General features: G+C 52.4%; 4 protein-coding genes and 1 pseudogene across 12 annotated transcripts; 2 read left to right on the forward strand and 3 right to left on the reverse strand.

The window, feature by feature from the left end:
- The first annotated feature begins 5,019 nt into the window (after positions 1 to 5,019).
- On the forward strand, positions 5,020 to 34,671 carry RHBDF2 (rhomboid 5 homolog 2). 5 transcript variants are annotated; one of them, XM_064369683.1, is made up of 20 exons: positions 5,020 to 5,077; positions 17,894 to 18,006; positions 20,714 to 20,913; positions 24,084 to 24,254; positions 25,635 to 25,759; positions 26,212 to 26,407; positions 26,479 to 26,682; positions 27,690 to 27,818; positions 28,142 to 28,260; positions 28,416 to 28,610; positions 30,230 to 30,341; positions 30,514 to 30,588; positions 31,099 to 31,260; positions 31,509 to 31,618; positions 31,739 to 31,802; positions 31,897 to 31,991; positions 32,309 to 32,384; positions 32,466 to 32,566; positions 32,731 to 32,884; positions 33,529 to 34,671. In XM_064369683.1, the coding sequence occupies exons 4-20, from the start codon at positions 24,105 to 24,107 to the stop codon at positions 33,946 to 33,948; spliced, it is 2,487 nt and encodes an 828-aa protein (XP_064225753.1). In that variant the 5' UTR covers positions 5,020 to 5,077; positions 17,894 to 18,006; positions 20,714 to 20,913; positions 24,084 to 24,104; the 3' UTR covers positions 33,949 to 34,671. The 5 variants fall into 5 exon arrangements, with proteins under 5 accessions (XP_064225753.1, XP_064225748.1, XP_064225750.1 ...); XM_064369678.1 differs by lacking the exon at positions 20,714 to 20,913; XM_064369680.1 differs by lacking the exons at positions 5,020 to 5,077; positions 20,714 to 20,913 and adding an exon at positions 5,383 to 5,537.
- A 753-nt stretch (positions 34,672 to 35,424) lies between these two features.
- AANAT (aralkylamine N-acetyltransferase) lies at positions 35,425 to 38,369 on the reverse strand. Of its 2 annotated transcripts, XM_064369335.1 has the most exons (5): positions 37,991 to 38,369; positions 37,385 to 37,463; positions 36,687 to 36,924; positions 36,270 to 36,424; positions 35,543 to 35,865 (listed from the first exon to the last, which is right to left on the reverse strand). In XM_064369335.1, exons 3-5 carry the CDS (start codon positions 36,847 to 36,849, stop codon positions 35,560 to 35,562), a joined length of 624 nt encoding a protein of 207 aa, XP_064225405.1. In that variant the 5' UTR covers positions 36,850 to 36,924; positions 37,385 to 37,463; positions 37,991 to 38,369; the 3' UTR covers positions 35,543 to 35,559. The 2 variants fall into 2 exon arrangements, with proteins under 2 accessions (XP_064225406.1, XP_064225405.1); XM_064369336.1 differs by lacking the exon at positions 37,385 to 37,463 and having other exon boundaries at positions 35,425 to 35,865.
- A 15,318-nt stretch (positions 38,370 to 53,687) lies between these two features.
- Positions 53,688 to 116,045, forward strand: UBE2O (ubiquitin conjugating enzyme E2 O). Of its 4 annotated transcripts, none has more exons than XM_012453656.2 (18): positions 53,688 to 54,139; positions 100,804 to 100,863; positions 101,060 to 101,170; positions 103,751 to 103,848; positions 104,332 to 104,395; positions 105,309 to 105,452; positions 105,901 to 106,010; positions 106,155 to 106,305; positions 106,491 to 106,963; positions 107,414 to 107,568; positions 107,821 to 107,933; positions 108,021 to 108,149; positions 108,513 to 108,602; positions 109,593 to 110,289; positions 110,563 to 110,699; positions 113,392 to 113,595; positions 113,692 to 113,749; positions 113,888 to 116,045. In XM_012453656.2, exons 1-18 carry the CDS (start codon positions 53,699 to 53,701, stop codon positions 114,556 to 114,558), a joined length of 3,906 nt encoding a protein of 1,301 aa, XP_012309079.1. In that variant the 5' UTR covers positions 53,688 to 53,698; the 3' UTR covers positions 114,559 to 116,045. The 4 variants fall into 4 exon arrangements, with proteins under 4 accessions (XP_012309079.1, XP_012309080.1, XP_012309082.1 ...); XM_012453657.2 differs by having other exon boundaries at positions 54,106 to 54,139; positions 108,510 to 108,602; XM_012453659.2 differs by having other exon boundaries at positions 54,106 to 54,139; positions 106,155 to 106,230; positions 108,510 to 108,602.
- A 1,576-nt stretch (positions 116,046 to 117,621) lies between these two features.
- On the reverse strand, positions 117,622 to 120,460 carry SPHK1 (sphingosine kinase 1). The gene is made up of 6 exons (XM_012453660.2): positions 120,346 to 120,460; positions 119,824 to 120,021; positions 119,340 to 119,492; positions 119,165 to 119,259; positions 118,970 to 119,085; positions 117,622 to 118,675 (listed from the first exon to the last, which is right to left on the reverse strand). The coding sequence occupies exons 1-6, from the start codon at positions 120,410 to 120,412 to the stop codon at positions 117,895 to 117,897; spliced, it is 1,410 nt and encodes a 469-aa protein (XP_012309083.2). The 5' UTR covers positions 120,413 to 120,460; the 3' UTR covers positions 117,622 to 117,894.
- Positions 120,461 to 133,307: 12,847 nt separating this feature from the next.
- LOC105718100 (methyltransferase N6AMT1-like) lies at positions 133,308 to 133,942 on the reverse strand (annotated as a pseudogene).
- Positions 133,943 to 138,665: the final 4,723 nt, after the last annotated feature.

Consider the following 138,665-nt stretch of genomic DNA (forward strand, 5'->3'; position numbering starts at 1 on the left):
GCTCCCACTTGAGCCAACTACCCCATGACTCTCCCTGCTGGAGGCCGGGGAGGTGGGTAAGGGGAGGAAATCCAGAGCGTATATGGAGAGGAAGTCTGGGAGCTAAATTCCGAAGAGAGGAGATGCCCTCTCAGCCCTCCCCCTACTCTGCTCCCCCAGCCACTCTCCTGCTCCCTCTTACCTGGCCTCCCCACCTTCGCCCAAACCCATCTGCCCTAAGCACCGCCAGAATGACCCTTCTGAAAGATGGGAATGGTCTGCCGGGATGGCTGGCAAGAGTGTGGGCATGGGGCCAGCACTCAGCCCTGTTCTCGCTCACCAGCTACGCTGTCTTGGGCGCAGTCCTACGCTTCTCTGAACCTTGACAAGGAAGTCACCATCCTCTCATTCAACAGAACGTCACTGTTTGTTTTTAAGATGGAGTCTCACTCTGTTGCCCAGGCTGGAGTGCAGTGGCACGATCTCGACTCTCTACAGACTCCAACTTCCAGGTTCAAGCGATTCTCCTGCCTCAGCCTCCCAAGTAGCTGGGATTATAGGCATGCACCACCACACCCAGCCAATTTTTGTATTTTTAGTAGAGATGGGGGTTCCACCATGTTGTCCAGGCTGGTCTCAAACTCCCAATTTCAAGTGATCCACCCCGCCTTGGCCGCCCAAAGTGCTGAGATTACAGGTGTGAACCACCACACCCAGCCCACTCACATTCTAAAAATGAAAAAAGCCAACCAAGAGACCCCGAATATTTTACTCCCATGGACAAATACCAGGGCATCCTTCAAAGGTGTGTTTTTGGAGCTTTCTGAGTTCGCTAACTCATGGCTTCAAGGCCCTCTGCCCTTTTCTTCTGAGGATCACAAAGTGAGTCTTGATGGGGCCGCAGTTCCCAGTATGGGTCCCTCTCTGGGGCACATTCTCCTGCCTTCCTCTAAGGCAGTACTCACTGAGGGCCGAAGCTTCTCAATGTCAAAGTCTGAGTCTCTGGTCTGAATTCCATAGCAGCCTCAGTCTCCTCAGTTGTAAAGCCTGACCTGCCTATCTGCAGAATTGTTGTTAAGATTTAAAAATAAAATAGGCTGGGTCAATGGCTCATGCCTGTAAACCCAGCACTGTGGGAGGCCGAGGTGGGAAGATCACTTGAGTTCAGGATTTCAAGACCAGCCTGGGCAACACAGTGAGACCTCCATCTCTACAAAAAATAAAGCAAAATTAGCTGGGTGTGGTGGAACGTGCCTGTAGTCCTAGCTACTGAGGAGGCTGAGGTGGGAGGATCACTTGAGCTCAGGAAGTCGAGGCTACAGGGATCCCCCTGTATCACTGCCCTCCAGCCTGGGTGACGGGGCAAGACCCTGTCTCAAAAGAAGAAGAATAAATGAAATAGTGTCTGTGAAAGCATGTTTCAAAGAAGGCTACACAAGCAGAAAATATTAGGGTGCAATTTCCTAGTTGAAAAATGCCTCGGCCTGGCACATTGGCTCATGCCTATAATCCCAGCACTTAGTGAGGCGGACGGAGGCAGGCGGATCACCTGAGGTCAGGAGTTTGAGACCAGCCTGGCCAACCTGGTAAAACCCTGTCTCTACTGAAAGTACAAAAGCTAGCTGGGCATGGTGGCGGGTGCCTGTAATTCCAGCTACTCAAGAGGCTGAGGCAGGAGAATCACTTGAACCCGGGAGGCGGAGGTTGCAGTGAGCCGAGATCGCGCTATTGCACTCCAGCCTAGGGGACAAGATCAAGCCTGCATCTCAAAAAAAAAAAAAAAAGAAAGAAGAAAGAAAGAAAAAAATTGGCTCAAAATAAACCAAAAAAAGAAATAGAAAAAAGAAAAATGCCTCATGGCTCCCCCTTGCTTACAGAATAAAGTAAAACCCTCATCCCACACACAGCAGCCTCCACCGTGAGGCCCCCCACGCCTCCCCAGCTTCTCCTGTCCTCCTCCTCACACAGCCTGTGATGGAGCCAAGTGATAGCACAGAAAGCTTCACACCACAGCCAGAGTTTCCCGGCTATGTCTTGGTTCTTGTTCGTCCCACCAGAAATCCCTTTTCTCATCCCAATCTGTCATGATCTTCCCTATACCTGTAGGTCTCTAAAAACCAAGGCTGGGCTCGGTGGCTCACGCCTGTAATCCCAGCCCAGCACTTTGGGAAGCCATGGTGGGCGGATCACAAGGTCAGGCGTTTGAGACCAGCCTGGCCAACATGGTGAAACCTCATCTCTACTGAAACTACAATAATTAGCTGGGTGTGGTGGCGGGTGTCTGTAATCCCAGCTACTGGGGAGGAAGAAGAAAAAAAAGCCTAGACAGGTTTAGACAGTGTTTTTCTTTTTCTTTTCTTTCTTTTTTTTTTTTTTGAGACAAAGTCTCACTCTGTCCCCCAGCCTGGAGTGCAGTGGCGCAATCTCAGCTCAGTGCAACCTCTGCCTCCCAGATTCAAGTGATTCTCCTGCCTCAGCCTCCCAAGTAGCTGGGATTACAGGCATGTGCCACCATACCTGGCTAATTTTGTGTTTTTAGTAGAGATGGAGTTTCTCCATGTTGGTCAGGCTGGTCTGGAACTTCTGACCTCAGGTGATCTGCCAGCCTAGACCTCCCAAAGTGCTGGGATTATAGGGGTAAGCCACCTCGCCTGGCCAACAGTGTTTTTCTTTAAGTTATAAAAGTAATATATGCAAAGTGTAATCCCAGCACTTTGGGAGGCCAAAGTAGGATCACTTGAGTCCAGGAGTTCAAGGCCAATATGGGCAACGTAGTGAGACCCCCCTCCCAACCATCTCTACAAAAAAAATTTTTTTAATCAGCCAGGAAGAATGGGAAGCACTTGTAGTCCCAGCTATTCAGGAGGCTGAAGTGGGAGGATCACTTGAGCCCCAGAGGACGAGGCTGCAGTGACTGTACTCCAGCCTGGGTGACAGCAAAACCCTGTTTCAAAAAAGCAAGCAAACAAACAAAAAGACACAAAGAGTTTAGACAGTGTTTCTCTTTAAGTTATAAAAGTAATATATGTACATGATATAAAATGAAAAGCAAGTTCCCATCTTCCCCTAACCCCTGCAGGGTCACTCCACAAATAACCTTCCAGAAAGATTTTGTGGATCTACCAACATATATATGTCTGTTATACTCAAATTTAGGTAAATGGGATTATACTTAACATGCAACGTGCTTTTTTTAACTTATAAAAGTTGGAGATAATTCCTCATCCGTGCGTGGATAGCTGCCTAGTTGCTTTTACAGCTGCGTGACATTAACACAAATTATAGCCCCTGCCCAGTTAACGCTCTTCCCTCTCTGGCCTGGCAGGTGTGCGTTGCTGCAGCCAAGGCTGAGCTCAGCATCCCTGCACCTATGTGGCCAGCAGCACGCCATGCTTGCATGGGACAAATTCCTGACACCGGCTTAAACACCACCATGAATCCCTCCCCTCCTGGGGACTCCAATAGAGCTTCCAGTAGAGCTCCAGGAGAGAGGACCCAGCTGGGGCGTTTGTAGCCGCGTTTGTTAGACTCTAAGGTCAGCTCGTGAGTGAGTTTAAACCCCAGCCGCTGCCCTCACATCGCTCTCTGCCTCCGTTTTCTCATCGCTAAAATGGGGATGATCATAATGGTACCCACTTCATAGAACTGTACCACGGGTTAAATAGACGAAAGCACTTTGGAAAGGCCAGCTGCTGTCACCCTTCCTGTGACAGTACTGAGTCCCCACATCATCTCCCCTGTAGAGTGCTGGCACTTTGTGGGTAGACCCTGGTTTTGTTCGTCTTTGCACATAACCCAGGAATATGCTGGTTGCACAATAAATGTGATCCCTTACATTTGTGATTAGGAGCACACCCCAGCTGTGGCCCAGGCCCCCTCCTTCCAGCCTGTGCCCTCCTGGTCGCCCCAGAGCTGGGGAGGAGAGATGCATCTCTCAGGATAATCCCCAGCAGCCAGGCACTCCCCACTGCCACCCAGGTCAGCAATAAACACCAGAGTGCTGGGCTGGGGGGCAGGGTGGCTCAGGAGCTCTCTAAGGGCCAGAGATTTTGGCTCTGCCCTGACACCCCCACCCCCACCCCTCCAAGCCTGAGTCTCTTCACTCTGCTCCTCCTGGTCTGGCCAGGCCTCCTGAGGCAGGACCGGCGAGATGATAAGCGCTGGGGCTGAGGACGGGGCATCCAGACCTTGGAGTTAGGTCCTAGCTGCTCTGGCCAAGGTTTTGTTTGTCAAGTCCCAAGAGGGAGGCCGAGTCAGGCCCTTGGAGTCCAGGGAAGAGAGAAGGATCCAACCCGGGCAGATAGACCCAAGCAGAGGGGCCAGGTGTCCCAGCGTCCCCAATCTCCAGTCTGGCTCTGGCCCGCATGGCAGCTGGAAGGGCCAGAGCTGGGTGGGTCCTGTCAATGCGGGGGGGGGGGGTGGTGAGGGTGGGGGAAGGAGTCACGAATGTTGGCCATGTTGGCCTTAGCTACAAGGCAAATGCAGATAGGACCTCCACGGGGTGCCTGTTCCCAGCCCAAGGGCACAGCAGAGCTAGCGGCGAGACCTCGGGGTCCAGGCCCAGCTTTCCGGGTAGAGTGCGACTAGAGACTAAAAGGGTCGAGGGAACAGGCCCACCTGGCCTGAGGATGAAGGCGCCGGAGGAAGGGGATGGGAGATTGGGCGCTGTTACACTTGTTATTAGGAGCAACCCCCAGCTGTGGCCCACTGCCCCCACTTCCAGCCCGTGCCCTCCTTGAGGCCCCAGAGCTGGGGAGGAGAGATGCATCTGGATTGGAGACGGCAATCCAGACCTAGATGACGTGCTTGGTCCGGGGTGGAGGGAAGACGCCAAGAGGGAAATTCCCGGATGGCGCCCTGAAGAGGCCAGCTCCGGCGAAAACAGGGATCTGCCCAGGCGATGACCCGGCCGGGTGGCCGGCGGGGGCGGGAACGCAGGAAGCAGGCGGAGCCCGAGGCCGCGTCCAGGCCCCGCCCCGCCGGCCGTGCGCAGGTAGGGAAGAGGCGGAGCGCCGCCGCCCCGCCCCCAGGAGCCGCCGCCCGGCCGCTCGCAGGCGCCGCTCGGAGCCGCGTCCCGAGGACTCGGGGCCGCAGGGAGGTGAGCGCGGGGCGACGAGCGGGCAGGGCGCACGGCCACCCAGCCGCAGGCGCCGGACAGGTCCCGAGGCCGGGCCCCCGCCTGCCCTGGAGCGGCGGTGCGCGGCCAGGGAGGGTGCCCAGTGCCCGGTGCCCGCCCTGCGGAGCGCCCGGGTCCCACGTGGGCTCGGCCGGAGGCCCAGGCTGTCTGGGACGGCGCCGGCGGGGCCGCTGGACCCGGTCTGCCGGCCCCTGGGCTCGGCTCGGAAAGGACGCCTAAGGGGTCCCTGGGCAACGGGGCGCCAGATGTGGGGGCAACACGACTGGGCAGAAGTTTGAACCTGCGGAGGAAGGGGGGGACTGCGCAAGGCAGGACCGGGTAGTCCCGCCTGCGCCCCAGAAGCGCCTGCAGTTCAGAGTCTCCTCTCCCCTCCGCTTTCCCCCGGGTGAGCACCCGGCGGCTCCGGGCCGAAGTTTGTAGGGTGAGCCTAGTCAAGATGGAAACAGGTGCGGGGGTGGGGATGGGGGATCCGGACTCACCCAGGAGCCCTGACTTCTGGATGGGGGGCTGGGGAAGGTTGGCCCTGGCCTTGCCTTTTACCTATTTGGCCCCTCGGATGTTCCCGCAGAGCACTGGGTTAGAGACGGATGAGTCCCCTAGGGTACAGACCCCGCCCCACTTCCACCCCAGGGCGCAGAGGGAGCCCCGGTTTCAGCCCCTGCCCCACTCCATGAAAGACTAACGAGGGAGCTCTGGGTTAGGGCTGCTGAGAGGGTGGCAGCGGGTGTGTCTGAGGAGCAGGAGGCTGGGGGAGCTGACCCTACGTTGGGAGAGGCTGCTGTTGCCTGGGCGGCTGGCATCAGGCCCCCAGTGTGTGCCATTTGCTGGTAAAATAAGGAGACCAGCCTCTGTCTTATTCGACCGTCATTGTTTGTAGGGCAGGGCGTGGAAAAGGGGGCGTGTTAGAACCGTGGTTCTCAACCGGGGGCGACTTTGCCTGCCATGGGATATGTGGCAATGCTGGACTCATTTTGGGTGTCACACATTTGGGAGGGGAAGTGAGTGTTGTTACTGGCAGGTAGTGGGTGGAGGCAGGGATGCCACCAGACATCCTTCAGTGCACAGGGCAGCCCCCACCACGGGGAATTATCCAGCCCAGGGCGCTGTGCTGTGCTGAGGCGGAGAACCCCTGCACAGCACCTGCTCGGTCAGATGCCTTCTCAATGGTTCTCCCTCAGTGGTTAGGGGAGGAACTTGGAAGAAACCTAAATGAGATGAGAAGGCGGCATGAGGGCAGTTATTCACCTCGAAAGAGTCCTTTGGTGCCATGAGCCACCGCCTTCCCCATCTCCACTGGCCCTGCAGGAAGCTGGTCTGGATGCTGTGGGTCGGAGGAGGGCTGGGAGCAGGGGCCCCCTCGCAGCCCGGGTCTGGAGTGCTTAACCCCAGGGCAGTCTCCCAGGTAGGCTGGGCCTAGGCAGTCCTTGAGCTCAAATATCCCTGGGCTGGGAGGGCAGGCAGAGGGTGAACTCTGTTCCCATAGATTTTTCTAAAGCTGGATTGCCGAGGCTGGCATGGGTGCCTGATACCACGTGACCTGCAGGAATTTTCCCTGCTGAACCCACACCTAACTCCTCTGATTATTTACACCTTTTGAAAGTGACATCCAAGGAGCATCAGAGCTCCGAATTCCTGGGGGCTCCCCTGGCTCCTTTCTCCTGCAATAAAGAGGGCATCCTGGGTTAGCCAACGAGCCCTGAAGTGGGCCCAGTTGCTGGTGGGGTGGGGGCACCCCTGCCCGTGGCATTAGCCGAGCAGAGGTAAGAGATGGGAGGCATCAAAGCCCAATCCAGGTGGCCTCTGGTAGGGATGACTCAGAATTGTTTGCATTGGGCTGGAGGAAGTCACTTCCAGTTTTCTGGCAACGAGGAGGGGAGGCTGGCATGGTGGGAGAGGATCAGATGAAGCAGCCACATGTGTGCCCAGGAGCCAGGCCACCTCTCTGCCCTCCCTCCCTGTTTCCTTGCAGTAGCCATTACCCCCATCCTGTTCACTTCTGGACCCGGCCTCTTTGCCTGGGAACCCTGGTGGAGGTTTCGAGTTTGGGTTCTTTTCGTTGGTGTTGCTGGGTTGTGTTTTGTTTTCTTTCTTGGTCTCTCGACTGTAAAAGCCCAAAGTGAAACTCCCACCTTTTCATTTGCACAAAAAAACAGTAACAGTGGTCCCCACTGCTGTGAGCCTCTCAAAGCACAGGGCTGAGCACCCAGACTTGCACAAAGTTGTTCAGGAAGTCAGCAGTGGAGTTCAAGTGTGAACCCGGCTGCCCACCCTCAGGCCCAGCCCAAGAGCCCCACAGACAAACCCCCAGTGACTCCTACCTGTCTGTACCTGGTGTAAACACACACACACAGACACACACTCACTCCCTCTCCACCCCAGGAGGGGGCCTTTTGTTCCTGGAAGGAGAGGAATAAATCACACAAATGCTCTGGGTGACGCACTTGGGGCCCGAGTCATGCTCTGGCGTCACTAGTGCTGTTTTTCCTGTGACCTCAGCTCTGGATACTGTAGTGGCCTCTCCACCAGGGTTTCTGTCCTCCTTGCTGTGTAAACTGTCCCAGACAAGGTGACAGATGACAGCAGAAGTCCAGGAGCTGTGCACGCCTGCCTGCGAGTGTCCGAGTAGCCTGGCTGAGCCGCCTGGTGTTACCCTTTGGGCCTGGTCCCTGCCTGCCACTGGCATAGCACGGGGGAGATGTGTACCTTCCTGGCTGCCTCTCCCCCTCCACACACCCCTCAGATCCCTGTGCCTCGCACTTTGGAGCAGGCCTTGTGCTGTCCCTGCTGCCCCAGGGGGTTTCCAGAGTGAGCTCACACATCTGACCGGCTGCGCTGGCTGTCAGTTTCCTATCCAGCTGAGCCAGTCTGGGGGAGGAGTGGTGGGGACTCCTGCCCTACCCAAGTGCAGGCTGACCTCGGCGTTGTGGCGGCTGAGGAGGGACAGTGCTCAGGGCACGGGTGGCTTCACAGGGAAACCAAGCCTGCCTGGAAAGTCGTTTTCCCTCCCTAGGAGACCTGGATGGGTGTAAAGGAAAACTCATCTTTAGGGATGTACAAAGCACCAGTGTGTCCACGGTCCCTACTTGAGTAAATAGATCTGGGCACCGAGCTGGGAGTTGTTTGTGGTCCAAACGCCGCTGGAAGGCAGTTCCAGCCCCAGTGCCTAGCTCCTCCAGGAAAGTGGTTTCAGCCAAGTGGGCAGTGCAGGAGGTGGGCCAATCAGAGACACTGTGTGGACCATGAGCGTCACCTTGTGACCAGCAGAAAGGATGCAGAGGGATTCCAAACTTCGGGAGCTGGGCCAGGGTCCAGGGGCACAACCCTGTGCCAGCAGGTGCTGCGGGGTTGGCTTTCTGCCCCTGGTCTCTGGCAAGAAACCCTTTTCCCTCTCCCAGTGGGTCTCCCCAGGTTGTCAGCTCCACGTAGCCATGTAGCTCCATTGTCTATGTGTGTGACACAACTGAGGCACAGTTGTCTGTGTGTGTGCTCAGTAGGATGGGGTCACTTAAACAGCCCGTGCCTCAGTTTCCCTAGCTGCACAGTGGGGTCACTAACAGCAGTCTACCCAGAGGGTTGTGTGAGGTGAGGACTCCTGTGGCGATTTGTGTGCACCTTCAGTGCAGTGCCCGGCCGTGGCAGGAGCAGTGAGGGGAGCCATCATGGTAATGGTATTAGGGTGGCTTCAGGTAGGGGCGTGGCTGCTGGTCCGTGGCACAGACTTGGGAGATGGCTGAGGCCCAGCCTCGCGGGCTGTCGAGGGCTAGACAGGAACACACATAGGAGCAGTAGCACTGCTGCTGTTACTGTTATTCTGCAGGAGTGGCTGTGTCTGGGGTAGGGGACCTCAGTGCCTTGGTGGCCAAGGGAAATGAGGGTGGCTTTCCATCTGGACATGAACTGCTGACCTCTGCTGGGGGTTTCCTGGCCTGCCAGTATGTGTGTCACTGACGCTGGAGTGGAGGACAGGTCACGGAGTTGGTGCCCCTCAGCCGTACCTTCCTGGCGGAGGTTCCTGAGGCGGGGAGCCGGGCACACTGCCCGAGTCTTGGTTTTCTCCTCTGCCTCCCCGTGTGGCCCCAGCCCTGTGCCAGCAGGTGCTGCGGGGATGGCTTTCTGCCCCTGGTCTCTGGCAAGAAACCCTTTTCCCTCTCCCAGTGGGTCTCCCCAGGTTGTCTGCTCCATGTAGCCATAAGCAGATCTGGAAGAGGAGGGTTGGGATCTGCCGTGGGGTTTGGAGTGGGAACAGGAGTTTGAACCTGGGCCTAAGCCCCTTATGACCTTGCCAGCCTGTGAGGAGGATGACAGCCACCTCTCGCCCTCAGCCTCAACTAAATGAGATCATGTTTGTGGAAGTCCTTTGCCAAGCCGGGCAGTGCTGCCCAGGGGATTTGGTGTTGTCCCTTCTTCATGAATCAAAGGACTTCGCACGTGGGACTCACTGCAGCATCGAAGCCACTCAGAGTCCTCACCATTCTTTTGCCCCTGCCTCTCACCAGTGCCAGGCTGGCAGGAGGCTACAGTGTGGGGGTTAAGACCACGGGACCTTGGCTGGGGTTGTAGCCCCACCACTCCTTAACTGTGGGACCTTGGACAGGTGACTTCATCTCTCTGAGCCTCAGTTTCCCCACTTGTCGAATAGAGATCTGTCTCCTGTGAGGCTCATGGCTCAGAGACTGAGTGATGGTGGCAGAGCTCAGCCAGGAATAAAAGACGCTTCTACCTGAGCGCCGGGTGTGTGTCAGGCACTGCACATCCATATCTGCTGTGGTCTTCCCTGGCTCCCTCCATGGTGGGGCATCACCCCATCTCAGCAGAGGAGGCAGGCTCCACAGCACCCACTTGCCCAAAGTCTCACAGCAGGTAGGTGGCCACTGTGGGTTTGAGTCCCATCCCGTCTCTGGTCCCTTATCCCTCCTCATTCTTCAGCAAGAGAGCCCCACGCTGCCCCAAAGCAAGGTACAGGGCATGAGTAGGTGGCTTTGCAGGCCTGCTTGGGACAGGCAACCTGGCGGGCTGGTGGCCAAGTGTCCTGAAGCCCTGGCAGCCAATGGGGCTAGGACCAGCCTCTTCCCCGGGAAGCAGGGAGCCACGGGGCAAGGTTCTGGGAAATCAGGTTTATTAGTGTCTTAATGACTGTTTACAAGCTCAGAAGTGTCTACCTGGCATTTTCCCTCCCTGCTGAGGGGCTCCATGCAGCCAGGGGCAGAACTGGGCCTCCAGAAGCTTCCTGAGTGTGTGGAGGTGAGCACCCAGGACCGCTGTCAGCTCCCTGGGGTCTGCATGCTCATGCCCAGCCAGCCCAGACCTATTTCTGGCTGGGTGACACTGGGCAAGGTGCTTACCTCTCTGTATAATAGGTGAGACCTTGTACCTCAGCTGAGCTGCTCCTGGGGTGATCCCTTGTTCAAAGGGACAAAGTCACCTAGATCTTAGCCCCTAGGAGGGTACTAGCATATTATGCATACACAAACTCAGGCTCAGAGATGTTAAGTGGCTTGCCCAAGATCACACAGGAGTTAGGGATGAGCCTTTGACCCTGTCTTCTGCCATCAGGCAGGATTTTACCTGTCTGGAGGCAGGTGGAGATCAGGTGGGCTCTGACTTTGTTAAGTGCGGGACAGAGCCCTGTCTGTGTACATGCGGCGATCATGAATGGAAATGGCCTGGCCACACCTTAGTGTCAAGGAGCCTCCAACAGGAGTGAGACGGGCCTCTCACTCAGACCCCAGGCTGCATCCCGTCCTGCCCCAACCACTGGGCATGAGCTGGACTGCCACCACTTCCAAGGGCCCATGAAAACCTGGCTGCCGGGACACACAGAGGCGGACTTTCAGGAATGTTTGCAGCAAAGGGCATTTCCCACCAAGCCTGTGTTGCTGTGGCACCACGTGTGAACGCCCCACCCCGGGAACCATCCAGTGTCCTGGTGTCTGACCCCAAGTGGACAGGGCCTTTTGGGCCCCAGGGGCCACTTCTGACTCCTCCCCTTCACATCGATGCTGAGGGAGCAGGAGAACTGGGGTCCGACTGCCGCGCATGCCCCTTCCCTTCATTGCCCCAAACCCTTCAGTCCAGCCCCAGGCTGCGGAGCTGCTTCGTCTTCCCTGGGGTGTGGAAGGCACCTGCATCCCTGCCCAGCTGCTGCCACTTGCCTGCCTCCACCAGCAGCTTTGTTTTGTTGTATTTTTTTGAGATGGAGTCTCACTCTGTCACCCAGGCTGGAGTACAGTTGTGCGATCCCAGCTCATGACAACTTCCACCTCAGCCTCCCGATGGGATTACAGGTGTCCCCCACCAAGCCCAGCTAATTTTATTTATTTATTTATTTATTTTGAGACAGAGTCTTGCTCTGTCACCAGGCTGGAGTGCAGTGGCACAATCTCGCCTCACTGCAACCCCTGCCTCCTGGATTCAAGCGATTCTTTCTCCTCAGTCTCCCAAGTAGCTGGGACCACAGGCATGTACCACCACGCCCAGCTAATTTTTTTGTATTTTTGGTAGAGACAGGGTTTCACTGTGTTGGCCAGGATGGTCTCGATCTCTTGACCTCGTGATCCGCCCCCCTCGGCCTCCCAAAGTGCTGGGATTACAGGCGTGAGCCACTGTGCCCGGCAAGCCCGGCTGATTTTTGTATTTTTAGTGGAGATGGGGTTTCACCACATTGACCAGGCTGGTCTCGAACTCCTGGCTTCAGGTGATCCACCCACCTTAGCCTCCCAAAGTGCTGGGATTACAGGCGTGAGCCACCACGCCCAGCCTCCACCAGCAGCTTTTGAAATCCAGAAATTTCCAGGGGAGGACACTGGTGGGTAAGGCCGAGCACTTCGTCCAGCTCAAGCCCTGGCTGCACTGCCACTTCCTCTGGTGCCCGCCCCTGTGTCTTGCCAGCAGCTGCTGCACCTTGGGCTTCGGGGGTGTAGGGCTTGGGCACCCCCAGCCCAGCCTACTTCCTGGACTGGAAACCCTAGCAGAGGAGGGGGCGTTTGTGTATCTGCCATCCCTGCTGGCAGCTGGTCCTGAGAAAGCCCAGATGGTTGGTGCAGAGGGGGCGTCAGGGGCTGCACCACCCTAAGAACATGACACGTCCCCCACCCCCGCAACACACACACACGCAGGTTCACACCCTCACATGCTGATCTTGGTGGCTCCCTGGAGCCCAGCGCCCGCTTCCCGTGTCTGTGGTTGGCTTACTACGCCCCAGCCACTCTAACTGGGTTAAGGGGAGCCCAGAGCCTGGGGTCTGATGAGAGGAGGCACAGGACCTCGGGTGAGAGGAGGTTTGGGGCTTTGGGGAAAAGCCCAAAGAAGTCGGGATGGTCAAGCTCCTGAGCCTGCCCTGGGGTCTTGAGCTTCTGAACTGAGTTTGGGTCCAGCCCTGGAGGGGCGAGGAGGAGAAAGAAATGCCTCCCTGGGCAAGGGCCCACGGTCCGGTCCGTGGGATGTCTGAGAGGTGTGGGAACCATAGGCCGTTTTGTTTCTCTCCGTCAGTGGCTGCGGGCTGAAGCGTGTGCCAGCGGAGTGGGTTGAGATCGTGTCTGCGCCCACTTGCCACCAGCTCCGGCCTCTGGGGAGGTGGTGCTGAGAGGGAGGGAGAGAGGCTCCTGTTTGGCTTTTGGAGACTGACAGCTGGGTGTCCCACCCTCGGAGTGCCCAGCCCCCCTCCCCTCCGCTAACTCTGCTGATGGAGCTCACACTGCCACCGGCTCCTGCCCCTCCCACCCCTGCCCTCCTATTTTGCCTCTTATGACTCTCCCCAAATCCTGCCCCCAGGCCCCAGCCAGTCTTCTTGCCACTTTCCTGCCCTTTGTCCTTGTCCTTTCTACCTCTCGCCAGAGCAAGGAAGTGTGCAGGGGAGCATCGCTGGCTGCATGAGGCCCAGCCTGGGGACGCGTGGGGAGAGGTGAGGACGGCTGTGCCGTGACCCATCCCTCCGGGCTCTGCGGCTGGAGAACTCCCCTGGGGTCAGCAGAAGCAGGGTTTTTTCTGGGGGTTGCACAGTGGGTGAGTTCCAGCTTCCTCTTTGCAGCTTTCTAAAAATGCCCTGGTTTCCAGCAGGGCCACAGGCAGGGAAAACAAGTTTCAGTTTCTGCCTCGCATCCTGTGATTCAGCCAGGAAGACGTGGCCCCAGGCCTCCCCCCGCCCCACTTCTGTCCTGACTGCCCACTCCCAGGGACACCCGGTGACTGCCTCACCCACCGAGGCTCTGGAGCCAGGCTGGAGGTGGCTTCTGGCCCAGGGGCTGGTTTCCTTACTTCCTCTCTTCAGGTGGCTTGAGCCCCTCCCTTCAGGAGGTCCCCTAAACTTCCTGGTCATATCCAGTGGTTAATAATGGTCTCCCTCCTTCCAGTCTGGAGGGGAGGGGGCTGCTTATTCCTTATCCAAGGGCCTGTCCCTCACTCTGTCCCAGGCTTGGCCCTTGCATCAAGCCCTGTGTTTTCCTCCGATCTGCACCTGCACACTCTCCCTGCCCTGGCCCATAGAGCACATAGAGCCCAGGGCTTGTGGGGACTGCACCCTACATTAGCAAGACCTGCAGCCTCTAGAAACCCACTTGTGTGGGGGGGTTGTGGGGGGATTGGTGGCACCAGGTGGGGGGAGAGAAGGAACCACACCTGGGGGAGTTGGGAGGGGCAGTAGGCTGGCCCTGCATGGAGGAGTGTGGCTGGTGCAGTCCGAACTGGGGGGGCCCTTGTACCCTGCCTGGGCTGGCTGGTAGATCTCTGTTGGGGACCTCCCTGGCAGTGGCCTTGCTTACCCAGCTGTGCGGGACAGGTTTGGTTGGGAGTGCCCAGCCCCACCCTTTGTGGGGAAACCGGCTTCTCTGGGCAGCAGGGGTAAATGGTGTCTGAGCCTGCGTTTCTGTCAGATGTGCCTGAGCTCAGCTGCTGCTGGCCGAGTTATGCTATCTCCAAAGCTATCTGCAGTTGGGGAGGCCCTGAGCCTGCGCAGGGCAGGGTACAGAGGCCCCAACCCATGGGACCTGGCGGTGATCTGAACTCTGCACTTCACTTTTTCTCCGGATCTCCCTGCCCCACCCTAAAGGAAGAAGTAGAGTTTGTCCCACCCTAAGCCCCAGTCCCTCTCCCAAGGTCCACTTGGCATCTCCCAGCTGGGCTGGGGCAGGAGGCTGGGATCCGGCTGGGCAGGTGGCAGGGTTCCGCCTGTGGGCTGCGTGCGGAAGCAGGCCTGGGGGTCTTAGAGAGTGGCGGATGTGACTGCGGGCCAGGAGGAAGCCTGGTCCCAGGATGTCACCATTTCCCCTGCAGTGAGCAAGCATTTCTGGGGCAGGAGATAAGTGCTGGGTGGGGCAATTCCAGCTCTCCAGCTCTTTTTTTCTGCCTGGTCCCTGCTATCTGGACCTGAGCCATGCTGAAGGCCAGAGAGGGTCTGATAGTCCCCACTTCTTTCCCTGCTGAGCCCCAAGGAAGGGGGCTGGGCTTTTGCACCCCCACCCCAATGTCTGCACAAGTTGCAGGCAGTTGGTCTCAATGGTGGAAAGGGGCTGGTGCAAAGTAATGCTTTCTTTCTTTTTTTTGAGACGGAGTCTTGCTCTGTCACCAGGCTGGAGTGCAGTGGCACAATCTTGGCTCACTGCAACCTCCGCCTCCTGGGTTCAATTGCTTCTCCTGCCTCAGCCTCCCAAGTAGCTGGGACTACAGGTGTGCGCCACCACACCGAGCTAATTTTTGTATTTTCAGTAGAGACGGGGTTTCACTATGTTGGCCAGGGTTGTCTCAATCTCTTGACCCCGTGATCCGCCCACCTCGGCCTCCCAAAGTGCTGGGATCACAGGCGTAAGCCACTGTGCATGGCCAAAGTAATGCTTTTATATTCCGTGTTTGGGCTTTGTCGGTGTCAAAGCTGGGCCGTGACCTTGTCCCATTCCCTCAGAGAAGGGAACTGAGGCCGGGGGTGGAGCTGCTCGCAGGCCGCTGCCCAGGCCTCTTGTGCTCTGAGGTTCAGGTGGAGTTCCTGTGTCAGGCTCCTGCCCCGACGGCATGGCTGCCCACCCCTGCGCTGCCCCTGATGTCTGGTGTCAGGCCACCTCTCTTTGGGACTCCCCTCCCCACCGATTGCCCTGGGGCTGGCCAGGCTCTTCTCTCCCTCAGTTTTGGGTCTTGGGAGCCCCTCTCATTCTCATCAGGAGGTTGGCATAGATACCAGCAGTGCAGTGGCTACTGGGCAGGGGTCTCAGCTGGGATGGTCCGGCCTTGGGACGGGGGGCTGGCTGGGCAGAACCCCATAACCAAAAGCAGTGTGTATGGTGAGCTAGGGAGCGAGGCGGGGAGTCTAGCGGGAAGGCCCACTGGAGACTCGTCCTGGGACAGCATCCAGCGTCCTCCAGCCTGGCCATGCTGTGGACGCAGAGCCAGCAGGGTGGGAGCTCTCAGTGAAGCCCTCCAAGGGGGGCTGCTTCCTGGACCAGCTGCAGGATGGGGGAAACCGCTTCTGTCCAGGGCTGATATGGACGGACTGACCGTGCCTAGCCCCCCAGCCCCACCCTGTCACTGGCTTCCCATTCAGTTAGCCATTAATGAGGGCCACTGGGTGCAGGACCCTGGGCTGCCCGGGGTTGGGTAGGTAAATCTGCAAGATGCTGGAGAGAGCGGGCAGTAAAGTGGTTGACTCTCTGGGGGTGACATTTTCTTTTCTAGTAGGGCTTGGCCAGGCGGGCAAGGTGGAGCCTGGTGGGCCAGGTGCAGGGCTTCGAATGAGGAGGTGAGAGCTTGGGGGCGGCACAGGGATGTGGCTTGTCTGGTGAAGGTGTGGCAGGGGCGGCACAGGGATGTGACTTGTCTGGTGAGGGTGTGGCAGGGAGGGCAGACCTGAAGGGACCTCCAGGGAGGTGTGATCAGCTCTGGCTTCCAGAAAGATCCTACCTGCTTGGCGACCTTAACTGAGCTGGAGTCTGGAGGCCCCACCCTTGTACCCGGCTCCTTCCGCTGCCTGCCTCCCACCCTCCAGTGCCAGTTCCCCAGGGCAGTGACCTCCCAATGCCCTCTTGCTGTACCCTGGTCCCAAAGGAGGCCAAGCTATGAACGTTCCCTGCAGAGGCCCCGGGGAAACTGTGGTCTTGGAGCTGTTCCCGGAGCAGGCTCAGGACGAGGGGACCTGGCCAGAGCTTCAACCAAGTGGGGTCCCTCGGCGGCTGCCAGGACTCCTCGGCACCAACCCAGCCCAGTGGGTTGATCTCTGAGGGCCTCGGCGCACTCCGCTGGGCAGTCTGCCTTAGGGGGTGGGGTCAGGACTCCCCAGCACTTTGGGTGGAAGGAGGTGAAGCCGGTACTGCTGGTCTAGCCTTAAAGAAGCAGGAGACATCCTAGCTCCGCCTCAAGATTTCTCCTCTGCACCCAGCATTCTGCTCCCCAAAAGTCCCAAATATGCAGGGGGTAAAGGGGTATTGCTCGATGGAATCACTGGGAAGCCTGGGCTGCTTCCCAGCCTCTGGTTTGCCCCATAGCAGCCCCTTAGGCACCTCTGGGGAGCCCCAGGCCTCTGAGGAGCATGGTTTGGAAAGCGCTGGAATGCTGGACCAAGCTCCCTCTCTGGCTCCCTGAGAGGGGGTCTTCTAGCCCCAGTCTTAGGGCAGGAGGGAGCCCATCCCCTAGGAGCCCCCAGGCCCTGGAGCTGGACATCGAGAGTCCTAGCTCCACCGCTTCCTGGCTGTGTGAGCTTGGGCAAGTTACTGAGCCCCTCTGAGCCTCCATTCACCATCTGTAGAATGGAAGAGACGGTAATGTCTCCCTGGAAGGTGTTTCAAAGGGTAATGCATGTAAAGGGCCAAACGAGGCCCGGCACGGTTAGGGACTTAATCCTGCCCGGCCTCGGGAGGGCCTCCGGCACCTCAGGGCTCCCCTCAAAGGAGGGCCTGGGCAGGTCTGCTTAAAAACAAACAGGAATGCCCTTGGGTTTCGTGCTTTAAAACAAAACCACATATTTTGGGGCCAGATGCGGTGGCTCATGCCTGTAATCCCAGCACTTTGGGAAGCCAAGGTGGGCAGATCATGAGGTCAAGAGTTTGAGACCTGCCTGGCCAACATGGTGAAACTTTGTCTCTACTAAGAATACAAAAAGTAGCCAGGCGTGTGGTGGTGCGTGCCTGTAATCCCAGCTACTCAGGAGGCTGAGGCAGGAGAATTGCTTGAACCCAGGAGATGGTGTGTGCCTGTAATCCCAGCTATTTAGGAGGCTGAGGCAGGAGAATTGCTTGAACCCAGGAGGTGGTGTGTGCCTGTAATCCCAGCTATTTAGGAGGCTGAGGCAGGAGAATTGCTTGAACCCAGGAGGTGGTGTGTGCCTGTAATCCCAGCTATTCAGGAGGCTGAGGCAGGAGAATTTCATGAACCCAGGAGGTGGAGGATGCAGTGAGCTGAGATCGTGCCACTACACTCAAGCCTGGGTGACAGAGCAAGACTCCATCTCGGGAAAAAAACAAAAAACCTCATATATTTAACTTCAAAAGTCCAGGAATTGCTAGATGCCTTCTGATACTTAGGCAAAGTTCAAACAATCTGAAAGTGTTTTGTTGTTTTGATTGATAATTTATTGAAGTAAAAGCCACACAACATAAAATCAACCATTTTAAAGCACGAAACCCAGGGGCATTCCTGTTTGTTTTTAAGAAGACCTGCCCAGGCCCTCCTTTGAGGGGAACCCTGAGGTGCCGGACGCCCTCCTGAGGCCGGGCAGGATTAAGTCCCTAACTGTGCGCCGCATGGCCTGGAGCGGTCTCTCCATCCTTCCAGCCATCTGTCTATCTATCCACCCTTCTGCAGACTGAGGCTTCACCGCGGAGTATCTGTACAGAACAAGGAGAGGACAAGAACATACTCTAAAGCCTTTCACAGCAAGACCCAGGAAGAAGCCGCAGGCAAACCCAGACTTGAAGGTAGGAAGCTGGGCGGCTGGACCCAGGGCACTGGCTGCTGTGCCCGGGTGCACCACGTGCTGATGCTGCCCGAGGGGCCCGCATTCTGTGTCTGAACAGTGGTGGGTAGTGAACGAAGGGAGCAACAGGGAGGGATAAGGGCAGGGAAGGGCTGGGTGCGGTGGCTCATGCCTGTAATCCTAGCACTTTGAGAGGTCAAGCTGGGTGGATCACCTGAGGTCAGGAGTTTGAGACTGGCCTGGCCAACATGGCGAAACCCCATCTCTACTAAAAATACAAAAAAATTTAGCGGGGTGCAGTGTGGGTGCCTGTAGTCCCAGCTACTTGGGAGGCTGAGGCAGGAGAATCGCTTGTACCTGGGAGGTGGAGGTTGCAGTGAGCCAAGATCATGCCACTGCCCTCCAGCCTGGGCGATGAGAGTGAGATTCCGTCTCAAAAAATAAAAAAGGGGCAGGGAGGGAGGCGGGGCCGGCACTGCTTAAGGTGCGGCAGGAGGGCTCCTCTGGTAAGGGGCACTCAAACTGCAACCAGGAGGCTGAGAAGAGCTGGCCTGTCCACTGGGTGACGGTCTGGGACAGAGTGACTGGCTCAGGCAGAGGCCCAGCATTATGGAGCTCCCGCTTCATTGAGAGAATTCACACACCAGCGATTCACGCATTTAAAGTGTACCATCGGTGTTTTTATTGATTTGTTTACTTTTTTGAGATAGGGTCTCACTCTGTCACCAGGCTAGAATGCAGTGGCACAATTGTGGCTCACTGCAGCCTCGACCTCCCAGGCTCAAGCCATCCTCCTGCTTCAGCCTCCTGAGTAGCTGGGATTATAGACACACCACCACACCTGGCTAATTTTTAAATGTTTTGTACAGATGGGGTCTCATTATGTTGCCCAGGCTGGACTTGAACTCCTGGGCTCAAGCAATCCTCCCACCTCAGTCTCAAATTGCTGAGATTACAGTGGTGAACCATCACTCCCAACCTTCAGTGGTTTTAATGTATTCACAGTGGGTGGGTGTGGTGGCTCACACCTGTAATCTCAGCACTTTGGGAGGCTGAGGCGGGTGGATCACTTCAGGTCAGGACTTTGAGACCAGCCTGGTCAATATGGCGAAACTCCATCTCTACTAAAAATACAAAAATTAGCTGGGTGTGGTGGCTTGTGCCTGTAATCCCAGCTACTCAGGAGGCTGAGACAGGAGAATCACTTGAACCCAGGAGGTAGAGGTTGCAGCGAGCCAGAATCGCACCACTGCACTCCAGCCTGGGTGACAAAACAAGACTCTGTCTCAAAAAGAAAGAAAGAAAAAGGCTGGGCATGGTGGCTCACGCCTGTATTCCCAACACTTTGGGAGGCCGAGGTGGACAGATCACGAGGTCAGGAGTTGGAGTTTGAGACCAGACTGGCCAATATGGTGAAACCCCGTCTCTACTAAAAATATAAAAATTAGCCGGGCGTAGTGGCACGCACCTGTAGTCTCAGCTACTTGGGAGGCAGAGGCAGAAGAATCACTTGAATCTGGGAGGCGGAGGTTGCAGTGAGCCAAGATTTTGACACTGCACTCCAGCCTGGGCTACAGAGTGATACTCCGTCTCAAAAAAAAAATTATATATATATATGTATATACGCAGAGTTGTGCCACCATCACCACAGTTAGTTTTAGATTGCTTTCATTACACCCTAAAGAAAGCCTGTACCCAGGCCGGGCATGGTGGCTCACGCCTATAATCCCAGCACTTTGGGAGGCTGAGGCAGGTGGATCACTTCAGGTCAGGAGATCAAGCCATCCTGGCTGACATAGTGAAACCCTGTCTCTACTAAAAGTATAAAAAATTAGCCAGGCATGGGGGCATGTACCCGTAGTCCCAGTTATTTGGGAGGCTCAGGCCAGAGAATTGGTTAAACCCAGGAGGTGGAGGTTGCTGTGAGTGGAGATCGCACCACTGCATTCCAGCCTGGGCAACAGAGCGAGACTGTCTCAAAAGAAAAAGAAAGCCTGCACCCTTTAGCTGTCACCTCTTCCCTGCCCAGTCCCCACTTATCCAGTCCTAAGCAACCACTAGCCTGCTTCTGTCTGTAGGTGTCCCTATTCTGGGCCTTCATATGCGTGGACCCAGGCAGCGGTAGCCTTCTGTGACTGGCTCCTCTCACTGGGCACAGCATTCTCAAGGCTCGTCCATGTTGTAGCTGTGTCAGGACTTCCTTCCTTTTGTGGCTGAAAGATGCTCCATTGTGTGGCTTGACCACATTTCACATTCGTGCCTTTATCTGCTGACGGGCGCTGCTGCTGTTTCCCTTTTCAGGCTCTGGGGAGCCGGCTGCTGAGCACTTCCTGTCCAAGTTTCTGTGTGGACACAGTGCTTCAGTGTGTGAAGCCATCCACTCATTTATTTATTTATTTTTGAGACTGAGTCTCACTCTGTCGCCCAGGCTGGAGCACAATGGCACAATCTCGACTCACTGCAACATCCCCGTCCCAGGTTCAAGCGATTCCTGCCTCAGCCTCCTGAGTAGCTGGAACTACAGGTGCCCACCACCATGCCCAGCCAATTTTTGTATTTTTAGTAGAGACAGGGTTTCACTATGTTGGCCAGGCTGGTCTTGAACTCCTGGCCTCAGGTGGTCCACCTGCCTCAGCCTCCCAAAGTGCTGAGATTACAGGCATGAGCCACCATGCCCAGCAATGTCATTCGCTCATTTGGTCCTGCAGATGCTTCCCTGGGGAGGAACTGTGACTCTCCCCCTTGTACGGGTAAGGACTTGGGCGGCCAAGTGACTCACCCGACAGCAAATGCAAGACTGTGGGCCCAGAATGTGCCGCCGGCTCCTGCGCTCTCGATCTCGAACCCCACTCCCAACAGAGCTTGGCGAGTTTGAGACAACAAGGGGCCCACAAAAGCTGGGTCAGGGGTAAGCAAGGGCACGGGAAGAGATGAAGAGAGGGCCCGGAAGTCCCAGTGAGACGTTTGGACTTTGGGTGAGAACAGGAAATCCTGGGAGACTGTTGATCAGGGAGTGACAGATGTGATCTGTGCTTTCGGGAGGTCGCTTGTCCCAGCTGTGGTGCGGAGAATGATCAGTGTCAGAGGGCTCGAGGCAGCAGGTAGAGGAATTGAGAGAGTGGTGTGGGCCTCCAGGTGAGAGGAGATGGCGGAGGTGAGGTCGAGATGGAGGGAAGAAGAGTTCAGAATACACACGGCTGCTGTCTCGCCTACCCGTGCATCCCATGCTTCAGCCCACACACGCCCTTGGCCGAAGGGCTCCCAGGGAGGTGGGTATGGAGTCCCTGGCTTTGAACAAGGAGAGGAAAAACAAAACTTGCCCAGGAACCTTGGGATGTGAGGGAGAGGAGACAGCTGGGGGTTTTAGCAAGAAGACGGTCATGGGCCAGAGCAAGAGATGAAACGAAGAGAGTGAAACAGCCAGTGGGTGTTAATTCCGGTGGAGTCAGAGGGGAATTGGAGATTGGCGGCACAAGCACAGGAAATCCCCAGATGGGGTATTGGGCAAGACCCACTGAAATTCGGGATGGACTTCCCTTCAACCCAGCCATTCTGCTTCCAGAACGTGGTCTTGTGATATACTTAAACGGCACACGTGGCATATGCAAGGATGTTAGTTTCAACATCAGACCCATGTCTCTAATTCTGGAAACATCCGAAACAGCCAGCAATTGGGACTTAAGTAAATCTTGGTGCCTTCCATTCTATGAAATCTTTGCATCCATTGGCCAGGCCCCAGTGGCTCACATCTGTAATCCCAGCACTTTGGGAGGCCGAGGCAGGTATGAGGTCAAGAGTTCGAGACCAGCCTGGCCAACATGGTGAAATCCTCTCTCTACCAAAAATACAAAAATTAGCTGGAAGTGGTGGTGGGCACCTGTAATCCCAGCTACTCGGGAGGCTGAGGCAGGAGAATCGCTTGAACTCAGGAGGAGGAGGTTACAGTGAGCTGAGATCGCACCACTGCAGTCCAACCTGGGCAACAAGAGTGAAACTCCGTGTCAAAAAAAAAAAAAATCTTTGCATTCATCAAAAAAGTTTTGCCATCCAAAGTGCAGTGGCCTCTGCCTGTAGTCCCAGCACTTTGGATGGCAGAAGTTGCAGTGACCCAAGATGGTGCCACTGCACTCCAACCTGGGTGACAGAGTGAGACCCCGTCTCAAAAAAAGAAAAGATGTAGGTCCATCTGTATGTGCTGACAGGGAAAGATGTCCACGCTGCAGATAAAAGAATGTGGGCCAGGCACAGTGGCTCACACCTGTAACCCCAGCTACTTGGGAGGCTGAGGCAGGAGAATTGCTTTAACCTGGGAGGTGGAGCGTACAATGAGCCAAGATCATGCTACTGCACTCCAGCCTGGGCAACAGAGCAAGACCCTGTCTCAAAACAAAAAATGACATGAGTTGTGTAGAATTTTGAAGTATGTATTTCCAGGCCCAGAGAGACCTTCCAGAGGATCGGGGGGAAAGGAGGGTCATCTGCTCACGTTCTGCTTTATAGAAGTCTGATTTTTTTTTTCTTTGAGACAGAGTCTCACTCTGTTGCCGAGGCTGGAGTGCAGTGGTGTGATCTTGGCTCACAGCAACCTCCACCTCGTGGGTTCAAGCGATTCTATTCTCCTGCCTTCCAGTCTCTCGAGTGGCTGGGACTACAGGTACAAGCCACTATGCTTGGCTAATTTCTGTATTTTAATAGAGATGGTACTTCTTCATTATTTTGGCCAGGCTAGTCTTGAACTCCTGGCCTCAAGTGATCCACCCACCTTGGCCTTCCAAAGTGCTGGGATTATAAGCGTGAGCCACTGCACCTGGCTGTGTGATTTTTTTTTTTTTTTTTTGCAATAAGCATATGTCATTTATATTGTTAAACAATGTTCTCACTATGGGGGGAAAGTGCCAGACAAGTGGCAGTTTTAGTCATCTTTTTTTTTTTTTTTTTGAGACAGAGTCTCACTCTCGCCAAGGCTGGAGTGCAATGGCATGATCTTGGCTCACTGCAACCTCTACCTTCTGAGTTCAAGCAATTCTCATGCCTCAGCCTCCCAAGTAGCTGGGATTATAGGCATGTGCCACCACACCTGGCTATTTTGTTTTTGTTTTTTTTTGTTTTGGTTTTTGGGTTTTTTTGTTTTTTTTTTTGAGACAGATTATCACTCTGTCACCCATGCTGGAGTGCAGTGGCGCAATCTCGGCCCACTGCAACCTCCGCCTTCCGGGTTCAAGTTCTGCTCCTGACTCAGCCTCCCGAGTAGCTGGGACTACAGGTGCATGCCGCTTGGGAGGCTGAGGCAGGCAGATGTCTTGAGCCCAGGAGTTCCAGACCAGGCTGGCTAACATGGAGAGACCCCGCCTCTACAGAAACAGAAAAATGAACCGGGTGGGCTTGGGGGACAGGAGCCATTATAGTAGGTTTCTCATCTCTCTGGGCATTTGGCTGAGCTGCTCCTTCCTGCTGACAGCTCAGGAGCCCTCCTCCAAAAGCCACCTGCTTCCTGCACAGCTGGCCCTGGGAGCGTAGCACGAACCTGCCCAGCCGAGCTTGTTGGGAGCACCAGGTTGTCCTGGAGCCTTCTTTTCCTCCCTTGACCCACCCTGTCCAGAGACAAAAGCAGGACCCATTGTCTACAAGAAGCCGCCCTATGCCCCCTGGCCTACCCCGACGAGGCAGTCAAGAGCACTTCAGCTCTACGTTTGTCGTCTTGATGCTCTTTTTTTTTTTTTTTGGAGATGGAGCCTCACTCTGTCACCCCAGGCTGGAGTGCAATGGCGCTGTCTCAGCTCACCCCTCCCGGTTCAAGCGATTCTCCTGCCTCAGCCTCCCAAGTAGCTGGGATTACAGGCATGCACCACCACGCCTGGCTAATTTTTGTATTTTTAGTAGAGACGGGGTTTTGCCATGTTGGCCAGGATGATCTGCCTGCCTCAGCCTCCCACAGTGCTGGGATTTTCTGGCTGGGTTTAGTCCCCAGAGATGTCTGAAACAGCTTTGGGCAGGTCAGTCGGTTCTCAGCGTGCCTTGGGTCCTGATACCCCCCACCCCTTCCACCAACCACTGCCGCTCTCCTGGTCTCCATTCCAGCCCTCCTGCCTCCTGCCCACTATGGCCTCTGCTGACAAGAATGGCGGGAGCGTGTCTTCTGTGTCCAGCAGCCGCCTGCAGAGCCGGAAGCCACCCAACCTCTCCATCACCATCCCGCCCCCTGAGAAAGAGACCCAGGCCCCTGGCGAGCAGGACAGCATGCTGCCTGAGGTAAGGGGGCCGGCCTGGGGGCTTACTGTCCTGCTGCAGGCGACAGATGTGCCCACATGACACCTTCTGGACAGTTTCACTTCCTAGAGAGGCTCTTCCTGAGCCACAGCTGCTGCCTGTGCAGCCCTTGACTCGGCCTCACCCCCTCCTTCCTGGGCCCAAAATAATCACAGGGAGTCAGGCTGGGAACCGGGCTCACTCTCATCATGGTCAGAGGCAGATAGGAAGTGCCAGCCCCAAGAAAGGGCTTGCTGGACTCTTGGTCTCTCTTCTGAGGGCTGGGGGCTGTCTTTGACACGGGTGAGCAGGGACAATGTCTCCCTGGCATCAGCAGCCTGCCTAGGCAGTGCCCGGTTCCTTTGGAAGAGGGCGAAAATGAATCAGTGTTTCTGACAGTCTGGGCTATTGCTCCATAAAGAGCTCATTGAAACAAGCTCGTAGCAGCGTGGGCTTCCCGCACAGCCTGGAGTATAAAGGGAAGCGATGTGAATACCACCCGCTCAGCCCAGAGCTCTGCAGAGGACGCAGCAGAGGCAGGAGCGTCATGGCGTGGAGGGGAGGTACTGGGTGATGAGGGAGGGAAACACGCTGGGGTTCACGGAGAAACGCTATACAATGGCAATTTTAAATTCACAATAAGGCTGGACGCGGTGGCCTCATGCCTGTAATATCATCACTTTGGGAGGCTGAGGCAGGCAGATCACTTGAGCCCAGGAGTTCAAGACTAGCCTAGACAACATAACAAGACCCTGTCTCTGGAAAATACTTAAAAAAAAAAATGAGCTGGGTGTGGTGGCACACACCTGTAATCCCAGCTAGTTAGGACACGGAGGTAGAAGGCTTGCTTGAGCCTGGGAGGTTGAGGCTCCAGTGAGCTATGATGGTGCCACTGCCCTCCAGCCTGGGCAACAGAGCAAGACACTGTCTCAAAAAGTATATATGTAGGCCAGGCGAGGTGGCTCACGCCGGTAATCCCAGCACTTTGGGAGGCCAAGGCGGGCACTTCACTTGCGGTCAGGAGATCAAGACCAGCCTGGCCAACATGGTGAAACCCCATCTCTACTGAAAATATAAAAATTAGCCAGGTGTGGTGGCGGGAGCCTGTAATCCCAGCTACTTGGGAGGCTGAGGCATGAGAATCACTTGAACCAGGGAGGTGGAGGTTTCAGTGAGCCGAGATCGTACCACTGCACTCCAGCCTGGACAATAGAACAAGACTCTGTCTCAAGAAAGCACGTATACATATACATGTATTCACAACGAAAGCAGATTGGGGTTGAGGATTGTTCTCAGGGTTTTCAGAATGGGAGGCTAAAGAAGAGCCAACCTCGGTCCTGGGCCGCACACGTCACTGCCTGCCGTCCCTCCTTCTTCCCCAAGAGGCCCAAGAACCCAGCCTTCTTGAAGAGCGTCAGCCTCCAGGAGCCACGGGCCCGATGGCAGGAGAGCTCAGAGAAGCGCCCCGGCTTCCGCCGCCAGGCCTCGCTGTCCCAGAGCATCCGCAAGTGAGCCCCCACACCCAAGCCCAGCACCCCCCACCCAGCAACCTGTGGATTCTTGGTGCCTGGACATTACTGGGCCTGGTCCCTACGTCCCCTCTCTGGAAGGAGTAGGCAGGCATTAAAGAGCAGTGTCTCCCTGCAGCCTAATGTCATGGTAGAGATGGGGAGGCGGATAGGTGCCTTGCAGAATGTCATGGTGTGGAGGCTAAGGAGGTTCGAGGAGCTGGCTGGATCAGCGTGGGGGTGCCTGGGGCCCTAGTCTGGCTCCTCACGCTCTAGTCCTCCCCTGCTTCTGCTTATCTGGTCACTGGGCTCCAGCCAGGGGCCTCACAGGTGGATCCGCCCCGCAACCCGCTGCAGGCACGCGGCACAGACGTGCCATCACCGCTTCCACACATTCAGGTGCACAGGCACAGACAAGCTCGTGCCCACTTGCTCCTTGTCTGCTCCCGCAGGGGTGCAGCCCAGTGGTTTGGAGTCAGCGGCGACTGGGAGGGGCAGCGGCAGCAGTGGCAGCGTCGCAGCCTGCACCACTGCAGTGTGCGCTATGGCCGCCTGAAGGCCTCGTGCCAGCGGGACCTGGAGCTCCCCAGCCAGGAGGTGCCATCCTTCCAGGGCACCGAGTCCCCAAAGCCCTGCAAGCTGCCCAAGGTGGGATCCACAGGGAAAGGGGGCAGGGGTGGGGACCCTAGTGGCTCTGCTCACTGCCCCCTCCCTTCCAGATTGTGGATCCACTGGCCCGGGGCCGGGCCTTCCGCCACCCGGAGGAGGTGGACAGGCCCCACGCCCCGCACCCGCCGTTGACCCCTGGAGTCCTGTCCCTCACCTCGTTCACCAGCGTCCGCTCTGGCTACTCCCACCTGCCACGCCGCAAGAGGATGTCCGTGGCCCACATGAGCTTCCAAGCTGCCGCTGCCCTCTTCAAGGTACAGGGCCCCTCCTGCAGGGCCCCCGTCTCCCCCCACCTCTGCCCAGCCTCCCTCCCTTGCCCCTCCTTTCTGCTTCTCATAGGAGCATCTCCTAAAGCTCACCCGGGCATCTGCCTTCAGTGCCAAGGACAGTGGGTGTGCTGGGATCCCTGGGCAAAGAGGGACCCCGAAGCACAGCACCCCGGCTTCCATCCTTCTGTCTGTCTTCAGTCTCTATGACCCCCCAGCGCCTGCCTAGTTTGGGAACCTGGTCTCTGCACTGACTGTTAAGCTGGGGAAGTGGGAAGTGAGACGTGCGCTGACTCCTCACCCACCTGGGTTTGCCCAGTCCCTGTTACATGCTGGGCACAGCGTGCAGAGCCATTGCCATCCTGATTGAGCTCCCAGCCCAGGGTGAGGGTCACCATTCAGGGTGGTCAGTTTAGGAGAGCGGCTGGTATCAGGGAAGACATCGAGTGAAGCACAGAAAAACAGGGAGATGTTCACTAGGGAAGGAAGGGAACAGCATTCTCAGCAGAGGGAATGGCCTATGCAAGGGCCAGGAGGCCGGGGGAAGTGCGGTGCTTTGAGGGAGCAGCAGGCGGTTATGGGAGCAGTGGCAGGAGATGGGATCAGAAAGGTGGGCAGGGGCCTGTTGTTCCGTGCCAAGAAACAGGATGGAGACACGGCCCGAGCCTTGGGAGTAAGGGTATAGCGCGTGGGTTGCTTTGAGTGTTAGGATACCAGCAGCCCAAGCCAGAGGGGCAGCAGGACCAGGGGAAGGTGACTCCAAACTGTGCCAAGAGTGGTGTGCCAACAGAAGCTGGTGCCCCATTTCCTGACCTTCCGGTCTCAGGAGCTCCTCCTGCCCATTCAGCTTGCAGAACCTCCATGCTTTGGGCAGGATCCCTCCGCCCAAGGTGCTGCCTGCAGGCAGATGGGCTTGATGATTCCTTCGATGTTGGGGCTGGGGGCCTGGATGGCCGGGCCCTGGTCCTGATGCCTGTGCCTCTGCCTGTGCACAGGGGCGCTCAGTGCTGGATGCCACCGGACAGCGGTGCCGGGTGATCAAGCGCAGCTTTGCCTTCCCGAGCTTCCTGGAGGAGGATGTGGTTGATGGGGCAGACACATTTGACTCCTCATTTTTTAGTAAGGCAAGCATGGGGTGTGGGCCCTCAGGGACGGGAGGGGTGAGGTGGCCTGGGAGCTGGGTGAGGAGGCCAGAGGCCCACTGGCGGAATGTGGCATGGTCCTGTGTGGAGCTGCTGGGCCCCCATCTTTCTGTTGGGTAGAGCGAGGATCTGGGGTAGGGCACAGTGCCACCCGGGAAAGTCACCACTGGGGCTGACAGGCATGTGGCTTCCCGCTTCATAGTGAAGAGCCTGTCTGTCCAGCCATGTCCTGCCCTTGAATTGGGGTGCTGGGGTGCAGTGTTTGGGAGACTCCTTACACTGTGTTTTCTTGTCCCCCACCCCAGGAAGAAATGAGCTCCATGCCTGACGATGTCTTTGAGTCCCCCCCACTCTCTGCCAGCTACTTCCGAGGGATCCCACACTCAGCCTCCCCTGTCTCCCCCGATGGGGTGCAAATCCCTCTGTGAGTGCTGGGGCAGTCCCTCCTCCAGGCCAGCCACCAGCCTGGGGACATCCCCAGACCTCACCCTGGCCGCCAAGCCCTTTCCGATCACCCTGGTGGGGTCTGGGAGTATTTCGGGGGGGGGACATCAGGCTGAAAGCCACCATCCCCACCAGGAAGGAGTGTGGCCGAGCCCCAGTTCCCGGGCCCCAGCGCGGCAAGCGCATCGCCTCCAAGGTGAAGCACTTTGCCTTTGATCGGAAGAAGCGGCACTACGGCCTGGGCGTGGTGGGCAACTGGCTGAACCGCAGCTACCGCCGCAGCATCAGCAGCACCGTGCAGCGGCAGCTGGAGAGCTTCGACAGCCACCGGTGAGGCGCCGCCCTGGAGCCTCCAGGAGGGCCTGGAGGCTTCCAGATTCCTCTGGGCCCTCCTGAAGCTCCCCTTGACTCATTCAGTGAACCTTTCATGAGCATCTCCTGCAGGTCAGGAGTGTAGTGACACCCTCGAAGGCGCACCCTGTCCCAAGGGCTGTGCACGTGACCTGGGAAGGGCCTGGGTGCTTGCCGCCTGTCCTCCACCCCATGCTTTCTGAGCCTGCATCCTCAGCCTTGCTCCCAGACAGCAGCCAGTCAACAAATGTTCATTGAGTGTCACTGCCTGGAGGCCCTGAAATGGAGCCCCCGGAGGTGGAGCTGGGAGGGCAGGCTGGGTCAGAGGCCAGTTAGAAGCTGGGGCCAGGGCTCACACTTGTAATTATAGCACTTTGGGAGGGTAAGGTGGGAGGATTGCTTGAGCCCGGGAGTTTCAGACCAGCCTGGGCAACATAGTGAGATCTTACCTCTACTTTAAAAAAAGAAGCTGGCGACCGGGCACAGTGGCTCTCACCTGTGATCCCAGCACTTTGGGAGGCCAAGCTGGGCAGATCACTTGAGGTCGGGAGTTGGAGACCAGCCTGACCAACATGGAGAAACCCCATCTCTACTAAAAATACACAATTAGCAGGGCATGGTGGCGCATGCCTATAATCCCAGCTACTCAGGACGCTGAGGCAGGAAAATCGCTTGAACCTGGGAGGTGAAGGTTGCAGTGAGCCGAGATCACGCCATTGCACTCCAGCCCGGGCAACAAGAGCGAATCTCTGTCTCAAAAAACAAATGGGCTGGGAGTGAGGGGACCCTGGGGGAGGCCATGCAGAGCCCTTGGGGAAGAAGAACAGGGCTTCTGATTTGCAGCAGCCCAATAAACACTGGGCCCAAATTAGAAAATAACAAGCAATGGCCAGGTGCGGTGGCTCACACCTGCAATCCCAGCGCTTTGGGAGGCCAAGGTGGGCGGATCACCTGAGGTCAGGAGTTCAAGTCCAGCCTGGCCAACACAGTAAAACCCCATTTCTACTAAAACTACAAAAAAAAAAAATTAGCCAGGTATGGTGGGCGCCTGTAATCCCAGCTACTCAGGAGGCTGAGGCAGGAGAATGGCTTAAACCTGGGGCCAGAGGTTGCAGTGAGCCAAGATTGCACCACTGTACTCCAGCCTGGGTGACAGAGTGGGACTTTGTCTAAAAAAAAAAAGAAAAAGAAAAGATAGGTGTGGTGGGAGTCCCAGAGGAGGACCGAGAGAGAGTGAACAACTGGTGGGGAGGGGTGTGGTCAGGACAAACAGTGGTGCCCTGTGCAAAAGCCCTGGGGCTGCACAGAGCAAAGTATCCCAGGAAATGCAGGCAAAGAGGCCAGAGAGGTGGTCGGGCAGGTGAGGCTTTGCAGCCAGCAAGAGGGGGTGATTCTGGAATTTGTACCAAGCGCAGTGGAAAGCTGTCAGAGGGTTTTAAGCCTGGAGAGAGATGCTTGGAGGTACATCTTCAAAGTTGCTCTGGTTTGAGATGAGCTGACAGGGCAGAGCCAGGCGACTGGGCCGGGGTGGCCCGGCGGCCGGGACTGAAGATGGGCATAGGAGCTCAGCTCGGCTGACCCGAGGCCTCTCTACACAGGCCCTACTTCACCTACTGGCTGACCTTCGTCCATGTCATCATCACGCTGCTGGTGATTTGCACGTATGGCATCGCACCCGTGGGCTTTGCCCAGCACATCACCACCCAGCTGGTGAGTCGGGCTCCATGCTGGGAGTCCCAGCCTCCCCCAGGAGGCCTCAGTGTCATGGGTACCTAATCCTTCCCACCACAACTATCTGGCCCCTTCCTGGAGGCTCTGCGCACTCCCAGGGTCCACGCTGCTCTGACGCCCTCCTCTGCACTGCCTCTGTGCTCTGTGACAGGTTCTGCGGAACAAAGGTGTGTACGAGAGCGTGAAGTACATCCAGCAGGAGAACTTCTGGGTCGGCCCCAGCTCGGTGAGGGTCCAGGCCGGGGGACATCATCTGAGCCAGGAGCCCCTGTGCCCTGTCACCCCCAGCTGGGCAGGTGGGCTGCTCACCCACCGGCAGGCCCCTCATCAGGGGGAGACTCCACAAGGCAGAGGTGGAGTGATGGACCCCTCCCAGGTCTGGGGCCCAAACTCACTCTCTCCTTCCCCCTCCCCTCTGCTCCCTTCCCCTCCTCTTCCCTCCCCTCCCTTTCCCTCCTCTTCCCTCCCCTCCCTTCCCTCCCCTCCCTTCCCCTCCCCTCCTCTCCCCTCCCTTCCCCTTCCCTCCCCTCCCCTCCTTTCCCTTTCCCTCCCCTCCCTTCCCCTTCCCTCCCCTCCCCTCCTTTCCCTTTCCCTCCCCTCCCCTCCCCTCCCCTCCCCTCCTCTCCTCTCCCTTCCCCTTCCCTCCCCTCCCCTCCCTTCCCCTCCCCTCCCCTCCCCTCCTTTCCCCTCCCCTCCCCTCCCTTCCCCTCTGCTCCCTTCCACTCCCCTCCGCCAGATTGACCTGATCCACCTGGGGGCCAAGTTCTCGCCCTGCATCCGGAAGGACAGGCAGATCGAGCAGTTGGTGCTGCGGGAGCGAGACCTGGAGCGGGACTCGGGCTGCTGTGTCCAGAACGACCACTCAGGCTGCATCCAGACCCAGCGGAAGGACTGCTCGGTGGGGGCAGGCCCTCCCTCCCACCCCTGCTGGACCCTGGTCCCGGGCCAGCCCCACTTGCCCTGGCCTGGGGGATGGGCCCTTCAAAGGCAGTGACCACATAACCCTAACCCTAACCCTAACCCTAACCCTAGACCCCCCTAGATGAGACTGAGCCCTGGGAAGATGGGAAAAGCCTCTGTCCTTGCCCACTCCAGTGGGGGTGACCTGGCCCCGGCGTGACCGACCAGCCCTCTTCTGCCCTCCAGGAGACTTTGGCCACTTTTGTCAAGTGGCAGGATGACACTGGGCCCCCCATGGACAAGTCTGATCTGGGCCAGAAGCGGACATCGGGGGCTGTCTGTCACCAGGACCCCAGGTAGGGCCTGGAGCCTCTGCTGGGTCTCGGGGTCAGGCCATCGGAGCCACCCATAGGGACATGGCTGGGTGGACGTGGCAGGCTGGGGGTGCCACAGCCCAATCTGATGTCTGTCTCCAGGACCTGTGAGGAGCCGGCCTCCAGCGGTGCCCACATCTGGCCCGATGACATCACCAAGTGGCCGGTGAGTGTCCCTGGCAGGCGTGTCTGGGAAGGTCAGGGACGGGGGACCTGCCCACTGCACAGACCCACTCCCCTGCCGGTGCCCCTCCCGGCAGATCTGCACAGAGCAGGCCAGGAGCAACCACACGGGCTTCCTGCACATAGACTGCGAGATCAAGGGCCGCCCCTGCTGCATTGGCACCAAGGGCAGGTGAGCCACCTGGGCCCATCCTCGGCCTGTCCCGCCGCCCCCCGAGCTGCAGTTTCCTGTGGGCCCTCTGCTCCTCCACCGTCACCACCCACAGCTGCCGGGTCAATGCCCTCTGATAACTGTCCTTCCCTCCCCTGCTCTGGGGCCACCCATGGTGTGAGCTGGAGGAAGGGAGCTTGCTCCAGAGTCGAAGGCCCTGTAAGGGGCATCCCCCTCCTGCCAGTGATGCCTGCTGTAGCCAGGTTCTGGGCTCTGGGCGAGGTGGGCAGTGGTCATTCGGGGCCCTGATGCCCCCTCTTGCCTCACCGTCGACCCAGCTGTGAGATCACCACCCGGGAATACTGTGATTTCATGCACGGCTATTTCCACGAGGAAGCGACGCTCTGCTCCCAGGTGAGGCGAGGCCTGGGGTGGTGGGGGAGAGGACTCCCTCCCAGGCTTCTGGGGCGCTGAGCACCATCCGCCCACCCCCAGGTGCACTGCTTGGACAAGGTGTGTGGGCTGCTGCCCTTCCTCAACCCAGAGGTCCCAGATCAGTTCTATAGGCTCTGGCTGTCTCTCTTCCTACATGCCGGGTAAGAGGCTCCTCACTGCCCCCGAACCCGGCCCCTGTGATGGCCGCCCAGCCAGATCCCTGGAGAAGGGTTCGTGGGCCTGGGCATGGCTGGCCCAACCCGCCGAAGCCCGCTGCTCCTGAAGCACCTGACTGAAGGCCGCGCCTGGTGTGTCCCTCCCCCAGCGTGGTGCACTGCCTCGTGTCTGTGGTCTTTCAAATGACCATCCTGAGGGACCTGGAGAAGCTGGCCGGCTGGCACCGTATCGCCATCATCTTCATCCTCAGTGGCATCACGGGCAACCTCGCCAGTGCCATCTTCCTCCCATACCGGGCGGAGGTAAGGACGTGGGGGGCGGGACCCTCTTGAGTCTGAAGCCTTTCGGCACGTAGGGGGCCAGTCCTGCTGCTCCTGTTCCACCCACCTGGATCTGCCTGAGGGACATGGGGCCCCTCCTGTGCTGGGCTCTGTGACAGATGGACGGCTAAGCTGGGGGCTTACTGGCTGGTCCCTTAATCCCAGTGAGAGGGAACAGTGATGCTCCTGAGTCACCCTGTCCCTCCACTGCCTCATTTATCTTCATAACCATGCCCACTGCCTGGCAGTATGCCAGGTATTTGTAGGTCGAGGGGTAGGAAATGGCCCATGAGCGCTGTCAGCAGCCTTTGATCAGTTCCACCTGACTCATCTAGCTTGCCCAGTGTCCGTCCTCTCGCCACTGTGTGTGGCCCGGAATTTGTCTGTCTTTCTTATTGCTGTGACCCACACCAGGGGCGTACACAGTAGGCACTCGGTGTTTGCTGAAAGAATGGACAGAGCAGGCCCAGCTTTGGTCTGGCAGCTCCAGCTGACCCCCGACCCTCAGCCTCAGGGGTCCCCAGTGCCTGCCAGGGAGGAACTGATCGATGGGATGACCCAAGGCACAGGCCCGGCCCAGGCCGCCCACCCTTGCCTGAAGCCGCATCTCCCCCGCCCCGCCCCAGGTGGGACCGGCCGGCTCACAGTTCGGCCTCCTCGCCTGCCTCTTCGTGGAGCTCTTCCAGAGCTGGCCGCTGCTGGAGCGGCCCTGGAAGGCCTTCCTCAACCTCTCGGGCATCGTGCTCTTCCTGTTCGCCTGCGGCCTCCTGCCCTGGATCGACAACATCGCCCACATCTTCGGCTTCCTCAGCGGCCTGCTGCTGGCCTTTGCCTTCCTGCCCTACATCACCTTCGGCACCAGCGACAAGTACCGCAAGCGGGCCCTCATCCTGGTGTCGCTGCTGGCCTTCGCCAGCCTCTTCGCCGGCCTGGTGCTCTGGCTGTACATCTACCCCTTTAACTGGCCGTGGATCGAGCACCTCACCTGCTTCCCCTTCACCAGCCGCTTCTGCGAGAAGTACGAGCTGGACCAGGTGCTGCACTGACCCGGGTCCCACGGCTGCGCCACAGCGCCGTTGGCACGGGGGCTGCCTGCAAGGGCTGCCCACTGCTGAGTGCCCTGCATGCCAGAGACCCAAGACAGTGCCCGGGCTCTGGACCCGGGCCTCCCGCTGCCAGGCGAGGCTGACTCCGTGTGAGATGGTCGGTTAAGCCGGGTTCTTTGGGGGCGTGAGGCCTGCGTGATCCTGGCCCAAGCTCCGGCACATCCAAGGCACCTGCTTCTCCGAGCCTCGGGTCCCGAATCCCGACATCCTCCAGCTCCATGCTGGGACCATCTCCTGGGGGCAGGGTCCTTTTCTTCCCAGGGTCCTCAGCACTGCCTCTGCTGGTGCCTTCTCCCTCACTACTACCCAAGCGTGCCCTTGCTGGGGACATGGCTGTGCCCTTAGTTGCCTGAGGGCTGGGTGCCCACCATGGCCCTTCCTGTTTGTCCTCCTACCTCTGCCCTGTGAGCCCATCCATAAGGCTCTCAGACAGGACATTGCAGGAGAAGCTTTGGCCATAGTCTAGAGGCAGAGAGCAAGCGAGGAGACACAAGCAGACCTCAGGTGGAATGAGCCTGGACGGAGCCACCCTGAGGCCTGCTCCCAGCAGGTGCTCAAGGCTCATCAGGCCCGTTTTCTACCAGTTTATATCAGTCTTAATTTTTCAAAGGAACGCTAACTTTGTACAGATATCTTATGGATTAAATAATATTCTTTATGGCAGTGTTGCCTTAATGGAGACCTCAGGTAGAATGACCCTGGGATGTAGGGGTGAGGGGTCAGCCATCAGCAGCTCAGAGACTGCGGTTTGGCACAGTGGACAGCAGAAAACTCGCAGAGCCTCTTGGGGATTTAGTTGGGCCAGAAACCAGAGTGGGTCATGTGAAGACTTCAGGGGATCCACTTGGGAAGGCTGGGTTGAAGGCCCCTGGGGTTCCCACCCCCACCTGCTCTGCCTTGGCTGCAGGGCAGGGAGAGGCTGCCTGGGCCCAGGGGCCACCTGCCCCGATGGGGATGGTGCTGAGGAGAAGGCACAGCACTTGTCCTGTCACTCCTCCTGGGGACAGGTCCACTCCCTGTGCCCGTGCCTCACCCACCACACCGAGGAGCTGCCCAGGAGGCATGGGGCATGACCCCTTACCATGGCCAGAGGGCCCTGCCCCAGCTTCCCTGCCCCAAGCTGCCTCCACAGCACAGGCCACCTCTGCCCCATCCTGCTCCCCACTATCCCCACCCCAGGGACTGAGGGGCGAAGGGGCATCCATGAGGCTGGGGAGAATAAGGACCCCCTGAGCACTGGGCTCCTGTGAGGATCTGCCTTGGTGCCTTTGCCCACCTGACCAGGGAGGAAAGGAGGCAGGGACCCCACAGCACCTCCCATTGTCCCCGTTTAACCCAGCCCGGTCTCAGGCACAGAGTTCAGAACACACGAGGTCCAGAGGCCTTGTGGGGACAGACGGGACACACCACTCCAGCTCAGGCCGTGAGAAGCCACCCCACGTCTTCTTTATTTAGCCCTGCTCTCTCCACTCTCTGGAAGCTGCTGTCTCCATGCTCAGCCAAGCTGAGATGAGCCCAGGGCAGAGAAGGGGATCACGTGGGCAGCCCAGTTCAGCAGCCGCTGCTCCTGCGCAGGAAGGGGTGATTCCGCAGGGAGCAGTGGAGCTCCGTGAAGGAGAGGGAGCCCACGCTGATGGCACAGGGACCCACGGCGTGGAAGCCAAACCTCTCATAGAAGGGTACCAGCACATCCTCGCACATGAGCACAGCCTGGCGCACGGCTGGCCAGCTGCCCAGGTGGTACAGGTAGCGCCACAGCAGGATGGGGCCCCTGCCCTGCTGCCGGAAGGCTCGGTGCACGGCCAGCACATGCAGGTGGGCTATGTGGCCCCCAGGCCTGTGCAGCGTCAGCGACTCCTGGGGGCGAGCAAGGGACCAGAACCCAGGTCACCTCTGCTGACGCGTGCTTCCCCCCAACCACCTACCCAGGTGGGGAGCTGGGTGTCCCCTGGGTGCATGTAGTCAGGGCTCCCTTCCCAGCCAAGGAGGGCCCCAAATTGGGAGCCATACCCCCAACCCCATGGAGAAAACTGGAAGACCCAGAAGGTCTTGCAGCATGTGGTGCTGTTCTCAGAGGTTTCTAATCCCCCCTCCCCACCTCCCGAGCTATGCCAGGCAGCTACACCAGGGAGGGGTCCTGCGGCCTGTACTCTCCAGTTCTGGAGGATGAAATCCCAGCCCCTGGTCTCCCCTCCCCACCATCTGGCTGACTTCTGTCTTCAGAGGCCTCCCCGGAGCTGGGCGTCGCAGCCCCATCTCACCTGCATGAGCCTCTCCTTGTCCCAGAGCGAGCCGATGATGAAGGCCACGAGGCAGCCCTCCTCGAACCAGCCCAGGGACAGCTCTGGACACAGGGTCAGGAAGTGCCGGATCTCATCGAGGTACAGGGGGCAGATGCCCAAGACGGAGATGAAGGCTGTGGCAGGAGGCTCGGGTGGGTGACGATGGTCACTGTGCCTCGCGCCCACTGCCCACTGCACCCCGAGTGTCCACTCAGATGGCCCACTCCCCACAGGAAAATGGGGTTTAGGGCTGCTGTTTTCCCCACTTTCTTGAGCGCACAGCTGGTCTGATACTCTGGGACCCAGCCTCCAAGGACAGGAGACTCAAGGGTCTCCTCCCCACAGGATAGCTGGGCCAGAGTGGAGCACCCCCCGACCCTGTGCGCGGCCGCTCACCTTCACGCTCGATCTCAAAGGCACTGACAGCGTCCTCCAGAGTGAGGCAGCGAAACTCGCTGGCGGGGAGCGTGTGGCGCCGCTGACAGCTCGGGGACTTGGGGATCCCAGGCGACTGATGCGGGGCCTTGGGTTTCGGGGGGTTGGTGCTCTGCGTGGACATCCTGGCCACTGCTGCCTCCCTGGGGTGCCCCAGCTTCGGAAGTGGCCTCCTAAGCCGAGGAGGGCCTCCTAGCACCTGTTGGAGAACAGACAGGGGTCTGATCCGTATCTCGAGAGGCAGGCCACACAGAGTGATCATCTGGCCTCTTTTGCAGCAAGTACTGGGGCGGAGCCAGCCCCCAAATCAATGGGCACATTCCCCAGGTCCCTGGTTCCCGAGGCTATTGCCAGGGACTGCAGATATTGGCACTGGTTCCCCACCTTTCCCTCGCAGCCAGAAGGATGCATTGAGGTTTCTGCCCCTTGCAGACCTGCAGACACTGGTCTCGGGGTGCCTTCTGGGTGCTTCTGAGCCCCAGAGATGGTGGGACGGATGAGCAGGGCTCAGTGGAGCCTGAGGCACCCCAACCTTACCCTGCTGCCCACGGTGGGAGAAGATGCAGGACTCGTGAACCTCCAATGACCACATCTAATGCAACTGTGTAGTGGGTGGGTGCCCGGGTCCCCCACACCCCCGTTCACGTGGCTTATCTTACTTGCCCAGAGGGAAGATTATAGTCCTTTGGGTGCAAGGTCCTGTGGCGGAGAGCTTTTAGGTAGCCTCAGCCCTTGATCCTAGAGAAAAAGCCCCTTAATCAAAGTGGGCCCTTAGGGAGCCTCTACTTCTATCCAGATGGCTCAGACTGGACCACACACACGCAGGATTTGTGGTGGGGGGTGGGGAGGTTAGAGGGAGTCAGGGGCTGCAAATGGCCTGGGGGATGGGGAGGAGCAGGCAAGGAGGGTGCATAGGACACCCCCTGCCCCACACATCCAGCTCATCAGACGTGTCCCTCTGGGCACCCTTGTCTCCCAAGACACCCTGCAGATCTGCAGTTCTTAGGAGGCCATCCCTCCCTCCACCTTCCAAGACAATAAGCTCCATGAATTACACTTTTCCCTCCATGTCTAGAAGCTTCAAGCAGGGAAGCTCCTCTTCCTGAAAGCTGAGGGGTCCTTAAAGTGCACCCCTTGCCCTCCAGCTCACACACCATCCTTTGCCCCTTAGTGCTTCTCTCACCAGCGCCTGCCCATCCCCCCCACTCCCCTGCCGTGCCAGCTCCTGCCTCTCCACCCCACCCAGGGGCTGGGGTTCCACCTACCTGGATGATGGAGAGGGCATTCAGTGTTCCCTTCACAAAGCCAGTCGCCCTGGGGGCCTGTCTGCAGGCACAGGAACCAGGAAAATCCGGGACTCCTGGCTGCGAGGCTGTAGTAGCAGGTGTTACCCGAGCAGCATGTGGTGCTGTTCTCAGAGGCTTCTAATTCCCCCACCCCACCTCCCGAGCTATACCAGGCAGAATGACGCCAGCAGGGCTCTGGCACCCTCACTCCCTGCCCCTGCCTTGCTGAAGGGAAATATCAGCGCTGGTGCCCTGGGCACAGAAGGGATTACCAGAGGCTGACTGAGGCCCCAGGGTTGGGGAAGAGAGCATGGAGCTAAGTCTTAGGGGTCCAGCTCTAATCCCTGTTCTGTCACCGACTGGCTGAGCACCAGTGATCCCCCCACTGTCCCTCGGAGTCTTAGACAAGCCCACCTCTTCTGTAGGGGAGGTGGTGGGAATTCAAGCTGCCAATTTGTGCACTTTAAGTTCTACTTCAAGTTTACTTAAATATTCAGGAGGTTGCTCTACCCAACATCTCAACTCCAAAGCTCTCTGACTGCCATTGACCTTGGCTCCACCCATTCCCAGGGCTGCCAGGCCTTGGCACCTGGTGCTGGTGTTCCCTTGGATGCAGGCCCCTCTCCCCTGCCCTCCAGCTCACACCCCATCCTGCGCCCCTTAGCTCTTCTCTAGCTGGCACCTGCCCCGTCCCCCCACACCCCTGCCACGCTGCCTGCCTGTCTGCCCCACCCAGCAGTGCAGATCCCCTGTCCATCTCGGGCTCCTGGGGGCCCTGGAGGTTGGGTCTCACAGGTGCACTCTTTCAACACCCCCCAGAGAAAGCTCCTGCTCCTACCCACACGGTTTGGGACACACTTAGCCCCTGACAATGGAGTGACCCAGTCCCAACGCCCCTGCCCACCCACCACGCGCACTCCTCCTGTCTCTGGGTCCCCTCTCCCAGGGCCCGTCCCTGTTCTCTGGGCCCACCTGCCTGCTAGAAGGGACCCTCGACAGATCTCTCAGGACCAACCGGAGACCTCCTAGGGCTTGGCCTGGCAGGGTGATCATGTCCAAGACCTCAGCTTGGCACCCCCACCTTCAACCTCCAGGGTCTCCCCATAGGCCTCTTCTGTCCCTTCATACACTGTGACTCCATTGCACCCCCTGGTGGCCAATCCTAATCACAGCCACTTGGCGATGCCTCAGAAGGCGATGCCTGCTATCGAATCGGTCTCTCTTTTTTTTTTTTTTTTTTTTTAAATAAAGACAGGGTTTCACCATGTTGGCCAGGCTGGTTTTGAACTCCTAACCTCAGGTGATCCACTAGCCTCGGCCTCCCAAAGTACTGAGGTTACAGGCGTGAGCCACCACGCCCGGCCAAATCGGCCTCTTTTTTCTGACTTCCACAAGGCCCTGTTCCTTCTGGACAACAGCCTAGAGGTCTAGACAAGTGGAGCCTCAGGGAACAGGATGAGGCAGTAAGGCAGGCACAGTGGCTCACTCCCATAATCCTAGCACTTTGGGAGACGAAGGCAGGAGGATGGCTTGAGCCAGAGAAGTCAAGGCTGCAGTGAGCCAAGACTGCGCCACTGAACTCCAACCTGGGCGACAGACAGAGCGAGACCATGTCTCAAAATATATATGTATTTTTTGAGATGGAGTCTCTCTCTCTGTCACCCAGGCTGGAGGCAGTGGCATGATTCCAGCTCACTGCAACCTCTGCCTGCCGGGTTCAAGCGATTCTCCTGCCTCAGCCTCCCGAGTAGCTGGGATTACAGACATCCACCACAGGATGTGCCACCACATCCAGCTTTTGTTTTTGTATTGTTTTGTTTTGTTTTGTTTTGTTTGAGACGGAGTGTCTCTCTTGTTACCCAGGCTGGAGTGCAATGGCACGATCTCGGCTCACCGCAACCTCCACCTCCTGGGTTCAGGCAATTCTCCTGTCTCAGCCTCCTGAGTAGCTGGGATTACAGGCACGTGCCACCATGCCCAGCTAATTTTTTGTATTTTTAGTAGAGACGGGGTTTCACCATGTTGACCAGAATGGTCTCGATCTCTTGACCTCGTGATCCACCCGCCTCCGCCTCCCAAAGTGCTGGGATTACAGGCGTGAGCCACCGCACCTGGCCCAGTGTTTTTGTATTTTTTAAAATTTTTCTTAGAAGTGTCAAGTTGTTGGAATGTATTTTTTTTTGTATTTTTAGTAGAAACGGGGTTTCACCATGTTGGCCAGGCTGGCCTCGAACTCCTGACCCCAGATGATCCACCTATCGTGGCCTCCCAAAGTGCTGAGATTACAGGCGTGAGCCACTGTGCCCGGCCTAAATATATATATATATATTTTAAAGATGAGGTGGTATGTTAAACATGGCGAATGTGGGACGGTAGAGGAGATAAAAAGGGGAGGGCAGGGTGATGGCTGGGACCTTTGTCCTGGTCAACAGGAAGAAAACTACATACCACTACCAATGAGAAGGAAAATGAGAAGGGTGAGGGGCCCACAGGGTGATGGCAACAGAGAGGAGATCCCTGGGGTTTAGCATATGACTCACACCTGTAATCCCAGCACTTTGGGAGGCCAAGGCAGGAGGATCACTTGAGCCCAGGAGTTTGAGACCAGCCTGGCCAACGTAGCAAAAAAATTTAAAAATCGGCCAAGCATGGTGGCACACACCTGTAGCCCAGCTACTTGGGAGGCTGAGGTGGGAAGATCACTTGAGCCTAGGAGGTTGAGGCTGCAGTGATTGTGCCACTGCACTCCAGCCTGGGTGACTGAGCAAGATGTTGTCTCAAAAAAAAAAAAAAAAAAAAAAAACTCCTGACCTCAGGTGATCTGCCCACCTCATCCCAAAGTGCTGGGATTACAGGCGTGAGCCGCTGCGCCCAGCCCCTTGCTTTTTTTTAAATCTAATCATGTATCCTGGAAATCACTCCAAATCAGTGCACAGAGAGCATCCCCCTTTTTTGCAGCAACAGCACAGTATTCCATTAACTAGCCCCTTCTAGATTGACTCCTGGACTGCTTCCAATCTTTTCCTATTCCAAAAAGGGATAATCGTATTTCTACCACATTTTAAGTCTGTACACGTGTGACTTTAAGGCATAGATTTCCGGGAGAATTGCTGGGTCAACAGGCAAAGCTACTTGTACTTTCCTGAGCTGTTGCTAAATTGTCTTTTCTGGGGGTTTTGCCATTTTCCACACCATCGGCATGGCTGAGCCTTGCTTCGCTTCACCGTCTCTGTGCCTCAGACTCATACATCCAACTGTCCCGGGTCCTATTCCACTTGCAGTACTAGGTCTAAAGTCCTTGCAGCGTGTACACTTCAAATCTATCTCTGACCCAGGCTTTCCCTCTCCATCGCCACCTCCCACTACCCCAGACACACACATTCACCTGGACTCCAGACACACGGAGGCCCGAGTTCCCTCATCTTTCTTCTGTCTGCACTGCTCTCACTCCGGCACTGTCCACGTGGCAACACTACTTGGCTGAAGGGTCTGTTTTACTGTGAAGTTGCCTTTGATCTTGTAGGTGAAACCGACCAATCTTCCTTTTTTTTTTTTTTTTTTTGGGAAGGAGTCTCTCATTCTGTCACTAAGCCTGGAGAGCAATAGTGAGATCTCTGCTCACTGCAATCTCCACCTTCCAGGTTGAAGCATTTCTCCTGCTTCAGCCTCCTGAGTAGCTGGGATAACAGGTATGTGTCACCACATTCAGCTAATTTTTTTTTTTTTTTTGAGACAGAGTTACTCTGTTACCCAAGCTGGAGTGCAGTGGTGTGATCTCGGTTCACTACAACCTCTGCCTCCCGGGTTCAAGTGATTCTCCTGCCTCAGCCTCCTGAGTAGCTGGGACTACAGGCGCTTGCCACCATGCCTGGCTACTTTTTGTATTTTTTAGTGGAGACAGGGTTTCACCTTATTGGCCAGGCTGGTCTTGAACTCCTGACCTCATGATCCACCCGCCTCAGTCTCCCAAAGTGTTGGGATTACAGATGTGAGCAACCGCGCTCAGCCTCACACCTGGCTAAGTTTTGTATTTTTAGTAGAGACAGGGTTTCACCATGTTGGCCAGGCTGGTCTTGAACTCCTGACCTCAGGGGATCCACCCACCTCGGCTTCCCAAAGTGCTAGGATTACAGGCGTGAGCCACCACGCCCAGCCCCAATCTTCCTTTGTAATTTCCATGCCACCTGCATTGCCTCTGTGGCCATTTTAGTCCCTGTAACATTTTATGGAATTTATTAATGTCCATATCTTTCTCCCCTTAGAGAACCATCAACTCTTTGAAGGCAGCAATGATACAGTAGGTTAGGAAGTATCCCCCAAGCCCCCAAATTCTTGTCCATCTGGAACCTTAGAATGTGACCTAACTTGGAATTAAAGTCTTTGCAGATATAATTAAAGTAAGGACCTCGAGATGAGATAATTCTGGAGTAGGATGGGCCCTACATCCAATAACTGGAGTTTTTATAGGACAAAAGTCAAGGGGATTTGAGACTAGCACACAGAGAGGCCACGTGAAGATGGAGCAGAGGCTGGAGGGATGCAGCCACAAGCCAGGAAACACCAAGGACTGAGGGACCCCCCAGAAGCTGGACAGGCAAGGAAAGCTCCTACCCCAGAGATCTTCCTCTCTTCTTCCTCCTTCCCTCTCTCTTCCTCCTCCAGGAGCCTCTGGAACTAGGACAGAATACATTTCTGTTGTTGTTGCTTCGTTGTCTTGTTGTTTTGAGACCACTCCAGCCTGGTGGCAAGGTCTTGCTCTGCCACCCAGGCTGGAGTGCAGTGGCATGATCACAGCTCACTGCAGCCTCGACATCCGAGGCTCAGGTGATCCTCCCACTTCAGCCTCCTGAGTAGCTGGGATTACAGGTGCACACCACCACACCTGGCTAAGTTTTGTAATTTTTGTACAGACGGGGGTTTCACCATGTCGTCCAGGCCAGTCTCGAACTCCTGAGCTCCAGCGATTCTCCTGCCTCAGCCTCCCAAAGTGCTGGGATTATAGGCATGATCCACCATGTCCAGCCATTTCTGTGGTTTAAAGTCATCCAGTTCGTGGTCATCTGTTCCAGCAGCCCGAGGAAACATGCAGATGTCGTCTTCCCCCTGTCCATCTACTTTTGCCCATCAGGTTAGCAGCTGTCTAGAGTGACTGAACAGGTATGACTTGCGGGGCAAGGGATATATTCTCCTCTCCATCCCCAAGATCCATCTGAGAGGCAGTCACCAGAGATGTTGCCAGCACTCTAACTGCAGAATCAGGATAAGACTGGGCATTTGATATACAGTCAGGGCCATCGGTGTCCCTGGTGTGAGGGTGGTCTCAGAGGTGCTTCTTTTTAGACTCCTGCTGATAGCTTGGCTCTCTGTGCCCAGCCTCTCCCTCCAGCAGCAGCTCCCTTGAAAGTCCTGTATCCACGACTCTCCCACCCCGACTCCCTGCTTAGGGTACACCATGCCACCTGCCTCGCCCATGATGGCTTCCCTCAGGGGTCCCTCTGTCTCTCCATCCAGCCTGGCCTCTTTTGGTCTCCCAGACAGGTTTACGCCTTTCAAATGCCAGACGGGGTTCAGTTTTCTCCCAGAAGGCTCTTTGGTCCCATGAAAATCATGGTCTGTGACTGGGCTTCTACTTTGGGACTCCAGAATATTCTTTTTTTTTTTTTTTTAAAATACAGAGTCTCACTCTGTGGCCCAGGCTGGAGTGCAATGGCACGATATCAACTCACTGCAACATCTGCCTCCCAGGTTCAAGAAATTCTCCTGTCTCAGCCTCCCAAGTAGCTGGGATTATAGGTGCCCGATACCACACTGGGCTAATTTTTTGTATTTTTCATAGAGATGGGGTTTCATCATGTTGGCCAGGCTGGTCTGGAACTCCTGACCTCAGCTGATCCACCCGCCTCAGCCTCCCAAAGTGCTGGAATTACAGGGGTAAGCCACCACACCCAGGCAGGACTCCAGAATATTCTATGGCAGTTTGGAGACGGGTTGTCCGGGGCACACAGAGAACTCTGAGGGGCCAGGCTGCCTAATTCCCCACCTGCCCTGGTAGAGCCTCACCTCGACCCATCAGAGCGCCCATCCCACCCATAATCAGATGGGGCGAGGATGATGGCTACAGTTATTGAACAGATAACTGATGTCATGGCAGTAAAAGAAGGCTCTGAGGGATTTGTATCACCACAGGAGAGCTGAGATCCAACCTTTAGCGATGTCCACTGGTAGCAGGGAAAGGAGTTATTAACAGGAAGACAGGTGAAGCCACAAGGAGGGAAGAACCAGGGGAGAATGTCCAAGGAATGGGGCAGTTAAAGCCTGAAATGCCATGAAGAATGGAGAACAGATCTCAGATTCTGCCAACAGGGAGGTTCCAATGATTTTTAAGAATCCTTCCAGAAGGCTGGGCGTGGTGGCTCACGCCTGTAATCCCAGCACTTTGGGAGGCCGAGGCGGGTGGATCACCTGAGGTCAGGAGTTCAAGACCAGTCTGGCCAACATAGTGAAACCGTGTCTCTACTAAAAATAAATAAGCTAGATTTGGTGGTGGGTGCCTGTAATCCCAGCTACTCTGGAGGCTGATCAGGCAGAAGAATCGCTGGAACCCAGGAGGCAGAGGTTGCAGTGAGCCAAGATTGCACCACTGCACTCCAGCCTGGGCCACAGAGCGAGATATAATATATTAAAAAAAAAAAAAAAAAAAAAAAAAGGGAGTCCTTTCAGAAGGGAGAAATGGGTGGAGAGGCCACATGCAGAGGAATGGCCTTAATGGTGACAATGAGAGATGGAGGGCAGAGGCTGTTGATTAAAGGCACACTGCCCCACTGCCATGGCTGGGGATTGGAGACCTCCCTACAGCCCCCACCCCATCCTAGGCACTGAGCCTGCCGCAGCTGCTGATGCATCCAGAGAGCCTGGTGCAGGGGCAGTGAGCATCCCGCCCGGCCCAATGCAGAAGCTTCCTGCCTGGGGACACACCCCCTCCCCTCCGTGTGTCAGCTGCCTAGTTTCACTCTCAGAATAAAGGGAGCCCACTTGGCACACCAAGGAGTGGGCCCCATGGCCATGTCCCAGGGACACCTTGACGATGCCTCTGAGAGCCCAGTTTTCCATGCAGAGCAGCTGAGCGGCCCAGCATGCAGGAAGCACAGCCCTTTCTCAGGCGCTGTGCAACGGCTGCATTTTTTGGTGGTTTAGATGGCCACTTTCTCTCTCAACTCCTCCCCTGCACTTAAGGTCTGCCCCACGGACCTGGCACTGAGCATATCTTGCCTTATCGTCTTTACCTTTCCAGCCTGAGTCTGACCACGTAGCAGGCTGCCCGGGGGATGGGAAATGGAGAACCGTGTGCAGCAAGTGTATTGGGAAGAGGTCTCAGGAACGACCCCTGCCATGGAGCAGGGCAGAGGGCTGGGCAGGGAAGCTGAGCCATGATGGTGCAGCTGTAACCGAGGCCTCGGCCATCCCCTGAGGAGCTCCAGACCTGGGGAGCCCTTCTGGACCCACCTCGTCATTCTGCATCACCTTGGGTGAAGCAGCTGCTTCATTGAGCGCAGCTGCAGGAGAACCCAGCTGGGAGCCGTCGGCAGTCCTGCCCGATGAGGGTAAGTGCCCTGAATCACTTTCTCCACACTTCCAAGTACCAGGGTCCTTGTCAGGGCAATAAATTCTGTAACAGGGAAAAGAGCTCCCACGCCAACACATGTTCCTTATCCAACTTCATGCTCTGATCCCCTTGGCCCAGCCAGCATCCTCTGATTCCAGTCCCCACTCTCCTGGCTCTGGCCGGGACCTGCAGCTCCTTCAGGGCAGAGCCTCCTTCTTCCCTCAGCCAATTCAGCACTTCGCCAGTGAGTGAGGTGATTTAGCCTGAGTTATTGGCCCAGTGCAAGGGGAGGTGCAGTATATACTCAGAGTTGGAGAAGGGATAGCACATGTCTCCTAAGGAAGAGGCATTGTCCCCAAGGAAGGAAGGGTACTAGCTTCTGTCCCTGGATGTCTCCCACTTCTCCCCAGGGGCCTCCTCTGTATAGCTGACTCATTAAGGTTGAGAATTCAACCTGCTCTGGGGCTCTGCCACACTGACTTCTCTCTGTTCCCTCTGTTCCTCGTCAGGAGGCGAGTTTCTTCACATGCTGCCAAGGAGACCCTCTGGCTTTTCCACTTTGCCTTCAAGCGGTGATTCTTCACCCCCAGCCCTTGACTGTCTTTCTCCCCTGCACTGACTGCCCCAACAGCCCTCCAGCCCCCGGTCCTTACCCTTACTCCATTCCCATACCTCTCAGACACTTGAGATGTTGCATCCACTGATTTTTTTTCTTCCTTTCTTTCTTTCTTGCTTGCTTTTTTTTTTTTTTTTTTTTTTTTTTGGTGGAGTCTCACTGTGTCACCCAGGCTGGAGTGCAGTGGTGCAAGCTCAGCTCACCAACCTCCACTTGCCAGGTTCAAGCAATATTCCTGTCTCAGCCTCCCAAGTAGCTGGGATTACAGGTGCCCAGAACCACACCTGGCTAACTTTTGCATTTTTGGTAGAGGCAGGGTTTCACCATATTGGCCAGGCTGGTCTCAAACTCCTGACCTCAAGTAATCCACCCTCCTCATCCTCCCAAAGCGCTTGCTGGGATTACAGCTGGGAGCCACCGCGCCTGGCCCACCGCTGATCTCTTTCCACTCTTATCCCATGTCTGTTCACCACTGGTAAAGTCTGCACAGCTTTGTTGCTGCAGCACGCCGGGGCCATCCACGTGAAGCCTCCCACTAGTAACAGGGTCCTCATTCACAGGCATATGATCCAGTTCCAAAACCCCCTCTAGAGTCCGTTTCCCAGGACCACACCTGGCATCAATTGTTACGTAGGTCAGATTCCCCAGGAAATAGACTTTAAGACTCTGAGACTTACATGAGGAGTTTGCTGGGGCGAGCTCTCAGGACCACACAGCTGTGAGAGAATAAAGTAACCAGAGTGGGTGGAGGGAGGATTTCCTGTAATGCGGAGGTTAACCGCAGCAGAAGCCTCCGCTGATCCCAGAGGGAGCTTGGAAGCAGGATGCCTTCACCCGCATCCTGAGTGGAGGCAAGGGGGCCAGGCTCTGTGCCCCCTACAGATAGTCAGTGGATGGGTGAGGACCCTTCTTTCAGCCAAGGGCAGTGCTTGGAGAGGGATGGGATGGGGAGGTGCACCCCAGCATCCACTACACACCTGTCCCCCCAAGAGGCTTATGCCCCCCTGGAAAACAGAGGCTGGGTTGAGAGTGTGGCACCGGGCCACCCACAGAGCAGGTGCCTATCAGCTAGGGGCAAAGTCTTCTGTTTTGTTTTGTTTTGTTTTGTTTTGTTTTGAGATAGAGTCCCACTCTGTTGCCCAGGCTGGAGTGCAGTGGTGCGATCTCGGCTCACTGCAACCTCTGCCTCCCAGGTTCAAGCAACTCTCCTGCCTCAGCCTCCTGAGTAGCTGGGATTACAGGTGCCTGCCACCATGACTGGCTATTTTTTGTACTTTTAGTATAGACAGGATTTCACCATGTTGGCCAGGCTGGTCTCAAACTCCTGACCTCAAGTGATCTGCCTGCCTCAGCCTCCCAAAGTGCTGGGATTACAGGCGTAAGCCACCGTGCCCAGCCCAGAGTCTTCTGCTGAGGAGGGTGGCACTTAGGGCTGAGTGGGACCTTGCCTTATTTGAGGCTCCATATCTGCCATACCAGAAAGGCATTTACCTCAGGAACCGTCCAGACCATTCTGGAATGGAGGCATTAAAGGCAGGGAGGGATTGCCACCTCCTGGACAAAGAAGGGACCTATGCCTCCCTGAGCAATGGAGCCACACTGCCCAATGATAAGATTGTGTGAGCCCCACATGTGATTTTAAATGTCCTAGTAGCCACGTTTTGAAAAGCCAAAAGAGGCTGGGTGTGGTGGCTCATACCTGTAATCCCGGCACTTTGGGAGGCCAAGGCAGGAGGATCACTTGAGCCCAGGGAGTTCAAGACCAGCCTGGGCAATGTAGTGAGACCCTATCTCCATTTTTTTTTTTAATAATAAAAATTTTAAAAAGGCAAGGCACAGTGGCTCATGCATGTAATCCCAGCACTTTGGGAGGCCAAGACAAGCGGACCACCTGAGCTCAGGAGTTTAAGACCAGCCTGGCCAACCAAAACCCAGTCTCTACTAAAAATACAAAAATTAGCTGGGTGTGGTGGCGGACGTTTGTAATCCCAGCTACTCAGAAGGCTGAGGCACAAGAATCACTTGAACCTGGGATGCGGGGGTTGCGGTGAGCTGAGATCCTGCCAGGGCACTCCAGCCTGGGCAACAGAGAGAGACTTCATCTCAAAAAAAAAGAAGAAAGAAAGAGAGAGAGAGAGAGGAAGGAAGGAAGGAAGGAAGGAAGGAAGGAAGGAAGGAAGGGAAAGAAAGAAAGAGAAAGAAGAAAGAGAAAAAGAAAAGAAAAGAAAGAAAGAAAAAAGACTGAGGCTGGAGTGCAGAACACTACATGCTGGATGCAGAAGGGGAAAGGGGCTTGGAAGGATCAGATCAGTTTATGAAAGGCCACATGCACCTTCTTGGATGGACCCTGGGAAGCCACAGAAAGATGTGAAGTCAAGAGTCCAATGACCGTGTTTGCATTTTCAATCACCCTGGGAACAAGGCAGCAGATAGATTAGACAGCCTGGGGCCTGGTGAGGGGACTGCAGCTGAGGTCTAGGCAAGAGATGGAGATGAACTCATAACAAAAGCTCACGTTATCAGGCCTGCCATTGTGCAGTCACTGGGCAAAGCCCATTAGATTCAGTTGGTCCGTTACAGTCTCTACAGTCCTATGAAGTAGGTACTATTATTATTCCCACCTTACAGAAAGGAAACTGAGGCTTAGAGAAGTAAAATAACTTGTCCAGGGTCACATAGTGACCAGTAGCAGCACGGCTTCAAACCCAGGTCCCTGTGACTCCGGAAGCTCACTCTCAGCCGCTGTACTTCCCACCTCCCCACCTCTCCATGGATCTGCCCCCACCTGGTGGAGCAGCTCTGGACAGGAAAGGTGTGAAAAGGTATGGAGGGGCCAAGACCCAGGCTTTGATTGCATGTAGAGCTTAAGAGTGAGGGCTGGCCCTCAGGTGGCCAACTAGGTACCCAGGTAGGTGACACTGCCATCAATCAGGATGAGGACTATGGGAGAAGAAACTATTTGGGGAAAAGATGGTGAGTCTACTTTGTACCTATGACTGGTCACATCCAGGACACGTCCATGAGTCTGGAGCTGTGGGAGGTGGCAGTGGCATATTATTCTTGAAGCTAGTCCAGCAGATTCACTGTGCCTCACCCTGTATCTTCAGGAAGGAGGGAAACAGGATGAGCCTGGTGATCCTGGGCTGTCACTATTGCTCAAACTTTTCACGGTTGCCCCAGCACAAAGTGTTTTGCCCAGTGGATTGCAACCCATCCTCACAGCAGGAGTGAGACTGGCCAGGGGTCAGCTGGGCTGGGTCCTAATCCTGACTGTACTGCAGAGCGACCTTGGGCAAGTCCCATCGTTCTCTCAGGGCACCTGTGCAAGGAGCAGGTGAGGCTCCAGGAGCAAGAAGGGCCCCTTTTCACTCCAAAAGCCTTGAGCAGCATTCAGCTGCAGCCTCAGAGGCATTTCTTCAGCCAGCCACACCAGGGTGTGGAGGACTCCCCAAGGCAGCTCACCTCCCACCGCCCCCCCCAGCTGAAGTCCCCAGTGCCTAAGGCACCCTAGCACCCCCAAACACCCACTCCAGGGTGGAAGGAGCTCTTTGGGCCAGCCTGAAATCACTTGCACAGTAATGGAGAGGTCAAGCAGGCTCCCACAGAGGGCAATGTTGGGCCCTGAGCACGCCATGTGGGTCCAGAGAGGTGCCCCAGTGGCTCCTAAAGATAGGGATGAGACAGGGCCTGCTTCCCTGAAATCAGTTCGTGGCCGGCTCTGCCGCCTCCTGCACACCGAACACCCCACTGAGAGGCCAGGCCAGCTCAGTTTCTGGCAGGCACATTTGTAAATAAGTGAAATTCTCCCAAGAAATAGCTCTATTCCCCATGAAAGCCTGGGTGATGGGGCCATGATAGGAGAGGGTTTCTTTATTAGGGAATGAAGTTTTTTTCCTCCTTCCTATACCTCAACGATAATTAAAGTAAAAACCAAGCAGAGGCTTCCATCCACGCTTACGCTACTAGCCAGCCTGCACACATGGAGACTGTGTCTGGGCGCTCAGGGTCTGGGAAGGAGTCAAGCTGCAAACCTTATCCAGAGCATTTTGTGTCTGAGTGAGGTCACTGAAAGACACCATCGGATGGGTAGGAATTTACTGAGTCTCATTTCTCTGAAGGAGCTCGGATGCAGTTCAAACTGGGGGCACTTGACAGGATTTAGAGCAGCCAAAGAGTGTAGCTCTGTCCCAGCTTCTTCAACTTTTGGGTGTTTGTCAGAGGGAAGATGGGAAACTCACAGAATAGAGGTACAGGTTCTCAGGCCTTTCACATCCACTAATATGGTACTTTTCTTTCTTTCTTTCTTTTTTTTTTTAGAGACAGAGTCTCACTCTGTCGCCCAGGCTGGGGTGCAATGGTGCGATCTCGGCTCACTGCAACCTCCGCTTCCTGGGTTCCAGCAATTCTCCTGCCTCAGCCTCCTGAGTAGCTAGGACTATAGGCGCATGCCACCATGCCCGGCTAATTTTTGTATATTTAGTAGAAACGAGGTTTTGCCATGGTAGCCAGGCTGGTTTCGAACTCCTGACCTCAGGTAGCCCACCCACCTCGACCTCCCAAAGTGCTGGGATTACAGGCATGAGCCACCACACCTGGCCTAATATGACACATGATTGAGCTCCATCCCTATGCCAGGTACTGTCCTAGGCACCAGGGTTACACACACAAATACGACATAATCCCCATGCTCAATGGTTTAGTCTAGTGAGGGAGAGATCAGTGTCAGAAATCAAGGACTCTTACCTACAACCTGGCAGTTTCCTGACAATCTATGTAAAGCACTTAGGAGAGTACCTGCCAAGGAGTTATAGCTCCATAAGTGATAGCTATTATTAGCCATTATTACAAGAAGCCGCAGAATAAACACAGCACATCTTCCATGAGTGCCAATATAACTCCATGATTAGGGAGGAAAGGGCATTAGTTTTTACATTAAAACAACTAACACAGGCATACTCTGGAGTACAATGCAAAACTCACTTGATGTTTTGACATCAGAAGCAGATTTGATTGGTCTCTGGCCAAGTAAAAAGTGAAAAAAAAAAAAAAGAAAAGAAAAACAGATTTAAGGCTGGGTGCAGTGGCTCATGCCTGTAATCCCAGCACTTTGGGAGGCCAAGGCGGGCAGATCATTTGAGGTCAGGAGTTTGAGACCAGCCTGGCCAACATGTTGAAACCCCATCTCCACTAAAAATACAAAAATTAGCCTGGCACTTTGGCGGGTGCCTGTAATCCCAGCTACTCAGGAGGCTGAGGCAAGAGAATCACTTGAACCTGGGAGGCGAAGGTTGCAGTGAGCCAAGATCACCCCACTGCATTCCAGCCTGTGCGACTCTGTCACAAAAAAAAAAAAAAAAAAAAAAGCAGATTTGAGGTCTGGACTGCCCTATCCCCCAGTGGGATACATGAACACATGGACTCCTCTCTGCAAGAGAGTTCTTCCAAAGGAAGCCTAGAGAAATAGCGTAAATAGCGTATCTAGAAAAAGCCCTGCCCTTGGAGTGGGGAGACTCCCCAGGTGATTGCCTCTTACCTGAGGCACTGAATTCCTTGGGCCCTCTTTCTTCTTTGGTAAAATGAGGTTAAAAGCCCTCTATATCCAAGATTGTGATAACAGACAAGATAACGTGCATGGAAGTACCTGGCACAATGCCTGGTCAATAACATGTGCTTAATAAATGCTATGTTATCAGAGGCCAAGAAAACGGAGCTGAAAGGATCATGGGAGGCAGAACAGAAGCTACTATATTATTGCTGTTTAATCTCCCAGGTCTCTACAGGAAAGGGAGTAGGGACCTGCATCCTTACAGCAATGATTCCAGATGGCCATTCAGCATTGTGGTCTGGGATGGGAAGGCCATGATTTGAGAACCCAGTTTTGCCCGAAAATCATATCCTAACTCCCCTTCAGCTCATTCAGCCCCAGTTTTTTCTATATCTTAGTATATAAATATTCTAAGATTTGGGTCAATTGACAACCACCCTGAGCCCAATATTACATCAATACTCTATCAGTACTTGGTCTAAGGCATCTTAAGTACTTAAGGTGCCATCTGTTTTGTGCACGTTCTTTTAACTTTTCTTTTTTGAGATGGAGTCTTGCTCTGTCACCCAGGCTGGAGTGCAATGGCATGATCTCGGCTCACTGTAACCTCCTCTTCCCAGGTTCAAGTGATTCTCTTGCCTCAGCCTCCTGAGTAGCTGGGATTACAGGCACGTGCCACCACACCAGCTAATTTTTTTGTACTTTTAGTAGAGATGGGTTTTGCCATGTTGGCCAGGCCAGTCTCAAACTCCTGACTTCAGGTGATCTGCCCGCCTCTGCCTCCCAAAGTGCTGGGATTACAGGCATGAGCCACTGTGCCTAGCCCTAGAGTTACCTTTTATATTTTAAAATGGCAATATGGAGCAAACTCTAAGTATAACAGTTCTGCTAGTCTGGAATTTAGTCTAGGAAGGGGGTTTGGAAATAGTGCAATAATGGTTAAGCTTATTGAAGGAGCTATATGCCAGGCACTGTTCTTCTTTATTTAATCCTCCCAATTGCCCAATGAGATGGGTATTGCTACTATTATCCCTATTTTACAGATGAGAAAATTAAGGTGAAAATAAGTTAATCAGTGCACCTATTTTTATCGATTAGTAAATGGCAGTGCCAAAAATCGGAATCCATGGCTCCCACTCTTAGCTACCTTACTATGCTACCTCTTGCCATTCCTTCTTGGCCTCAGAGAGCTTTGAACTTATCTAAATGGATTTATAGCCAAACCCATTGAGTCCACTGATCCTTTTGTTACCTTTCTCTGGCCCTCCTTCACCAGCTCCTGGGTCAATCCCTGAGGGGTCACGACCTTCCAAACTGTTTGGAATTCCCAAATACAGTGCATTATACATGTGCTCTATGCATATCTATTATAGCCTTAGAAGTTGGAGTCGCTTTTTATCTATTTAATGTGTATTTGTTTTGCTTCCCCAGCCAGACTGTAAACATCTGGAGGACAGGGACAGTATCTTTCTCTTTCTGTAACCCTCGCAGTGCCTGGGGCTAGGCTAGGACGCCAAGGGAGCTCATTAAAAGTTGATGACAGCCTCTCCACCATCCTCTGCCCCACCCCGACCACTCCCCTCTTCCTCGGTGGCCACCCCACTTCCTCCTCCCGAGTTTCCGCCCCTTCTCGCTTCCTTTTGTTGAATCATCTCTGTCTTTGCCCCTCCTCAGTGGATTCCATCCTGCCCCCGCCCGCCGCGGCATCTTCAGCGTCCCCTAGCGACGAGGCGGTGGCTCCTAGCAACTGCATCCCGGCTCCCTGACGACGGCGCCACGCAGGGACACGTCAGCGCGCCGTGGCCCCGCCCCCGGCGCCCACTGGCCCCACCTCCCCGCGCCTCGTTCGCTGCTGTCGCTGCCGCCGCCGCCGCCGCCGCCACCGCCACCGCCGCCGCCGCCCGACACTCGCGCAGAGCAGTTATGGCGGATCCTGCAGCCCCGACGCCCGCAGCTCCCGCTCCCACCCAGGCCCCGGCCCCAGCCCCAGCCCCGGAGGCTGTCCCGGCCCCGGCCGCAGTCCCCGTCCCGACCCCGACCCCGGCGACGGTGCCGGCGCCCGCCTCAGACTCGGCCTCTGGGCCGTCCTCGGACTCCGGCCCCGAAGCCGGCTCGCAGCGCCTGCTGTTCTCTCACGACCTAGTGTCGGGCCGTTACCGCGGCTCCGTGCACTTTGGGCTGGTGCGCCTCATCCACGGCGAGGACTCGGACTCGGAGGGCGAGGAAGAGGGCCGCGGCAGCTCGGGCTGCTCCGAGGCCGGGGGCGCGGGCCACGAGGAGGGCCGGGCCAGCCCGCTGCGCCGCGGCTACGTGCGCGTCCAGTGGTACCCGGAGGGCGTCAAGCAGCATGTGAAGGAGACCAAGGTGCGGCGGTTGGGGGCCGGGCGGCGCGGGCGGCAGGGGATCGGCGGCCCGGCCGAGGCCGGGGAGGGACGGCGTGCAGGGCCCTGCCCGGAGCGGTGCCACTGCAGTGGCCGAGACGGGAGGACGGCCCCAGTGGAGGGTATGCTCCATGCAAAGTCATTGCAGCAGCCCTGGGCGCACACGCCAGCCCGGCACTGCTGGCCCGGGACTGGGCGGGCCCTGGGTTTCCCGACTTGAGGGGACTTCTAAGCCATGCTATGCTGTGGTGTCTGCCTCGAGATTAGAGACGTGGACCGACTCCTGTGGGGATTTCTCAGGCTCTGGGGCGCGTTCGCTATTAGACCAGTGCGGCGTTTTGCTGAGCCCCAAGGAGCTGGGTGCTGCATCGTGCATCCAGAAATGAAGGCCGTGCCGGGTCCGTGCAGGAAGGCGTTGTGGGCATTCCAAAACAAAGATAGAAGTGAAAATCCCAGCCGAACCCAAGAAGTTCAGAAGATGACAGGCTGCCTTGTGGTGAAGCCACCCAGCCTCTTTTTGTTTTACACTGCTGCCTCATTTTAATTGCTGCGGGGAACTTTGTGAGTAACATCTTTAGCAATGAGAGCCCCGATATGAATAGTACTGGGGGGATTCTGACAGCTGCGACCGGGATTGGTGACTCCTAAGTGCATTTGGACTCCTTGAAAAAAATATTCCAGAACCCTGGTAATAGAGTCACCGATTTGGAAATCTGAAGAGTTTTTCTTGACCTGAGGCTGTTAAGCAGACCTCAGACTCCCATATGGTTTTTGGGGTGATGCTAGTGAACATAGCAGTTTTACAAAACAAAAGGGCTTGTCATCATAAACCTGAAACCTTGAACCAGGATAGGTTTGGTGGCTTGTTTTCCTGTGTGTGAATTCCTATCAGTAATTGACACACACACACACACCCCTGTATCTCACACCCCTTCTTCCTCTCCTACTTCCCCTCCCCTTCAAGAAAACATTTCTAAGCAGTACTCAGGCCTACGCTGTTTTAGGTCCCTGGGAGGTTGAGAGGTCTGATTTCAGGGGAGGGCACTTTGGAAGTTGATCTGGATTTCTCACACAGTGGGAGACAAAGACTACAGAGGAATGGGGCTTCATGCCAAACTCCAAAGGGGTCTGTGGCATCAGCTTGAGCAGGAAGAAAGTCCACTCCAGAGAAGAGTGGACTTTTTTTCCAGAGAAGAGCCCGTGATCCATTTCCTAGTGGCAGAAGTGATTGCTGATGCCAGCAGGGTCTTTTTCTCACGAATGCGCACACATCCACAGACACAAATCCACACACAGGACCCTGCTTCCCCTCAGAGAAATGCAAATCAGGCAACAGCTCTGAGACTTGGAAAGAAAATTATCAGTCCCTTTGCAAGAGTATTTGGAAAATGCTACTTTTTTGCAGCAGAATGCTGGTTAAAAATTACCCAGTATTGTGTCAGGAAAAGTTATTGCTCTGTATACTGTGTGACACCAGATGATTGCTCGTGTCATTCTGTGAGTTTTTAAGAATGTTTTTCACCACCCATCTACTCTAGCGGTTTGTGACTTTTGGAACACAACTCATTTGACTGCAGCATCCTGTGTTGTGGCCTCCTGCCCTGGCACTCAGGGAGGCAGGCCCGGCTCACTACTGGGAGCCGCCATGTTTATCGGTTGTTGTTACCGTCTGTCTTGACTTTGGTGGTTAACTTTGTTTACAGTTATGTTCTGTCTGCCTCCTGCACCATGTGTAATTATACAGAATTTGACCCGAAATAACTATTTTGGAGTTAAATAGAAAACAACAGTCGGGCGCGGTGGCCTATGTTTGTAATCTCAGCACTTTGGGAGGCCAAGGCGGGTGGATCACCTGAGGTTGGTAGTTCGAGACCAGCCTAACCAACATGGAGAAACCTCATCTCTACTCAAAATACCAAATTAGCCGGGCATGGTGGCACATGCCTGTAATCCCAGCTACTTGGGAGGCTGAGGCAGGAGTATCGCTTGAACCCAGGTGGCAGAGGTTGCAGTGAGCCGAGATCACACTATTGCACTCCAGCCTGGGCAACAAGAGAAAAACTCTGTCCAAAAAACAAAAAAACCTTTGAGGCACCACTTTGGATAGATTTTGCAGCTGGCCTCCTGTGACTTGCTTTGAATTTGTTGAAATTGGCTTTGTGGCTCCGGTGGTAGCATTTTGTCACTGTAGCTTCTGGGCTTAGCAAAAGCCAAGGGACATAGGAATTCCAAGGAAGTGGTGAAATGTAATGCCGTTTTATGGGTGTCAAGATCCAGTTCTTTTAGGATTTAGAATAGGTTTGTTTTGGAGGATGGAGTTATACCTGATCGGTAGGTCTGATACTATGAACTATAGACACAGATGACTGATTAACCGAATGTCTCCTGGTCTGTTACCACCAACCAGGGTGGTAGGGTGGGTCCTGGGACCTTGCAGCACTGTAGCTTAGGATGATTTTTCTTCTCACCTCCTGCTCCTTATAAATTCCAACAAGGTGACAGTATGCTGTAAAGGAAAAACCATTAGACCAAGATTGACTAATCTAATTATGAGATTTTAGAACCCAATTATTGATAGAATAATGTAGTGGCAGATTTTTTTTTTAAGTTACTGGTTTGTTTATTATTTTTGAGATGGGGGTCTCACTGTGTTGCTTAGGTGGCCTCGAATTCCTGGTCTCACACAGTCCTCCTGCCTCAGCCTCCTAAGTAGCTGGGACTACAGTAGTGATGGTTTTGAGAAACTTTTTTTTTAAGCTGCTACCTATTGAAATTTTTTTCGTGTGAGTTTTTAATAAAAAAAAAACAGTCTCTCTCTGTCACTCAGACTGGAGTACAATGGCATGATCTCAACTTACTGCAACCTCAGCTTCGTAGGTTCAAGTGATTCTCATGCCTCAGCCTCCCGCATAGCTGGGATTTTGGGCATGCACCACCTCACCTGGCTAATTGTATTTTTAGTAGAGACAGCAGTTTGACATGTTGGCCAGGCTGGTCTTGAACTCCTGGCCTCAAGTGATCCACCTGCCTTGGCCTCCATAAGTGCTGGGATTATAGGTATGAGCCACCATGCCCCACCCCATAGACTTTTTTTTTTTTTTTGAGATGAGATTTCATTCTGTTGCCCAGGCTGGAGTGCAGTGGCATGGTCTTGGCTCACTGCAACCTCCACTTCCCAGGTTCAAGCAGTTCTTTTGCCTCAGCCTCCCAAGGTGAGGTGATGCAGGCACGCATCACCACACCTGGCTAATTTTTATATTGTTTCATCATATTGGCCAGGCTAGTCTCGAACTCCTGACCTCATGATCCGCTCGCTTCGGCATCCCAAAGTGCTGGGATTACAGGCATGAGCCACTGCGCTTGGCCAGATTTTTTTAATAGTATCTATTTAATGTGGAGTGTTTCATAGGGTGTGGCGTATTTTTGTAGTTTTCACTGTAAGTTGGAGGGAGGTGTGGTATATTTTTGTAATTTTCACTGTAAATTGGAGGGTAATGAGTAAAGGCTTAATCTTAGTCTCAAGCTTTTAGTGAACAGATTTACAAAGAGAGATGAAGAGATTGCGCAGCAAGTCATGTCCTTTCCCTGCCACCTTTATGAAAATAACAACAGAAACAAAGTAAGTTCTTCCATGAAGCTATGGAATTTATGGTTGTGTTCCTGAGGCTTCCAGACACCAAAATTAAGCTTCTTAAGGACTCAGAAAGAGCAAGTGGCCAGTGCTGCTTTATGTGCTCCTTCCTTTCTCCTATTTTCTGACCCCTTCAGCGAGGTAGCCCATGTATCCACTTGAAACTCTGTCCATCTGGCCCTGGATCTCCTTAGAAGAAGCTTGCCCCTTCCCCATCACTGGTCATTCTTTGAGTAAAATTTTGTAATAAAGCCAAATGCCAGCAGCTACTTAAACCTTCATGCGCACTGGCTAGACATGGTGGGTCCTTCTGGTCTCCACCTGTCATGGTTGGGCAGAAGGGCCCCCTGCCAGGAAGGGAGCAGGACTGCTGTCTGTCAGTTCAAGTTCAGCTTTCGTCTCAGAGGCGAACCGTTTATGCTTTAGCTTTTGTGTGCTTTCTCATCTCTTTTGCATTGTCTTTTGCTTTAAGTTGCCATGACATTCAGGGTTTCACCAGGTTTTAGATATAATGCCTCTAAATTAGGGCTGTCTGTGATCACCCTGCTTTTATGAGGCTGTGTGTGAGAAACATTCCTGATGATAGATCCCTCGGGAATTGGCTTTTCAGTTTATTTTTGGCTCCTACTCTGGCCAGCATTTCCATGGGGAAAGCTATTTAGGTGTAGCATCATGGCACGTGAAGTTTGTCTCACTTGTCTAGGTGCGTGGCCCATTAAAAGCAATTGTTCTTAGTGATGTAATATGAAGAAGTTATATAAGGTTAACCATGATGCAGGACTCAGTGAATCTAAATTGCATTTTATTCAGATAGGATCACAGCACATGTAGACTCCTAACAGCTGTTCTGCGATTTTATTCTTTGTGCCTTGATTTTCCCCTAACTCTTGGGCCTCAGTGTCTTGATCGTGCTTCTGTCTGTCTGCCGCCTGACTCCAGGGCACTTTCCCCAGATGAGGGGCATGTGTTTTGTATTGTGATTGGAAGCCAAAACCCTTGGGTGTTCTTCCTGGCTATCACCTATTCTGAATGACCTTGACCAAGTCACTGCCTCATTTTCTCCCTCTGCAATGAAACAAGGTCTGTCTTCCTAACCCCTGAAATGAGCCTGCACAGATGGAATCACTAGAAGTGTATCTGGGTTGAGCCTAGGATGGCCACTTGGTTATTAGCAGACAGCATTCTGATGTCTGTCAGAGAGAGCCGGCCCCGCCCCTTCAGGAGATCATTTCCATGCGACAGAGGGTGATGCTACACCAAAGAGGCACCTTGGGAAGCAAAAGGTGCAGAGGGTGGGTTGTGGGGAGGGGGCTTGTTTCACGGGCGTAGGAATTCCTAATGGATCATGCTGCTAGTGACCAGATGGATTATAGATTTGACTTTATTAAACCTCTTCTAGAAGTAATGAGCTTCCTGCCTCTTTTACTTTGTAAGAAATTCAGTAACGCACATTTAAAGTAACCTCAGCCACCCTCCAGGAGGGGGATGGAATGAATCTATTTGTATTTATGTTTCCAGAGGCTGGAAGGTCTCTTTTGAAATTCCCAAAAGGCAGGTAATGAGATTATGAATTACAAGGATGATAGAGTATTGCTTTTGTATTTTAAGATAAGAGCAATCATGATACAGTATACTGTTACTGTGTGCCAGGCACTCTTAGTGCTTCATCTGTTTTACTTAACACAACAACCCTGTGGTGCTATTGTTAGCCCCATATTCCAGAGGAGGAAGCTGAGGAACAGAAAAGTTAAGTAAATTGTCCAGTGCCACACTTCTAAGTGGAGGAACCTGAATACAAATTGAACTAAATGTACTTTGTTCTCATCTGAGAATACTTAAGTTCAGGATTCATAGATCATTGCTATACGTGACCGAGTGCCGTGATCCAGCATGAATCACAAGCCCTGTGGTTGGCATTAATCATCCCTTCTTTAAACAGTTGAAAGTCTTAGTGTAATAGGAGGTACTACAAGTGAGGAGGGAGGAAGGCGCAGGATGTTGGGATGGGTGGAAGTTGTACCAGTGGGCAGGAGGGAGGGAGATTCTGGGTAGGGAGCAGGATGGGAGGAATACTGCGTTTGCGCTGGCGGTGTGTGCTTCTGCTGTTCCTCACTTTTCATTCCCTGACCCCTCAGTCATTCTCAAAATAACTGTCAAAAACACATTCCATTTCTAGAGAACCTTTGAATGCCCCTCAATGTTGAATGAAGCAACCTCTGTAGTCTAATTCATTCCGAAACTGGTTTTATTCCCAAACTCCACCTCCTAGAGCAAAACAAGTGTGCAGACACTCTGCGTAACTGGAGTTTCTGTGTTGTCTCCGAAGTGGTCAGCATTAGAAGCTCCAGCTTGACCTCCTGTCCCCTCTGCTGCTGTTGTCATCCTCCGGCTGGGAATGCTGAGTCATGAGACAGGTTCAGGAAGGATTCCTTGGAGAGAAGCTTGAGTTCTGCCTCAATTTCAGTTTCTATTCCCTTCAGTTTCCATGTGTTTTTGCTTTAGGACATTAGAGGTCTTTTGCACCTTCCCTGTCTCTATTTCACTTTTAGTCTTGTTTCTCTCTTTTGTTTTGTTTTTGGTTTTGGGGGTTTTTTTTGTTTTTTGTTTGTTTGTTTTTTTCCTGTTAAAACTAAGAGAAACTTTTTCTCTTTTTTACTACTTTACCCACCATTGGGCCTCATGGAATCCAATGGAACCTGTTCAGGGCCAGCACTCTTTAAAAGGGTGCAATTGTCGTGTGTAACATGAATTGCCAGCACAACAGTCCTGGGCATGTGATCAGTGTCAGCTGCCCCTGGTGGTCGGTCCCCTCAGAGTTGGAGGCAGGGTAGTTTTCTGTGTCATGTGGGTTTTCACCCAGGAGGATGTGATCTATACTGCTATTCTAATGGAAGCTTTTTGAGTTTCCTCACCCAAGGCTTAGCCTGCTTCTAGATGGCAATGGGGAGTTGCTGATTTAAAGTGATAATCCAAAGGGGGAAAGTTACAATCAGGAACGTCTGTAATGTGTTTTCCAGTTTACAAGAGGCTGTCACTTATCTCAATAGGATCTCAGTTTTTTTAACTGTAGCTCCTTCCTGAGGCTCCACTTGCCCTGTGGATAGGTGCCAGTCCTGGAGAAGGTTGTGGTTTAAATGCTGCACATCCACATTTACAGCTCTTATTGAGCAGGAGTGCCCATTTGGAATTGCTTCAGTTTCTGGCATTCGAGCCAGCCTCGGGGAGAACTCTGTCAGGAGTCAGGAGCCGCTTGACGTGTGCGGTTACAGCCAGGGAAGAGCAAAATGCTTATTGGAATTTGTTGTAGTTCAGAATAAAATTATGTTACTGGATAACCCTCTGGATTTATCTACTCCAAGATTATTTGCGTTTGATTCGTTCATATTAGCTATACTGTGTGGTTAAGGATTTAATGTCCTTCAATCCAGGCTGACTGTTGGATCCTTGGGTCAGCTTTGTCCAGGTCACCCCTAGATACTTGTAGGCTGTGCTCTCCTGAGGCAGTATTGTGAAAAGCACATTTTTATGGTTTAAACATTGCAGTCAATTGACATACCACTCAGAAGTATTAGGTGGGCAATAAGGATTGGAATGAATGTCCTTTTTGGGTTTAATCTGGTTCTTTGGTTGGGCGATTTTGAGTTTGTTTGCATTTTTAGAGACCACAGCAACATTTAATGTTCTGCAGCTAGGTCAAAGGAATAAGACACTTGTGAGGTCACTTTTGGTTTAAACTGATAGATAACTATACTGGGAAACAGTCTGACTATAATTTAAAGTAAAAAACAAAAAATTAAGATACTGAATCATGCTTGAAAAAAAAGAAAAGGCAGTCAATCCTACCCAACAATGACATGAAAACTCCCTGCTAGCAATGACAGAGAGATTTCCTGCAGGCACCCTTAAAAAGAGAGTCCTTCATTTGCATCCTGCAAGAGAGCTGGTCTTCCACACTCAGCGGCTTCTGCTCTGATGATGTTCTTCCTCCTCCTTTTAATTCTGGTCCTTTTTTTGGGAGCTCCTTCTGGACGAGGGCAGTTGAAGATAGACGCCTTGACAGGCAGATCCAGCGGACTGTGTGTGGTCGCCCTTAGCTCAGGTGGGAAGTATAGACACACAAATACGTTCCAGGGACGGGAGCATCAGGACTTCACATACACAGTACTGAAGGCATCCCGGTATTCATGTGCTCTGACTGTTTTATTACTTAAGGGATTTTGAGGGCCCTGAAGTTTGATGACATCATCTTCAAGCCAAGGAAGAAAGCATCTCTCTGGTCCCCCAGTGTGCTTTTGGGTCATCCCAGCTCCGTACTGGGGGAAATGGATGTCTGCCTCCATTTCCTCATGACCTGCTCACCCCTTTAGTCATTTTCTGCCTGGCCTCTCACACCACTGAGTGTGACAGCTCCCCTGAAGGTCACAAATGACTAGTGAATTTCTGGTCACTGCATTTGCTGACATTTTTTCAGTCCTTGTCCTCCTTTTGATCTGTCAGCCTTACGCTCTGTCACCCAGGCTGGAGTGCAGTGGTGAGATCACAGCTTACTGCAGCCTCCACCTCCCAGGCTCAAGCAATGCTCCCACCTCAGCCTCCAGTGCAGCTGGAACTACACACACACCTGGCTTTTAGAAATGTTTTTCTTTTTCTTTTTCTTTTTCTTTTTTTTTGAGACAGAGTCTTGCTCTGTCGCCCAGGCTGGAGTGCAGTGGAGCAATCTAGGCTCACTGCAGCCTCCGCCTCCCAACTAGCTGAAATTGCAGGCACCCACCACCACGCCCAGCAAATTTTTGTATTTTTAGCAGAGGTGGAGTTTCACCATCTTGGCCAGGCTGGTCTTGAACTCCTGACCTCATGATCCACCCACCTCAGCCTCCCAGAGTGCTCGGATTACAGGCATGAGCCACTGCCCTGGCTGATCATGCCATCTTAATGGTGTTCACTTCCCTGGGGTTCCATTATACCAAACTATACCAAATGTTTCTCTTTTTTGCCTTTTGTCTTCTTCCTCTTAACCCTAGATGTGCAACTTTTCCAAAGATCTATCTTTTCTTCATGGGTGGCCTCCCTGCCTGTAGCTGCATCTGGTGTCTGTATGTAGATGACTTCCACGTTGACATCACATTCCCAGCTGCTTACTTGATAGCTTCATCGTACCATGTAGACTTTCTGGGTAAAATCTTGTGATTGTGACTGTCCTTCCCATCCCCAAGTCTGTGGACTTAAAAAAAAAATATTTTGGCTGGGTGCAGTGGCTCATGCTTGTAATCCCAGCACTTTCTGGGAGGCCAAGGTAGGTGGATCACTTGAGGTTAGGAGTTCAAGATTGGCCTGACCAACATGGTGAAACCCCATCTCTACTAAAAATACAAAAATTAGCCGGGCATGGTGGTGTGCGCCTGTAATCCCAGCTACACAGGAGGCTGAGACAGGAGAATTGTTGAACCCGGGAGGTGGAGGTTTCAATGAGCCGAGATCGTGCCACTGCACTCCAGTCTGGGTGACAGAGCAAGACTCCATCTTGGGGAAAAAATGTTCCCCAACTTTTATGTTTTTGGTTCTGAACCCAGGACTCAACTTTTTAATAGGAAAAAATACTGACTGTACCAAAATGTTGAAAGATCAAGCCAGTAATTACTAATTTCCAACCATTATGAGTCAGCAGTTGTTAACATCCCACCATATTTGCTTGATCTCTATGTTTATGTAAATATATTTCCTCCTGAGTTATGCCTGGTACTAACTCCTGCTAAGTTAGTGGCAGACGTGATGATACTTCACCCCTAAATACCTAAGCTTGACTCTTCTAAAAATTAGAACATTTGGGGTCATTTTTAATTTACTTTCTTTGGCCCTCATTCTAACTTGTCATCAGTTCCTTGAGAGGCCTTTTGCATCCTATGCCTGCATTTCCTTTTCACAACCCTGATTTACTCTCTGCTTGTCTTGTGCCTGCACTAGTGTAGCCTTCTCCCTGGTCTCCCTGCTTCTAGTCCCTCCTTCAACCAGTGAACAGCACTGCCGCCAATTGACCTCCCAAGGGCTGACCTCCCAAGTGATCGCCTGGATTGTGTCAGGACTCAGCCTCTGATCATGCCTTGGTTGTCATTCAAGGCCCCTCACCTATGCTTCCTGCTTTATCTTCTGCCTCTTCAGTTGACTCCAGCCAGTCTGACTGCTTTTCCCCAATTCACTTGTGCTGTTCTCTTCCTCTGATGCCCCATAGGACACCCGCATTCCCTCTCCTGGTTGGAAAGCTCCTTGAAAAACAAAGACAGCAAATCCTAAAGCTTGTATGCTATCGTGCACATGTTGATTCTTGATCTTCATGAATAACCAAAGTTTGCTCCCTCCCACTTACCTACAGATAGTATTCTTAGTCTTCTTCTGGATGCCTTGTAGTCTGTGCTGGAGCTGTATGGGCCCCTTGCAAGACCACTTCACCTCCCACCCCCCTTACGAGGTGTATTGACCATGCACAGTAATTTATTGCCCAAGCTTGGTTGTTTTGAGAGTACTACCTCCAGGACTGGGACATATGGGCATCTTAATACTAGGAAGAGCAGAGTGATCAGAATACACCATATTGTAGTTACTATTTTAGCAACTTCTGTCAGGGGGCTCCCCAGGCAGACTGAGTGCATTGCAGACTAGGCTAGAGCTAGCTAGAGCTGGCGTCACCTGTGGTCAAAATGCAGCTGTTTCTGGCTGTGTTTCCCCTGTAAGAACCCTGCCGAAAGCACTTGTCAAATGGCAGATTCCACACATGTAGGTTTCCTGAATGGTTATTAGCACCCTGTCCTTACTTTAGGAGGACGGCTAAGTATGAACAAGGCTCTCTATTGAAAAAGGAATGCCCACCTGACTGCAAATGAACCAGGAATGCAGCTTAGGCTATGGCGCTCTGCCTGCACCAAGACCCTTGGGGGCAGGGCTTGGAGTTGCAGTGGCTACGCTGAAGGAGTCAGGAACCATCTATTGATAGTAGTTATAACCACCCTGTTTATCAGTGGAGGGGGAAGAGAAGTGAAGAGAGCATGAATAAATGGATTCTAGTCCAGCACTTCTTCAAGGTGAATGCCACATACCATCACCTAGGGTCTCCTGACACAGATTGCCCTAATTCCACTGGGCTGAAAGCATGTCTAACAAACTCCCAGTGACATTGACGCTGTTGGCTGGGCCTGCCCTTTCAATTGCACAGATATAGGCCCTTCCAAACCTTGTTGATGTCAATGGGCTTGTCTTTGATTTGAGGCCTTTTATCTCCCCTCTGCTTATTCTTCTAGTGCCAGTGTTAAGGAACTGGGAATTGTCCAAAGGTGGGCTGCAGGAGGGGCAGGAAAGGGATGAGGCAGCCTCATCATCTGCCGATGCCTTAGTGTTAGAAAGGCTTGCGTCCTCCTCCCTCCGCATTGCTTGCTGGTGGTTATTGTTAATGCACTGCCGTTGCTAAGAAGTTTCACTGGATTTCATTTTATTTTAGGATGAAAATATAATTGTTGTGAGTATAACACACCCAGTCCAAGAGGAAAATGATTATTCAGCATTTTAATGAAATTGCTATCTTTTATCCAGCCAATGTCAGTAGATTCCTGCTGAGAGCCAGGCAGTATTAACTCACACTTCACCTGTGTCATCTCACTTCCCCTAAAGTGGCCAGTGCCCCATTTTAAAGAAGGAAAGATTGAAACCCAGAGAAAGCTTATAACTTACAAAGGCCACACAGCAAGTGAGAGGCCAACCCAAATTCAAACCTAGGCCAGTTTGTACTGCCTGAGTGCAAGTTCTCTTCACTGGCTGCACTGTTGCCCCCTGCACTGGGCTGGGTGCTGTGGGGAGAGAGGCACCCCCACACAGGCCCAACCCTCTAGGTCAGGGGCCAGCAGAACTTTCTGTAAAGGGCCAGTTGGTAAATGTCCTAGTGTTGCAGGCTATACTGTCTTCACAGCAACTCAGCTTTGCCATTGTAGCACAAAAGCATTCAGAGGCAGTAAGCAAATGAATGGGTGTGGCCGTGTTCCAATAACATTTTATTTTTAAAATAACAGGCAGTAGGCTGGACACGACCTGCAGGCTATAGTTTTCCCACCTCTGCTCTAGAAGGATCCTGAAAAATAGAGATATAATGTCAGTCACAGCTGAAAAAAGTAAATAGAGGCCAGGCATGGTGGCTCACACCTATAATGCCAACACTTTAGGAGGCCAAGCCAGGCAGATCACTTGAGGCCAGGAGTTTGAGACCAGCCTGGGCAATATGGTGAAACCCTATCTCTTCAAAAAGTACAAAAATTATCTTGGTGTGGTAGCTTACACCTGTAGTCCTAACTACTCAGGAGGCTAAGGTGAGAGGATTGCTTGAGTCCCGGAGGTCGAAGCTGCAGTGAGCCATGATCATGTCACTCACTACCATGATCATGCCACTCCAGCCTAGGCAACAGAGCAAGACACTATCTCAAAATTTAAAAAAATTAAAAAAAAAAAGATGAAATTAATTTTAATAGATTTTACTTAACTCAATGTTTTCAAAATATTATATCAACATATAATTCATATGAGAAGTACTAGAAAGAGACTGTGTGCTGTTTTTACCATCATGGCTACTGGATTGGAAGTAGCACTGCTTTAGAAACTTGGGTAGGAGAGGGAACCATCGCTCTGATCCCCTACTCAGCTTTTTTCCCTCATAGCACCTAGCATTACCTGAGATTATACTACTTCATGTCTTGTTTACTGTCCCCAGCCAGAAGGCAAGAGAAGCACGGAAGCATCTCGGTCACTGCTATATCCTCTGTGACTGGCCCAGAGTACGTGCTCGGTGAGATTTGTTTAGTGAGTACTTGGGAAATGGCAGATTCCACACATGCAAATGAAGAAGCTTTCAATTAGAGTTGTGAGGCAGAGGGGAAGGTGAGGTGGTTGGAGAAGGTTTCTCAGATGGGGTGCAAAGGTGTGAAGCACTTTAGGAGGAATAACTGTTAAAGCATGTATTCCACAGCCTGGCATGTATAACTGAGCCCGGGTGCATTGGGGGAGGTGGGAGACAGAGCAGGAATGGGGACAGTAGTGTGCCAGGCCTTTCAGGTGATCAGAAGAGAGACCAGGAGCCTTTAAGTTGTTTTTTTTTTTAATTGTAGTAAAATATGCATAACAGAATTTACCATTTTAACCATTTTAAATTCAATGGCATTAAGTACATTCACATTGTTGTGCAGCCATCCCTACCGTCCACCCTCAGAACTTTTCATCATCCCCCACTGAAACTCTGTCTCCATTAAACGATATCCTCAAACCATTAAGTTTTATAACTTGTAGAAAAACCTTTTCTAAAAGCAGTAGATGTAGACATGTGGTCCCCTACAAAAAGGCAGTAAGAAGGGGAAGCATGGCAGAGACTCAAGCTTCTCATGAGCATGGCCAGGTGGTTGGTCCTGCCAGTAATAGCAGTGTGGACAGAGGGATGTGGAGGGAGATTCCGTTTTGAACACATTGCGAATGAGATGCCTGGAAGCATCCAGGCAACCAGAGACACCTCCCTTTGAAGTGTGGATTTAGCCTGTCCCTCATCTTCCTTTATTTCTTACTGCTGTCCTATTTCATGCCCTCATAATTACAGTTTCTAAACAAACATTTTTTTTAGATTTATGTTTCAAAGATCACACAGAAAGTCCTCATATCCCCTTCACCCAGCTTTCCCTAATGTTCACATCTTACATATCATGATACCTACTTGTCAAAAGTAAAAAATTAACATTGAGGCAGGCACAGTGGTACTTAATGCCACTGAACTGTTTATTTAAAAATTGCTAAAATGGTAAATTTTGTGCCTGTAATCCCAGCTACTCAGGAGGTTGAGGCAGGAGGGAGGTTCACTTGACTCCAGGAGTTTGAGGCCAGCCTGGGCAATGTGGTGAGACTGCATCTCACAAAAAAGATATTAACATCAGCCACATACTGTTATCTAAACTGTATACTTTTATTTGGATTAGTTTTCCACTGGTGTCCTATTTCTCTTCCAGGATCCAAACCAGGATACTGCATTGCATTTAGCATAATCGGCTTAAAAAAAAAAATGGAGTCACTCTGTAGCCCAGGCTGGTGTACAGTGGTGGGATCTTAGCTCACTGTAGCCTCCGCCTCCCAAATTCAAGCGATCCTCCTGCCTCAGCCTCCTGAGTAGCTAGGATTACAGGTGCTCATCACCATGCCAGCTAATTTTTTCTTTTTTTTCATTTTTAGTAGAAACAGGGTTTCACCATGTTGGCCAGGCTGGTTTCAACTCCTGACTTCAAGTGATCTGCCCACCTTGACCTCCCAAAGTGCTGTAATAACAGGCATGAACCACTGCACCTGGCCTAGCATAATTGCCTTTTAAGTGTTGAAATAAATGCTCCTTATCTTTCTGTAATCCCCATTTTATACTCTGTTCTAAGAGGAGTTACCTTTTTTGAATTTTGTTCATAAGGAGGGTGCTGGCCAGTGGCTTTTAATGTTAGGGGCAAGGGGTCAAGTAAGATGCTTTGTAAAGAGAGGCAGTTTGGGAGTTCTGAGGAATCTTGGATAGCGCTTTTAGGTAGAGAGGTGGTGGCTGGACACCAGAGCAGCAGCAGGTGAGGAAGAGCGGGCAGGGCAGGGCAGGGGCCTGGAGGCATCGGCCAGGCTCTCAGGGATTCAGGGTCCGGCAAGGAGGGAAAGTCCCAGGTTTAATGCTCTTTTCTTCGGTCTATGACAATCCAGCACCAAAGAAAAATTGCTGGATTCATTCTCTTGTTTGTCTTAAATTTATAGCTTTATTCCTGATTGGTCTATTAAGTTATTTATATACTTAATACGAAAGTTCAAGAACATAGGAAAGGTGGGTAAAAAAGTCACCCATTATTCCACCACTCAGGGATAACTTATATTATTTCAGTAGATGGCTGTTCTAGTCTTTTATAAGTGTATAAATATTTCTGTTTATAGGCCGGGCACAGTGGTTGGATGCCTGAAATCCTAGGGGAGGGTGAGGTGGGTGAATCCCTTGAGGCCAGGAGTTTGAGACCAACCTGAGCAACATGGTGAAACCCCATCTCTAATAAAAATGCAAAAATTAGCCAAGCATGGTAGCATGGGCCTGTAATTCCAGCTACTTAGGAGGCTGGGGCATGAGAATTGCTGGAACCCAGGAGGCAGAGGTTGTAGTGAGCTAAGATGGCACCACTACACTCCACCCTGGCAACAGAGCAAGACTCTGTCTCGGGGGGAAAGAAAATTCTGTTTACAAAGTACATACTGTATTAACTCTAACCATCCTCTTCCCCCACTTTAATAATCTTAAAAATGTGTCAGATACCAAAAGACTGCTTGCCACTATCCAAGAGGGTTTTAAGTTTTTGTTACCCCTGTGTATTTCTACTGAACAGTGGAAGCAGCAAAACCAGACATAGTCTTGTTGTTTTTTTGTTTGGTTGGTTTTGGTTTTTTTGGAGACAAGTCTCACTGTGTCGCCCAGGCTAGAGTGCAGTGGTGCAGTCTCTGCAACTCTGCCTCTTGGGTTCAAGTGATTCTCATGCCTCAGCCTCCCGAGCAGCTGGGATTACAGGCATACACCACCACACCTGGCTGGTTTTTTGTATTTTTAGTAGAGATGGGATCTCACCATGTCACTCAGGCTGGTCTCAAACGCCTGAGCACAGGCAGTTCGCTAACCTTGGCCTCCTAGAGTACTAGAGTTACAAGTGTGAGCCACTGCGCCTGGCCTCTTTTTGTTGTTTAGTATTCTAGAAGGCATCTTTCCCAAAACAGAACATCTACATTGAAAACCTGTCAGATTGGTTGCAGTGCATATGGCCCCCCTTGATGACCATTGCAGGTATCCCAGGAACCTTGTCTGTAGCAGCTTGACATCTTCCCTCTCCTTGATATTACCCTGATTCTCACAGGCTTAAACCAAAGGACTGGTTTCTGGATTGTATTTATTTATTATTTATTTATTTATTTATATTTTGAGACAAAGTCTTGCTCTGTTGCCCAGGCTGGAATGCAGTGGCACAATCTCAGCTCACTGCAACCTCCACCTCTTGGGTTCAAATGACTCTCCTTCCTCAGCCTCCCGAGTAGCTGGGATTATAGGCGCACACCACCACACCAGGCTAATTTTTATATTTTTAGTCGAGATCAGGTTTCTCCATGTTGGCCAGGCTGGTCTCAAACTTCTGACCTCAAGTGATCCTCCTGCCTTGGCCTCCCAAAGTGCTGGGATTATAGGCGTGAGCCATCGTGCCCAGCCCTGTTTCTGGATTGTATTTAAAAAATAAAACAAGAACAAGACCTCCTTTGCCACTTTGCTCTTGCTTAGGCTTGAGGGTCTCTTTTCCAGGCCTTCTGCTTTTAATTCGTTTTACCTGTCACCCAGAAAAGTGGCATCAGTTTATGCTTGTATCTCAGAATGACCGTTTTCCCTGAACGGTGATGAGAATTTTTTTTTTAAAGATGGAGTCTCGCTCTATTACCCAGGCTGGAGTGCAGTGGCACTGTCTCAGCCCACTATAACTTCCACCTTCTGGGTTCGAGCAATTCTCCTGCCTTAGCCTCCCAAGTAGCTGGGACTACAGGTGCATGCCACCACACCCAGCTAATCTTTTGTATTTTAGTAGAGACAGGGTTTTACCGTGTTGCCCAGGCTGGTCTCGAACTCCTGAGCTCAGGCAGTCTGCCCTCCTCGGCCTCCCAAAGTGCTAGGATTACAGGCGTGAGCCACCGTGCCCAACCTAACGATGATGAGAATTTGATGTGACATCTGCAGGATCCCCAGCTAGTCAGCAGCATCTAAAGGGCTGGAACTCTGGCCAGCTGACTGGGCCTTTTGCTAACTGTTTTCTGTCCGCTCTCTGCCAGGGTGTCCCTGAGCTTTGCAGGACAGGCTGGTCTGTTGTACCTTCAGCTCAGAGAATGCGGCCCCCGAGCATAGGGCTGGACTAAGAGGCGTTAAACGAGCCAGAGGAGGACTCAGACACAGGGCTCAGAGCGGGCATTTAAGCCTGTGAGAATCAGGGTAATATCAAGGATAGCTCAGTGTCCATGACTAGAAAAAACAGAATCTCATAGGGTTGCTGGAGATTGCATGAGATCACCTTTGAAAAGGCCAGCACAGCACCTGACCAGTGGTCACTACTGGGAGAATAGTTAGTTTAGCTCTGCCTCTGTTTCCCTATTGTTTGGAAGCCCATGTAGCAAACATGCGGGAAATATTGCAAATTAGCTTGTCTGCCTCATAAGGCCGACTTTAAAATTAAATCTTAATCTTCGTGTGTGTGTGTGTGTGTGTGTGTGTGTGTGTGTGTGTGTCTATATTAAAGCAGATATTATATTCAAATATCACAACATTCAAAAGGTTTAAACACATAATGTAGGAAATGTTTGTCTCCCTACCATTTCCGCTCTCCAGGGACAGCCACTGTGACTAGACGTATTCTATGTTTGTGTGTATACCTTTTTTGTATTTTAGTTTTTTACATAAATAGTAGCTTTCAAATACAACTGCTCTGTATTTGGCAAGTCACAGCTTTGGATTCAGACAAACCTGGATCTGGATCCTGACCTTTCTCTGTTTGCTTCATGGTGGCTCACAGCTGGCCTGGTGCGTCTCATCTCTTGGCGCCATGCCGGGTGTGTCACCTCCCCTTTCCTTGCCTTAGTGTTGTCCTTTGTGTCAGGCTGTTGGGCTAGATCCAGTCTAGTGTGCCACCACAGAGAGAGCCCAGCTTTGCTGTTTGGGGGATAGTGTAGGAATCCATGATCCCTGGATGGGCGTGCCCAAGCCCCTGTATTGGGGCAGCGTTTTCTCAGTAGCCAGAGGGTACCACTGATGGAAGTGGAATGACTATAACAGAGATATTTGACTCAAAAGACTCTTGTGAGGTCAGAGACAAGGATTTAAAAAAAAAAAAAAAAAAAAAAAGCTTAAGTGAAAAAGCATTTCCAGAATGTCCCAGGTGCCTTTCGACTTACTCCTGGCCTTTGTCCTGTCAGAATTGCTTAGTTTGTGTTAGCAGCGTGGACCACCCCTGAGCTCCTTGCAGAAGCCAAGGCAAGACTAAAAAGACCCTCCATAACCCAAAGCAAACCATGGCCATACAAGGTGGGTTCTGTTTTCTTTCACCAGGGCAAGGAGTTACCCTAATTCATGCTTAGAATCCCTGTTTCTTTCATGTGATTCCTGTGAGACATGTCTCAGGTGATACAATTCATGGTAAGACTATTGAGTGTCCTTTACAGTTTCCAGGAAGACAAACGTGCCCTGTGATTTCCAGGGTAGGACAGTGTTTCCTACACATTGAGGTTTCCTTCCTCTCCATCCCTCCCGTAGACCCTTGCCCCTCACACTTTCCTCTTCTACGCTGGGAACATCAGAATAGGAAGAAGTGCTCAGCCACCGTGTGCTCATTGCAGGTGGGGTCCTCATCCGAACTTCTGAGATAGGAATGTGTGCTGGGTTTCCATGTATGCATAGATCTATAGTGGTAGGACTGGAAGGAATCCTAGGGGTGATTTGGCTGCACCCCCTTATTTTATAGTCAGGCCCATAGAGGCTAAGTGGTTAAGTCGATGGAGGCCACAGACAAAGAAAACAGACTTCTTTCTTAGGAAAGAAAAGTCCATAGGAGGATACTCATCTAATTTCTAAGAGCAGAAGATGTTAGTGCAAAGTTTGTTCTCGCCGAGTTTAAAATGAAGAAACTGAGGCCAGCACAAGAAAATCCAATGCGAAGGGTTTATTCAGGCTCCTGGGTGAGGTTCTGCGGTCCGACAGGAGGGGCCGGAGAAGTCGCACGAACTCCTCTTAGACATGGGGTTTTATAGGGAGTGAAGGAGCTTGATTGGTTGTGGGAGAGCAGGGTGTGGGGAAAGCAGGACTACTATTGGGTAGGGTTACAAGCCTTTGTTTGAAGGCCAGGCTGTACGAGAAGGGGAGAAGGGAACATGTCCGAGGATGTCCGAACATGCCCGAGCTTGTCCGAGCATGCCCGAGCTTGTTCGAGCTTTTGGAAAAAAGCAGGGGAGGGGTGTGTGCGTCCGAGCTCCCGGCGAGGCAGCCGGCTTTAAGTTAGGAGGGCTGGTTTTAGTTTTCTGGTGAGTGTAGTTTGAGACAAGTTCTGGTATTTGACTTGAAAAATAGAATTGTTAACATAGAGGATTTACAGGAAGCACTGTAGCTAGGCCTATAGGCGCACACTGCCACGCCTGGCTAATTTTCATTTGTTTTTAAGTTTTTCATAGAGTCAACGTTTCACTCTGTTGCCCAGGCTGGTCTCAAACTCCTGTCCTCAAGAGATCCTCCCACTTTGGCCTCCCAAAATACTGGGATTACCGGCATGAGCCACTGTGCTGGCTTAGACCCCATCTCTCTCTTTTTTTTTTTAAATGAAGTCTCTCTTACCCAGCCTGGAGTGCAGTGGCGTGATCTCGGCTCACTGCAACCTCTGCCTCCTGGGTTCAAGCAATTCTCCTGCCTCAGCCTCCCTAGTATCTAGGATTACAGGTGTGTGCCACCATGCCCAGCTAATTTTTGTATTTTTAGTAGAGACGGGATTTTGCCATGTTGGCCAGGCTGGTCTTGAACTCCTGACTTCAGTGATCTGCCTGCCTTGGAGTCCCAAAGTGCTGGGATTACAGGTGTGAGCCACTGCACCCGGCCCTTTTTTTTTTTTTTTTTGAGAACGAGTCTTGCTGTGTCACCAGACTGAAATGCAGTGGCACGATCTTAGCTCACTGCAACTTCCATCTCTTGAGTTCAAGCAGTTGACACCCCCATCTCTCTTTTTTTTGAGATGGAGTTGCCAGGCTGGAGTGCAGTGGCGCGATCTTGGCTCACTACAACCTCCACCTCCCGGGTTCAAGCAATTCTTCTGCGTCAGCCTCCCGAGTAGCTGGGACTGCAGGCGAGCACCACCATGCCCAGCTAATTTTTGTATTTTTAGTAGAGACGAGGTTTCACTATGTTGGCCAGGATGGTCTCGATCTCATGACCTCATGATCCGCCCACCTCAGTCTCCCAAAGTGCTGGGATTACAGGTTTGAGCCACCACACCCAGCCTAGAGACCCTCATCTCTTAAAAAAAAAAAAAAATAGGCCAGGTGCGTTAGCTCACACCTGTAATCCCAGCACTTTGGGAGGCCAAGGCCAGCGGATCACGAGGTCAGGAGTTCGAGACCAGCCTGGCCAGCATGATGAAACCCCATCTCTACTAAAAAAAATCCAAAAGAATTAGCCGGGCATGGTGGTGTGTGCCTGCAATCCCAGCTACGTGGGAGGCTGAATCAAGAGAATCACTTGACACAGGAGGCGGAGGTTGCAGTGAGCCGAGACTGTGCCACTGCGCTCCAGCCTGGGCGATAGAGTGAGACTCTGTCTCAAAAAAAATATATATATAATAATGATAACAGGTTTATTGAGACAATTCACATACCATAAAATTCACCCTTTTAAAGTGTGCAGTTCAAGTGGTTTTTAGTATATTCAAACAGTTGTACAATCATTACCACTATCTAATTTAAGAACATTTTCATCACCCTAAAAAGAAACCCCATACCTATTAGTAGTCAGACCATATTCTCCCGCACCCGCTCCCAGCTCCTGGAAGCCATGTTCTGTGTCTGTGGGTTTGTCTGTTTTGGACATTTCATATAAATGGAAGCATACTAGATGTGGCCTTCGTGACTGATTTCTTTTAATTAACGTGATATTTTCTTTTTTTTTTTTTTTTGTCCTGAGACGGAGTTTCGCTCTTGTTACCCAGGCTGCAGTGCAATGGCGCGATCTCGGCTCACCGCAACCTCCGCCTCCTGGGTTCAGGCTATTCTCCTGCCTCAGCCTCCTGAGCAGCTGGGATTACAGGCACACGCCACCATGCCCAGCTAATTTTCTGTATTTTTAGTAGAGATGGGATTTCACCATGTTGACCAGGATGGTCTCGATCTCTTGACCTCGTGATCCACCCGCCTCCGCCTCCCAAAGTGCTGGGATTACAGGCTTGAGTCACCGCACCCTGCTTTAACGTGATATTTTCAAGGTTAATCCATGTTGTAGCATGTATCAGTACTTCATTCGTTTTTACTGTTGAATTATATTCTATCATATGGATAAATCACGTTTTGTGTATTCATTCATTAGTTGATGGACATTTGTTGTTGGATTGTTTTTATTTTTGGCTATTCTGAATAATGCTGCTGTGAGCATTCAAATCCACATTTTTGTATGAACATATATTTTCAATTCTCTTGGGTAGTACATCCACGAGAGGAGTTGTTGGGTCATATGGTAAATCTGTGTTTAGCACTTTGAGCAACTGCCAAACTGCTTTCTACAGTGAATGGACCATTTTACATACCCACCAGCAATGTTGGTGGGCTCCAGTTTCTCCACACCATCACCAACGCTTGTGATTGTCACTTTGTTTATAGCCATCCTGGTGGGCATGCATGGGTATTGCATTGTGGTTTGGCATGCATTCCTAGCAGTGAGTGATGTTGAGCATCTTTTCATGTGTTTATTGTCCATGTGTATCTTCTTTGGATAAATGTTTGTTCAAATAAGTCCTGTGCTTGTTTTTGAACTGAGTTTTCTGTTGGTCTGCTTATTACACCCTGCATTTGGATCTTCCCTCTCTCCCATGGAGTCTGGCAGGTGGGCCACCTCTTGGGGCAGGTGCCTGTCAGTGTCATTGGGATCTGTGCTAGCCATCTTGCATTATGTTGAGATTTAACCCCCTTTGCTATTTAAGTATGCTGTAGAGGATTTAAGACCCTTAGAAACTGAAAGGGCTTTAAGTCCTAAGTCTTTCCAGGAACAGAGTTGTAATTGTTTTAAATCTGGGACTCCAAAAGCACCCTAAGATGAGAAAGGGAATGCTAAATAGGTTTTCTTAGACAGTGGGCAAACTTTCAAATATTTACCAGTCACATGAACTGTGGCATGCCAGGTATGATATAAGTCTTTCCAAGGCGGAGATCATACGATCTATTTCTTTTGAGTCTCTCATAGTAAAATTATAATACTTCTTATGCAGTGGGATGATGAAATATTTGTTGATTGACAGGAACGTACTTTGATAACTGAGTCCCTTCTGTAGCAATTTGACGGGTCTAAGACATGGTTGTGCTACAATGTGTGTGAGAGTGTCTGGTGTGTGTGCCTGGCAATAGGGGGCCCAGAGTTTCCAAAGGCTCTTGGCTGCTGCTGCCTCACCGATTCTCCATGCTGTGTGGCTGTCTGCTGAGGGGCACATGTGCTGCTATTTATGTTTGGTGACTTTCTCCGTGATTGTTTTTAGTTTAGCCTTTTAAGAATCTAATTTAATTTTGTGTGTAAAGTGTTGTTTACCCAGCCTGCTGCATGACACTGACAGTGTCTTCCACCCTGAGCCTGGATCAGTTCTGACTGTCATCGTTGGATCACAGCAATCCATGGGATTTACAATTTCTTTAACATTTGAAACAAAAAGGAACAGATGGGTGGCTCTTTCAGGTGTCTGGGGGAGTTTCAAATGGAGCTATTCTTTTTAAAATTTTTTATTCTTAATTTTACTTTTTAATAGAGATTGGGTCTTGGCCTCGTTGCCCAGGCTGGTCTCAAACTCCTGGTTTCAAGCAGTCCTCCCACCTAGGCTTCCCAAGTCCTCGGATTACAGGTGTGAGCCACAGTGCCTGGCCCTAATAGTTATTCTTTCTTTTCCCTGCCCACCATTTCACATCTCAGAATAGCAACACAAGTAGAGTCCATCAGAATGATTTGGTGAGTCGGTGAATGTCTGAACTAAGGATAGCTAACTTTTGAATCTGTGATTTCCTTGTTTTTGTTCTTCATCTTCAGATACAGTTGTAAGGACTTTGCAAAATAAAGATTAAAAACCTCTGGTTGCCTCTTTTCCGGCTGAAACCATGGAGGTTGTCAAAAGAAGAAAGTTCCTGTTGTGCCATAACCCTTAAGAAAAAGTGAAGGAATTTCAGAGCTAAAGATCAAGTGCCTGAGAAAGAAGTTTGCCCAAAAGATGCTTCAAAAGGCAAGGAGGAAACTTATATATGTAAAAGCAAAGCACCATCCAAGGAATCTAGGCAGATGTACAGAACTGAAATTTGAAAGGCTAGGATGGCAAGAAAAGCTGGCAACTTCTATGTGCCTGCAGAACCCTAATTGGCATTTGTTATCAGGGTCAGAGGTGTCAGTGGTATAAGCCCAAAGGGCCGAAAGGTGTTGCAGCTTCTTTGCCTTTGTCAGATCTTTAATGGAACCTTTGTGAAGCTAGCAAGCCTTAGTTAACATGCTGAGGATTACAAGGGGGAACCCAAATCCGAAATCAGTAAATGAACTAATCTACAAGCGTGGCTATGGCAAAATCAGTAAGAAGCGAATTGCTTTGACAGATAACACTTTGATTGCTCAGTCTCTTGGAAAATATGGCATCGTCTGCAGGGAGGATCTGATTCATGAGCTCTGTACTGTTGGAAAACGTCAAAGAAGCAAACAATTTCTTGTGGCCCTTGAAGTTATCCCCTCCACAAGGTGGAATGAAGAAAAAGACCACCCATTTTGTAGAAGGTAGAGCTGCTGGCAACAGGGAGGACCAGATCCACAGGTTTCTTAGAAGCATGAACCGAGATGTCTACCATGATTATTTTTCTAATCTGGTCAGTTAATAAACAGTACCTGCTCTCAAATTGAAAAAAAATAATCTCCGGTTAGCATACTTTAGGTAAATGTTGTCGATTGAACATACTCATTTAAATCTACTTCCCCCAGAAACCCTACTAAAACGACAGCAAAAGAATTGTTTTTAAATGTATAAACCCACAGGGACACAGAATGGGAAATAAAACAGTAACAGACAAAAGATCTCAAATTCTAGAAGGTGGAAGGTGAACAGAAGGCTGAGCAGAGCAGAGGAGGCTGAAATGTTGGTACCTGTGGAGACACCAAGGAAAAGCACTTTAGAAAACATCAGGAATTGGAGCACCTGCTGGCACTCAAGGTAAACAGAGTGATTAGGGTTAGTTGAGAGTCTGTATAGGGAGGAATTAAACTTCCCAAGTCACCTCTTTTAATTCTGCAAACCAGAAAATACTCATCCCCTTTGATGGTAAATGAGATAGCAGAGGCTTATGCTCCAGATTGAGGTGCCTTGGGCAGAGCAAGGGGCAGGGTATTGCTGGACTGAACGAGGGGTTCATGAATGTCTGCACACTCAAAGAGAAAATCTCAGCCATGCTCTTGCCTGTCCCTGGAGTGCTGAGGCCAGGCATAAGGCATGGCATTGGATTCCAGTCTGGAAAAAATGAGCATGTCAGAGACAAGACCTGCCGTTGCCAACACGTAGTGATTCCTCACAGCAGTGGCTGGCTTTCTACTCCTTCTAATTGTCCTTACCTGTCCAGAGCCTTGCTTATGTTCACACAGTTTCCATCATCTTCTTATTGCCTCAACTCTTTTAACATTTTTTTTTTTTGAGACAGTGTCACTCTGTCACCCAGGCTGGAGTGCAGTGGCATAATCTTGGCTCACTACAACATCCCTGAAGCAACCTGAAGCAATCCTCCCACTTCAGCCTCCCAAGTAGCTGGGATTACAGCCATGTGCCACCACACCCAGCTAATTTTTGCATGTTTTGTTGAGATGGGGTTTTGCCATGTTACCTAGGCAGGTTTTAAACTCCTGAGCTCAAGTGATCCGCCTACCTCAGCCTCCCAAAGTGCTGGGATTACAGGCATGAGCCACCATGCCCAGCCTAATTTTTTATTTTGAAATAATTGTAGATTCATAGGAAGTTGCAAAAATAGTAGAGGACTGACCAGACACTGACCAGGCTCATGCCTGTAATTCCAGAACTTTGGAAGGCCGAGGAGGGTGGATCACAAGGTCATTAGTTCTAGACCAGCCTGGCCAACCCAGTGAAACCCTGTCTCTACTAAAAATACAAAAATTAGCCGGAAAATGGTAGCATGCACCTGTAACCCCAGCTACTTGGGAGGCTGAAGCAGGAGAATTGCTTGAATCCAGGAAGTAGAGGTTGCAGTAAGCCGAGAATATGTCATTGCACTCCAGCCTGGGAGACAGAGCAAGACTCCATCTCAAAAAAAATAGTGGAGAGGTCCCCTCCACCCTTCATGCAGTTTCCCTTGATGGTCATATCTTATATAATCATAGACAATATCAAAACCAGGGAATTGACAGGGTACACAATATATGCCATAGCCATGCTTTATCACACGTGTTGATTCATGTGACTACGTGTAACAGCAATGAAGATACAGAACTCTTCCGTCACCACAAAGATATCTTGCCTTACTTTTAAATAGGAATGGATGCCAAAAATCACTGGCTATATTCAGAAAGTTCCAACATGAAGGGTAGAGGCCAGAAAAAGCAAAGAGAAAAATGTATCTCCGAGGAATCAGAGTTGATTCAGGCAGGAGAAAGCCTTAAAGCACATGGTGAATATACTTAGAAGTAAGAGCCAGTATTTTATCCATGAAATAAAAAGTTACTATAAAAATCAGAACAAGAAAGAGTTCTTGGAAATTAAAACCATTATTTTTTTCTTTGGAGAGTTGACGAAGGCTCCCAGGAAACAGAATAAAAGCGTCTGATATCCAGGAAATCCATAAACAGAGAAAGGGAAAATTAAGGACAATAATGTGTCAAAGAAACAAGAATTGTTTCAGAATGGACAGTCATAAGTTTCCAAAATAGTACATGGAAAATGTCCTGTGGCACATTGTGTGATTCCAGAGCACTGGGGATAAAGCTTCCAAAGAGCAAAAACAGGTCACATACAAAAGATTGGGAACAAAGATGGATTGGATTTTTCAACCTCATTGGAAGCCAGAAGACAGTGGAGTGGATTTTCTGTTTCAGTGACATGGTAGATACAGCTCTCAAGTAGAACCGCTCCCATTACAATCACTTAAAATGCTGTATAAACTATAGCAAAAGATCTTAAATCTGTACTGAGCTTATAAGAAAGAAAAGCAGAACAAAATCAAAGCAGGAACTTCAAGTCAGAGCAGGGTAGGCAGCTCTGGGGAGGGGCAGGGGTGGGTTCATTGGACCCTGAAATCCACCCTAATAATGATAGCGGTTTGGATTTGCATGAGCATGTAAATCTTGGAATTGAAACAGAAATTCCCTCAAAGAGCCATTCCCAGGTAAAAGGGATGCGAGAAAATTTTCCCCATGGGACCAGGTAAATGTCAGGGGAGCTTATCAGTGCCCCACATTCTGGTTGGTGTTGGAGGAGGTCTTCTGTGAGCAGTGGAAACTTGCAGGTTCAAAGTCTGTGTTTATAACACCCACATGTTGCAGGAATCCTCGAGCTGGCTCCAGACAGCAGACCAGTGATGCCCTTGAAGCTTCTTGCTTGCAGAAGCAAAGGCAGAACTTTTCTAGAGTAACCCTTGCACAGTACAGGCCACTTGGAATCCTAAGATGCCCACAGATGTTGAGCTTGTTCTAGGAAATTACCAAACATGTAGAAATTAGAACATGAGTCAGCAATCACAACCAACAGGAAGATTCTCAACATGAGAGTTTGGATAATAAGAGAGATTATTATAGAAATGTCTAAAGTGATTGAAGGGCTAAAAGAAGGAATAGATGTCAAAGGAAAAAATAAGACTACATTTTAAAAGGGATTATTTTTTAAAGAACCAAATAAAACCTCTAGAATGAAAACTCTAATCATTGAGTTAAAAACCCAATGGAAATGTTAAACAGCAAATAGCATAAATTCTCAAGAGAGAATTATGGGAACCGGAAAATAGATCTGAAGAAGTTAGAATTCTACACAGAGATAAAACAGATGCTTGTGAAGAAGAGATGTTATGAACATGGAGGGTGGTATGAGAGGGCCCAGGGGGAAAAATAGCAACCTAAAGGAAGCTTGAGAGGGAAGGCAGATTACCCCCCACCCCCTACCCCAGTTAACAGTGAAACTCAGCATATTGCTAACTAGCAACACTAGAGACCACAAGGAAATAAAATCTTCAGTGTGCTAAGGAAAATCAGTTGTTGGCTTAGTTTTCAGCAACCAGCTTAAATTATCATTCAATAAAATAATGAGAAGAAATAAGGACATTTTCACAGAAAAAAAGAAAAGCTGTTTATTAGGAGACCTTTTCAGGAAGAAGGAAATAAGGAGAAAGGAGAGATGCAGACAGGAATGCTATGCAGTGGTATTGGGAAGTGCAGGTGCATCTGAATAAGCATTCACTTATGAAAGTGATGTCACTAATTTGGAAAGGATTAAAAACCAAAATCAAGGCTGAGGCGGGTGGATCATGAGGTCAAGAGATCGAGACCATCCTGGCCAACATGGTGAAACCCCGTCTCTACTAAAAAATACAAAAATTAGCTGGGTGTGGTGGTGTGCGCCTGTAGTCCCAGCTACTTGGGAGGCTGAGGTAGAATTGCTTGAACCCGGGAGGTGGAGGTTGCCGTGAGCCGAGATTGTGCCACTGCATTCCAGCTGGTGACAGAGCAAGACTCTGTCTCAAAAAACAAAGAAGAAATCCCAACAAAAAATGGAAATCAAGGAGGGAGTGATTTGAATGAACACACTCTAAGATCTTTGAACTGTTTGGGAAGTGTAGGAGGGATATTGATTGACTTCAAACTTTCTGAGTCAAGTAGACATGTTCTAATTTTAAGGGTAACCACTAAAAGAATAGAAATAGGGTTTAAAGCTTTCAAACTCACAGAGGAGAAAAATATGGAATTTTAAAACTAGGTCATTTGTCTAGAAGAAAGTGAGCAAAGAAAAAGTATGGTAGCCAGAAAGCCCTAAAGGTAATAGAAGTAAATTCACATGGATCACAGTGAACATAAACAGATTACATGTGCCAGTTAAGACAGGTTCTCAGGCAGGAAGACAGCAGAGCAAATCCTACAACATTCTCAGAGAATTCCATATCCAGCCCAATTACCAGTCAAGTAGAGTAGAAGAAAGTTCTTTTGGCTGGACACAGTAGTTCACCCCTGTAATCCCAGCACTTTGGAAAGCCAAGGCAGGAGCATTGCTTGAGCCTAAGAGTTCGAGAGCAGCCTGGGAAAGATGGCAAAACCCTACAAGATGTCTCTAGAAAAAAATACAAAAATTAGCCGAGCATGGTGTTGCGTGTCTGTAGTCCCAGCTACTCGGGAGGCTGAGGTGAGAGGAGCACTTGAGCTCCAGGAGATTGAGGCTGCAGTGAGCCATGATCACGTTACTTGCCTGGGTGACAGAGTGAGACCCTGTCTTTAAAAAAAAAAAAAGTTCCTTTTAGGCATGCAAGGGCTGGGAAAAAAGTGCCTCCCATGAAGCTCTTGAGGGGAGGGGATACAAGGAGTGATTCTTCACCAAAATTAGGGAATTTTCCCAGGATCTAGGAAATGGGATCTGAAACAGGTGAGCAGCAGAGGAAAAGTCTGAGTTAAGGAGACAGGATGGAATTCTGCAGGAGGAAGAGAGATCGACAAGAAAAAGAGACAAAGCCAAAAGACACCTGATCGATAATTTGCAATAATTTGTAGGTAATTTGAAGATGTTTAGAAAAGTAATGGGTAGGTATTTGACAGAAGTATCAAGATGTACATAGTTGTGTGAGGGCACGATATTCACAGAGCACCACTTGGTTCAACTGTGAGCTCTGTTTCCTCCATCATAACACATTTACATTTTTCAATTAATGCAGTGGAACTGTTGGAAGGATGGAGTACAGGCAAAGGGCTTCAGAGGGGTTTTGGTTCTCTGATTTTTTTTAACTTAGATATGCGTTACTTTGATACAATTAAGCTAAATTATTATTTTGAAAAATACAATATGAGCCAAGTAGGTCGTTAAAAATGTTTCAGTGACCACATTTTTTTCTTTTACTTTTTTTTTTTTTTTTTGGCAAAAGGACCTTGAGAAGTGGTCACATTTTTAAAACTTTGAAAGAAACAGGTGAAATTAATTTTGGTGGTTGTGGGTGGATGAGGTCTTGCTCTGTTGTCCGGGGTGGAGTGCAGTGGTTCTATTCTAGCTCATTGTAACCTCAAACTCCTGGCTTAAGGGATCCTGCTGCCATTTTTTTTTTTTTTTCCTGCTGCCATTTTTTAAATGTAGAAATAGGGTCTCACTATGTTGCCCAGGCTGGTCTCGAACTCCTGACCTCAAGCAATCCTCCCACCTCAGCCTCCCTAAGTGCAGGAATTACAGACATGAGCCACCTCACTCAGCCAGAAATTAATTGTAATGTTTTATTTAACCCAGTATACATCCAGGATATCATTTCAGAATGTAATGAATATTAAAAATATTAGTGGGCTGGGCACAGTGGCTCATGCCTATAATCCCAGCACTTTGGGAGGCCAAGGTGGGTGGATCACATGAGGTCAGGAGTTTGAGACCAGCCTGGCCAACATTGTGAAACACCATCTCTACTAAAAATATAAAAAATTAGTCTGGCATGGTGACACACACCTGTAATCCCAGCTATTTGGGAGGCTGAGGAAGGAGAATCACTTGAACTTGGGTGATTGCAGTGAGCTGAGATAGTGCCACTTCAGGCTGGAGCCTGGGCAATAGAGCAAGTCTGCGTCTCATGAATGAATGAGTGAATGAATGAATGTCTCTTCAATAGTAGTTCCACCTAGATTCCTGGAATTCAGTTCTCAGATTTAAATCAACAGAGAGCCATGAACTTTTGTGGGTTTTATAAGGGTGCTAAGGTTGTTTTATGTTTTAAAGCTATTGGCAGTGCCTTATTTTTTATGTAATTCTCTGAGGATCCGGAAAGTCCTGGTCCATTTGGTGGATTTACACATACACACACACATACACACACACACACATAATTCTCTGCATGGTTCCTTTTCCTTTTAACTCTTCCCACTTTTCACCCCTTCCAAAAAAAAAAAAGTATTTTCATAAAAGCCACCACTGAGACTGTAGGTCCAGTCTTCGAGCTAGGAATAAAGACAGTGTGTCAAGGTGGTCACAAGCAGGGAGGGGTGGGTACTTCCCCATCCTCTGCCTCCTGATTGATCTCACTCCCACCCCTCCAAGATCCTGGCAAGGGCACAGGCTTGAGGCCTTGAGCATATCACCATATGCAATGCCTGTACTATGGACACCTATCAGAACTGTCACATCAGACCAACAGACTGCCATTGGTGGGGTTTGGGAGCTGAGCTCTTGGGCCAGGATATTGACCTAAGGTGGTACACAAGTACTTTTGAGCCTCTCATTCTCGTGCACTCTGTCAGCCACCAGAGATGAAGAGGTGTGACATGACCCTGTCCCTGAGAGCCTGTAGTCTAGGGAAGGGGTAGTCATGCATGAAAAAGCAGCTGCCAGCAGGAGGTCTCGTGCCAGAGCCTGAGGCACAGGTGGAAGCAGCAGCAGAGGTGCCGCCTGCCATCAAGGTGATGGTGGTTGTGTGTTGTCCTCTGAGTTTACCAACTGAGGGATTTCCAGCTGCCATTTAGAAAACCCAACCTGCAGGCCAGGCATGGTGGCTCACGCCTATAATCCCAGCATTTTGGGAGGCTAAGGCAGGTGGATCACCTGAGGTCAAGAGTTCGAGACCAGCCTGGCCAACATGAAACCCCGTCTCTACTAAAAATATAAAAATTAGCTGGGCGTGGTGGTGCATGCCTATAATCCCAGCTACTCAGGAGGCTGAGGCAGAATTGCTTGAACCCAGGAGGTGGAGGTTGCAGTGAGCTACCTCCTTGCTTAAGCCTGGGAATTCAGGGCTACAGTGAGCCCTGATTGTGCCATTGCACTCCAGCCTGGGCAACAAGAGTGAAATTCTATCTCAAAAAGAAAAAGAAAGAAAACCCAACCTGCTGGAAGTAGCTGAGAGCCTCCTGGTGTGGAGGGAGGAGGTCTCCTCTCCTGGGCTCTGGTTCCTTTGTGAACACTGGACTGTAGGCCACCTCTATCAGTTATGTCTCCAGCCTGAATCTTCAGACTCCCTTGGCAGCTTCCTGCCTGACCCTAGTTTTATTTTTGCTTATTTATTTTATTTATTTTTTAGAGACAGGGTCTTACTCTGTCACCCAGGCGGAAGTGCATTGGCACAATCAGGGCTGACTGCACCCTTGAATTCCCAGGCTTAAGCGATCCTCCCACCTCAGCCTCTCAAGTAGCTGGGACTGCAGGTGCACACCCCCACTGTGCCTGGCTTGACCCTATTTTTAATGTCTTGAAAAGAGACCCTTCCTCAGCTTACATCTACCCCCTCACCTACCTCTTCCTCCTTTTCCTGCTCTTCAGCCATAGTTCCTGAATGAACTCCACCCTGTGATTCCTATTTCCTGGATTGCTGGATGTTCTCCAGGCCCTGCCAGTGGAACTGCTGCCCACGCCACCCATTGGGACCGCTGAGCTCAGGTCAACAGGGACATTGTTCCCCGTGGCACTGGATCTCTCAGCACCATCAGGCATTGCTGGCCACTCCTTTCTTGACACTTGTTCCCAATTCCCATGGCCTTTCCTTCAGCTCTCTATAGTGACTCTTCAGGGGCACACTTTTGTGTTCCAAGCACTTGCTGGGGTGCAGTGGTGAGCAGTGCCCGCCCTTGTGGGGTTCACATTCTAACCCCCTTGGGGCACACAGACAGTGATGGCTGTGTGCAGGGACTGCAGGTGTGGGAACAGTAAGTGCTGTGAAGAAAAATAAAGCAGGTGGATAGAGAATGTGGAGGAGCAATTCCAGACAGGGTGGCCAGAGAAGCCCTTCTGAGGAGGTGAAGTTTGAGCAGAAACTTGAGTGCAGCTGTCTGGGGGAATTTGCAAGCCATGGCTGTTCCCTGTGGCAGCCCACACTTCCCCCAGCCTGGCACGCCTCAGCATTATTGGTGATCAAACCCTGGGCCTGCTCCGAGCCCTGCAGGACAGTCTCATGTTCCTGATGTTTCATTGGCATCTGGCACAGCGTCTGCCCACCCAGTGGTTATTCAGTTTGCTGAATGAGTGAGTGAATGACTGAACAGATTGTCTGCAGTGTATGATGAATGGGAGGAAGAGGCCACCGGGGGCCCAGGGCAGGTTGTGTCCCTGTCAAGCCCTTGCTGGAGGAGAGATGGGACTTGAGCTCAGCCTGGGAAAAGCCAGGTTAAGGTGAGCTGCCCTTTGCCCATGCCCTCTCCCCGTGTTCATTTAGGTCGTGCTTCTGCACATCATCTGCCCTTTCAGGACCACTCAGGCTGTGAATGAATGAAGTGATTGAAATAGGAGCCATTGAGGAAAGGCTGGAGAGGCCATGAAAACTAGCATTTTGGGCTTACTTAGCACACCTCCCATGGCTTATCACACATAGAGGTCTCAAAAACATTGCCGCAGGCCTGCCTGTCCTGTGGCTTGGTCGTCCCTTAAAGGAAGGACAAAGCGGAGCCCTTGAGACATCTCCATCTTCCCATTTTCCTCCACCTGGGATTTGTGGTCCTTGAGCATGTTGGATGCAGATTCATTGGAGAGGATGGATCCTCAGATGCAATCTGGTGGCATCTTCTGGTCTTCTCCAGACTCTGGCCCAGTGACTTGTTGACTTCCTCCTGGGACCTAGGGACTGAGGGAAATAGAACCAGCCAGGATGGGAGAAATGGGAAGCACATGGCATTTACTCCATGAGAGAAAGTCCACCAGCCCTTCTCAACCAGGGGTCCCAGTGCATCAGTTACCAGTTGTAATGGATCTTAGATGGTGCTAATTACTCCATTATTGGGAAAATAGAAAATAGTCACTCAAATCATATTCTATGCTCTGGTGACATTAATGTGGGTGACTCCAATGTTTCAGTGTCTGGAAGAATGTCGAGCATGTGGTGTTAGCCATGAGTGCTGACAGCAGGCTGTCACTTCTTTCTGCAGTATTTCCCTACAGTTGGGCTCAGCTATAGAGAGCTGTAGCTGTGAGTTTCCCATTTCCTGTCAGAGGAGCAAGGGCCTGTTGAAGTGAAGTCTGCGGTACTGATGGACTGCACCCACTTATCAAATGGGTGCTGGTGAGTCCTATTCACTTTCCCATCCATGCCTTTTACTAGGAACTCAGCCCAGATACTTGCTGCTATGTGTTTATATTTAATTTTGTTGGAAATCTTGGCTTAGAAGGCAGACTACCTGATCCTGTCCTACCTAATTGCAGGGATGTCGGGGGCTGAAGAAAGGGAGGACTCTTACTGTCAAGGTGGCATTTGGGAGTCCAGGAGGGTGAGTGACAAGGCCGTCCCTGCTGACCCAGTGGGGTCAGCCTGCCTGGGGCTTTCTGTGGCCATCGACATCAACAGTGTGTGGCAGGCCAATTTTGAATGCTCCGGTACCAACACCTAATGGTGCAAGACCCCAGCTTGCACTTGGTCCCAGGGATCTGGTGTCTCTTCCTCGTTGGCTTCCCCTGCCTTTATCAAGCTCCTGCTTCTCTGTGAAAAAGAAATGTCTGCAGCCCCCTAGCCTAGTTTGTCTTGGAAATATGTAGTTACAGAGTTGCAGGGAGTGGAGAACCAGCGTTGTTTTGACATGTCATTCCCCAGGTGGGTCACGGAACCTGCCAGTGCCTCTGGTGTGGATTCTCCTGGCCTGCATGTGGCGTTGCTCAGCGGTGTGTTTGGGTAAAGGTGTGGGTGAGTCTAACATTTCTGGCCACTGGGATTGATCTGAAATCACAGGTATTAGGAAAAGAAAATGATGCAGGAAACCAGGACCGCTGTGGGAAGATCTCTCCCCCTGCTCTTCCATAGCCCCCTGCTCCCACTTGAGTGGGAGCCTGGCCCCTGGAGAAATGATTGGCCTTGGATCAGGGCTCTCATGTGTTATTTTTACTGCCTTTTCCTACCATATTTGCATTTTTAAAAATAGCAGTGCTGAGTGGCTCCTTTTCAGCATGAGTCTGCCTAGGAAGGTACGGTGCATTTGCAGAGTGTGGCTATTGATTAGCAGCCAAGGCTCAGCATTTGGGAGTGTGGCGCGAAGGGAGCCACTGCAGTGCTAGGTAGGGGTGAGGCTCCAGATCATGAGCTGCAGCAGGAGTGAGGCAGCATCTTTCTGCAGCCCCAAGGTTATGTCATGCTTCTGTGTGTTGACAGTTGAGGGGAGGTGATAAAAGAGGGGCAGGGGAGCACCAGGGTCCCCAGGACCATGGCCAAGGAATGGGGCCAAGCAGGGATGCATCTTTCTGCCAGCAGGCTTCTTTCTCAGACTTTGACAAAGATTTACGTGTGGGAAGAGCCACACTTTAACACCAGCTTGTTCCTGTCCAGTCACCAGCCCTGAGCATCTGGTTCTCGGGGCCACAGCATGGCCTTCCTGTCTTTAAGGTGAAAAAACCACGTCCCCAGATTTACATGCTGGCAGGATCTGCTTGTTCACACTGTGACAGCAGCTGGCCCAGGGCCTTGTTCATGTCAGCATGGAAACCAGTCCAGGCTGGGATCTGGACCGCCTGAGCAGAGGTGGGTCAAGGTTGGGGCCATATCAGTTTGAGGACTGTCTTTCCCAAGGGCTGAACCACAGGGAGGGTGTGTCAGGGAGTGATGAGGGGTGGCCATCAGTCAGCTCTCGCCTTGTTAAGTTTTTTGTTTTTGTTTTTTTTCGCTTTGTTAGTTATTTTGAGCCACCTTGCTTTTACTCCTTGATCCCTAGATTTCACTTAAAATGTTTTTTCTATTTTTTTCTTCATTACACTCCGTATCAGCAATAAACTTTAAAATTTTTTTTAATTAAAGACAAATATTCCTAAGTAGTCAGAGTGTATTTTGTTTCAGAAGAAAGGGAATTTTTGTTCATGACCAGCCTGGCCATCATGGTGAAACTCCATCTTTATTAAAAAAAAAAAAAAAGAAAGAAAGAAAGGGAATTTTTTTTTTTTTGAGATGGGGTCTCACTCTGTCACCCAAGCCAGAGTGCAGTGGTGTGATCATGACTCACTGCAGCTTCGGCTCCTGAGGTAAAGTGATCCTCTCACCTGAGCCCCCTGAGTAGCTGGGACCATGAGCATGAACCACCGGGCCTAATTAAAAAGAAAAAAATCTGTAGAGATAGGGTCTCACTATGTTGCCCAGTCTGGTTCTTGAACTCCTGGGCTTATGCGATTCTTAAAGCTCAGCCTCTCAAAGTACTGGTATTACAGCGTGAGTCACTGTGCCAGTCAGAAGTTGAACTGTTTTATTAGATTCACCTAGGGAACACTAATCTCTTCACCCAGAGATTCATTCAGTGGGTTTGGGTTGAAAAATCGGAAATCCATGTTTTTCAAGCTGATGAACAACTACCTTAAAACCTATTCCTCCTTCCAAGGGATGTGTGGAGGCTGCTCCATTCTTCACTGCCTTTCAGTCTTTTGCTTTCAGCACTGCTGAATTGAAGATCTAGACTTCCTCCAACTGTTGGCTTCCACCGTTTGCCCTTTAGAGACCAGAGCAGTGTGTAGACAGCCAAATGCTGCCTTGCAGTTGCTGGTTGTAAGGCACGGCTCCTGGAAGAGGGTGTCCTATAGTCAAGTACAGTTTGGTCTGTTGTTCTCAGGAACTGCGTACCTCCTTCAGGCCTTTCTGCATGAGGCCTGGAGAGCCTTCCTGGAGGCTGTGGGCTCCTAGAAGAGGGAAGTTTTATGCATAATTGTATAGAAAAAAATTATCAGAAGGCCGGGGTTCCAGGTCTCACATGCTGGTGTCTGTTCTCTAGTGTCCCTTATTCAGGATGCCGCAGGGCAGTGTGGGCAGCTGTCCCAGTCCCCCGGGTGGCACTGGGTATAGGCCCACTCCACGCATCCCAGCTTTGTGATCTCCCTTGCGCCATTCTTCTGAGGTGGTGAATAGCGTTGAACCTCATCTGTGCACTTCTCCACCTCCACTTCTCCCAAGGCACAACAGCAACAAGCAGCTCATCTCAGGACAGTGAATCAGGACTCAAATACTAACCGAAACAGCACCATCATGGAAACTGGGAGGAGTACCTGCCCAATTCTGCGGGTGCAGCGAGACATTCATCTCTTCACCCAGACATCTGATGTATCCATGAAACGTCAAACACCCGCTTATGTTCCTTTCCTCCTGTCTCACCTGGGCCTGCGATAGCTGTTTCCTGCCCCTTTATCTGCTCAGCATTCTTTCCTCCTGTAGTCGAAGGCCCTTTGTGCTCTCTGCCGGGTGGTTTTAGTGTTGGCCTCTAAAGAACCAGCTCAGTTCAGCCTCCCATGCGCTCTCATTTGGCCTCCATCTATGTCCTCTTATCACTGGGGGTGAGTGTGTCCACACTCATAAAAAGGAGGGAGTAGAGAATTTTGATCATGTCAATAAGGAGGTTACTATTGTAAGATTTCCTGTTGGTTCTCTTCAAATAGCTCTCCGTCTAAATCCTGATGTGCCTGTATGTTAATTTTTGCATTGTGTTCTGTTCTTGTAAATGTTACTGTCTTCAGGGAAGAGGTTCTCATCTAGGGACCTGCCCTGGTTCCCCAGCCCTGGGGGCCTCCTTGGGCCATGCTGCCCAGGGATGTCTTTGCCTTTCACCTGGCCTGCTCTGACGATCAGTGGGGATGCCCACATGTGAAGAGCAGAAGCCTGCCCCTGAGGCAGGGAGAGGTGCCAGGCAGGTGGAAATTGGGGCCCCAGGAGGTGTTTAGGGGACAAGCTCTGGAGCCGTAGCTGAAAGAGCCTGGAGTTTACTCAGCTCAGTGTTGCCTAACCCCCTGATGAGGTGTCTGGTGCCCAGAGAGGTGACATGACTCCAGCACACACAGCCAGGGAGTGCAACTCTGTGGCCCCTGCAGGACCTGGTCCCTGTGCCCCAAAGCCCATACTCCACATCTCCGTACCCTGCAGTGTGCAGCTTCCATGTGACCAGCTGCAGCTTTGTCTCACTGCACCTGCAGAATTGGGCAGAAACTCCTCCCAGTCTCCATGATGGTGCTGTTTTAGTTAGTATTTGAGTCCTGGTTCACTGTCCTGAGACGAGCTGCTTCTTGCTGTTGTGCCTTGGGAGAAGTGGAGATGGAGAGGTGAGCAGTTGAGGGTCCTAGGACCTAATGATCCAACTAAGAAGTGACATTTTGGACAACTCCCACTCTCCAGGCCAGCTGGTGTCCCAGTGATGCCAGCAGCCTGGGATGGTATTCATTTCATCTGCCTTGAAATAGTAACTGCAGGTGTTTGAGAAGCACGTGGAAGTTGGTGTGGGCTCAGGAAGGTTTTGTCTCTTCCGTGTGGGATCTGTTGTGGCTGAGACCAGGCCCTAGACTTGGACACGGCCCCTCCAGGGCTCCACTTCTCCTGGGGAACATAGCTACAGAGAACACCAGTGTTTCCTCCAAACTAGAATTTTCCCAGAAGCAGCTCAGAGGGATACAGTCCCTTTTAGCTGTTTCTCTGTGGTGGTGGGGCGGGGGGGGCGGGGGGCGCGGGGGAGTTGCGGTGCATCAGATTCATTTGGGGAACTTTTTCAAATGATTCCCAGGCAGCAGGTCTGGGATGGGGCCTGACAGTCTGCATTTCCAGCAAGCTCAGGGAAGACATTGGGCTGCTAGTCCAGGGCCACAGTTTTGTTTTTTTGTTTTTTGGGGTTTTTTTTTTTTTTTTTTTTTTTTTTCGGTACAGAGTCTCGCTCTTTTGCCCAGGCTGGAGTGCAATGGTGCGATCTCGGCTCACTGCAACCTCCACCTGCTGGGCTCAAGTGATTCTCCTGCCTCAGCCTCTCAGGTAACTGGGATTACAGTTGCACACCACCATGGCCAGCTAATTTTTGTATTTTTAGGAGAGAGAGTGTTTCACCATGTTGGCCAGGCTGGTCTCGAACTCTTGACCTCAAGTAGTCTGCCTGCCTTGGCTTCTCAAAGTGGTGGGATTACAGGTGTGAGCCACTGCGCCAGGCCCAGGGCCACACTTCAATGGCAACATGGTTCTAATTGCTCCAGGGGTACCAAGGGCCATGCTCAGGGACCATACAGGTCAAATGAGGAAGTACAGGTGAGCAGAACAAAGGCTCTGGAGTCCTGGCACTTGGTTGACCTTAGGCAGGTCACTTACCTCTCCAAGCCACCCAGTCTCCTGTGGAATGAGAACAAGAGTGATGCCTCCTTTGTGGGGGTCATAAGGGTTGGAAGAGGCAATACACATAGAGTTCTTTCCTGGCACGCTCCACCAGGATCAGTTTGTGTGATTCACAGCCTAGGTCCTCATTCCATGAACTAACATGGCATCAGACACTGAGGAGTGTTGACGCTATAAACTTGCTCTGTGCCTGGCCGGCTGGCCGGCTCCCTTCTTGCTCTCAGGGATGCCCGGCAGCCACAGGACTGCAGCCTGTCGTATCTGAAATGGAGCAGTCCAGGCCTACTGGTGAGGCAGTGATAGTCCAGTCAGGCCTGACAAGAACAGAACTTGAAATCATGCTGATCACTTTTCTGCCTTTTACTTATAGTTTTGAGGAGGGAGGCTGCCTTCTCTTAAAGATGCCCGTTTGTCCCCTCCCTTCAAATGCAGGAGCCCTGGCTGTTCTTATCTTTTTTTAAGCCAGATTGACAAGCCCAGAGCCAAGATGAGGGGTGCAGGGCTGCGCTCATTCTTGACTCCCAGCTCCTGCTGCCAAGTGCACATATTGCATATCAAACACTGCAGCATCTGCAGAGACCAGCCCTGCTGCCCAGGCCTCCCACTGGCCCCCTGCCAAGCTGAGCTCCGCAGTCCTTCCCCCTCACTTAGCAGGCAGTTGGACTCAGTCCTCTTTCTCTGTCCCTCCGGGCAGGCTGTGCCTCCAGGCCATTCCAGCAAGCTGACAAGCTGCAGCCAAGTTTCCAGGCGGTGAGGCAGCTGCACTGCATTGCCCGGCCTGAGAGTCTGCACTGTGAGATCAGGGAGGGTGTGGGTGTGGGGGGTGTGCTGTCACTGGTGTGTAGTTCCCTGCAACCTGGATCCTCCTGCCTTCCCCCTCTGCCATCCAGAAACAGGACTCAGCTCAGGGCTGTATTTGCTTGTGTATAACTGTTTTCAGGTGTAATTTCATGTTATCGTCCTCATCTCAATGTAAGTTCTAGAAAGCTAATGCCCATTCTTAATTATACATTTGTACTCTTGTCTTGTCCTGGCTCTATAGAAAACACTCAAAAACTATTGAATCGATTGACCTCAGTCTTAGCACAGCTTCTCTGTTGAATGGCTTCCATAGCACATGATTGACAGAATTTTCCAGCTAGGGATACCAACATTTTGTTTACTTCCAGCCATTTCTGGAGGTCCTCCCTCCCCTCCTTCAGGCATGTGAGGCCCCCTGGCCGTTTGTGCTTTGCTGCTAAAACCTTCTGTCCTCAGGTGGGCAGCGAGCTGATTACTGGGTTATCAGGGCTCAGCCACATGATGGTCAACTGCTCTGAGAAAGTTTTTACACTCGCACCAGCCGGAATTACTGACCAGTCATATCCTCAAATCCAGTCCAAACTGGAAACTTGGGCTTAGGAAGAAGCTGGAAGAGGCCACCACCAACAGGAGGCCCCATTTTCTGCCCCTCCTAGTTTTACTATTGAGGCCAATATGGTAACATTTTAAGTCAGGTCAGAAAGTTAAAGTTCCTCACCCTAAAAGTGCCTGAGTGTGACTTTGGAGGTCCTGGGTTTTGTGTTTGCTTGCGTGTTTTTTGGTTCTAAGACCAGTTTCTGATGAGAGGGATGTCCTCCCTCTGACATAACTGGCCTGAAGCCTGGCTGGAAAGGACCAAGAGTTAGTGCAGGCCCTGGGCAGAGAATTCAGTAGAGTGAGATTCTCCAGCTTCTCAGCAGTCACCCACAGTAAAATACACATTTTACATCATGACCCAGGACATATACACGTTATATATGCAACTGAAAGGGTTTTTTCAAAAGATTTTAGCTGCAATTACTTTTGCTCTAACCTTATAGTACTTATTCTTTCCACATGTATATAACGCACTCAGATTTTTTTTTTTCAGTGATGATCATGACCCACTAAATTGGTTTCATAACCCGCTAATGGGTCACAACACATGGTTTGAAAAAAATTGCTGCTTTAGGGAATATACCAGTCTAAGATTTCCACAGCTTTTTCAGAAACCCACACTGGGATAAACTTTCCAGTCAGGTGTAAGTAGCTTCTTGGGCCATCAAGCTGCATTAACATTGTGGGGTGGGGGTGAATGTCACTAGCCCTTACCTCTTCCACCCCATCTCTATGTCAAATTCTTGCAAAATCTTGAAAGACAATGTGTGTACCTTCTTTTGTGTTTGTATTCTTGTCTAGCCTTGAATCTGTAGGAAGCACTAAAAAAGTGGGATCCTAGGATTCAGCAAGGTTTCCTGTTTTCACCCCCCAAAACTGAGTTGGGTTTCTTAGTCAAAAAAGTATCTATATGTGTACTAACACACATGACCCCTGTCTTGGACTATAGTGGTGCCACACCTGTGCTGGCATTGAGTGGGTGCACCACAACGTGGCGCTAGACCCTTCAAGCTCAGGGACAACTGAAGAGCCAGAGGGGCCTCAGCTGGGACAGGAGGGGAGGGAAAGATGCTGCTTAGGAGCCCTGAGGTCCCCAGCACAATTGGAAGCTCTGTCTCTCCCACACCCACAATTGACCACTATCTTATTTCACCCTTTTTCCATATGCCTAGGACTCAGACCCAGTTCAGACTGTAAGATGTAGGGGGTCAGGGAGAGGGTGGAGGAGTGGTGTTTCTCAGATTGTTTTTACTCTTTGGGAAGTAGCAAGTTGGAATTTAGAAATTTCCAATGCTGGTCTAACCTCATCTTCCTTTTAGGAACTTGGTCTTTGAGTCCTGGCCTAAGTCAACAGCTTCAGTCCTATGTGTGGCTGCTGGACCTTCAGAAGTCTAGGGCCTGGCTCAGTCCTATGAAGGGAAAGCCTCATTCTTTGAACACAAAGCCAAGTCAAGAGCCACTGCAAGCTGTCCTGTTCTCTACACACTCACCAGGGACATAGTGTGGGGCTGGCCATCTGCTTGTCCTTGAGGTCCCAGGCTGTCTCTGAACCCTCAGTGGGCACTTGGTGTGATGCTGGACCTTTTCTGTTTGATGAGATGACTCCGAGCTGTAAGCTGAAAACCTAGTATTGAGGCCAGGCATATGGTGGCTTGTGCCTGTAATCCCAGCACTTTGGGAGGTTGAAGCAGGAGGATCCCTTGAGCTCAGGAGTTCAAGAACAGCCTGGGCAACATGGTGAAACCCCATCTCTACAAAAACAAAAAAAATTAGCTGGGTGGTGGCGTGCGCCTGTAGTCCCAGCTACTCAAGAGGCTGAGGCAGGAGGATTACTTGAGCCTGGATGGTTGAGGCTGCAGTGAGCCCTGATTTTGCCACTTCTCTCCAGCATGGGTGACAGAGTGAGACCTTGTCTCAAAAAAGAAAAAAAAGATCTGGTATTGATTACATCACTAACCTCCAGAAGAGATGGGGTTGTTTTTTCCTCTGGAATTAAAAAAGAACACCCGTGTCTCCTCCTGTTTGGCCTTCCCTGGTGTCTGACACCTGGAGATGACTGTGGCATAGCTGATGGCTTCTAGCCTTGAGGCTCCAGGGAGTACCCTCCCTTTGGACTTCCTCCAGCTCCTCCTTTTGAACTGGGAGCCCCTTTAGTGTTCAGATGCTGGTGGTAGTGGCAAGCCACAAAGCCACCTTTTCCCTTGGGACAAGGGCTTGGCCTCCAGGGAGCAGGCCAGCCTTTAGGAGTCACCCACTCCTACAGGGACATGACATTCAAAATCACTTGAAAGTAGCTTCTTTGCCAGGTACTGTGTCTCACACCTGTAATCCCAATACTTTGGTGGCAGGCCGAGGCAAGAAGATTGCTTGAGCTCAGGAATTTGAGGCCAGCCTGGGCAACATGGCAAAACCCTGTCTGTACAAAAAATACAAAAATTAGCCAAGCATGGTGGTGCACACCTGTAGTCCCAGCTACTCAGGAGATAGGCGGAAGAATTACCTGAGCCTAGGAGTTGGAGGGTGCAGTGAGCCATGATTGCACTCTAGCCTGGGTGACGGAGTGAGGCCCATCCTTCCCACTCCCCCCCAAAAAGTAGCTTCTTTGTTTAGCTTCCTTGTATTTTCAACATGTTGATCAGCCTCAGTTTGTGTTTTCTATTCCTGGAATACTTTATACAGTGAATTTGGATTCTACCTGGTTAGTCAAGGTCAATGTTATGAATGAGGGTCTGGACCAGGAGCTGCAGGACAAGCTAGTTGCTTTTGCCGTGTTGTTGGGGGTCAGCCTCCAGATTGTAGCTCAGAGAAGCAGCATGTGCCTTTGGAGTAAGGCAGTCATGGAGGAGAGTGCTCCTGGCAGGATAGGCCGCCAGTAAGCTTCCCTGGCTCCTGAATGCCTGCTCTGAATGACCCTCAGCAGAGCTTTGGGGGGCTCAAATGGGAAGTGCACAGCCTCCTGCCACATTGCCTCCTCCCCTGGCATTGTCCCTCACCCCTCACTTGCCATTTGATTGCTTTCCTACTTGATGCACCTAGAGGCTGGTCCATAGACCCACCTCTGCCATTGTTCAGGTCTCAGCACCTGCACCTCCAGAGAACCTACAGGGCTTCTCAGCTGTGGCACTGTGGGTGCTTTGGCCACACCATTCTTTGCTGAGGGATGTCCTGTGCATTGTAAGATGCTCAGCATTCCTGGCCTCTGCCCACTAGATACTACCCTACCATCACCCTTTGTGACCACCAAAAGTGTCTCCAGACATTGCCAAATATCCTGTGAGGAGCAAAATTACCCCTAGGTGAGAACCACCGGGCTAACTGGTCTCCCTGTTCCCTCTCTCAGCACGTTCCTTCCCCCAAAATCAGGTAATCTTTTCGATATCACCTTCAGGCAGGGCTCTGAGCCAAGGCCTTCAGGGGCTTCCATCTTGCTCAGGATAGAATCTTAAGCCCTCCCTTTGGTTCTCTAAGGCCTGAATAAGCAGGCTTCATGCCTTCTGCCTTCTTGAAGCCCTGCCAGCTGGCGCCCATCACCCCACCCAGCGCCTTGACGGCTACTCCTCCCTGCTTGGTAAGCTCGTTCCCCATCTCACCCCAGTCTCTGGTTCAGCATCACCTTGAAGGGGCCTTTCCTTACCACCCATTTAAACTTCCTCACTGTGCTCTCCCCCTGCTTGCCCAGTTTTTCTTTGTGGCACTTGGTACCACCTTCCCTGCATCTGTCTGTCTGCCTGCTTCCCCCCTGCAGGAGAAAGGGCGCTTAGCATGTGCCAGAATTCCTCTCCTCGGAGGGCAGCTGTGTTTGCTGCTCCTGTTTCCAGAGGAGGCACAAAGGATTTTGGTCCTGGGTTCCACTGGGAAGCCCATAGTCGTGTCACATGTGTGCAAAGTAATGTGGGTTCATCTTAAACCAGCCACAACCCCTCCTGGCTTAGAGACACTGTTAGCATTTTGGCATCTTGTCCTTTTTCTGTTCAGAAACCTCTGATAGCTACAACTCTGTAGGAAATGTTAGACAATAAATAGCTCATCAACTCTGAGGTGGTTTAGAATTTCAGAGCCCATGAGGACAGTTGAAATCTCTTCACCGCCCTGACCCCAGATCCCCTCCTAGTAACAATTTTTTTAAAAACTGCAAGCAGGCTGTAATCCCAGCTACTTGGGAGGCTGAAGCAGGAGAATTGCTTCAACCTTGGAGGTGGAGGAGGAGAATTGCTTGAACCTGCAGCAAGCTGAGATTGTGCCACTGCACTCCAGCCTGGGTGACAGAGTAAGACTCTGTCTCAAATAAATAAATAAATAAACAAACAATAAAGATAATCATATTTTCCAAACAAAACAAAACAAAACAAAACTACAAGCAGGGGTACCTCTTAACAGAAGGGATTGGGTTTTATTCCAAGGCTTAGTTTTGTTCACACATCTGGTGTTTTCCCAGAGTGGGCACAGTGCCCTCTAGTGTTTGCCTGCCCGGCCGGCTGGCACCTGTCACTTGCTCTTTGGAGGTAAAAGGGGAAGTAGAGGGCAGACTGTGCCCAGCAGGCATCCTCAGTCAGTGGCCACCACAGCTGCCTTCCATGTGCCCCAGAAATGAAGAGAGTTTTTATTTCTTTCATAAGCAGAAGAGTTGCTGTCTTTAAATGTGTAGACTTGCCAGAAGTCTCTTCCTGTCTCTGTAGCTCTGGGAACAGATGAGCTTTTTATGTGGTTAAGAGAACGGACTCTGGAGCCAAACTGCCTGAGTTCAGGTCCCGGTTCCACTACTTAAGAGCTTTGTGACATTGAATGAGTTGCTTATTTTCTTTGTCTCAGTTTGCCTATCTGCAAAATGAGCATGGCAGTGATGTGCTTCTTGGATTGTGGAGCACTTAATGCATGAAAGCAGTGAAGCGCTTAGAGAGCTGCCTGGCAGATAGGAAGCACCTGGTTAGCATGAGGCTGAGGACTCCAGAGCTCTAGCATTCTCCAGGAACACGGCGGCTCCTTCCCGATGAGGGCACTGAAAGGCTTTATGAAGCAGGTTGCACACACACGGGCAGGGAGAGGAGGACATTTGGAAGGAACTGTCCAGTGGACTGGCTCACAGATGGGAGGGTATGGGTTCATTTGGAGAAAGCCAGCGTCCCTTATGGGTAGGGTATAGGGAGTTAGGAAGGAAAGTCACGAGAGAGATGATGGAGAGCCTCCCAAGTCATCCTGAGTCCTTCCAGACACCGTTGTCTCGGTATCTAATTCCCAATGGAAGCGATCGTAGCCACCATGTTACCATCCCCCAGCCCCTTGTCACTCCTGCTCTGCTCCCAGCACTGTCAGGGCTTTGGAGAAATGTAACTTCCCGTCATAGAAAGATCAGAAGAGCTGTAGAGCCCCTGGAGGCAGCGTCCTGGTGGGGTGGAGCCACTCTTGTCTGGAGAGCCCCATGGGAAGGATGGCATTTGCTGCACTGGCTCCCTCTCCTGGGAGCACTGGGCACTGCCTGCCCTGCCAGCCTCTGGCCTTGCCATGATGCCAGCTTTCACCAGCTGTTTTGTTTCTGCTTCAGCTTCAGAGTTGACACCTCAGTTTCCCCTGCACTCCCAAGGGCGTGGTTAGGCTGAGCAGAGTGTCCCATCAATGACTGCACTGATTTAGGTCTGTGTCTGTGCTGTTCTCGCTTCCTTTCCTGGCTGCTCTCTCAGGGACCCCGAAGTGGTAGAGGCAGCCCTCCCACCACACGTGGTGCAGTCCCCCTTGCACTGGATTCTGCAGTCCTGCAGCTTGTGGTTTCTCTGAGAGCAGTTGTGACTTTTTGAAGTCTAAAATGGGACCAGGGGATTAAGATAGGATGGGGCAGTGCAAAAAATACGATGTCTCAGAGTGGAGATTTGGGCACAGAGGGTTATAGCACACAAAAGTGCTTACAGTTAGAAAAGTGGCACCATCACGCCAGCATGCCCCTTGAGCCTCCTGGGGTCTTGGAGCAGATGTAAGGAGAGCTTGGCCTTTCAGGGCTCTTCAGCCTGCACCTCTCGGGGCCAGTGATCACAGCTGCTGGCCTTGCTGAGCGCCTGTTCTATACCGTGCATCATGTGCCACCTGTGCGCCCGCTGCCTTGGTGACTCCGCCTCAGCCATGCTTGAGATGGCTGCTGTCATCCCTCCTTCCATGTGTCGGCAGGAGTGGTTTGCCTGAGGTTCTTGTGTCTGACTCAAGAACCCTGTTTTTTAAGGACTGGGCTTGTTGTCATTTGAAACTTGAGTTCATAGTTGGACACGGTGACTCAACGCCTGTAATCCCAGCACTTTGGGAGGCTGAGGAGGGCAAATCACGGGATCAGGAGTTTGAGACCAGCCTGGCCAACCTAGTGAAACCCCGTCTCTACTAAAAATACAAAAATTAGCGAGATCATGGTGGCATGTGCCTGCGCCGTTGCACTCCAGCCTGGGCAACAGAGCGAGACTCCGTGTTAAAAAAAAAAAAAAAAAAAAAACTTGGGTTCATGAGTTCCTGTGGACTACTCTGCACTGGTGGTTGGTGAAGAGGTCCTTTGCTTTTCTTTCCTTTTTTTTGTTGAGTCATGTTCTTCTACTGACAGAGTTTGTTTTAGTCTTCATTGCTAGCATTTAAGTGACCTTGAGCCAGTATCTTCCTTTTTCAGCAACTCGGTTCTCCTTTCTTGGTGGTGACCTCTCAGTGCCCCAGGTCGAGAGAGGCTGCCACCGCAGAGTGTCTGGTTGGCTATTTGAGGAAACAGCTCTCTAGACACGTGGTTTGGGGTCTTGGAAGTGGACACACGCGGAGACCTGTCCATTATTATGACTCAGTAAAGAACCATAGAGGAGCTGCCCCAGGTTTGAGGAACCAGCAAAAAAGAAGGCAGGCTGGCCTGGTGGAAGCATCTCCTGCCTAGGCTGTTGGGATGTGGAGCAGCAGGAGGCAGCGGTCGCTGCTAGCTGTGCATAAAGGGACGGTCAGGTGCTCGTGCAGTTGGCCAGGGTCCAAGAGTCAGCTGTCTTGAGGGTTACTCAGCAGCCTGTAGGGCTCCACAGTGCGGTAGATAAGGTGCAGGCCACAGCTGGTCAGGAGGATAACCCAGATTAGAACGTGGTGGTGTCCGGTGATAGCTGGGCTTCAGGGTGACCCAGCACAGCCCGGTGTCCTGCTTCTCTCCCAGCCCACTCTCCCTCAGCACTGATCAGCCAGGGGCAGGTACTTGCAGAAGGCAGAAAAAGGATTTAATGCAAAGCAAATATTTTGTTCTCTGTAGAATGGGCTGTTAAATCCTTAATTAAAGTGTGGCCTTATGTGATCTGTCTTTGAGCTGCATTCAGCATGAGGAAGGATACCTCCGGTCAGCTAAGTGTTTGCCATTGGTGGGCGAGACAGTGACCATAGGGGTACCAGGAGGCCTGCGGGTGACTCGCTCTGCCTGTGAGTCTAGGTGCTGGTTGGAGGTATGTGCAGTCTGTGAAAATGCTTCTAGCCGAACACAAGATTTGTGCACTTAGCAGTGTGGATGTGACACTTCAGAAGAACTTGGAAGAAAAATGTATTCTGTAGTGACTTCAGAGCCCATTCTCTCACACTGGTATTTCCTTTTACAGCTGAAACTAGAGGACCGTTCTGTGGTACCCCGAGATGTGGTCCGGCACATGCGATCCACCGTGAGTCCTGCGTCCCCACCCCAGCCCTGGGCCTGGGGGCAGCCACCTTGGGGACTTGAGCCTGCCCACCTCGCACTCTGTATGTGGGAGAGCTGGCCAGCTCTGCAGGGGACACGCTGGGGTGGCCTGGGCTGGGTCTCCCATGGGGACCAGAGCTGCTGCACCTCGGGGCTTGCATGCCTCCTCCCTCCCCCAGGACAGTCAGTGTGGCACAGTGATCGACGTCAACATCGACTGCGCCGTCAAGCTCATTGGCACCAACTGCATCATCTATCCCGTCAACAGCAAGGACCTGCAGCACATCTGGGTGAGCCGGCCCTGTCTTCTCATCGTCCTTTCTGGGCCCTCTGGTTCTCTAGGGCACAACCTCAGGGCTGTAGCCTTCTCTGCGCTCTTGCCAAGCAGAGCCTTCCTGGGTCAGAAGGCAGAGCACAGCAACCAGCTGGCTCCTGTAGCCTTGTTTTCGCTGCTTTCCAGTAAGTCATTTAGACACGAGGTCAGGAGGTGCCCTTCCCCAAACCCAACATAGACTGCTGGTGTGGTTGTCTTTAACTGGTGTCCTTTCACCTCTAATATTTCTTTTTAAAAAATTTTTCAATAATTTTATTTTTTAAATAATTTCAAACCTACCAAAAAGTTGTAAATTCCTGTGTGCCTCTCATCCAGGTTCCTCAGCTGTTAAGATTTCATTCTGTTTGCTCCATCACCTTCCCTTCCTCCTTCTCCCCCAGATCCCTCTCCAGTCTTTTTTATTCCCAAAACATTTTGGGAATAAAAAAAAGCAAGCTTTGAGAGCAAGCTACAGATATGATGCCCTGTCACCTACCCCTGAATACACCTCTCTGTATTTTCCAAAAACAAGGACAGCCTCCTGTGTAACCACCATTTAACCCCCAGATTGGGAAGTGGACATTGATAATTACTGTCTCGTCCATAGACCGCATTCAGTTGTCCCAACTCTACTCTTTTTTTTTGTTTTTTTTGGATCCAGGACCCAATTCAGGAACACATCTTGGGTTTAGTTGTCACCTCTTTAATTTCTCTCCAATCTGGAATCATTTCCCAGCCTATCTTTGTCTTCCATGTCCCAAACAGTGATACATTCAGTAACTTGACCCTCAGCCTGGGTCTGTCTGGTATTGCCTCATGCCCACACATTCATGGCAGGCCCGCCACAGAAATGCCACTGAGCTTTGCGCTGGTTCATGGTACCCCATAGCCAAAGTGTTGGGGTTGTTCACTTTGATCCCTGGTCATGTTGGTGTCCTCCAGGTCTCTCCACCATAAACTCACCTTTTACCCCCTTAAGTGATTGTATTCTGTGGGAGCATAGTCCCGGATTATGTCGATGAACTACCTATCATTTGTCAAACTGAAATCCACCAGCTTTGACCTCCATTCACAGTTCCGCCTGCACCAGCCATTGCTCTGATGTTGCCAAATGGTGGTTTTCTGACTCCCTAGCTGCCCCCCATTTCTATTAGCTGGCATTCTGCTTTGTAGAAGAGCTCTATCTTCTGCCGACATTTATTTATTCATTTTTTAAAATCAGTGTGGACTTAGAGATTTCTGTTTTATCCATTGGTTGTAATTAATTGCTACTATTACCTGTTCTGTTGCTTAGGTGATCACAGACATAGCCAATGGGAGCCCCTTCAGGCTGGCTTTCATGTCCTTTTCACATGGCCCTTTCTGTTGGTTTTTAAAGTATTTTCTTTCTTTCTGGCATGAGGTGTGCTGTGCCAGGCTCATCTTGCACTTTTTGTGATCCAGCCCCAGAATCAACCATTTCTCCAAGAAGCCTCATTGCGTTCAAAGAATGAGATTTTTTGAAATCCCATTTAATTTGCATTCAAATTTGGGAATTTTTAAAACCCAAATCTGGATGCTAGGTATGCTAATTGCTACTTGGCCCTTTTGGGACACACTAGGAAATACACATGTATTACATGTATACACCCATCTAAATATGTCACTACCTGTTCTATGTGTATGTTAAAGTATATGAGTTCAGGCCAGGCACAGTGGCTCATGCCTATAATCCCAACACTGAGAGGCTGAGACAGGTGGATCACTTGAGCTCAGGAGTTCAAGACCAGCCTAGGCAACATAGCAAAACCTCATCTCAACAACAAAAAAAAAAATACGAAAAAATTGGCCGGGCATGGTGATGCATCCCTGTAGTCCCAGCTACTCAGGAGACTGAGGTGGGAGAATCACTTGAGCCCAAAGACAGAGGTTGCAGTAAGCCAAGAAGATCACACCATTGCACTACAGCCTGGGCAACAGAGCAAGACCCTGTCTCAACAATAGAAATAAAATAAAATATATAAGTTCATCCTGATACATCCAATTCCACTTAAACACCTCAGATGACTCTTCCTTCTCCTCCTTCCTTCCCCCTTTCTGTTAGTAAACACCTGGGCACCTTCTGCAACAGTGAGGGATTCGGCTCTCAATATCCTCGATATGCTAATGGATTTACTCAGAACACTGTCCGTATAGCCACCCCCCAGCGGTATGGCTGCCTCCTCTGCCTGCTGCCTCCACAGCCTACTTGCCAGTTGTCCTGTGTCCATGGATGTCCCATGTCCATGGATGCCATCAGGTCTCTGCCCCTGCATAACCCACCCCGTTACCTCTAGGTAGCCCCACCACCACCACCACCACCACTTCCTTCTCACTGGGAAGAGCAGCTGGGATGCAGCTTAGAACTTGTAGGGATGGCCTGCTGCAGCAGCTATTTAGGACTGGTAGCCAACCAGTCCAGGCAATGGGCTGTCTAGGTCCTTCCCCCCGCCTCTCTCAGTGGGGCATAGAGGAATCTGTGCCCTGGACATGAGTGTTGTCTGCTGTGTCTCACTGCCCCTGCTCCCTTGGTCTGCAGCCCTTCATGTATGGGGACTACATTGCCTATGACTGCTGGCTGGGGAAGGTCTACGACTTGAAGAACCAGATCATCCTGAAGCTATCCAACGGCGCCAGGTAGAGTCTCACCACCAAGGAGCCATTGGCTTGGGAAGGACAGCTTCTTGGAAAGTGGGGAGGAAGACGATGTTTCCTCCTGGAGCCAGTGATGACAGGTTTGATCAAGAGCAGTGACAGATGTTGATGGCATCTGGGGCCTGCAAAGCAGGGCCGAACCCTGTGGCGTTCTCTTCATCTATCATGGCCTAATTCTGTTGCTCAGTTTCTGATCTGTCCTGCCATGGGGAGAAGCGTGTTCATTGAGGATATCTGCTAGGGCCTGGTGCTTTACTTGAGACACTGTGATGGTGCTCAGCACTCCAATGGCACTTGGGGTCTTGTTCATTGTGGGAGAGTTTTTTGTACTACCTGGGGCTGAGCTGATGGTAGAAGATGAATTTTGCTGTTTCGGGCACTTGGTGTATTGTCATCTTAGGATCTCAACTGTTTGGTACTCACTGTGTCCCCTGGTGGAGACCAATCCTCTGTTCTCTGTTTTAGGTGCTCCATGAACACGGAAGATGGTGCCAAGCTCTACGACGTCTGCCCGCACGTCAGCGACTCGGTAGTGTGCTCTGTCCAGGCCATGCCCTTCTCTGATTGCTCAGTCCTCTGGGAAGAGGACTTCTTAGCAAAGAGCTTGTAGCTGGCCCTGGCTAAACAGAGTGGTTTCCTGGAAGAGGATTGGGTGTGCACCAGAGGCTCTAAAAGTTTGGGTATAGGCGGAAAGTATTAGAACTTTTTTTTTTTTCTGAGGCAGAGTCTTACTCTGTCGCCCAGGCTAGAGTGCAGTGGCACGATCTTGGCTCACTGCAACATTCGCCTCCCAGGTTCAAGCGATTCTTTGACCTCATTCTCCCGAGTAGCTGGGATTACAGACATGTGCCACCATGCCTAGCTAATTTTTGTATTTTTAGTGGAGATGAGGTTTCACCATGTTGGCCAGGCTGGTCTCGAACTTTTGACCTCAGGTAATCCACCTGCCTCGGCCTTCCAAAGTGCTGCAATTACAGGCGTGAGCCACTGTGCCTGGCAGTATTAGAACTTTTATTTGCATTTCTGTTAGCCTTTTTCTCTCATCCTTTGAAGTCCCACTGTTGCTCTCTCAATACAGGATGAGGTATTAGTTACAATAGTACATGGACACAAATAGCAACCAAGTAGATATACAGGGGGTGTGTGAGCAAACAGGTTTCAGGACCACTGCTCTCTGGAGCCTTATTCCTCAGAGTGTGAGCCCTTGACCAAGGAGCATGGAATGAGTCAGCCTACGTTTGAACAAGGGTGCCAGGTGACCTCTACGCACCCAGGGTTTGGGGAGTGCTGTTCTTGAGCCACACGACTTGTTTTAGGGCATGTAGCGCTTGTGTGTGAGTGGGCTTTTGCTGGCGGGCAGCCAGCAGGCACAGGTGTGGAGAGCATGGTCACCCAAGGAGGCACTGCTCACGGGGACTTTCCTCTGGCCCCAAATCCCACAGGGTCTCTTCTTTGACGATTCCTACGGCTTCTACCCAGGCCAGGTGCTCATTGGCCCCGCCAAGATCTTCTCCAGCGTCCAGTGGCTGTCAGGTGTCAAGCCCGTGCTCAGTACCAAGAGCAAGTTCCGAGTGGTGGTGGAAGAGGTGGGTCCGGGCCTAGGGGCAGGAGACAGAGTCCTTGACCTCCACACCCTGGAGCTGAGCTGCTGCCCCTTTCCTGCCTGCTCTGAGGGTTGAGCCCCGCTCTTCAGCTTCTGGACCCTGTTGATCTCAAAGGGCTTTAAGGATAAGGGGAACCCAAGCTCTGGTCATAGTGACCAAATGACAGATGTCCGCCAGCCCAGCCTGAGCAAGGTGGGAGGGTGGCAAGTGGCCACCAGTGGCCCCTGGCTGGTATGAGCAGTGTGACACTGGTCCTGGGTGTTGCATCGGGGCCGTGGTTACCATCGGGGCCTACTCTGACGTGTCTGTACTTGGTGCTGCACTAGGAAGATCAGTTTCCTCCTCTGGAGGTCAAGTGGGCCCTGGGCAGCTGGCTAAAGAGTGCTGTCAGAGCCTGCCTTGACTGGCGTGTCCCACCTGCCATCCCCAGGTGCAGGTTGTAGAGCTGAAAGTTACATGGATTACCAAGAGTTTCTGTCCAGGGGGCACAGACAGCGTCAGCCCCCCACCCTCTGTCATCACCCAGGAAAACCTAGGCAGGTGAGCATGCCCTACTGCCAGCAACCTAGGGGCACGCGTGGGACAGGGCTCTGGGTCCCGGCCACAGATACCTGGGGAGGCTGGAGAACACTGCTGGCCTCCCAAGAGTTCAGCCTGGCTCACCCCCACTTCTCCCTCAACCAGGGTGAAGCGTCTCGGATGCTTTGACCATGCTCAGCGGCAGCTTGGGGAGCGCTGTCTGTATGTCTTCCCAGCCAAGGTAGAGCCAGCCAAGATTGCCTGGGAATGTCCAGAAAAAAACTGCGCCCAGGGGGAGGGCTCTATGGCCAAGAAGGTATGTCCTTGGGGTTGGGGGTTGGTGGGCATTTGAGGAACTGGCCTTGAGCCATTTCCATGGCCAACAAGGACAGTCTGTGCTTTAGGCCTTGGTGGGCAGCAGCCCTGATGACCCTTGCCGGCTACTCAGGTGTATGCAGCTATCATCCTCACAGCTGTGTCCTCTCTGCTTCACCCTTGCAGGTGAAGCGCCTGTTGAAGAAGCAGGTTGTGCGGATCATGTCATGCTCCCCGGACACCCAGTGTTCCAGGGACCATTCCATGGAAGACCCAGACAAGAAGGGAGAAGCCAAATCCAAGAGTGAAGCAGACTCCGCCAGCCCTGAGGAGACACCTGATGGCTCTGCCAGCCCAGTGGAGATGCAGGACGAGGGCGTAGAGGAGCCCCACGAGGCAGGAGATCAGCTGCCCCCATTCCTGCTAAAAGAAGGCAGAGACGACAGGCTGCACTCAGCAGAGCAGGACGCAGATGATGAGGCTGCCGATGACACGGATGACACCAGCTCAGTGACCTCCTCCGCTAGCTCCACCACTTCCTCCCAGAGTGGCAGCGGCACAAGTCGCAAAAAGAGCATCCCCTTGTCCATCAAAAACTTGAAGCGCAAACACAAGAGGAAGAAGAATAAAATCACCCGAGACTTCAAGCCAGGGGACAGGTAAACTCAGAGTTGTACCCCTCCCCCATGGCATCAGCATGAAGCCAGGCAGAGCGCACGTCCCCTCAGTGTGCATGCCTGTGCTTGCACTCACACTCTGCACACCTTGTAGTGGCTCAAGTGCCTGGGGTAGGCCCTGGTGGAAAGCAGAGACTTAGGAATGGTACAGAGGGTGGAATGGTGGTGGTGGCCTTAAGATTGGCCTTCTGGGACCAAATTTGCCTAAGCTCTCCCAAGTGGGTCCCGTTCTCAGAGAGTGCATGGCCTTGGAAGCCTGGGTTAGCTTCCTGTGCACCAGAGACTCATTCTGCCGGCCTGGGACTCAGAGTTTCAGGTTACTGAGCCCGCAGGGATGGGAAGGGACAGAAAGATTCTCTGCCCTTTCCCTGGGGTGGCGGTGGCGGGGGGAGGTGTTTTTGCATGGCCTGCTGACTGGCCTGCACCTGGCAGGGTGGCAGTGGAGGTGGTGACCACAATGACCTCAGCTGACGTGATGTGGCAGGATGGCTCCGTGGAATGCAACATCCGCTCCAATGACCTCTTCCCCGTGCACCACCTGGACAACAACGAGTTCTGCCCTGGAGACTTCGTGGTAGATAAGCGAGGTAGTGCCAGCTCTGGAAGGGCAGCCAGCGGGGTGGTCGCCGATGAGGGCCCAGGTTGGGGCTTGGGGAGAACAGGCAAGGGATCTGGAGTCAGAGCTAAAATGAGGTCGGGAAGGGAACTGCCCTGATGAATGGGGCTCGCCATTTCCAAGATGGGGGAAGGTCAGGGTTCTGCACCCTGCACTGGCTTGAGACGTGGGCTCCTTAGCCCGGGTCCCTTAGCTAGTTGCATCCCTTCCTCTGGTTCCCTAGTCCAGAGCTGTCCAGACCCTGCTGTCTACGGTGTGGTACAGTCTGGCGACCACATCGGTCGTACCTGCATGGTGAAGTGGTTCAAGCTGCGGCCAAGTGGGGATGACGTGGAGGTGTGTGCAGCTCCTACTGCTTTCTTCAGCTGGGCTCTGGGGTTGGGTGTAGGCCCCTAGCTCATGATGGCCTGTCCTATGCCACAGCTGATTGGAGAAGAGGAAGATGTGAGTGTTTACGACATTGCTGACCACCCTGACTTTAGGTTCCGTACAACTGACATCGTCATCCGCATCGGCAATACTGAGGACGGGGCTCCTCACAAGGAGGATGAGGTATACCTTCAAATTCAAGTTCTGGATCACTGCTCCCTGCCCTGTGCAGAGCTGCAGTTCCTGATGCTGCCACCAGGTGGCTCTAGGAGACAAGACCTGAAAGTCCTCTGGCTCATTATCACCAGGAGAGCAGCTGCCCCAAAGTCAAGGTGCTGCTCAGCCCTAGCAGCTGCAGAAGGACTTGTTTCCCTGCCTCTCTGCCGGGGTCAGGCTTCTTGAGCCGCTGCTGGTTATGTTTACTAGAGGAGCTAAGTTCCTTGTCACAAGCCGGGTGGGTGTGATGTCAGTCACTGCAGAGCACAGGAGCGCTGGGGAGCTGGGGCTGGAGCTGGGCCCCCTGACTCTATCCCCTTTGCCCAGCAGCCATCAGTAGGCCAGGTGGCCCGTGTGGATGTCAGCAGCAAGGTGGAGGTGGTGTGGGCTGACAACTCAAAGACCATCATCCTGCCCCAGGTGAGGCTCTGGCAAGTCCCCCTGCTGGGCTTGCGATTATGGCAGCTTGGGCTGGGGCCACAGTCGTGTAGCCTGCAGGTGGGCTCTCGGGTCTTCCTGGTGAGGTCTCAGCAAAAGCCTGAGGAGAAAGGCAGGCATTCCACACAGCCCTGGGTGCGGGGTTGGCGACAGCCTGCAGGTGGCCCACCAGCCTCACTTCTCCCGTCCATCGCTGGGTGCATATAGATTTTCACAAACCTCCAGGATTTTCCTGGATTATCACTATGCTAAGAAGAATGCAAGTTCCTTCCTAAAAGGAGATGGAGACTTTCCTATCACCCTTTCTAGAAAGCTCTAACAGCGAAGGAGAGAAAGGAGAGAGCTGGCCCCATTCTAGCCCCAGCTGCTGGGTCCTGAGCTAAAGGGCCACACGGGCTCTCCTTCCCTCGCCTCCCTGGCTGGAGCTGCACAGCCCAGCTCTCCTCTCCTGGCTCCTGCATAGGGGGTGGGGGCGGGGCAGGGTGGGGGCAGGAATGGCTTGCCCCATCACCTTAATGGTCATTCCAGGGAAGGCAGCAGGATGTGCTGGCCCTTCCACACGTACCCTCCTAACATATGTTCCCAGCTCCCAGTGCAGCCCCACACGGGCCTCCCTGCCTGCATCATCATCTGACCCTGAGCTTTTCAGGTGTGGGGCTGGGCCTGCCAGGGTCGCCTGCCTCCTTGGGCAGATGCTGACCAAGTACACAGAGTGGGAGGGGAGGCTGGAACAGACCACTGGCTGAGGCTTTGGGTCCAGCTGGGGGATGGGACAGGTGGAGGGCCTCTCCCAGAGACCTAGGGACTACAAAGTCCAGAGCACAGGGTGGGGAAAGAGTGGAATGAGGTTGCCAAGGCCTCATGAGCCCAGTCCCCATCAGCTGTGCAGATCAGGGATCCCCAGAGCTCTTCCTTTGTGGTAGGGAGGTAACTTCCTGTCTGCATTACCCTGGCACTTCTTTCTGCCCCCAGCACTTGTACAACATCGAGTCTGAGATTGAGGAGTCAGACTACGATTCGGTAGAAGGCAGCACCAGCGGGGCATCCTCGGATGAGTGGGAAGATGACAGTGACAGCTGGGAGACGGACAATGGGCTGGTGGAGGATGAGCACCCCAAGATAGAGGAGCCCCCCATCCCACCCACGGAGCAGCCAGTGGCCCCTGAGGAGGACAAGGGAGTGGTGATCAGTGAAGAGGCAGCCACGGCTGCTGTCCAGGGGGCAGTGGCCATGGCCGCCCCCATGGCTGGGCTGATGGAGAAGGCTGGCAAGGACGGGCCTCCCAAGAGCTTCCGGGAGTTGAAAGAGGCCATCAAGATCCTGGAGAGCCTCAAGAATATGACTGTGGAGCAGCTGCTGACGGGCTCGCCCACCTCTCCCACTGTGGAGCCTGAGAAGCCAACTCGGGAGAAGAAGTTTCTGGATGACATCAAGAAGCTACAGGAAAACCTCAAGAAAACCCTGGACAATGTGGCCATTGCAGAGGAGGAGAAAATGGAAGCAGTGCCTGACGTAGAGCGCAAGGAGGACAAGCCCGAGGGGCAGTCACCTGTGAAGGCCGAGTGGCCCAGTGAGACCCCAGTGCTCTGTCAGCAGTGTGGTGGCAAGCCTGGCGTCACCTTCACCAGCGCCAAGGGCGAGGTCTTCTCCGTGCTGGAGTTTGCGCCCTGTGAGTCGGCCTTTGCCCAGTCTTTACCTTCCCCCGCCTTCTCGGGGCTCCTGTTTGTGTCACCAGATCTTGGTGCGGGTGGTTAGGTGGTTAGTCCTCACTGGCCCCCAACTCCTGGCCCGGGGCAAACAATTTCCCTGTGTGGTTACGGTGCTGAGGCCAGCAGCAGCGAGTGGGAAGTCTGTGGGTGTGCTCACCTGTCCAGCCAGGTTTGCAGATGGAGAGCTCCAGGGCCTCTCCATGAGTGACTGACTGCTCTCTTTCCTCCTCTAGCAAATCATTCTTTTAAGAAAATTGAGTTCCAGCCTCCAGAAGCTAAGAAGTTCTTCAGCACAGTGCGGAAGGAGATGGCGCTGCTGGCTACCTCACTGCCTGAGGGCATCATGGTCAAGACTTTTGAAGATAGAATGGCAAGTAGGCTTGGCATGGGCAGGTGCATATGTGCTGTGTGGGCTCCCAGTGCCCAAGAGGCCACCAGCCTTGGGTCCTCAAAGCTCCAGGGCTGACTGGTACCTGTGAGGACACCCACCCACCCACCTTTTACAGGGGAGGTCACAGGCGCAGTCAGGTGAGGGCTGGCGGAGAACCGTGTGTCCAGGCCAGATGGTTTTCTTTTCTCTCTCCTTTAAAAAATGAGTTTGAAATTAATTATATTATGAGTACTCCTCAAGCCTGCTCTTCTTTTTGAAAAATTAGAACATTACAGATCCTTTGAGTGGAAATGGAAGAGCTAAAGTTGCCTTTGACCGGCTCTCACTTCCCTTGCTTCCTGAATCATAGGCCTCTTCCCACACCCAGAGGACTGCTGCAAGTTTAGTGGGTCTCCTTCCAAATGGATGACCACGGATTACCTTTTTTATGAATTTTTACATTTTTTATACATTAAAAAAGTATTTTGACATGTTCATATATCACCTAAGTACAGAGTATTTTGTATGATTTGTTTCCACAGAGTATTTGCCTTTTTTTTTCTTTTTTTTTTTTTTGTTGGAGATAGAGTCTCACTCTGTCGCCACGCTGGAGTGCAGTGGCCTGATCTCAACTCACTACAATCTTTGCCTCCCGGGTTCAAATGATTCTCCTGCCTCAGCCTCCCAAGTAGCTGGGACTACAGGCCCGTGCCACCATACTCAGCTAATTTTTGTATTTTTAGTAGAGACGGGGTTTCACTGTGTTGGCCAGGATTATCTCAGTCTCTTGACCTTGTGATCTGCCTGCCTCAGCCTCCCAAAGTGCTGGGATTACAGGTGTGAGCCACTGCGTCTGGCCCAGAGTATGTCATTGTATATTCATCATATCTAATTTGCTTAAAACCTACCCATGTTGATTTGTAATGATCTAGTTTCTTCCTTTTTACCTACAAAATAGGACAACAACATGTGGCCACACCACATTCCATTTTCCCACTCTTCTGTTTGTGGACGGGGCCTAGTGTCTCTGAGTCATGTTTACTGAGGCAGCATGAGTGCCTCCTCCGGGAACAGGCAAGCCCATTTGCCTGCCACCTTGTTTACTCAGCAGTCCTTTACTGGGCCTGTGCTTCAAGCCAGGCACCATGCTAGACTCAGAATCTGAGTCTGAAGCCCCACTTCTGGCCCTGTCCTGGAAGGAAGAGGGCAAAGAAAAGAAAGCAGGGATCCTGAGAGCTGCCAAGAGGGGCGCTGTTGAGATGGGCCCGGAGCAGCCCCTCGCTGAAACAGGGCTAGGCAGAGTCCTAAATCCAGTGCTGCTTGAGATTCTTAATAACACTTTTGTTTTTTCCCTGGGTTATAGTAAAATTCCTTTTGAAAATTCTAGCTTTTCTCAGCTCTGCTGAGGGAAAACGGGAACAGTATTTTCTGGTTTGTTCTGTTTTCCCAAAATCTCACTCAGGAGAAGAAAAGTAGTGTGTTCTCTGGAGGCTCCCAGGGTGGCACCGATAAGAGCATGCATGAGAGGTTCCCTCACCCCAGCTGGCACTCTGCCCTTGTTGCTTCTCAGCTCATCACTGACCTCACCCATTGCCCTGGCAGTTGAGATCACACACACACGTGCAGGCACATGCACGCAAAGAGATGCACAGATTCCAGATGTCTGTGGAATGGTGGTCTCCCAACATCTCCCCTGGAGTTGAAACCCTCACTGTCAGCTTCTGGTGGAGAGACCATCCCTAATTCCCCAGGCCCCACCATCCTGGAACTGCCTTTCAGCTTGGAACTGTTTGTACTACTTGCCTTGTGGGAGATAAGGGTTGGGGCAGGTGTTTAGAGGAGTCTTTTTATTTTGTTTTGTTTTGTTTTTAAGAGACAAGTTTTCATTCTGTCGCCCAGGCTGGAGTGCAGTGGTGTGATCATAGCTCACTGCAGCCTCAACTTCCTGGACTCAAGTGATCCTTCCACTTTGAGTAGCTAGGATTACAGGTGTGCACCACCATGCCCAACTAATTTTATATTTTTTGTAGAGATAGGGTCTCACTATGTTGCCCAGGCTGGTCTTGAACTCCTGGCCTCAAGCAGTCCTCCCACTTTGGCCTCACAAAAGTGCTGGGATTACAGGTATAAGCCACCACATCTGGCTGAGGAATATAATTTTAAAGTAATGATTTATGAGGAAAACCACCTGATAAGATAAAAACTCATTTAGAATATTTCTCTTAGCCAGAGTTCAAAGATTCCAGGTAAGGGCCGGGCACAGTGGCTCATGCCTGTAAACCCAGCACTTTGGGAGACTGAGCCAGGCGGATTACTTGAGCCCAGGAGTTTGAGACCAACCTAGGCAACATAGTGGGACCCTGTCTCTACAAAAAATTAATCAGCCAGGCATGGTGGCACACACTGTAGTGCCAGATACTTGGGAGGCTACAGTGAGCCATTATTGTACTAGTGCACTCCAGCCTGGGCGACAGAACAAGACCCAGTATCCAAAAAAAAAAAAGATTCCAGGCAGTTTGGCACAGAAGTATTTGTGCTTAGCTTCTCCACTGCTGGTGGCATCTGGAGTCCCAGGTGCCCTTCCCGCTTCACCTGCACAGTGTCCTGGGGAAGTGCAGATGCAGATACCACATGCAGGACACCCCTCTTCCACCCTGCCAACCTCAGCCTCCCTTCCTCCCTCCCTACATAGGACCTCTTCTCAGCCCTCATCAAGGGCCCCACTCGAACCCCCTACGAGGACGGCCTCTACTTGTTTGACATTCAGCTCCCCAACATCTACCCAGCCGTGCCCCCCCATTTCTGCTACCTCTCCCAGTGCAGTGGCCGCCTGAACCCCAACTTGTATGACAATGGGAAGGTGTGCGTCAGCCTCCTGGGCACCTGGATTGGAAAGGTGAGTGTAGTGCCAGGCCCCCAGCAAAGAAGGAGGAAGAGCCAGTGGGGGATATGGGCCGGGGGAACAGAATTGATGGCGTCCTGTGTGTTTCAGGGGACAGAGAGGTGGACGAGCAAGTCCAGCCTTCTCCAGGTGCTCATCTCCATCCAAGGTACAGTTGGGCTGAAGCAGGGGTACAGACAGGGAGGGCCAGTGGAGGGAAGTGACTGATGGGTCTCTGGAGGCTGGAGGGTAGGCCTGCGCCATGGGCTTCTCCCACCCACTGTGGGAAGGTGTCCCTCTGCCACAGGTCTGATCCTGGTGAACGAACCATACTACAACGAAGCCGGCTTCGACAGTGACCGGGGCCTGCAGGAAGGCTATGAGAACAGTCGCTGCTACAATGAGATGGCGCTGATCCGTGTGGTGCAGTCCATGACCCAGCTGGTGCGGCGGCCCCCTGAGGTCTTTGAGCAGGAGATCAGGCAACACTTTAGCACTGGTGGCTGGCGGCTGGTGAACCGCATCGAGTCCTGGCTGGAAACCCATGCCCTGCTGGAGAGGGCCCAGGCTCTGCCTAACGGGGTCCCCAAGGCCAGCTGCTCTCCAGAGCCCCCAGCTATAGCCGAGCTCTCAGACTCCGGCCAACAAGAACCTGAGGATGGAGGGCCAGCCCCAGGAGAGGCCTCCCAGGGCTCAGACTCAGAGGGCGGTGCCCAGGGCCCAGCCTCAGCTAACAGGGACCACACAGACCAGACTTCGGAGACCACACCAGACGCATCGGTGCCACCCAGTGTCAAACCAAAGAAGCGGAGAAAGAGCTACCGGAGCTTCTTACCTGAGAAGAGTGGCTACCCTGACATCGGCTTCCCCCTCTTCCCGCTTTCCAAGGGTTTCATCAAGAGCATCCGGGGTGTCCTGACGCAGTTCCGGGCTGCCCTGCTAGAGGCAGGCATGCCGGAGTGCACAGAGGACAAGTAGGTGCCAGGCACAGAGGAAGGAGCATCACCGTGGGAGAAGCCAGCCGCCGTCTGCTCACTCCCCCCGGAATCGCCCTCTTCCCATGCCCCTCTGTCCCCACTGCAAGCCCTCACTGCCCTCTTCTCCCCAAGGTGAGTTTGATGCTGAAGTACAAGAAGTGTGCTGAGATGCCGCCGTTTATTCTGAAGCGAGATTTCAACAGGCGGGTCCCCCGTGGCAAAGAAAATCGGAACCTTGTTGCTGATTTCCATTTGTCACCCCAGCAGAATGTCCCGGCACTTGCTCCCTTGCTGTCCCTTCTCAGGTCAGAGGCGGGTATTCCAGGGCCTGCCACTGGGCTCTCTGGGCCGGTGCCCTGCAGACCCGCAGGAGAGCAGATGTGCCTTGCATGAAGTGTGGGTTGCGCCAACAATTCCCCTGGTCCTTTTCAGCCTCTTCAGTTCAACTTGAGCCTCCCTGTGTCCCAAACCCTCCTGCTGCCACCTCCACCAGGTCCTCCTCCCTAGTCCCCCAGCGTCAACACTATCCCTTGGGAGTTGTAGCTGCTGTCACTGACTCCCAGCTCTACACTGGCCTGTCGATTACATTGTAGCCCCCAGGCCTGTTGAACTTGCTCTCTAAGAGAGGTTGGGAACAGGCTGGGTTCAGGGTGACACCCATTAGAGGTGGTGGCCTTCACATATGCACATGGAGTTGAGGACCAGGGAGCTGCGGGGAAAGCAACAGCTGTAGGTGCCTTGCTCTTCTGTTGGAGGCTGCTGGGGCGAGAGCAGCTGCACAAGGCCAGGGCAAGTGCTAGGGCCTCTCCCCCATCACATGGTCACACTGGGATGTGGCGTGCAGCTCACTGAACTCCGAGCGAGCCAGCCCTCTCTTGGACTAGAAGGAGACCTGCTGTCAGCCCTTTGCTTCCAAACTGCAGGCTCAATCCAGAAGGGGACGGCCGGCAGGGGCTCTCCTAGTGCCCAGAGACAGGCCCAGAGGTTTACAAGTTTTCTAAGCTTTTGATAATGTGAAGCTCCAGGCCGAGAGGATGCTGTTGAGCACATTGCAGCTATGTAATTTTTGGTGTATGTATGTAATATTTAAGGTTGGGGAAAAAAGCTCAAAAGCAAAGATATTAACTCTTACTAGAAAAAAAGACAAAAAAAAAAAAAGCCAAAGCATGATGCGTCTTGTCAGCCTTAAGTGGGCTCCACACCTGTGCTATGCTGTGACCGCCCAGCCGGCAGAGCTGCGGGAGGACGGAGCCGGGCCACACGCCGTGGCATTCGGAGCTGAGTCAGTATCTTGTTTGAGAAACACGCAGAGTGACTGGTGGGGCTGAGCTTCCCAGTGCATTGTACATGTGGAGATGTGAATGCCTACTGCTTACACTATCTGTATAAAGTGCTGTGTGATTAAACTTTTTTTACTTGCATTTTTTTTTTTTTGGTTGGCTCATTAACAAGACAAGGTGACACCATTAAACCTGCCTCTGCCATTCATCTGGGCTCCGTTGCCTTTCTTCCTCTCTGGAGCACTGTGTGCTTGTGTCCCTCACACATACCCTCCCTGGGGAAGGAAAGAGCCTGTTGCCAGGGAAGGCATATGGCAGTGGGTCCTGGCTTCAGCACCACCACCCCACCCCCACCCTCACCTGCCAGGTCTGCTTGCCGGCTTTTTGCACTTCCTGTCCTGGGGCAGTCCTCTGGCCTCTTCCTGGCTGGTGTTGTGCTCCTCAAGAGCCAGCTTAGAGCAGTCTTCCAGCAGCTGTGGTCCCCAAAGGCCTACAATTGACCAGTTCATCCAGTTCAGCTCCTTCCAGATTCTAGGAGAGCCGACATCATAGCACCTGGCGGTAGACAGGTGCCACAGCTCCTGGGCCCTAAGCCAAAATGGCTGCCCAGTTTAGGAGACTGGCATCAACCCTTCCCCAACGCATCTTTTCCACTCCTGCCTGGCAATCCTCCACAAGGACAAGTGGGGAATGGAGGCAGCTGAGGGAGGCTGGGGGAACCCTAGACCCCTCATTGTGGGGGATGGCGGACTCCTTTTAAAAAGGTAACACTAGCCATTGTGGCGGCTCACATCTGTAATCCCAGCACTTTGGGAGGCAGAGTCAGGTGGATCACCTGAGGTCAGGAGTTTGAGTCCAACCTGGCCAACATGGTGAAACCTCGTCTCTACTAAAAATACAAAAATTAGCTGGGCATAGTGGCAGGCATCTGTAATCCCAGCTACTCAGGAGGCTGATTGGGAGAATTGCTTGAACCCAGAAGTAGAGGTTGCAGTGAGCCAAGATGGTATTAAAAAAAAAAAAAGGGGGGGTAAGATACTGCCATTTTTTTACTTCTGAAGTCTCTTGCTCCTTGCCAGTTTTGCAGGGTAGGAGGCAGTGTTTTTATTGTTTTTGTTTTTGAGACAGTCTCACTCTGTTACCCAGGCTGGAATGCAGTGGTATGATCTCAGCTCATTGCAGCCTCAACCTCCCAGGCTCAAGCGATTCTCCTGCCACAGCGTCCCAAGTAGCTGCGACTACAAGTGCCCACCACCACACCCTGTTAATTTTTGTATTTTTTATAGAGATGGGATTTCACCATGTTGCCCAGGCTGGTCTCAAACTCCTGAGCTCAGGTGATCCACCCACCTCGGCCTCCTAAAGTGCTGGGATTACAGGCATGAGCCACGGTGCCTGGCCCACCAGTTCCCTCATGCCCTGAACTCAGACATTTTCCCTCTCCTGCTAAATGGTCTCTGGTATCAGAGATTCGCTGGGACTAACTAGTTGTGTGGCCCTAGCTAAGACATGCCAGCTCTGAGCTGCATCCTCCCTCGTATGATCAGGCAGCTGGCTGAGCTCAGGCTGCTTCAGGGTGGAGGTGCTGTAAATTATCAGGGTGAGAGAGGCCCCCACCATTAGGCTGAACCAGCTCTGGTCCTGAGTACCCCAACAGAATGCCTGGGGCCAGTAACATCCATTGCCCATTCCTGGGGGCACTCTTGGCTATTGTTAACATTAAATTCCATAATCCTGGCTGGGGTGAGACCCCATTCCCTTCCCACTCACCAGGACAGGACCAGCAGGCTGGGAACGTCACTTTATTTGGATTTGATTCATGGGGTGAGGGTCTTAGAACAAATTGGAGGGCCTTACACAGGCAGCTGGGCCCAGCCAGCTGGGCTCCTGACCCAGGACCTTGTTCTGGCGTGTCCTCCCAAATCACAGCCTGCACCTTCTCCCCCTTCTCCAGAGGAGCCCCCTCCACCCCACAAGAGCTGTAGCCATGCCCTGCAGCCCTGGGGAAGGAGGAAGCGTCCTACAAGTAGACGGTAAGGCACAGCGCGGCCCAGGGGTCATAAGGGCTCTTCTGGAGGTGGTGTCTGCTGGGGCTTCTGGCTGGGCGGGGGCTCCACACAACCGCTGACCATCCAGAAGTAGTTTGGGTGCACCTGGCCCTGCACAGCCTCGCTGACCATCAATTCCCCGTCCACTGCAAACACACCCCTCCCATCCTTGGGCTCCAGGCGGAAGGCGACCACAGGCACGTATACCAAGTAGGGGCATTCATACTCCATATGCCTGCCCTTCTCCATGGCCAGGAAGAGGCGCAGCAGCATAGCCCGAGACACGCCTGCCCGCACGTAGAACAGATGCATGACACCGGCAGCACAGCGGCCCATGGGTGCCGCAAACATCTCGCTGCCCAGGTGCGAGTGCAGCAGTGCCAGCACTAGCACAAAGTCCTGGTCAGGCACCACTGTCCAGTGAGAGGGCACTGGCTCTTCCAGTGGCACAAGGTGTGCATCTACCGGGCCCTGCTGGACCACAACGGGGGAGGTGGGTGTCTTGGGGTCGGCTCTTCCTACAGGGAGGTAGGACAGTCGGCCATGGTAGGTGCGCAGGGCTGCCAGGCGCAGGAAGGTGCCCAGAGTGAAGCGCATCTCCCCCAAGCGCCGATACTTCTCACTCTCTAGGTCCACGTCAGCAATGAAGCCCCAGGCCAGGCTGAGCACAGAGAAGAGGCGCAGCCCTGAAGCCGTGTGCAGTGACAGCAGGTTCATGGGCGACAGTAGCCGACCGCACAGCAGCAGCGTGCAGTTGGTCAGGAGGTCTTCATTAGTAACCTGCTCATAGCTGCAGGGAAAATGGTCAGATGAAGCCGGGCAGGAGCCCCCCAAGTATCCCCCCTTCCTCCTCCCGGGGAGTGGGAGCTGGCAAAGTGCCATGTCATCCCTAGGGAGTTGGCAGGAGCAGTAGGTGACAGAAGGAGCAAGTGGGAGCAGCCAGCTGGGGTCACCAGGAGAGGGCCCCAGGATGAAGGGGGAGGGAGAATGGAAGTGACCTCGACCCATGGGAACTTAGACCAAAAAAACCCACAGGAGAGGGGCACAGAGGGGAAGCAGGCCCACTCTGGCCCTGGGCTCTCACCCAGCATAATGGTTCAAGGAAGCTGCCAGCGCGTTGCCAGAGCCTGCTGGGAGGCTGCACAGGGGCTTCCGAATGGCGGCCTCCCAGTCAGGCCGCTCCATGAGCCCGTTCACCACCTGTGTTGAAGCACACGTGGCCTCAGCCCGGGACGCACGGCGCCAAGCCCCAAGCCAAGCCGCGCGGTGCGGATCTCACCTCGTGCATCAGCCCGTCTCCAGACATGACCACCAGAGCGTCCCAGCGGCCCAGCTCCTCCGACCGCACCAGCTCCCGCGCATGGTTCCGCCGCTCTGCAGGGGGACGCGCAGCTCTCAGGACCGGGGTCCCCTAACAGGGGATGCTCCCGGAACCCCCTCCGAGAAGTACTCACCAGTTAGCATCAGCGTGAAGGAGACTTCAGCCTCAGCCAGAAGGGGCTGCACGTGACTCCGGAAGAGCTGCAGGGCCTTGCCCTTGCCCCCGCGCGGGTTCAGCAGCACCAGCACGCGGCACGGCCGCGGGAGCAGGCCCCAGGGGCCGCCCGCTGGAAAAACAAAGCCGAAGAGGCCGCGTCCGCAACCGGCCACTAGGGGGCCACGGGTAACGACAGGGGCGCTGGTGTGGGAACCTGGTGCCCGTAACACCCGGGTAATTGCCCCCGGCCAGAGGAGCGGCCTCCGCGGGGAGCCCTGGGGTGGGGACGCGGGGCCCCTGCCACCCCCTTCCTTAGCTCAGACTCGGCCGGCTTCTGGCCTCGTGAGGGGCAGTGTTTCTCCCGGGCGTCCACAGCCCCTTTCGTCCAGCTAGGCGTTCCATCATTCCTGGCGCGGAAGAGGAATCCCCCTACAGCCCTTCCCAGCAGGGACCCCACAAACCTGGATCCATAACCCGCGGCTCCCGCTGCCAGGGGGTCCCCGGAGCTGTCGGGGTGCTGCCCGTGGCGGCGGCTCCTGCCTTCAGCTCCTTATCGGTGCTGCCCAGGCGGGCGTCGCAGGGCCGGCTGTGGGGCTCGCCCTCCCTGCCCGGAGCCAGGGCTGTGGGAGCACCGGCGTCATTGCCTGCGGCAGCTGGATCTGAGGGAGAGGAGAAGACGGCGCTGGCGGAGTCCCGGGCCGAGGCTCCCAGAGGTGGGGAGCGCCCGGCTAAATCTCGGGACCAGGGGCGGGGAGCCACGCGATCCCGCATCGCCTGAAGCCCGTGGGGCGGTGACCTAGGTTCCCGGGAGGTCAGAGAGCAGAGGTCTGGTGCCTCCGAGGGCGCCCCCGTCGTGTGAATAGGCCCTCCAACCCCCGAGGCGAAGGGTGCCTGCTCCGCGCCTTTCCTTCCAGGGGCTTGGGGTTCCGGCCCGACGGATGAGTCAGAGCCCCGTGGCTCTCTCCGACGGACTCGCTCCTCACCCCTCGGGGCTGCTGCCAGGGGGAGGGGAGCCCAGCTGCGTAAAAATCCCAGAACTTGAGTGGACATTGCCCGGCACGAAGTTCTGGGCGAGGATCCCCGCCTCGGCCAGCCGGAATGCCGTGTCCCCTGCCCGGAGCTCCAGAGCGGTGGGAGCCGCGGCGCGGGCCTCCCACGGCCCCGCTCCGTTGGGACGCGCACGTCGCTCGGGGGAGCCGCTCCCAGGTCGCCCGAGTGCCGAGCCCGAGTCGGGCCACCAGCTGCCGCCTGCTCTCGCCCAAGCGACGAGTGGCCCAGTTCCCCGTGGCCCCGCGAGGGCGGGCCGTACAGGAGCCACGAGTGGCGCGAAGGGAGGATGGCCGGCCCTACCCAGTCGGTCCGGTTTGCTGGGGAGGCTCCACTGCCGTTCCCTACAGTGGCCTGGGGCGGAACACAGCTCGTCCCAAGCTCAGCCCACGTCTGAGGGACTGGAGCGCCCCGCCGGAGCGGACTCCCCGGCCTCGCTCCCTCCGGCCTCAAACTTTTCGCTCAACTTCGCAGCCGGCGCCGCGGCGCAAAGCCTAGGCGCCGGCCTGGCTCCGCCCTGCGCTCCCGGGGGTGGAACCTGAGCGCCGCCCGGCGTCGGCCCCGCCCGTCCCCAGCCTGAGAGCGCCGCCTCTGACACGGCCCGCGCCCACAGCAGTGCCACGCGCGGGTTCCCGCCCGGGTCGCACGACGTGGCCGCGCGCCCCCGCCGCTCGTCCTAGGCATCCTAAGCGTCTGTTTGGCGAGAAGGCGGCACCGCGACCCTGCAGGCTGAGCTGCGGCGACACGCAACGAGGCATGGAGTCCGGGCCCGGCCGCGAATGCAGCGTCTGGGGCACGCGAAAGTGACCGCGCAGCGCAAGCAGAGGCGCGGGCTCCGCGCGAACTCGTGTGGGAGCGAGTGCCGGGAGCGCGCGCGATTCCGCTCTCCCTGGGGACCCTCGGCTTCACCTCGACGCCGCGACCTCGCCGCCCCGGGTGCTGCCCGCGCCGGGTTGCAGCGCCCCCTTTGCGCGCCCCGACCCCAGCCCACCCAGAATTTGAGGCCTGGACCCCACCCGGGGCGCCTCCTTCATGCCGGGCGTCTCGCCCGCCGCCCGCGGGCTTCCCTCTTTTTTCCACCTGCGCTCTCCCGCGGAGGTTATTTTTAACTTCCCAATGCTGCAGCTGGGCCACCAAGCCCTAGGCCGCCTAGCGCGCTTTCCCGGGCAGAGCAGGCGACTGGCCTGCGGCTCCGAGTCAGAGAGGAGCGGTGACAGTGTAGACGGGCCTAAGGGCTCCTGTCGGGATTGGAAAGCCAAGCATGGGGGCGTGTCCCCCGCCCCTTCTAGCTCCTCGTGAAGAAGGGGCACCGGAAACGCTCTCAGAAGTTGTCACCTCCTTGGAGGCCAGTGGGGACGCGTTTGTCCGTGTGTTTGTGATACACTTATCGCGGCAAGCCACAGAACGTGTCCGCGAGCACCTCGGATTAGATCCCTGGGGGATTACGGCGGAGACAGAGGAAGAAGTTGCCAAGGCCCATTGGTGACCTGCCCAGGTAGGATCAGAGTTAGGAGAAACCAAGTCCCTGCGGGAGGCTGCGGGGCTCGCGCGCCACCGCCGGCCCCACCCGCCCCCACACACCTCTCTCTCATCGCTTCGTAAAGTCGAGAAGGGGCAGGTCCGGGAGGAGCGCGCAGCTAATTAGCCGGGCGGCGCCCTGAACTCGGGCACGCCTCCTTGGTGTCTTCTCTTCGGGAGGACCCAGGCGGCTCGGCCGGGTTTCCCAACACTTGGTGGGGCTAGATGGGCGGGACCCGGGAGTCCCCGGGCGGGGCGAGGGGCACAGGCCGGGATGCGGGGTCCCTGGGGCCGCAGCTGCGCGCGCGTCTCGGCGAGTGCGCCTTCGCCCTGCCGGGACTCCCAGCGGTCCCCGCTGGGTCTGGAGCGTCCCGAGCGCGTTCCGGTAAGGTGACTCAGCGACGCGCTCACGGGTCGAAGAACTCCAAGAAACAGGAACGAGGGGAGGGAGCACGGGCGTCATCCCCGACTCCTGGCGTTGCGGCGCGCATCCGCTAAGGTCGGGTCCTGCACCTCCGGGCCCCCCGCCCCCTCCCCTCAGGAATCCGGCGCGGGCGGGGGGAGGAAACGCTGCAGCCGCAGTGCCACTGTCATGCGCTGCGGGGACGCGAGCGGCTGCGGGAGAAGGAGGCTCTGCGCGGGAGCCTAGGACCGGATCCGTCCGCCCCTTTCCTCTCCTCTTCCTTTTCCCCTCCTCTCCCTCCAACGAGGGTAGGGTCCAGATCTGGACTTTGGTGCGCGGAAGACGCGAGTCGGAGGCTGTGCTCCCCGAAATCTCAGCCTCGGAGGGGACTGGCTGCGGAGACTAGCTGGGGCAGCCTTCCCCTTCTACTCCCCGATCCGGAGAGCATTTCCACCAAGTCTGAAAAGCTCCGTCGTTAGCCAGAGAGTCTGAAGAGGGGAAACTGAGGCACAGGGAAGGCCAGTGAGTTCGTAGTGATAAAGCCCACCTGGTCCCCCTTTTATTTTTCCTCTTGGAGCCCCAGAAAGGTCAGATCCTGTGACTCCAGGCCCACTGCCACCAGCCCTGAATCCGCGGAGCGGGCGGGGGCGGGGCTGACTGGAAACAGAGTTGGCGAAGGGGGGCGGGGCAGTATGCTGGGCTCTTTATCCTGCAGCCTCTGGGCCCCAGCTCCCCTCCTAGCTCTGGAAGGCTCCCCTCGCGGGAGGGAGGCGAAGGGCAAAGCCCTCTGACCCCGGTTCCAGGCTGCACAATGGCTCCTCTGTCCTCCCTGGCGCCTAACCCCTTGCCCCCTCACCTTCAAGGCCTCTGCCCCCCTCATTCTTGTCATTCGCCTCCCCTAACCCAGGCCGCCTTTCTCCAGACCCTTTTCCTCTTCTCCCTTTTTTTTTTTTTTTATTACTCGCATTCCCTCTGGAATGTCCAAATCTAGCTCCTTCCTCTTTTCTAAAGAACTTGATCCTATCTCCAGAAACGCCCCAACTGCGTCCCTGCTCGGAGAGGCAGGATTGGGCAAGAGCCAGATGCTGTTCTCCTCCCCACAGTTGCGGGTGGGGAGGGGGCCCTTGGATCTCTCAGGCCGCCAGCCTGGCCCGCTGCCCACTGTACTTTAATTCCTTTTTTAAAAAAGAAAAAAGGACAAAGCAGGGAGGGGGTGGGGGGAACCGAAACCCTGAGAGGTGAAGAGTCTTGCACAAGCCTCCAACCAGTTCCCCGCAGAGCAGAGAAGCAAACTCTTGAGCCCTGACCCCAGGCTGGGAAGCCAAGTTCAGCCAGAGCTCCCCTCTGGGCCTCTCGGTTACCCCAGGCTGCTTCTACCTGAAGGGTGGGGATCTGGTGGCCCGGTGGATTGCTTGCTGCAGAGCTGTGGGGTCTCCCTAAGAAAGAGGAAACAGCTCCAAGCCCTCCCCAGCCTTCATCCTGAACCTGGAGTATGAGCTTGGAAACAGGTGAGCAGTCACTGTGCCCAGCACAGCCCAACGTGGGCCTGGCAACAGGGCTGGGCCAGCAGAGAGGTGATCACCAACCCAGAGCTTGGCTCACAGGTGGGAGACTGTTTTTCTGTCTTCCCAGCCTCCACCTTCTGTGGGCAGCCTCCCCAGGGAGACACACCTGAGAAACCCCTTTTTTCTTTTCCAGAGAAAGAAAAGCAGGCATTCACCCGGCCCGGCCCCAGCTCTTCAGAAACTGGAATCAAAGCTGCCAGATGGCAAATTACTTGCTTTTATGAGGAGAAGATTCCTGTCATCTCACCCTTCCCTGAAGCTAGCTTCCCTAGCAGATTTCAGCTCCCTAATTGGATGGCCTCAAGGCCTCCCTTGACCTCAGCTTCTTTGCTTTTTTTTTTTTTTTTTTGTCATGTAGTCTCTGTTTCCCAGGCTGGAGTTGGAGTGCAGGCGTGAGCCACCACACCTCGATAATATTTGTATTTATAATAGAGATGGGGTTTCACCATTTGGCCAAGCTGGTCTCAAACTCCTGACATCAAGTGATCCACCTGACTCCGCCTCCGAAAGTGCTGGGATTACAGGCCTGAGCCCCTGCCCAGCTTTTTCCTTTTTATAATACTTTACTGACTTGGGTGGAGGGACGGGGGTGTTATAAGGACCAGGGAAGGGAGGTTCCAGCTCACAAAAGCTTAGGGGCCCAGTGTGGTGACTCACGCCTGTAATTCCAGCACTTTGAGAGGCGGAGGCAAGCAGATCATGAGGTCAGGAGATAAACTGTCCTGGCCAACATGGTGAAACCCCGTCTCTACTAAAAATACAAAAATTAGCTGAGTGTGGTGGCATGCACCTGTAGTCCCAGCTACTCGGGAGGCTGAGGCAGGAGAATTGCTTGAACCTGGAAGGCAGAGATCGCAGTGAGCCGAGATCTCACCACTGCACTCCAGCCTGGAGACAGAGCAAGACCTTCTCCCTGCCAGCCTTTGGTCTCAAAAAAAAAAAAAAAAAAGAAAGAGCTTAGGGCTGGCCGGGTGCGGTTTCTCACATCTGCAATCCCAGCACTCTAGGAGGCCAAGGTGGGTGGATCACAAAGTCAGGAGTTTGAGAACAGCCTTGCCAAGATGGTGAAACCCCGTCTCTACTAAAAATACAAAACTTAGCCAGGCGCAGTGGCACATGCCTGTAATCCCAGCCACTCGGGAGGCTAAGGCAGGAAAACTGCTTGAACCTGGGAGGTGGAGGTTGCCGAAATCGTGCCACTGCTCTCTAGCCTGGGTGACAGAGCAAGACTCTGTCTCAAAAAAAGCTTAGGGCCACCCCCACGTGGCTTTCCATTCTGAGTTTCCTAGATGTTGTTTCCAGGTCGACCATGCCAGGCATTGGGGTGGAGGGGGTGCCACCTGCCACACGTGGAGATCCAGGGGACCAGACTGGTCGTGCAGGGTTCTTGGCTGCTTGCAGGGAGTGTGTGCTTTGCCCGAGTTTCTATTTCTCCCCAGTGGCTGGACTAATCTGGATGTGTGGTAGGGTGACCCAGCTCTGTCCCTTGGGTGGTCTCCTTGTCCTCCTTGCTGAGGCTGGGGACCCAGGTCTCCTCTGGGCTCTGCCTGCCACATACACTCACCTCCAGGCTGCTGACTGTTACTGCAATTCAGGGCGATTCACTTCGGAGCCCTCTCAAGGTGGCGGCCTGCAGTTATACCCACTCCAGTTGCGTCAGCTGCCTCCCCAGCATCTGCAGGCATTTGTGTTAGTGTCCCGGCGGCATAGACGACAGAAATTCCCTCTCACAGTTTCGGAGGCCTGGAAGTCAGAGCAAGGTGTTGGCGGGGCTGGTTCCTTCTGAGGCTCTGACTCTGTCCCAGACCTGTGTCCTGGTGGTTTGCCGGCAGCCTTTGGTCACTTGTGACTTGACGCCACGCGTCATCCCAGTATCTGCCATCAGCTTCAGAGGGCCTTCTCTCGTGGAAGAGCTGAAACTTGTTCCTTAGGGCCCGTGGGGCTGTTCTTTTTCTACTACAAGTGACTCAGAGGGAAATCCAGTGAGTGATTAGGGCCGTAGTGTGAATCCATGTTTCATGTTTTTTGTTCTTTTTGATTTTTGAAACAGTATTTCATGTTTTTTTATTTTTGGTTTTTGTTTTGTTGTTGTTTTTGTTCTTTGAAACTTCCTCACCCAGGCTGGAGTGCAATGGCACAGTCACAGCTCACTGCAGCCTCAGCCTCCTGGGCTCAAGTGATCCTCCCACCTCCATCCCCTTTAGCAGCTGAGACTACAGGTGCATACCACTAAGCCTGGCCAATTCTCTTTTTTTTTTATTTTTTGTAGAGATGGAGTTTCCCTATGTTGCCCAGGCTGGTCTCAAACACCTGGGCTCAAGTAATCATCCCGCCTCAGCTGCCGAGGGTGCTGGGATGACAGGCATGAGCCACTGCACCTGGCCAGCGTTTCATGTTTTGAATGAAAAGATGTAACAATACCAGGTGTCCTGATAAAAGATAGTGTAGTCTCCTAAGAGTATAGGAGAAAAGGGGTTTCTGGCTGCCAGGCCTCCGGTCCTCCCGGCCTTGCCAAGGTGTGGTCTGCAGGGAGGAGTTGTTTATGCCTGTGCTGGCAGCAGACTTCCCATGCTCCCGCTCCCTTGACTTTCAGATGTTATCTTACACCTTGGCTTATGGCATCTTCAGCTTCCTGAGCAGATGGGTTTCTTCCCCAGTCTTTGGAAGAGCAAAGCTGCATGTTGTGTTGGATGGCATATCAGGTACCTATTGCTACACACATTTAAAACAACTTATATTTATCACCTTACATTTCTGGAGGTCAAAAGCACTAGGATGGTTACTAATATCATTACTTTTAATGGCAAAAATCACAATTTCCCCAGGCTGGGTGCAGTGGCTCATACCTGTAATCCCAGCAGTTTGGGAGGCTGAGGTGGGCAGACCACCTGAGGTCAGGAGTTCAAGACAAGCGTGGCCAACATAGGGAAACCCCCTCTCTACTAAAACTACAAAAATTAGAAGGGTGTGGTGGTGCACACCTGTAGTCCCAGCTACTCGGGAAGCTAAGGCAGGAGAATCGCTTGAACCTGGGAGGTGGAGGTTTCAGTGAACCAAGATTATGTATGCCACTGCCCTCCAGCCTGGGCGGCAGAGTGCAACTGCGTCTCAAAAAAACCAAAACAAAAAAACACAATTCTTCGTTCTAATATAAGATGAACTGCAGGAGGAGGCTGGGCACGGTGGCTCCTGCCTGCAGTCCCAGCATTTTGGGAGTCAGGTGAGCAGATCACAAGGTCATGAGTTCAAGACCAGCCTGACCAACATGGTGAAACCCTGTCTCTACTAAAAATACAAAAATTAGCCAGGCGTGGTGGCATGCACCTGTAATCCCAGCTACTCAGGAGGCTGAGACAGGAGAATCACTTGAACCTGGGAAGCGGAGGTTGCAGTGAGCTGAGATCGTGCCCTCCAGCCTGTGTGACAGCAAGATTCCGTCTCAAAAAAAAAGAAAAAGATGAACTGCAGGGCTGTGTTCCCTTGCCTTTTCTAGCTTCTAGAAGCCATCTGCATCCCTTGGCTCAGGGGCCCTTCCTTTACCTCCAGAGCTGGCAGCGTAGCATCGTGCAGTCTATCTCTGTGTGACCTCTGCTTTCATTGACAACTCCTCCGACTCTGACCTTCCTGCCTCCATCATGTAAGGAACTGTGATGACATTCACCCCACCCAAAGAACCCAACATAATCTCCCCTTCTCAAAACCCTTAATCCCATCTGCAAAATCCCTCTTGCCATCTCAGGTAACATGCATTCACAGGTCCCAGTGATTATGACATGGACATGTTTGAGTGGTTTTGCCAACCACAGATGAGTAGGGAAATTTAGTCTGGAAGCAGTGGCTTTTGGGCTCCAAAACCTTCATTTCGGACTCATACCCTCTCCCCAGCTCTACCCAAATGAACACAAACCAGGAACCTGCCTTCCATCAAAGAAGCATTTGTGAGGCCGGGCACGGTGGCTCACACCTGTAATCCCAGCACTTTGGGAGGCTGAGGTGGGCGGGTCACAAGGTCAAGAGATCAACACCATCCTGGCCAACATGGTGAAACCCCATCTCTACTAAAAATACAAAAATTAGCTGGGCATGGTGGTGCACGCCTGTAGTCCCAGCTACTTGGGAGGCTGAGGCAGGAGAATCACTTGAACCCAGGAGGCAGGGGTTGCAGTGAGCTGAGATAGTGCCACTGTACTCCAACCTGGGTGACAGAGCAAGACTGTCTCAAAAAATAATAAAGAAGCATTTGTGGAGTGGGGCTGGGGTGGAGACATTAGACTCTGTGGTCTTCAGTTTATCCAGCAGAGGCCCGCACAAAGAAAGTTGGTTTATATTTTTGAAAATTACCCTAACGTGAGAAATTGGCAACTTTGCTAAACATAGTAATTACAGGATCACAAAACCCCAACTTTGCAGCTGAGGAAGCGGGTGGATGTAGACCAGCCCGTACATCTGCGGCCTGGACCAGGCCAGCCACACAGAACCACAGCCAGCAGGAAGAGCCATTCACTGGGAACGGTCCACAGGCCCCCACTGACACTAGCTCCCATGTGAGCCCAAAGCGGGCTCCATTCTGGTCAATATCCAGTCCCACATCCTGGATACTAGTGAGGGGAGAGGCGGGTTCCTTTCTGCTGAGACTACAGCCAGCACCCCATTCCACCCCACTCTGCTTGTGTTTACCTGCTTGTGTGTCCTGGTTCAGAGACCTCAAGGGAAGAGAAGCCCTACAGCTGTGTGTCACACCGCCTCAGGCAGTTCCCAAGAGGAAAGCTGGGACCAAGGAAGCAGGACCCCAAACGTCTGCATGGGGAGCGGGAAGGCAGAGCTGCATTTATCTCTTCGCAGCCGGGCTGGAGCATGCGACTGAGGGGTGGGGTGTGCGTGGTTTTCCAGGGGCTTTTTGTTTTGCAATGTTTTCCACTTTCACATTTCTCAAAAGCTAAAATGTGACCTTGGATGGGTCCCAAAGCAAACAGACAGTGGGCTGGACGTGGCCTGGGGCCAGGCAGGGCACTTGCACTAATGATCTGGGCTGTTTTCACCCACCTCATCAGCGCTGAGGGATAGTGAAGTCCTTTGTCACCCTGGTCACAAGCACAACCTGCCGTTGGAGACTGACTCCCAGTTGAGGTGCCCAGCTGGCCACACAGGGGTTCACCCCTTTCCTCTTTTTTTTTTTTTTTTAAGACGAAGTCTCATTCTGTCGCCCAGGCTGGAGTGCAATGGCACGATCTCGGCTCACTGCAGCCTCTGCCTCCCGGGTTCAAGCGATCCTTCTGTCTCAGCCTCTGGAGTAGCTGGGATTGCAGGTGCCCGCCACCTCGCCTGGGTAATTTTTGTATTTTCAGTAGAGACAAGGTTTCACCATCTTGGTCAGGCTGGTCTTGAACTCCTGACCTCGTGATCCACCCGCCTCGACCTCCCAAAGTGCTGGGATTACAGGCGAGAGCCACAGCACCCGGCCTACCCCTTCCCTGTCTTACCTAAACATGCAGCCACTCAGACTTCCTCCATTGCAGCCAATTAGTGGGGGACTTGGGGGCAAAGGAGGGTGTGGACATCCTACTTCAGCAAACTGGATAAAGACCTGGAGCCCAGAGCGGGGACTGCCTGCCCCTGTGCTCATTATCCACATGTCAAAAATAGAAATTCCCCTTCCCTGGAGGCTTGAATCCTGAAGGTCAAAACCTTCCATTCTTTCCAGACACAACCCTGGTAATGTAAGTAATGATTAGACAGGATGGGCTGGACAGCTGGGGCTGGGGAGGGGTGCTCGGCACAAGGGACGCCTAATTCATTCCAGGCTGGTGCCCATAAGCCTTTGTGCAGCTACAGGGGTGATGCTAGGCTGACCCAACAGGAGAGCCGTTTCCGACGAGAGTTCCTTGTTCTCTTTGCTCATTGCCCTAAAGTCCTATCACAGCAACGTGACTGGCATCTTGAGAGTGAGTTAAGATGTCATTTTTCCCTCAAGGCACCATGCGATGATCCTGGCAGCCCCTGAAACACCATTTTGAAACTAAATGAGTAACCAAGTGATTGCCTTTAGGTGCTAGAAAGTTCGAATTTTTAATTTTCATTTTATTAGGTTTTTTTTTTTTTGAGACAGTCTTGCTCTGTCACCCAGGCTGGAGTGCAGTGGTGTGATTTTGGCTCCCTGCAGCCTCCACCTCCTGGATTCAAGCGTTTCTCCTGCATCAGCCTCTCAAGTAGCTGATTGCAGGCGCCCGGCTAATTTTTGTATTTTTAGTAGAGACAGGGTTTCACCATGTTGACCAGGTAGATCTCAAACTCTCGACCTCAAGTGATCCGAGAGTTTGATTTTTTTATGGGGTAGGGTACAGAGTCTTGCTCTGTTGCCCAGGCTGGAGTGCAGTGGCATGATCTCAGCTCACTGCAACCTCAGCCTCTTGGGTTCAAGCAATTCTCCTGCCTCAGCCTCCCAAGTAGCTGGGATTACAGGCATGTGCCACCATACCTGGCTAATTTTTTTGTATTTTTATTAGAGAACAGGGTTTCACCATATTGGCCAGGCTGGTCTCAAACTTCTGACCTTGTGATCCACCTGCCTCGGCCTCCCAAAGTGCTGGAATTACAGGCATGAGCCACTGCACCCGGCTGAATTTGATTTTTTTAATGTCTCTGATACCTCCAGGCGTGCAGACTAAAACTGAAATTATTTTTAAAAAACAAAATTAAAAGAGCCCAGAGAGTGCTCCTTCCTGAGCAGTGAGGAGCGTACAGGCAGCTGGAGGACATAACTTTTCTCTCTTTGCATCCTCCCTAGAACTATAATCAACAAGGTTCTGCACACAGAAATCTCAAGAAATGAGATTTCCCAGCAGAGCACTCTGGGGAGGGAGTCAGGTGCACTGCAGCGATGGAGAGCCAGGTCCAACACTCCACCTCCTCCTGGCTGGGCACAGCAGGCTGATGGGTCCCGTGAGGGACAGCTGGTCCCGACACAGAGTTAAAAAGACACATCAGTCTTCCTGACTCTGCATGGCCTAGAAAATCTATAGCATCAGAACTTGCTGCATTTGCAAACGAGCACAAACCATTTGAGACATTTGCGATGTGACAAGCATCTGCCACTACTTGACCCTCAGATTAAGAACTTTGAGCTTCTAAAGAGGGAAAATACTCAATAACTACAAAAGATGATAAACGCAGGGTCGACTCTGCCTCCGGCCAGCTCCTGGCAGGCACAAGTGTCATTCCTAAGGGCAGGCTTGTCTCGGAGGCCTCAAGCTTTTTTTTTTTTTGAGACAGGGTTGTGCTCTGTCACCCCAGTCTGGAGTGGCACCATCTCAGCTCACTGTAAACTCCACCTCAAATCTTTTTTTTTTTTTCAGATGGGGTCTCATTCTGTCACTCAGGCTGGAGTGAAGTAGCATGATCTCAGCTCACTGCAACCTCCACCTCCCCGGCCCAAGCAATCCTCCCACCTAAGCTTCGTGAGTAGCTGGGACTACAGTCACACACCACAACCCCCAGCTAATGTTTTTTGTGTGTGTATTTTTTCTAGAGACTGGGTCTCACTCTGTTACCCAGACTGGTCTTGAACTCCTGGGCTCAAGCAGTCTGCCCACTTGGGCTTCCCAAAGTGCTACAGGCGCGAGCCATGCCTGACCAATTTTGTGTGTGTGTGTGTGTGTGTGTGTGTGTTTCTTTTTGAGACAGAGTTTTGCTCTTGTTGCCCAGGCTGGAGTACAGTCTTGGCTCACCACAACCTCTGCCTCCTGGTTTCAAGCGATTATCCTGCGTCAGCCTCCCGAGTAACTGGGATTACAGGCGTGCACCACCATGCCCAGCTAATTTTGTATTTTTAGTAGAGACAGGGTTTCTCCATGTTGGTCAGGCTGCTCTCCAACTCCCGACCTCAGATGATCTGCCTGCCTCGGCCCCGCAAAGTGCTGGGATTACAGGCATGAGTCACTGGGCCCGGCCCAATTTAGTTTTTAAAAGCGTGCTTGGGCCAGGACGTGGTGGCTCACACCTGTAATCCCAGCACTTTGGGAGGCCAAAGTGGATGGATCACAAGGTCAGGAGATGGAGACCATCCTGGTGAACACAGTGAAACGCCATCTCTATTAAAAATACAAAAAATTAGCCTGGCATGGTGGCATGCACCTGTAGTCGCAGCTACTCAGGAGGCTGAGGCAGGAGAATCACTTGAACCAGGGAGGAGGAAGTTGCAGTGAGCCAAAATCACATCACTGCACTCCAGCCTGGGCCACAGAGCGAGACTTCATCTCAAAAAGAAAAAAAAAAGCATGGTTGGGTGGCTGTGTGGGTGCTGGCTGCTGCGGGAAGGCGGTGTGGCAGCAGCTTTCTCACCTGCAAGGACCCTGAGCGGAACAGCGGGAGCCTAATTCTAGTTCTAAACCCAGAGCCTGCATGTCATGCGTGCTCAAGGAAGGCTGGCGTGTCACCCGTGAAAACGGTCTTCACAGATGTGGAAAACTAAGCCAGGTTTACCAACTAGCCCTTGAGAAAAACGTCTTTTAGAACGGGAGGCTTAAGATTCCTTAAAAAATTAAACATAGGATTACTACATGATCTAGTAATTTCGCTTCTGGTTCTGGTCTGTAGCTAAGAGAAATAAAAACGTGTCCATGCAAAACGTGTCCGGGAATGTTCATGGAAGCATTATTCACAATTGTCAAGAGGTGGAAACGACCAGCTGTTGCTGGATGACTGGATAAACAATGTGGCCTGTTGACACAATGGAGTATTATTTGTCCACAGAAAGGAACGAGACCCTGACACACGCTACAAGGTGAATGAATCTCTAAAACATTTTGCACAGTGAAAGAGTCCAGATGCAAAAGGTCACCTATTGTATGAGTCAATTATTACGGAATGTCCAGAATAAGCAAATTTATACACAGAAGGCAGGTTGGTGGTTGCCAGAGATGGGGGAGAGGGAGAATGAGGTAGAATGCTTAATGGGTATGGGATTTCCTTTTGGATAACAAAGATGTTTCAAAAGTGCACAGAGGCAGTGGTTTCACAACATTGTGAGTTTACTTAATGCTGCTGATTGGGCACTTTAAGATGTTATGTGAGGCCGGGCATGGTGGCTCACGCCTGTAATCCCAACACTCGGGAGGCCAAGGCAGGCGTATCACCTGAGGTCAGGAGTTCAAGATCAGCCTGACCAACATGGAGAAACCCCGTCTCTATGAAAATTACAAAATTAGCTGGGCGTGGTGGCGGGCACCTGTAATCCCAGCTACTTGGGAGGCTGAGGCAGGAGAATCGCTTGAACCTGGGAGGCGGAGATTACAGTGAGTCTAGATCTCACCACTGCACTCCAGCCCAGGTGGCAGAGCGAGACTCCATCTCAAAAAAAAAAAAAAAAAAAGCTAATCACGTTAAGTTTCCAGTAGCTCTCGGCACACGTTGTATACTAGGACTTGGTGAACTTGAGGACTGAAAGAATTCCTTGGCCTGCTTGTCTGAAAAGTGCAGTTGTTCCTTGCAGACCTTTTGTCTTCATTATTTTCAAAATTCCTTTCGGTTGTTTTCTTTAATGGTAACTAAATAGAATAATCCTCTTGGTGAAACGAGATCTGAAACCAGGGGGGAAAACCTGCCCGTGACTTCCCGACCCTTTCTGCCACCAGCCCAAGCTGCCTCCATTCCGTGACTTCCTACCTCTCCAGATGGAGTCGCTATGTAGGGAATGAAACAGGAGCAGATCAAATTTTTCCTTCCATCTTGGTAGCAAGCCTTGGACCGACTCTGGAATAACTGGTTGAATGAGGACTTCATTACAGCGTGCTGTCTGTAGGGTACAAGCTGCTGCCTTAGGGTTATCAGTGCACGTGTACAAAGCCTGAGGACCTATCCTAGAGGGAGGATTGCAGATACTACACCAGACCCTCCCCTACTTCCAGGCATATTTCCACTCCTGCCAGCTCAGCAGCCGCTGCCTTGAGTGTCTGAAAGCAGGAACATGTCCTCCTCAGGCTCGTACACATTGCTGAAGGCACCGTGGCCCACGTGCCTGTGCAATGATGTGGGGAAGCTCGGGGCTGCCATCTTCCTTCACTTTAATTTTGTATTTTTAGTACAGACAGGGTTTCTCTATGTCGGCAGGATGGTCTCGAACTCCTGACCTCAGGCGATCTGCCCACCTCAGCCTCCCAAAGTGCTGAGATTACAGGCATGAGCCTCTGTGCCTGGCCTATTTATTTATTTTTCTTTTTTAAAAAAATTATTATTATTATTATTTTCTTTTTTGAGACCAAATCTCTCTCTGTCACCCAGGCTGAAGTACAGTGACTGTGATCTCGGCTGACTCCAACTTCAAGTGATTCTTGAAGTTCAAGAGATTCTCCTGCCTCAGCCTCCTGAGTAGCTGGGATTACAGGCACACACCACCACTCCCAGCTAATTTTTGTATTTTTAGTAGAGACGGGATTTCAACATGTTAGCCAGGCTGGTCTCAAACTCCTGGCCTGAAGCGATCTGCCCACCTCAGCCTTCTAAGTGCTGGGATTACAGTCATGAGCCACTGCGCCCAGCCCCACAATGTTTTTTAAAATGAGGGAATAGAAAAAATGGGCAATGTCACTTTCAGGATTATTCTTTTCTGATGCACAAATGTCCATTTCTTTTCTTTTTTTAAGACAGAGTCGGCCGGGCGTGGTGGCTCACACCTGTAATCTCAGCACTTTGGGAGGCCAAGGCAGGAGGATCACCTGAGGTCAGGAGTTCAAGACCAGCCTGGCCAACATGGTGAAACCCTGTCTTTAAAAAAAAAAAGACAGAGTCTCGCTCTGTCCCCAGGCTGGAGTGCAGTGGCACGATCTCAGCTCTCTGCAACCTCCACCTCCAGGTTCAAGTGATTCTCCTGCCTCATCCTCCTGAATAGCTGGGACTACAAGAGTGTGTTGCCACGCCTGGCTAATTTTTATATTTTTTGTAGAAACGGAGTTTCACCATGTTGCCCAGGCTGATCTCAAACTCCTGACCTCAGGTGATACACCCACCTCGGCCTCCCAAGGTGCTGGGATTACAGGCATGAGCTACCTCACCCAGCCCCCATTTCTTTTTTTTTCTTTTTTTTTTTTTTTGAGACAGAGTCTTGCTCTGTCTCCCAGGCTGGAGTGCAGTGGCACGATCTTGGCTGACTGAAACCTCCACCTCCAGGGTTCAAGCAATTCTCCTGTCCAGCCTCCTGAGTAGCTGGGACTACAGGCGCCCACCACCATACCCAGCTAATTTTTGTATTTTTAGTAGAGACGGGGTTTCACCATATTAGTCAGGCTGGTCTTACACTCCAGACCTCAGGTGATCCACCTACCTCGGCCTCCCAAAGTGTTGGGATTACAGGCATGAGCCACTGCGTCCGGCCTCTTTTTTTAATTATTATGTTTTCTGCTCCATAGACAGAGCAGGCCTACCCCGTAGGCATAATAGCCACCCCACCCCTTTTTTTTCCTTTTTTGAGAGATCCTCGAGCAATCCTCCCACCTCAGCCTTCTGAGTAGTTAAGACTACAGGCGCTCACCGACTGCACTGGGCTCAAAATGTTCATTTTATTTTTTTATTTTGAGACGGGCCTCACTCTCACCCTGGCTAGGGTGCAGTGGCTAAACTGGCATGCAATGTGCAGGGGGTAGGGATTACTGAAGTATAACTGCATATAGAAAATTATACACAGATCGCAAGCTTTGAATTTATTTATTAATTTTTTTGAGATGGAGTCTCACTCTGTCACCCAGGCTGGAGTGCAGTGATGCAATTTTGGCTCACTGCAACCTCTGCCTCCCGGATTCAGGCAATTCTCCCTGCCTGAACCTCCCAAGTTAGCTGGGATTACAGGCGCCCACTACCACAACCAGCTAATTTTTGTATTTTTAGTAGAGACAGGGTTTCACCATGTTGGTCAGGCTGGTCTTGAATTCTTGATCTCAAGTGATCTGACCGCCTGGGCCTCCCAAAGTGCTGGGATTACAGCATGAGCCACTACGCTCAGCCATAAACCCCGAATTTATGAACCAATACACCTGTATTAATAACAATAATAAAAGAATAATAATGCATCCTAGAAATGTCTCATACCCGCTCCCAGTCACTCCCCACTGCCCCAAGGGTAACCACTTATGTGATGTATTATTATATTGTGGGGAAAAAAAAGCCTATCGTCCCAGCTACTCAGGAGGTGGAGGTGGGAGGATCACTTGAGCCTGGGAAGTCGAGGCTTCAGTGAACTATGATCCTGCCACTGCCTGGGCAACAGAGCAAGACCCTGTCTTAAAACAAAACAAAACAAAAAAGTAAAAATAAATTAGATATTGAAATATTGAGACTAGGTGTGGTAGCTCAAGCCTGTAATCCCAGCCCTTTGGGAGGCCGTGGTGGGTGGATCATGAGGTCAGTAGCTCAAGACCAGCCTGGCCAAGATGGTAAAACCCCGTTTCTACTAAAAATAGAAAATTAGCCGGGTGCGGTGGTAGGTGCCTGTAATCCTAGCTACTTGGGAGGCTGAGGCAGGAGAATTGCTTGAACCCAGGGGGTGGAAGTTGCAGTGAGCTGAGACCACATCACTGCACTCCAGCCTGGGTGACAGAGTGAGACTCTGTTTCGAAAAAGAAAAAAAAAAGAAATATTGAAGAGCCGTTTTTTCTTTCTGGCTCAGACATGGTAAGTACTAAGAGGACTCCTAAGTGAGTTTGGCCTCAGGCTATCCCTTAAGAAAAGCTGCTTTCTGGAGAGAAGGCAACAGGTGATCACACATGGGTGCCTGCCTAGGGAGCTGCTGAGGGCCCCATCTGCTTCCGGGGTCATTTAGCACTGAAGTTAACAACCAGGGAGCACGCGGGACTCACCTGCAGGGCCTGTTCCCCACTCCCAACCACTATGACTTCACTGCTCCGGAATATTGCATTTTCTCTCTTAATTTTTTTTTTTTTTTTTTGCGACAGAATCTTGCTCTGTCACCCAGGCTGGAGTGCAGTGGTGCAATCTCAGCTCACTGCAACCTCCGTGTGGGAAGTAGAAAGGTTCCTTTTTAAAGTTTCCTTTCTTGTTAAAAAATAAGTGTGCTAATAATTTTGTTAAGCCCTATCCTATGTAGGCTGTTAGACATGCCATGCTTACAGGCACGTAGTACATTCTGTGTCCTTGTACTTTAACCAAGATATCTGTGCTGGACATGCTCACAGCCATGTCCCAGCTCTCCATTGCTTTTACCTGTTTAGAAAAGTTTTAAGTTGTTAGCCAATCGGGTTTTAGTTTAAATTGTGAGATCTGGCTCCAGCCAATGGAAATCAGACACAGCAGTAAGGACAACCCCCAAATGGGTAAGAGATAAATATGTCTGTTTCCCTTTGTTCATTGTACTCTCGTGGCAAGATGGCTGGCGAGGGTGCCCTTTGTGCAGTCCAGGAAGTAAAAATTGCGTTGCTAAAAGATCCTTTGTCTCCATGCTAATTTTTCTTTGCAGCACCAAGCATCTGTCCAACACTACACCTCCCAGGTTGAAGTAATTCTCCTGCCTCAGCCTCCCAAGTAGCTGGGATTACAGGCACCCACTACCACGCCTGGCTAATTCTTGTATTTTTAGTAGAGACAGGTTTTTACCATATTGGCCAGGCTGGTCTTGAACTCCTGACCTCGTGATCCACTTGTCTCGACCTCCCAAAGTGCTGGGATTACAGGCATGAGTCAACCTGCCTCACCTTTTCATGTTCTTTCTTTTTTTTTTTTTTGAGACAGGGTCTTTGTCACTGAGGCTGGAGTGCAGTGGTGCAAACACAGCTCACTGCAGCCTCAACCTCCTGGGATCAAGCGATCCTCCTACCTCAGCTTCCTGAGTAGCTGGGGACACAGGGGTGTGCCACTGTGCCCTACTTTTTTTTTTTTTTTTTGAGACAGAGTCTTACTATGTGCCTAGGCTGGCCTTGAACCCTTGAGCTCAAGTGATCTACCACAGACTCCCAAAGTGCTGGGATTACAGGCATGAGCCATTGTGTCCAGCCTGGTCTGGAATTTTCCAGAGTTCCCCAGTGATTTTAATGTGCAGACAAGTTTGGGAACTACTGACTTAGTATGAAAGGAAGCCTGTTTCTAAGTAGGCAGACAAACTAAATAAGGACTCAGCGGGGTTTCTGCAATTGCCACAGAAAACTTCTTAAAGGGCATCAGGCCATGCCCCATGGCTCACGCCTGTATACAATCCCAGCATTTTGGGACACTGAGGTGGGTGGATCACCTGAGGTCAGGAGTTTGAGACTAGCCTGGCCAACATGGCGAAACCTCTCTCTAGTCAAAATACAAAAATTAGCCAAGCGTGGTGGCAGGCACCTTTAATCCCAGCTATTTGAGAGGCTGAGGCAGGAAAATTGCCTGAATCCAGGAGGAGGAGGTTGCAGTGACCTGAGATCATGCCACTGCACTCCAGCTTGGGTGACAAGAGCAAAACTCTGTCCCAAAAAAAAAAGAAGAAACAAAGAAAGAAAAGCATTAGGAGCTATAGTGATCCTGGTGGCTATTTCACATCTGGAAATGAAACAGCATAGTGCAGAAATGACACATACCATTATCATCTCTCCCACATCCTCCCAGACACTGGCGTGGGAATGTGGGAGTGGTGACAGCGCTGGCTGCCACCCAGGCTCTATGAGAAGCGGGGCCAGGCTGGCTCTCGATGTTCCTACAGTGGCTCCCGCTAGGTGGTGTCAAAACAGGCGCTCTCATGGGTTAAAAAAAAAAGCTAAATCCTATTTCCGTGTTGAACAGTAATACAATTTTGAAA

Source organism: Aotus nancymaae, unplaced genomic scaffold (assembly GCF_030222135.1).
Source record: "Aotus nancymaae isolate 86718 unplaced genomic scaffold, 86718_ANA_hifiasm-v0.15.2.pri h1tg000089l, whole genome shotgun sequence".
Classification (NCBI taxonomy): Eukaryota; Metazoa; Chordata; class Mammalia; order Primates; family Aotidae; genus Aotus; species Aotus nancymaae.

Bases quoted from the DNA above. Each gene is read 5' to 3' on its own strand.
- RHBDF2 (XM_064369683.1), top strand. From the start codon at position 24,105: ATGGCCTCTGCTGACAAGAATGGCGGGAGCGTGTCTTCTGTGTCCAGC. The intron at 32,567-32,730 runs GTAAGAGGCTCC...TCCCTCCCCCAG, and splicing joins TCTCTCTTCCTACATGCCGG to CGTGGTGCACTGCCTCGTGT. The intron at 32,885-33,528 runs GTAAGGACGTGG...GCCCCGCCCCAG, and splicing joins TCCTCCCATACCGGGCGGAG to GTGGGACCGGCCGGCTCACA.
- UBE2O (XM_012453656.2), top strand. From the start codon at position 53,699: ATGGCGGATCCTGCAGCCCCGACGCCCGCAGCTCCCGCTCCCACCCAG. The intron at 106,964-107,413 runs GTAAACTCAGAG...TGCACCTGGCAG, and splicing joins GACTTCAAGCCAGGGGACAG to GGTGGCAGTGGAGGTGGTGA. The intron at 108,603-109,592 runs GTGAGGCTCTGG...TTCTGCCCCCAG, and splicing joins AGACCATCATCCTGCCCCAG to CACTTGTACAACATCGAGTC.
- SPHK1 (XM_012453660.2), bottom strand. From the start codon at position 120,412: ATGTCCACTCAAGTTCTGGGATTTTTACGCAGCTGGGCTCCCCTCCCC. The intron at 120,022-120,345 runs GTGAGGAGCGAG...CCTCTCCCTCAG, and splicing joins CCTGGCAGCAGCCCCGAGGG to ATCCAGCTGCCGCAGGCAAT. The intron at 119,260-119,339 runs GTGAGTACTTCT...GTCCCCCTGCAG, and splicing joins CTTCACGCTGATGCTAACTG to AGCGGCGGAACCATGCGCGG.
- AANAT (XM_064369336.1), bottom strand. From the start codon at position 36,849: ATGTCCACGCAGAGCACCAACCCCCCGAAACCCAAGGCCCCGCATCAG. The intron at 36,425-36,686 runs GTGAGCGGCCGC...CTCCTGCCACAG, and splicing joins CTTTGAGATCGAGCGTGAAG to CCTTCATCTCCGTCTTGGGC. The intron at 35,866-36,269 runs GTGAGATGGGGC...GCTCGCCCCCAG, and splicing joins ACAAGGAGAGGCTCATGCAG to GAGTCGCTGACGCTGCACAG.